The sequence below is a fragment of the Oncorhynchus gorbuscha genome, linkage group LG06, assembly GCF_021184085.1.
Source record: "Oncorhynchus gorbuscha isolate QuinsamMale2020 ecotype Even-year linkage group LG06, OgorEven_v1.0, whole genome shotgun sequence".
NCBI classification, from domain to species: domain Eukaryota; kingdom Metazoa; phylum Chordata; class Actinopteri; order Salmoniformes; family Salmonidae; genus Oncorhynchus; species Oncorhynchus gorbuscha.
Window position 1 is genome coordinate 25,150,409 of NC_060178.1, and position 144,179 is coordinate 25,294,587.

The window sequence follows — 144,179 nt, forward strand, 5'->3', positions numbered from 1 at the left end:
TTGACTGTATGAAAGTAATTGCGATATTTGAAATTGTACAGTATTTGAAGCCAGGTTTGGGAGACACCTTTCCGTTGAGCCAGGAAAAGAACAAGGTTTATCTCAGTTAGGAATTCACCAATTAAATTATACCCATGGTAGTTGCTGTGATTTTGTATCACACCTGCATTCAAACCGTCCAACACCCCTCATTACAAATTCTGTATGCAACATATGGGAAAGTAAATAGTGAGTATGAGATATGGGTTATTATTCCATGATAAGAGGAAACTACCCAAAGAAATGTTCAGTAAATTGTGTTCAGTAACCCCCCACTGTAAATCTGAGTATAATATAAAGGGAAAACGTCTCAACATTGAAAACAGTAGCATTGTTACTCATTGCTTCATTGCCTGAATAATGCATGCATTTTGGGCAGTGGCATCTCAGCTTTACCTTGCATTGTAATGTTTGGATTGACCTCTCTCTTATACAATCAATCTTGCCCGCCATGGGTGCCATTGTACCACTCCTGGGTAATAAATACTTATATGGCAGGTGAGAGGCTTGGAAGTGGGCGGAGGTCAAATCTTTAGCAGAATTATCATACCACTTTGTTATAATGTTAACTCTGTACATTATTGATTAGTGCCAACTGTGTTGGTGCATCATGAACAGGAAGCAAGAGGAGGCTTACACATTATTAGTGTCAATGACATTCAGATATTCGAAATGTATACGGGCACAAACATAACCACAGTGATTCTTAACCACTGCATACCCACCTGTGCACGCAAGCATGCACGCACGCACGCACGCACACACACACACACACACGCACACGCACGCACGCACGCATGTGCGCGCACACACACACACACACACACACACACACACACACACACACACACACACACACACACACACACACACACACACACACACACACACACACACACACACACACACACACACACACACACACACACACACACACACAGTTTTAAATCCCCTTCCACACTAGACTCTTCCTCCAGGAGCTATATTAGAGCTTTTAAGTGTCAACTTCAAAGAGGCTTTTAAAAATAGCCTTTGGGGTAAAAAAGTTCAGTTGCTTTGAGGTTGTCTCTCTGGGCAAGGTCATAGAATGTCTGAGACTGTTGTCAACACTCTGCCACACTAGTACACCCCTTCCCCTCTGTCTTTCTGGGCTGGGCTATAACTCACTCATCTTATGCATTGGGGATCACACATTTTGTAGATGCTCTGGAGATGTGAGAGATGGCTAATATCATAATATGTTACCCTCAGTATAACCTATGCACCATTTTATCCCAAACAGAAATATTGGTCACAGAAGGCCATTTCTTTTTAAAAACCTAAGGGGGTAGACTAATTAATCAAGTTGACCTGCTAATTTACTCTAATTGACCACTGCTTAATTCATCAAGTTCACTCAATATGGAGCTATCAGTATTCATTTACTTACTGAAAACAAGATTTCAGCCACCCTACAGTTACTTGGAAAAGTATGTAGACACCTGCTCATTCCAAACTCATGGGCATTAATATGGAGTTGGTCCCCCTTTGCTGCTATAACAGCCTCCACTCTTCTGGGAAGGCTTTCCACTAGATGTTGGAACATTGCTGCATGGACTTGCTTCCATTCCACCACAAGATAATTAGTGAGGTCGGCACTGATGTTGGGCAATTAGGCCTGGCTCGCAGTCGGCGTTCCAATTAATCTTAAAGGTGTTCAATGAGGTTGAGGTCAGGGCTCTGTGCAGAAAGACCAGTCAAGTTCTTTCACACCGATCTCGACAAACCATTTCTGTATGGATCTCGCATTGTGCACGCGGGAATTGTCATGCTAAAACAGGAAAGAGTCTTACCCAAACTGTTGGAAAATTCTGTAGCATTAAGATTCACCTCCACTGGAACTAAGGGGCCTAGCCCGAACCATGAAAAACAGACGCAGACCATTATTTCTCCTCCACCAAACTTAACAGTTGGCACCATGCATTGGGGCAGGTAGCTTTCTCCTGGCATCCGCCAAATCCAGATTCGTCCATCGGACTGCCAGATGAAGAAGCGTTTCAACTGCTCCAAAGTCCAATGGCGGCAAGCTTTACACCCCTCCAGCTGATGCTTGGAATTGCGCAAGATGGCCTTAGGCTTGTGTGTGGCTGCTCAGGACATAGAAACCCATTTCATGAAGCTCCCGACGAACAGTTATTGTGCTGACGTGCTGACTTTGCTTCCAGAGACAGTTTGGAACTTTGTAGTGTGTGTTGGAACCGAGGACAGATGATTTTCACGCACTACAAGCTTCAGTACTCAGCAGTCCCGTTCTGTGAGCTTGTGTGTCCTATCACTTCGCGGCTGAGCCGTTGTTGATCGGACAGCTCTAAAAATGCAAAAATTTGACAAACTGACTTGTTAAAAGGTGTCATCCTATGACCGTGCCACATTGAAAGTCACTGAGCTCTTCTGTACGGGCTATTCTACTGCCAATGTTTGTCTATGGAGATTGCATGGCTGTGTGCTTGATTTTATACACCTGTCAGCAACGGGTGTGGCTGAAATAGCCAAATCCACTCATTTGAGGGGTGTCCACATACCTTTGACCATATAGTCTAGGACAAGAATAAGAATAGAATATTGATATGAACAACCACTGTACTGTATTTTATAATGTTGTACAGGAGACTCCTAATGGATTCAAAGATGGCATGTGCAATACTCCTATACTCCAGTGTACTGAGAGAAGAGAGAATAATAAGGGATGAGAGAGGAAAATAGAATAAAGTAAGAGAGTGTGGAGACAGATATTGGAAATGCCATTTCCTCCACTGTGCAAATCAAAGGGAATCCTCTATGACTCCTGGGAGCAGAGTCACCCGGGTAAAAACAGTTCCACTGTAGATGCAAATCTCTCTCCCCCGTATATCCCTCTCCTTCTGTCTTTCTTTCTTTCTTTTTCTCCATCCCCTGTTCTCTGTTATGGTTGCAGCACACCGCACAATCAATGTCAGCGGAGCTGTCCAGTGATGGGAGAAGGAATTAAATTGGATAACAATTAGCCCTGAACTAATTCCCAGGCTCCCTGTGAAGAGAAAGGAGGATATAGGATGAAGGGATGAGGAGGCGTTATATGAAATTCTTAAGCTAACCCCTCGTTCTAGAAGCAGCATTTAACAAGAAGCACTTTGTAGTAGAAGGCGAGAGTAGTGACTCCAAAACAGTTTTTACTGTATCGTCAACATCACTAAAGAGCAATCTTTAGAGCAAAGCAGATTACTTTTAAATCACATCAAAGGAGGTCTTTAAACTTTTGTCTCTTCCTCTACTGAGCAAGCCTGCAGAGCATTCTGACATCCTTATCGCTCCCGACCAGACCCTGCTGCAAACACATCAATTGGCTGCTGCGACACACACCACAGTCAGTATTATCTTTAAAAAAAAGTTTGATCTTTTATGATTTTATTTTTCAGCTGTCTGTTCATTACAGATGCAATGCATTTTGGCATAACCAGGTTGAGTTAATGCTTTCCAACTCACTGCAATCTCTCTTTTGACTTGCCAAGGAACAGACATACTAATTGTTTGCTAAACATGAGATAAGCAATACAGCTCTTTACCCGTAGAACTCTGCATCTGATCAGGATCGATAAAACGCTCCCACAGTCGTGTGGGTTTCAGATATAGCATTTTATTAGGATCCCCAAGGCAGCGGCTACTCTTCATGGGGTACAAACAGGAAACAAAACACAAAAATAAAATACATATTATAATGTACATAACACTACGTAATACATTACAAAATATATCAAAATGTCTGTCTCTCTTCACAGCCCCCTTTGTGCCATAAGGTGTTCTTGTATCTGTTTTTATTGCTATCTTGAGTTACCTGGGGTGGCAGAGTTCCATGTAGTCATCATGGCTTTATTTAATACTGTGTGTTTCCCAGCCTCTTGTCTGGACCTGGGGACTGTGAAGAGACCTCTGGCTGCAAGTCTTGTGTGGTACCGATGAGTGTCCGAACTGTGTGCCAACTGCTTGAACAGACAGTTCCGTAGCCTTACCCATCAACAACTCACACACAACTTTGAGCAGGGAGAGATTGATATGCATACCACTGACATTCGCCCTATGTGTACACCTAAGTGCAATACGTGCTGCTCTGTTCTGGACCAACTGCGATTTAGCTATGTCCTTCTTTGCTGCACATGACCACACAACTGGGCAGTAGCCCAGGTGCAACAAAACTAGGGCCTGTAGGACTTGTCTGGTTGATTCAGATGTCAAGAAAGCAGAGCAGCGCGTTATCATGAACAGACCTGTTTCCGTTTTAGCAACCATTGAATCTATATGCTTTGACCATGACAGCTTGCTATCTAGGGTTACACCCAGCAGTTTAGTCTCCTCAACTTGCTCAATCGGTACATTATTCAGCAATATATATAGATGAGGTTTAGGGTTGAGTGAGGGATTTGTCCCAAAAACGATTATTTTAGTATGATATTTATCACCAGCCTATTGCTAGTTACCCATTCTAAAACTGACTAGTGCTCTATGTTAAGGGTGTCAGTTATTTATTTTACTGTCGTAGCTGATGTGTATATACATTTGAGTTGTCAGTGTACATTGAAACACAGGCTTTATTCAAGGTCAGTGGAAGGTCATTAGTAAAAACAGAAAACAATAAGGGCTGTAGCCGGCTGCCCTGCGGTACACCACACTCAACAGAATTTGCATTAGAGAGGCTTCCATTTATTTGATAGGTAACTCAATCCATGATAAGGCAGAGGATGTAAATCCATAACATCTATGTTTTTTCAGCAATAGGTTATTATCAATGATATCAAAAGCTGCACTGAAATCTAACAAAACAGCACTCACAATTTTCTTATTATAATTTTTTTTCCGCCAATCATCAGTCATTTGTGTCAGTGCAGAGTATGGTGAGTGCCCTTTCCTATAAGCATGCTGAAAGTATTTTGTTAATTTATTTTCTGTAAAATATCATTGTATTTGGTCAAACAACATTTTTTCCCAAAAGTTTTTTAAGCACCGGTAACAGGCTGATTGGTCAGCTATTAAGGGGTGTTTCGATATTCTTGGGCAGCAGAATGACCATTGCTTCCCTCCAGGCCTGAGGGAACACACCATCTTCTAGGCTTAAATGGAAGATTTTTTATTTTTTTTATTTTTTTATTTCACCTTTATTTAACCAGGTAAACTAGTTGAGAACAAGTTCTCATTTACAACAGCGACCTGGCCAAGATAAAGCAAAGCAGTGCGACACAAACAACAACACAGAGTTACACATAGAATAAACAAACATACAGTCAATAATACAATAGAAAAGTCTATATACAGTGTGTGCAAATGAGGTAGGATAAGGGAGGTAAGGCAATAAATAGGCCATAGTCGCAAAATAATTACAATATAGCAATTAAACACTGGAGTGATAAATGTGCAGAAGATGAATGTGCAAGTAGAGATACTGGGGTGCAAAGGAGCAAAATAAATAAATACAGTATGGGGATGAGGTAGTTGGATGTGCTATTTACAGATTGGGAATTAGCCTTGGGGGTGACCAGTGAAATATACCTGCTGGAGCATGTGCTACACTGCTATGGTGACCAGTGAGCTGAGATAAGGCGGGGCCAGTGAGTTTGGCGATGAATATGAAGCGAGGGCCAGCCAACAAGAGCATACAGTTCACAGTGGTGGGTAGTATATGGGGCTTTGTTGACCAAATGGATGGCACTGTGATATACTGCATCAAATTTGCTGAGTAGAGTGTTGGAGGCTATTTTGTAAATGACATCGCCGAAGTCAAGGATCGGTAGGATAGTCAGTTTTACGAGGGTATGTTTGGCAGCATGAGTGAAGGATGCTTTGTTGCAAAATGGGAAGCCGATTCTATATTTAATTTTGGATTGGAGATGCTTAATGTCAGTCTGGAAGGAGAGTTTACAGTCTAACCAGACACCTAGGTATTTGTAGATGTCCACATATTCTAAGTCAGAACAGTCCAGAGTAGCGACGCTGGACTTTAATACCTTACAGTTGGTGGCCAGTTGTATAGTTTCCTGTGAAGGAACACCACAGTCATCTAGTGGGGATAGGTGGTAATACCTCTGTAGAGGCACCCCTCTCTGGTACCATTCCAGGTGACCAGTGTCAGTGTGCTGCCTGCTGTAGTCCAGAAGGAGGAGGAGTTGCAGGGGACTGAATACATTTCCTGTGGAGAATGTGTACGTCAAAGCAGAGCCATCAGTCCATCTGCTGTCATTAATCAGCCAGGCTTTGTGTTGCCTAACCCCGGGGGACACCAGCCTTCCTCTCTGCTCGGGTGTTATCCTCAAACAGACACTCTCTCCTCTGAGAGTGATCTCTCTCTGCCATTGCAGGAAGTAACACGGGCTACAATGCAGATACACAACTCTCTCTGTGGGGAGGGAGAATGAGGATTATTTTTAGGCAAGGGGAATTCAGGAGGAATGTGCCATTCTCATATATCACTTGCAGTACCTTTTAAATGTGCTAATGCTTCAAATATTTCACCTAACCAGTACTACTACAGGTTATAGCAACTTCTCCAGAATTTAAGTTTTTCTAAACTGACCTTTTCAGATATAGGAATAAACAGAAAGCAAAGTGAGATGTAAAGGGTTATGGTAATCGAGTTAGTAAAGTAGTAGCATACTGTACCTTTCCAAATGTTTCTGGGATTGATTTGTGAAATCAGTTCATCTGTTATGAATATTACAAAAACGATTCTAATCACATACTGTGAAATTCTAATGGAAAAGTCTATAAGTAATTTGAGAATACAATCAACAAGAAAATATACTATATGGTTTAAATCAATTCAAATCTTGTACAGGTATGGCACTTTTCTATGTTTCCAAATGTGTCCTCGTGTGTTAGTGAAAATCACTGCCAAGACTGTTTACAGAATGCATTTAATCCAAACCTTGGGACTACCCTGCATTTTCTGGCCCCCATCTTCTTCAAAACATTTGACAATTCATACCAGGCTACACGACCACACAAATCTATATTCCATCCATGGATATACAATGACATGGCATAATGACAATGACATAATATGCATTTCCCACAACAATACCAGTGCATACGCATATCAGTAACAACAACATTAATGTTAGATGTCATGCAGCAAAAACGAAACTGCCACTGGACAAAAAGGCATCTACAATGCCACAATGTTAAGACAGTATCATGACATACAACTTTAGTTCAGCATTGTACTGTAATGACCTCGATAGATCATAAATAAAATGATGTCCACAACAGAGGATCGAGTTCTTGAATTTTACGGTTTATTAACCACAACTCACACAGGCTACTTTGGCCGTAGCCTATGCTAAATACATCCGTATTCCACCCAGACTATTTGCTTTGACATCCCTCCCCACCCCCTTTGTTTTTACACTACTGCTACTAGCTGTTTATTATCTATGCATAGTCACTTTATCCCTACCTACATGTACAAATTACCTCGACCTACCTGTACCCCAGCACATTAACTCGGTACCGGTACCCACTGTATATAGCCTCATTATTGTTATTTTATTGTGTTACTTTTTAAATTTACATGTCTTAGCTCTAATTTTGTCACACCCTGACCTTTGTATTCTTTGTTTTCTTTGTTATTTTGGTTAGGTCAGGGTGTGACATGGGTGATGTATGTGTTTTAGTCTTGTCTAGGGGTTTTGTATGTTTATGGGGGTGTTTTCTATTCTAGGTGTTTTTGTAAGTCTATGGTTGCCTAGATTGGTTCTCAATCAGAGGCAGCTGTCTATCGTTGTCTCTGATTGGGAACCATATTTAGGCAGCCATATTCTTTGGGTATTTTGTGGGTGATTGTTCCTGTTCCAAGTGTTCCAGTGTTTAGTGTTCATGTTACAGGACAGTTTCGTCTTTGTTTCGGGACCGTCTCCTGAGCCGCCAGAGTTGCCCGTCTGTCCTGAGCCGCCAGAGTTGCCCGTCTGTCCTGAGCCGCCAGTCTGTCCTGAGCCGCCAGAGTCGCCCGTCTGTCCTGAGCCGCCAGAGTCACCCGTCTGTCCTGAGCCGCCAGAGTCACCCGTCTGTCCTGAGCCGCCAGAGCCGCCAGTCTGTCAGGAGCCGCCAGAGCCGCCAGTCAGCCAGGAGCCGCCAAGAGCCGCCAGAGCCGCCAGTCAGCCAGGAGCCGCCAGTCAGCCAGGAGATGCCAGTCAGCCAGGAGCCACCAGATCCGCCAGTCAGCCAGGAGCCGCCAGTCAGCCAGGAGCTGCCAGAGCTGCCAGTCAGCCAGGAGCTGCCAGAGCCGCCAGTCAGCCAGGAGCCGCCAGGAGCCGCCAGAGCCGCCAGTCAGCCAAGAGCCGCCAGTCAGCCAGGAGCTGCCAGAGCCATCAGTCAGCCAGGAGCTGCCAGAGCCATCAGTCAGCCAGGATCCGCCAGAGTCTTCCTCCAGTCCGGATCCGCCAGAGATTCCCTCCAGTCCGAATCCGCCAGAGTTTCCCTCCAGTCCCGATCTGCCAGAGTCTCCCTCCAGTCCGGATCCGCCAGAGTCTCCCTCCAGTCCGGATCCGCCAGAGTCTCCCTCCAATCCGGATCCGCCAGAGTCTCCCTCCAGTCCGGATCTGCCAGAGTCTCCCTCCAGTCCGGATCCGCCAGAGTCTCCCTCCAATCCAGAGGCGCCACTCACTCCAGACTCAACCATCAGTCCAGTGGTGTTCTCTAGTCCGTGGTCGGCGGTGAGGGTTCCCGCTCCAGAGACATTCAGTAAGGATGAAGTGGAGCGGGGTCCACGTCCCGAGCCAGAACCGCCACCTCGGATTTATGCCCACCCAGACCCTCCCATATAGTGTTAGGTGTGCGGCCGGAAGTCCACACCTTTGGGGGGTACTGTCACACCCTGACCTTAGTATTCTTTGTTTTCTTTGTTATTTTGGTTAGGTCAGGGTGTGACATGGGTGATGCATGTGTTTTTGACTTGTCTTGGGGGTGTTTCTATTCGTGGTAATTTTGTAAGTCTATGGTTGCCTAGATTGGTTCTCAATTAGAGGTAGCTGTTTATCGTTGTCTCTGATTGGGAACCATATTTAGGCAGTCATATTCTTAGGGTATTTTGTGGGTGATTGTTCCTGTTCCTGTGTTCCAGTGTTTAGTGTTCACGTTACGGGACTGTTTCGTCATCGTTCCTTTTGTCGGTGTGTTGTTTTTTTTCAGTGTTTAACTATTCCCATTAAATATGGATTATCATCACGCTTGCATCTTGGTCCTCCTCTCTTTCACCCGAAGACAATCATTACAATTTTCTTAAAACTGCACTGTTGGTTAAGGGCTTGTAAGGAAGCATTTCACAGTAAGGTTGCACCTGTTGCATTCGGCACATGTGACAAATACATTTGATTTGATTAAACAACAGGTATCCAACTCTCTGTTAGGACGTGAATGAGACAGAACAATGAAAGCAGGGCAATATAACATGTAATGCCCAGCCACCTGAACAGCCCCCCACTGGTCCATCAACTACAAGGACACCTGCACTGAAACATTCCAGGCATTTCTTTGATTGGCAGACAGCAGGAGGACTTGCATGCTAGACCCTGTGAAACCATCAGAAACTGACAAACATACAATGATAACCACACAACAACAGAATGTCAGAACACAGGCACACATAACTGCCCAAGCAAGTCGCTACAGCACTGATTTACGATATTTGTCTGCATGCCACTAGATAGCGTCAAATCCAGTCAGGGGAGCTCAGTAGTTATTTCACTAAGGTAGTTTTGAACTACTTCAAATTACAGCGCTAAACTGTGTACTATTGACATAACTCACAACCTTTCCCAGCATAGGCCTGCTACTGTCAACACACCCTGGTTCCTTAGTTCTCTCTCTGTTCTCTGTCTCTTCCTCTCTCTCCTCAGCATGTCTGTGCTGGTTCCCCTGTATTCTTTTGAAAGTGCAAAACATTTTTGAAGGACTTGGCTGACAGAGGAGTTCCGAAGGCAGGTTTTAATCACTCTGTAATACTATATTTTGAGAGAAGCAAGTGCTCAACTCCCCCCTTCCATTCCCTCCCTTCCTCTAATACACCCTTTCTCTCTGCAGGCTGTGTATCACCAATGGATGGGAAATATGCTATTTTTCCTGTCTTACCCCTGTTTTTTCACATTTTTACCCACTACTATAAGATGAGCTGTGAACTGTCCAGTGTTAGTGTCCATTTAAACAGTGCAGCCACACAATTTCAGCTAGGCCTATTACTGTAAATGTTTTATACATATTCATAAACTGTCAATGGTTAAGGTATTTATAAACCCCTTTTTTAATGTAAAATGTTGTCAGTGGTGCAAAGTACTTAAGTAAAATGCTTCTTCATCTGTACTTTACTATTTATATTTTTGGCAACTTTTACTTTTAGTTAACTACATTCTTAAAAACACCCGAAAGTATGTTACATTTTTAATGCTTAGCTGGAAAGTAAAATGGTCCACTTCACGCACTTTTCAATTGAACATCCCTGGTCATCTCTACTGCCTCTGATCTGGTGGACTCACTAAACACAAATGCTTCATATATAAATAATGTCTGAGTGTTGGAGTGTGCCCCTGGCTATCCGTACAAAATAAAAATACATGTAAATGTGTCCCATCTGGTTTGCGTAATATAAGGAATTTAAATTATTTGTACTTTTACTTTGAATACTGAAGTATATTTTAGCAATTACATTTACTTTTGATACTTAAGTATATTTAAAACCAAATACTTTTAGACTTTTACTCAAGTTCTCATTTACTGGTTGAATTCACTTTTACTTAAGGCATCTTAACTTTTACTCAAGTATGACAATTGGGTACTTTTCCCACAAAGCTAATCTTGCTAAAACTCTTAAAACACATGATTGGTGGCATACACAGAGTAATGTCACTGACTGATGGGTAGCCTCCCTTTGACCCTCTTGTAAAAGATTTGTAAACGTCCCCACACGTGAGGTCACCTGATTTGAAAATGGGGTCACAAGAGAAAATTAGCGCTTGGTTCATAGAACCGGGGTTAAGTCAGTAACCTCCGGTAGCTGCTAGATGCGGTTGTAATAAACAGAATGGTTTATGTTTTCTTCCTACAAATGTGTCTCTATCTTTGAACGGTTTAATAAGCAACAAAATATTGTGACCCCATCACTGAAAGATAAGACCCTCAGTAACAAGTACGTGCCACAGAAGGCTGATGAGGGGAGGACGGCTCATAATAATGGCTGGGATGGGGTAAATTGAATGGTATCAACCAAATGGAAACCATGTGTTTGATGAGTCCGATACCATTCCATTGATGCCGTTCCAGCCATTAACATGAGCCCGTCCTCCCCAATTAAGGTGCCACCAACCTCCTGTGGTACGGATGTACAGTATATCACAAAAGTGAGTACACCCCTCACATTTTTGTAAATATTTGAGTATATCTTTTCATGTGACAACACTGAAGAAATTACACTTTGCTACAATGTAAAGTAGTGAGTGTACAGCGTGTATAACAGTGTAAATTTGCTGTCCCCTCAAAATACCTCAAACACACAGCCATTAATGTCTAAACCGCTGGCAACAAAAGTGAGTACAACCCTAAGTGAAAATTTCCAAATTGGGCCCAAAGTGTCAATATTTTGTGTGGCCACCATCATTTTCTAGCACTGCCTTCACAGGTTGCCACTGGAGTCCTCTTCCACTCCTCCATGACGACATTACGGAGCTGGTGGATGTTAGAGACCTTGCATTCCTCCACCTTCCGTTTGAGGATGCCCCACAGATGCTCAATAGGGTTTAGGTCTGGAGACATGCTTGGCCAGTTCATCACCTTTACCCTCAGCTTCTTTAGCAAGGCAGTGGTCGTCTTGGAGGTGTGTTTAGGGTCGTTATCATGTTGGAATACTGCCATGCGGCCCAGTCTCCGAAGGGAGGGGATCATGCTCTGCTTCAGTATGTCACAGTACATGTTGGCATTCATGGTTCCCTCAATGAACTGTAGCTCCCCAGTGCCGGCAGCACTCATGCAGCCCCAGACCATGTCACTCCCACCACCATGCTTGACTGTAGGCAAAACACACTTGTCTTTGTACTCCTCACCTGGTTTCCGCTACACACGCTTGACACCATCTGAACCAAATAAGTTTATCTTGGTCTCATCAGACCACAGGACATGGTTCCAGTAATCCATGTCCTTAGTCTGCTTGTCTTCAGCAAACTGTTTGCGGGCTTTCTTGTGCATCATCTTTAGAAGGGGCTTCCTTCTGGGACGACAGCCATGCAGACCAATTTGATGCAGTGTACAGCGTATGGTCTGAGCACTGACAGGCTGACCCCCACCCCTTCAACCTCTGCAGCAATGCTGGCAGCACTCATACGTCTATTTCCCAAAGACAACCTCTGGATATGACGCTGAGCACGTGCACTCAACTTCTTTGGTCGACCTGTTCTGAGTGGAACCTGTCCAGGTAAACCGCTGTATGGTCTTGGCCACCGTGCTGCAGCTCAGTTTCAGGGTCTTGGCAATCTTCTTATAGCCCAGGCCATCTTTATATAGAGCAACAATTATTTTTTGACTGTAAGATAAAAGCCTCAAATGGCATATATTATTATTATTATTATATTATATTATTATATTTTATTATATTAATTATTTTTTTCAGATCCTCAGAGAGTTGTTTGCCATGAAGTGCCATGTTGAACTTCCAGTGACAAGTCAGTATGAGGGAGTGGGAGAACCAACACCAAATGAACACACCTGCTCCCCATTCACATCTGAGACCTTGTAACACTAACGAGTCACATGACACCGGGGAGGGAAAATGGCTAATTGGGCCCAATTTGGACATTTTCACTTAGGGGTGTACTCACTTTTGTTGCCATCGGGTTAGATACTAATGGCTGTGTGTTGAGTTATTTTGAGGGGACAGCAAATTTACACTGTTATACAAGCTGTACACTCACTACTTTACATTGTAACAAAGTGTCATTTCTTCAGTGTTGTCACATGAAAAGATATACTGAAATATTTACAAAAATGTGAGGGGTGTACTCACTTTTGTAATATACTATACATACCTACTGTTTCCCTATACCCTACCCACAAGTCATTAGATTAGAACCTGTGGGAAAAATAACATAATTAATTATGATGTTCTTTTCAACACAGAAGATCAATAACCATTATTGCCTGATGATCTTCTGAACTTCCCAATACCTTTCTAGTGCATTTCAGTCACTTTTTTATTTGATTTATTAGGATCCCCATTAGCCGACGCCAATGGCTACAGCTTGTCTTACTAAGGTCCAACATATAACGAAAAATATATTACACTTCAAACCATACTGTCTTCAGATTGAAATACTGTCGAAAATACTGTCAGTCTGATTTGTAATAGACTGTAGTAGCCCAAATGTAAAAAGCAAACATTGATTACATAAAGTTTTTACATGGTGGGGTCTTGAAAAATGTTTGATATCAAGATTGGGTTGAGGGCCAAAATAGTTTGCGAACCCCTGCCTGTGTAACACGATCCAAGGGGAAAATCAATCAGTGACTCATGGCTCAATTTGCTTTGCCACATTATTACAAGTTCTTGTTCACTCTTGCATCAGGGTTCTCTGTGACTTTACCTTAGAACCATAATAGTATGGGCTGCCCATCCAAGAAGTGACGCTCAAAGATTCCGATTTTGTGCTGCTTTCAAGACAACTTGGAAACTCGGACCCTCTGAGTAAAAATATCCTTACGCTTCCTATTGGTTCCTAACGTTTTTGGAGTAAAGGTTCCTATTGGTTTATTCTGACACTTTCCAAGCAGGAAACTCGGAGTTCATCTTTCTTGCTGCATTCAGACAACTCGGAAATCGGAAACACAGAAATGTCCGACTTCAAAACTTGTAGAAAGATGAGCTCTGATGCCGCATTCACGTTATGTCAGAAACTCTGTGTATCCGACTTGTTAACCAAGGCAGAAGAGTTGGATCCAGAAGCTCTACTCAAATAGCTTACATTCATTTTAACTCGGAGGCCCGAGTTTCCAACATGACAAGAACGTAGCGTGAGTTTCCCACTTGGATCCAACTCTTCCGCCTAGGTTAACAAGTTGGATATTTCTGAGACACGGGGCGGGGGCCTATGCATATTTATAAACAATAGCTGGTGCACAATATCTAAGGAAGTCTCAGGGTTTTGCTCGCCTAAAGTAGAGTATGTCATGATAAGCTGTAGACCACACTATCTACCTAGAGAGTTTTCATCTGTATTTTCGTAGCTGTCTATATACCACCACAGACTGAGGCTGGCACTAAAACCACACTGAATGAGATGTATTCCGCATTAAGCAAACAGGAAAACGCTCATCCAGAGGCGGCGCTCCTAGTAGACAGGGACTTTAATGCAGGGAAACTTAAATCAGTTTTACCTCATTTCTATCAGCATGTTAAATGTGCAACCAGAGGTAAAACATTTCTAGACCACCTTTACTCCACACACAGAAACACGCACAAAGCTCGCCCTCCATTTGGCAAATCTGACCAAAATTCTATCCTCCTGATTCCGGCTTACAAGCAAAAATTAAAGCAGGAAGCACCAGTGACTCGGTCTATAAAAAGGTGGTCAGATGAAGCAGATGCTAGACTACAGGACTGTTTTTCTAGCACAGACTGGAATATGTTCTGGGATTCTTCTGATGGCATTGAGGAGTACACAAACATCAGTCATTGGCTTTATCAATAAGTGCATCGAGGACATTGTCCTCACAGTGACTGTACGTACATACCCCAACCAGAATCCATGGATTACAGGCAACATTTGCACTGAGCTAAAGGGTAGAGCTGCTGCTTTCAATTATAACCCGGAAGCTTATTAGAAATCCCGCTATGCCCTCCGACGAACAATCAAACAAAGCCTGGCAAAGCATCAATACAGGACTAAGATCGAATCGTACTACACCGGCTGCGACACTTGATGGATGTAGCAGGGCTTGCAAACTATTACAGACTACAAAGGGAAGCACAGCTGAGAGCTTCCCAGTGAAACAAGCTAAATAACTTCTATGCTCGCTTCGAGGCAAGTAACACTGAAACAAGCATGAGAGCATCAGCTGTTCCGGACAACTGTGTGATCACGCTCTCCGCGGCCGATGTGAGTAAGACCTTTAAACAGGTCAACATTCCCAAGACCGCTGGGCCAGACGGGTTACCAGGACGTGTATTCCGAGCATGCGCTGACCAACTGACATTTTCAACCGCTCCCTGTCTGAGTCTGTAATAGCAACATGTTTTAAACAGACCACCATAGTCCCTGTGCCCAAGAACACAAAGGTAACCTGCCTAAATGACTACTGACCCGTAGCACTCACGTCTTTAGCCATGAAATGCTTTGAAAGCCTGGTCATGGTTCACATCAACACCATTATCCCAGAAACCCTAGACCTACTCCAACAGATCCACTGATGATGCAATCTCTATTGCACTCCACACTGCCCTTTCCGACCTGGACAAAAGGGACACCTATGTATGTGAGAATGCTATTCATTGATTACAGCTCAGCGTTCAACACCATAGTCCCTTCGAAGCCCACACCATAGTCCCCCCCCCCCCCCCCCCACACCAGCGCTGCTGCTATTATCTATGCATAGCCATTTTAATAACTCCACCTACATGTACATAAATACCTCAACACCGGTGCCCACCGCACTTTGACACATTGACTCTGTACAGTCACCGCCTGTATATAGCCGCGCTATTGTTATTTACTGCTGCTCTTTAATTATTTGTTATTCTTATCTCTACTTTTTTTAGGGATTTTCTTAAAACTGCATTATTGGTTAAGGGCTTGTAAGTAAGCATTTCACTGTATGGTACCTGTTGTATTCGGCGTGTGTGACAAATAAAATGGGATTTGGTTTGATTTGAATGTATCCGAATCAACCAACAGGAAGCTAGCTCTACGTTTCGAAGTCCAGAGATTTCCTATAGGCGGGTTCACAATAACATTAGAGCTTCGGAGGCAATAGAACGCGGAAGTAAATTTACAATAGTAAAGGAGCTAAACCAAATCGAAAAAAGTATTGTATCTAGTGTAGGCCTATTATTCTCATAAACGTAGCTATAATAATACGTTTAGTAGATTTAGTGAAGTGACGCTGGAGTATTATGAACGCGGAATTGGAAGAACAGGAGGATGAACTGCTGGCGCTCGCGAGTATCTACAGTCAGGAGTTCAAACGGGCTGTGTCAGGTTTGGGTGGGGAAATCCGGGTCTCTTTGGACCTTCCTCGGGACTTCAGTGTGATTGTCAAAGCAGGTTTGGATTCAAATAATAGTCATTATTTTATCATTTATGCAAATCACCTCAGCTCACAATTTAGAGACCGTTATATGAGTATTGAATTATTTTGATCTCACTACCAGTTTTATTGTAGCCTTTATTTCGGTTATGCTACAATACACATTGACAAAATATATATTCTATACTCAGGTTATTCTAGTAAAGCAGATGAATGGTATCCAGGCTTCTTTTGTCTTTATTGTGATACCAAGGTGACAAGCACAGAGATTATGTCATATCTTTCCTCCCTCCTCTGGTGCTGACCTTCGACCTACCTTTGGATTACCCCTCCACCTCATCACCCGAGTTTATACTCAGCTGTAAGTGGCTCTCCCATAGTCAGGTATGTTTAGATCAAAAATGTATTCAATACTGTGAAGTGTATTGAGTTTTAGACATAATTTGTATGTGTAGTAATCATTGATTAATCTCTCAGCTCTCAGCAGTGTGTAAGCATTTGGATGAGATATGGGAGGACACTGTGGGCAGTGTGGTCCTCTTCTACTGGGTCCAGTTCCTCAGAGACGACCTGCTTGACTTCCTGAATATCCGGCCACCGCTGGAGATCCCTGTCAATGACCAGGGCCAAGCCACTCCATCTACTGAGGGCAGCGAGGCTGGAGACTCTCAGGGGGAAGCAGAAGGTAGAGTAGTTGAAACCTCTGATGAGGCTGCAGTGTCCCTGGACCCAAGGGCCCTGTCAATGTTAGCCACAGACACAGACCTCCTGGTGCATCTGCTGGACTATGATGAGAGACAGAGGCTGAGAGTGTTTGAGGGACAGGCATATGATTGTGGGATCTGCTTCATGAGCAAGTTAGGCTGTAGTCAGTACAGAAAGTGCGGCCATATTTATTGCAACGAATGCATGTCGGAGTACTTCACGGTCCAGATCAGAGACGGGAACGTCCGTGGCCTTACCTGTCCAGAGCCTGAGTGCAGCTCCACAGCTACACCCTCACAGGTAATGAAAAACTGAAGTGAATAGATGTTTATTCTAGAGATCGAAGTTGAAATACAGTTTCTTCAGGGAATATCTGAAGTTAACCTGTGTGAAACTATGTGGAAACTAAACCCAGAGAATTAACTGTTGTTTAAGGTGAAGCGGTTGGTTGGGGAGGAGTTATTCACCCGTTATGACCGCCTCCTGCTCCAGTCCACTCTGGACCGCATGGCTGACGTGATTTACTGCGCCCGCAAGGCCTGTGTTGCCCCAGTGGTGCTGGAACCGGACACAACCGCTGCCCTCTGCCCCTCCTGCCGCTATGCCTTCTGCACTATCTGTCGCAAGACCTACCATGGCACCTCCCACTGTAAACTGAGGGCAAACACACTCCTGACCTCAGGCTCTGACTCAGCTGCTGAGTCATCCTATGCAGGTGTACCTCAGACAGACGGTAAGAGAAACCATTCAGTGTAAGTTATATGCAACCAAATGAACCACATGCAAGCCTGTTGATCAGTCACACTTTCAGAGCCTTGGTGCTGTGTGAAAACCTCAAATTAAAGTGTATGATTGTGGAAGGTAACTTAGAATAGAATGTTTCAATAATTCTTAAAGAAATAATAAACACAATTAATGTATTTGAGATGCTGTTCCCTTAAGCACTGTCATGGCATTTTAAGTATCCGATGTTTAGCTCTATCCACTGTTGAGTCATTGCAGTCATTCCAGGTTGCTTTGGCTCAATCAAACTCTTATCCCAGCTTGTGCGCCATTTTCTGTGTTTGTCTGTTTCTGCCTGTAGCTGGGCTCCAGGGCCTATGGGAAGATTATGCCTCAGGCAGTGAGGAGAGGAGAATGTTCCTGGAGAAACGCTATGGGAAACACATTCTCAACACAGTGGTGGAGGAGAGCCTGAGTGAAGGCTGGAAAGGCCAGAACAGCAAAAAATGTCCATCCTGCCGTGCCAACATACAGGTAAGCCTGAGCTCTATAACCAGCCTATTGTACCTTTGACATGGCATGGCTTGACGTCATCTTCGTGACCAGTGTCTATCCTCTCATTACAGAAGACCGGTGGCTGTAACAAGATGGCCTGTTTCACCTGTGGTCAGTACTTCTGCTGGGTGTGCCTTAGTATCCTGGACAAAAATAACCCTTACAAGCACTATGAAAACCCTAACACTGCCTGCTATAATGCCACATTTGACTGACAGTAATGTTGTGCTACTGTTTGATAACCCTGTGCATGTTATTTTACAGCTCAAGTTCAGATCAAATCATATTTATAGTCAATGCTATCAGATTACTACATGAGCTTTCTAAAATCTTAGGCATGGAACAAAACCTGCTGCTCAAATACCTTGACCCATTTGTTTCCTGGTGCACCTAAGTGCAACTCAGCCAAGGTTATGTATGAACGCAATAAAATATAACCTCGCAGAAATGCAGGCTTTTTCAGACCCTTGAAAAGTGCTTCTTACAGTTCTTTAACACATTTAAATCTTTCTTTAAGATTTACCTCAGTCTTTGGCCAAATATGCAGTCAATAATGAAGCTTCATTCTATGCTTCAATATAGTGTACATCAGGGCTCTCCAACCCTGTTCCTGAAGAGCTACCGTCCAGTAGGTTTTCCCTCCAACCCTAATCTAGCACACCTGATTCTAATAATTAGATGGTTGATAAACTGAATCAGGTTAGTTACATCTGAGGTTGGAGCGAAAACCTACAGGAGGGTAGCACTCCAGGAACATGGTTGGCGAGCCCTGGTGTACATTAATAGCTTTAAAAATAAGCATTTTCTCTGTGACAAGCATCACAACAATAAATATTTTCAAAAGTCTAAAACCTAATATTGATGGATTCTTGCAGTTTCTGTATGTCATTTTTCATGTTTACAACAATTTCCCTGTAATAATACATTTTTATGACCTCTGGATTCTCGCAGATTCAGGAATTGCTGAAGAATTGCAACATTTACCTGGAGCTAACACTGCAAATAGCACTGCTGGGTGATTTGAAAAGTCATAGTCAATAGTCAAATCCAAACTGGATGTTGTTCAGCGATAGATGGGAGGGGTTGAGGATAGCTGAAGGATGGGACTAAAAACAAACCGAAAGATAACTAATGTCAAATATACTGTGTCCGTAAAATGTATATAGTATGTATAAGCTGTAAATAGAAGCCTACGTGTTGTTGTCCATTAGTTTACTACAATTAGGGGAGGAGTGGAAGGGTTAGGGGAAAATAATAAAGGAAAATATATACAAGTATGTATATATATACACATATATATTTAAAATAATATCTATTTATTAAAAATATATATACAGTGAGGGAAAAAAGTATTTGATCCCCTGCTGATTTTGTACATTTCCCCACTGACAAAGAAATGATCAGTCTATAGTTTTAATGGTAGGTTTATTTGAACACTGAGAGAAAGAATAACAACAAAATCCAGAAAAACGCATGTCAAAAATGTTATAAATTGATTTGCATTTGAATGAGGGAAATAAGTATTTGACCCCTCTGTAAAACATGACTTAGTACCTGGTGGCAAAACCGTCTGGTGGCAATCACAGAGGCCAGATGTTTCTTGTAGTTGGCCACCAGGTTTGCACACATCTCAGGAGGGATTTTGTCCCACTCCTCTTTGCAGATATTCTCAGAGTCATTAAGGTTTCGAGGCTGACGTTGGCAACTCAAACTTTCAGCTCCCTCCACAGATTTTCTATGGGATTAAGGTCTGGAGACTGGCTAGGCCACTCCAGAATCTTAATGTGCTTCTTCTTGAGCCATTCCTTTGTTGCCTTGGTCGTGTGTTTTGGGTCATTGTCATGCTGGAATACCCATCCACGACCCATTTTCAATGCCCTGCTGAGGGAAGTAGGTTCTCACCCAAGATCTGACGGTACATGGCCCCGTCCATCGTCCCTTTGATGCGGTGAAGTTGTCCTGTCCCCTTAGCAGAAAAACACCCCCAAAGCATAATGTTTCCACCTCCATGGTCCTTCTGTAGCTCAGTTGGTAGAGCATGGCGGCTTGTAACGCCAGGGTAGTGGGTTCGATTCCCGGGACCACCCATGACTGTAAGTCGCTTTGGATAAAAGCGTCCGCTAAATGGCATATATTATTATTATTATGTTTGACGGTGAGGATGGTGTTCTTGGGGTCATAGGCAGCATTCCTCCTCCAAACACGGCGAGTTGAGGCCAAAGAGCTCCATTTTGGTCTCATCTGACCACAACACTTTCACCCAGTTGTCCTCTGTATCATTCAGATGTTCATTGGCAAACGTCAGACGGGCATGTATATGTGCTTTCTTGAGCAGGGGGATCTTGCGGATGCTCAGGATTTCAGTCCTTCACGGCGTAGTGGTTTACCAATTGTTTTCTTGGTGACTATAGTCCCAGCTGCCTTAAGATCATTGACAGGATCCTCCCGTGTAGTTCTGGGCTGATTCCTCACCGTTCTCATGATCATTGCAACTCCACGAGGTGAAATCTTGCATGGAGCCCCAGGCCGAGGGAGGTTGACAGTTCTTTTGTGTTTCTTCCATTTGCGAATAATCGCACCAACTGTTGTCACCTTCTCACCAAGCTGCTTGGCGATGGTCTTGTAGCCCATTCCAGACTTGTGTAGGTCTACAATCTTGTCCCTGACATCCTTGGAGAGCTCTTTGGTCTTGGCCATGGTGGAGAGTTTGGAATCTGATTGATTGATTGCTTCTGTGGACAGGTATCTTTTATACAGGTAACAAACTGAGATTAGGAGCACTTCCTTTAAGAGTGTGCTCCTAATCTCAGCTCATTACCTGTATAAAAGACACCTGGGAGCCAGAAATCTTTCTGATTGAGAGGGGGTCAAATACTTATTTCCCTCATTAAAATGCAAATCAATTTATAACATTTTTGACATGCGTTTTTCAGGATTTTTTGTTGTTCTGTCTCTCACTGTTCAAATAAACCTACCATTACAATTATAGACTGACCATTTCTTTGTCAGTGAGCAAACGTACAAAATCAGCAGGGGATCAAATAATTTTTCCCCCCACTGTATATAGGTTTGGAAAAGATCCAGAGAACTACATTGATAGAAGCCACAACCTATCTGCAATATTAAGCTGATCTACCACCTAAAATATATCTTTTTTTAATAATCTGGTCAGACAAGATTAATGATAGGAATGCAGTTATACCTCCATTTCCTTACCACGCAGGGAGGAGGAGCTCTACCTAAACAGGATAAACAGGACATGAGAGTAGATAGCTCCAAACGACTTTACATTTACATTTACATTTAAGTCATTTAGCAGACGCTCTTATCCAGAGCGACTGACATTAACCTTAAAGGTTTAGAAGAAGACAGACAGGATAATTGGCACTTATCAGAATGGGTTGTTACACTGCACTCATTGCTCTTCTGTTTATCCTTCACACGGTAAATGGACAGACTACTACAGGTAGGTGGAGCACACACACATACCATATATTAACCTTTTCTTACATGAAAATGTAGTCAAGGACTTCAATACAAAATGTTATGTTTTATTTATTATTTTAGCCATTTTATTAGTCTTGTACTGTACACTGGTTATCCCATATCAACGTGAGAATAAAACATTCCTAAACAGTACTGTTGATAATAAATACGACACAAATAAATTGAATAGGCTTTCCAGTCCATTTATATATTGTTTTGCAAAACCTTTCTTCACTCTTCTGCATGAATGACTCCAATTTGTCTTGCGGTTTGTCCTCTGAGAACAGCAACTCCACCATCGAGCACTACTGATCCACCATTGAGCTCAGCAGCCCCACAGTCAAGTGGGACTCCTGTCCAACTGTCAAGCTCAACAGCCACTTCATCCTCAACAACTTCACCATCAGATACAACAGCTTCATCAGTTGGTATAACACCCTCGTCAACAGATGTAACACCCTCACTGGTTCGTGCCTCATCTCAAGTGTCAAACACAGACAATCCTACATCTATTGCAACAACTAAAGCATCAAGTTTGACGAGTCAACGTCCAAATGCAACAGCTCTGCCATCAAATGTAACAACTCCATCTACCAATACAAGCTCTCAGAGTGCATGGACAACTCTGGCCACTACAGGCGGGTCATTGAATTCCACTCAATATCACTTTGGCAATTTGTCGACACCATTTCCTGGGATTAATGGAACTAGCCCAGTTCCTCTGGTGGCTTCATTCTCAAGTAAGTTTCTCAGACAAAATAAATTATGAATCAAATCCTGCTGTAAATATAACTACCATATACTTTAATTATTGTCCCATCATTTTAAAATGTTCCTTTTTTGATTACAGAATTTACATTCAGATTATATAATTTACATTCAGTAGCAAGGTAAAGTACACCTATGATTTTAACATATTTTCATACATGTTTTATATGTTTGCATTCTAGGGAGATGTTCTTCAAATCCACCTCTGTGTTGTCTTGGACTCAACAATTCCTGTTTCAGAGGGTGCTTCTGTGATGTGGCCTGTATAAGGTTGAAAGATTGCTGCCCAGACTTCCAGACTACTTGTCTGACAGGTATAGCTGGGCCATTGTTTTATCATCTCTGTTTTTATGGAGGCCCTTGATCACTATTAATAATAGTTGTAAAATCTTGAAATTGTAGAAACTTCCAATTGTAAACATGCTACTTGTGTCTGAGGTGGTATCATTTACTGTCTTTGTTTATAGGTGTGCAGATTGGATCAGCCACGGTGTTCTCAGTCTCCAACGCAACCAATGCAACCAACGCAACCAATGCAACCAACGCAACCAATGCAACCAATGCAACCAACGCAACCAATGCAACCAACGCAACCAACGCAACCAATGCAACCAACGCAACCAATGCAACCAACGCAACCAATTCCACTTCCACATCATTCCCAGTGTTCTCATTTCCAGGTTCCTTTAGTTTTCTCCTCTACCACATCAAAATGTGATTGAAAAAAATACATTTTATCAAGGCTTTACAGTTAACCTTACTGTTCAATCATTTATGTTTTTCCAATCATCCTAAAGGAAATTGTTCTGCACGGCCGGCCTTGTGCTGTAAAGGCTCCAACGTGAACTGCTTCAGAGGGTGCTTCTGTGACGAGGTTTGTCAGACTCTAAATGACTGCTGTCCTGACTATGCAGATACCTGCAAAAAAGGTCAGAACCCTTGATCCCTCTTTTTTAAATAATTAACAATTCAAGCGTACATGATGTGTTTGATACTATTTTGCTCTGTACCTCTTTTGGGAAACACCAAAAACTGGAACTGAGTTTCAGTGTCACAGGACACCAACATCGAAGAGGGATGGTTGAAAGATTATATTTTTTTGCCATTAACTCAAAGTATGTAATATTTTTTTTAGACATTCAGAAGGTGATTGGTAGTGGAACTATATCCATTCTTGCTCCACCCAATTCAACTGATGCGTCTCTTGAAGTGTCTATTCAGAATGTAAGTGCTTCTGCTTTCTCTTTGCCTATCTCAACACTCAGAAACAACAAATGCCCTACTTACATATATACATTTGAGTCATTTAGCAGACGTTCTTTTCAGAGCGACCAACACGCTTAACTGTTCGTTCATCTGCCAGGGTGACATAGATCAGAATCAGCCATAGAAGACCGGAAAGACTTGATTTTTGAATCTGCAGAAATATGTAGTTAGGTTGCATTGATCTCTCACTTTGTATATCTCCTTGTGAACAACACTTCTCTACCTCCTCCTTCTCAGGCTGCATTACAGCTGCAGACCTATCTCAAGACAACATACACTGAAATCAGCTCCTTCAGAATCATCAAACTGAAGAAGACCGGAAAGACTTAATTTTTAAATCTGCTCAAACACATCGAAAATATGTGATTGCATTTTAGATTAGATTGCATTTTTCTTTCTCTCTGTGTGATGAAACTAAACATAATTGATTATATTACAACGTAAAGCACTTGTAATAGATACTTCTAATGTATATCTGGTTTGATGGGTACTATGTGGGAGAACAATAATATGTGAATAGTATTGGTCGCATACACATATTTAGCAGATGTTATTGTGGGTGTAGTGAAATGCTTGTGTACAGAGAAATGCTTTGCACGGCTGTCTGTGGATGAGATATGTCTTTAATGTAATTTCTCAAATAAATTGTCAGACTTATTGGACTAAACATTCAACATGAAAGGAATCATACAATACTGTTCCTTCCTGAACAAGCAGGAAGTTGCCAGTAGAGGTCATAGTAACACAGTTTTCCATTGCATGATGCTTTCCTTGCCATTCTCCTGTATAGAGTAAACCACCTTTCTTGATCTGGGTAGCTTCTTCGGTTTTACCAGCAGGGGTCCCCAGTTCCCACTATACAGTAGTGGACATTTTTAATATGCCTAGAAATGGCTTCTCATCTCAATATCCTGAAACTCTAGGACACCACCAATGTCTGAATGTTAATGTTACAATTCGATAACTCAGACAGTTTAATTATTAATTTGCCTTTGTATCCAGGGATATTTATGTTGTGTTTGTCTCCACTGACAGTCTCTGTCACATTTGCCCAGTCGGCCTATATTGACACAAACCTAATGCAATTCAACTGGTTAATTTCATTGATCACATTACCCACTCATTGTATTTGTCTCTCATGAAGGAATGTAAGGATCTAGTCATGTATCATCACCTACTATCCTAAACCATAATGGTTACAATCTTCCTGCTCCTTAAAACAGATGAGATAATACTATTGTTATTGTAGTGCAATAATGCGGATAATTCTTTTAGTGACGAAGACATAGACCGTTAATGTTGCCATAATGAAAGAAAGACAGGACTACCGGAAAAGGTGTGTGACGGAGACTCTTGCGCTCTGTCGCGCGTGTGATGGAGAGCAAATTAGATAGAAAGTGGTATCTAAGATATTTAGTTAGTAGGAACATCGGGGAATAGATCAGATATAACAAAAGTCAAGAAGTCAACAAAGCAAGCGTATTAACAATTCAACCGTAGAGCTATTATGTGATCGTGCATTTGAGAGAGGATGAAGGGAGGGGCTAGAGACCAGGAACGTACTGAATTGGATGACACCGTGCGGGCGCAAGAATAACATATAATGGAATTAAAGGAAAGGGAGATATTCTGATTAATCAAAATGGTTTTTTTCTTTTTTGGAATACAAATCTGTCTGCTTGAAGCTTTTAATTTCGAGATTGGACATATACTTTAGCCTGCACGTATCGGACATTTTACTATGATGCGGGGCCCTCGCTGTGCAATGATAAAGGCTCGACAGTCGCCTATGACAATCTGTTCAAAACGTCTGATGTGTCTTTTGCCGAGGAGATCCTGTTAGAATATGGCCAAATCTATAGGAAGGTGTCGGTGTGCTTCTGATCGAAATAACGCACTATTCGAGGCTGATCCATTCGAAATTGGGCGACTGTAATTGCATAGGTCATCTCTCCATCCTTGTCTGGTATGTGGCCGCCGATGATGCCTCTTTTTCTTTAAGAACTACTGATATAATGTGGACTGTGCAGTTTGTAGCCAAATGTTTATGCATTATTATCCCAGTGTAGGCTGTATGAGATATCGATTTATTATGGTAGTGTGTTGTAGGCTAACTGATCAGCTTGCACAATATAAATAAGAGCAACCATGACAGTAATGAATTATGATAAAACAGTGCATTATTATTTATTAGCAGTAGGCCTAATGGTATTACTAATATTATTATTACTGTCGTTATTAGTTGTAGAATCCAAGTAATGGTGGCTGTATAGTTATTCGTCTAGGCCTAGATCATCTCATAAATATGCCTGCTATGATACCGTTTTGGCATATTCTCATTCTTATTTTTTCGAGTTACAATAGGCTACAAACCAAAACTGTCAGGAGAATCAGAGCTTGGAGGCCTGGTCATGAATAAGCTACTGTTATAAAACATAGAAATGTTATGAGTCATGCTGTATGCCACTTACCGATTCCCCTGGAGCTGCATCACAGCTCTTCAGGAAAGTCTCCAGGCCCCTGCTAGGTGTCAGGCTTATTAGAGGAAGGTGTATGCTCACTGCCAGGTCACTTCCTGGAAATGATCTCACCTTCTCCAAGGAAATGGTCTGCTCATCTCTTAACAAATCAAATTCAAATCAAATGTATTTATATAGCCCTTCGTACATCAGCTGATATCTCAAAGTGCTGTACAGAAACCCAGCCTAAAACCCCAAACAGCAAGCAATGCAGGTGTAGAAGCACGGTGGCTAGGAAAAACTTCCTAGAAAGGCCAAAACCTAGGAAGAAACCTAGAGAGGAACCCGGCTATGAGAGGTGGCCAGTCCTCTTCTAGCTGTGCCGGGTGGAGATTATAACAGAACATGGCCAAGCTGTTCAAATGTTCATAAATGACCTGCATGGTCAAATAATAATAATCACAGTAGTTGTCGAGGGTGCAGCAAGTTAGCACTTCAGGAGTAAATGTCAGTTTTCTTTTCATAGCCGATCATTCAGAGTATCTCTACCACTCCTGCTGTCTCTAGAGAGCTAAAAACAGCAGGTTTGGGACAGGTAGCATGTCCGGTGAACAGGTCAGGGTTCCATAGCAGCAGCACGCTTGTACTTCCAAAGCATATTTTATAGGGGGCAGGAAGTAGAGTAGGCCTACGTGCAGTTGGAGGGGAGGGGGTGTTTTCGAAGAATTTAGCATTTATCAAACACCTGAAACAGATTTTTATCGGCAATCTAGAGCCATAAGCATTATGCCTAATTCTATTCTGCAGGGGGTGTCATTATGACTGTAGTAAATCACACATTTCAATATACTGAACTAACATGCCTCGGACATTACATCCAAATTACAACACAGTACACAGGGATCATAACATACATCATCAATACAGCCACATATCATGGCATCATAATTAATGCACAAATATCATGATATTATTATAAGGTGACATATTACATTTAAAACAAGTCTTTTTTTACTTGTCTAAGCATACCTCTTCATAAAATTGCTGGAAGGTGGCTAGTATGACAGAGAACGAACAAAACATTTTTGTTTTATTTATTTATCAAGAAGGAATCAATAGGCTGAAGAACTTGCTAAAAATAATTTACAAACATACACTACATGACCAAAAGTATGTGAACAGACACCTGCTCGTCAAACATCTCATTCCAAAATCATTGGCATTAATATGGAGTTGGTCCCCCCTTTGCTGCTGTAACAGCCTCCAATCTTCTGGGAAGGCTTTCCACTAGATGTTGGAACATTTCTGGACTTGATTCCATTCAGCCACAGGAGTATTAGGGAGGTTGGACACTGATGTTGGGCAATTAGGCCTGGCTCGAAGTCTACGAAGTCATCTTAAAGGTGTTCGATGGGGTTGAGGTCAGGGCTCTGTGCAGGCTAGTCAAGTTCCACACTGATCTCAACAACCCATTTCTGTATGGACCTCGCATTGTGCACGGGGGCATTGTCATGCTGAAACAGGAAAGGGCCTTCCCCAAACTGTTTCCACAAAGTTGGAAGCACAGAATTGTCTAGAATGTCATTGTATGCTGTAGCATTAAGATTTCCCTTCATTGGAACTAAAGTCTTTGCAAGCCAAGTTAATAAACAGATCACTGACCATTTTGAATCCCACCATACCTTCTCCGCTGAGCAATCCGGTTTCCGAGCTGGTCACGGGTGCACCTCAGCCACGCTCAAGGTACTAAATGATATCATAACCACCATCGATAAAAGACAGTACTGTGCAGCCGTCTTCATCGACCTGGCCAAGGCGTTCTACTCTGTCAATCACCGTATTCTTATCGGCAGACTAAACAGCCTTGGTTTTTCAAATGACTGCCACGTCTGGTTTACCAACTACTTCACAGACAGAGTTCAATGTGTAAAATCGGAGGGCCTGTTGTCCGGACCTCTGGCAGTCTCTATGAGGGTACCACAAGGTTAAATTCTCGGGCCGACTCTTTTCTCTTTATATATCAGCGATGTCGCTCTTGCTGCAGGTGATTCCCTGATCCACCTCTACGCAGACGACACCATTCTGTATACTTCTGGCCCCTCTTTGGACACTGTTAACTATCCTCCAAACGAGCTTCAATGCCATACAACACTCCTTCTATGGCCTCCAACTGCTCTTAAATGCTACCAAAACCAAATGCATGCTTTCCAACCGTTCGCTGCCCGCACCCACGCGCCCGACTAGCATCACTACTCTGGACGGTTCTGACCTAGAATACTTGGACAACCACAAATACCTAGGTGTCTGGCTAGACTGTAAACTCTCCTTTCAGACTCATATCAAACATCTCCAATCCAAAATCAAATCTAGAATCGGCTTCCTATTTCGCAACAAAGCCTCCTTCACTCACGCCGCCAAACTTACCCTAGTAAAACTGACTATCCTACCGATCCTTCACTTTGGCGATGTCATCTACAAAATAGCTCCCAATACTCTACAGATGCAGTCGAGCACAGTGCCATCTGTTTTGTCATCAAAGCCCCTTATACCACCCACCACTGCGACCTGTATGGTCTAGTCGGCTGGCCCTCGCTACATATTAGTCGCCAGACCCACTGGCTCCAGGTCATCTATAAGTCTATGCTAGGTAAAGCTCCGCCTTATCTCAGCTCACTGGTCACGATAACAACACCCACCCGTAGCACGTGCTCCAGCAGGTATATCTCACTGGTCATCCCCAAAGCCAACACCTCATTTGGCCGCCTTTCTTTCCAGTTCTCTGCTGCCAGTGACTGGAACGAATTGCAAAAATCGCCGAAGCTGGAGACTTACATTTCCTTCACTAACTTTAAACATCAGCTATCTGAGCAGCTAACCGATCGCTGCAGCTGTACATAGTCCATCTGTAAATAGCCCACCCAATCTACCTACCTCATCCCCATATTGTTTTTATTTACTTTTCTGCTCTTTTGCACACCAGTATCACTACTTTACACATCATCATCTGCTCATCTATCACTCCAGTGTTAATATGCAAAATTGTAATTACTTTGCAACTATGGCCTATTTATTGCCATACATTTACATTTAAGTCATTTAGCACTTCATGCCATTTTCACACACTGGATATAGACTTTCTTTTTTTATATTGTGCTATTGACTGTACGCTTGTTTATTCCATGTGTAACTCTGTATTGTTGTTTCTGTCACACTGCTTTGCTTAATCTTGGCCAGGTTGCAGTTGTAAATGAGAACTTGTTCTCAACTAGCCTACCTGGTTAAATAAATGTGAAATAAAAAAATAAAAAGTGGCCTAGCCCCATCCCTGAAAAACAGCCCCAGACCATTATTCCTCCTCCACCAAACTTTACTGTTGGCACTATGCATTCAGGCAGGGAGCGTTCTCCTGGCATCCGCCAAACCCAGATTCGTCTGTTGGACTGCCAGATGATGAAGCGAGCTTCACACCACTCCAGATGACTCTTGGCATTGCGCAAGGTGACCTTAAGCTTGTGTGTGGCTGTTTGGTCATGGAAACCCATTTTATGAAGCTGTTTCAACTTCACAATAACAGACTTACAGTTGACCGAGGCAGCTCTAGCAGGGCAAAAGTTTGATGAACTGACCTGTTGGAAAGGTGGCATCCTATGACAGTGCCACGTTGAAAGTCAGCTCTTCAGTAAAGCCATTCAACTGTCAATTTTTGTCTATGGAGATTGCGTGGCGGTGTGCTCAATTGTATATATCTGTCAGCAACGGGTGTGGCTGAAATAGCCAAATATAATTTGAAGGGGTGTCCACATACTTTTGTTTATATAGTGTACCTCATGCGAGTCCTGCCCAACATGGGTAGCTAAAATCAAATCAAACGCTGTGTTTGTAACTCTACACTCTCCTCATCCACTGATGATAGGCTAATGCACGTGCACCTTGGGAGAAACCACTTAGGGTATTTTGCCCCCTCTGCAAAATACCACTGACAGATCTTTTTATAAACAGTAATGATAAAATGTGGGTTTAAAAATGAAGTGTTAGTCGTTAATTTAACATCAGAACATTTTTATAACAGGACAAATCTTATGGGACACGAGCTCTTGGATCCAATATGGGAAGGATGCCTCTGCTCTTGTGATACTGTATTGTAACCTCACAGCCAGGCTGGCAGCATGCAACATTAGTACTGATACTTGCATTTTATTTATGGGCTCAGGCAGATCATTTTGAGTTCAATACAGCATATATTGTAAACAAAATTATATATTTAACCAGTTTCCTCTTCCCTCTATAACCCTCCATCTCTCTCTTCTCAGTCTGCTGGTCTCTCTCTAGGATCTCTGTCCTATTGGTGCGATGGCCTTCTCCTTTCTGGCTTTCCTGATCTTATCTGTCCACACCCTCCTATCCCTTGGCTGCCCAGTGGGATGTCGCTGCTACAGCTTGACTGTAGAGTGTGGCTCTATGGGCCTCCGAGACATCCCCTCACATGTCCCACCCTCCACACAGGTTAGCCATGATGACTCAATATGTTTACCACATACATCTGTTTCCTAGACCCACACACACATAGGCCACCACCCCCCACACAATATAGGCAGTCTTGAATTATCCATACACTTATCTTCTTAGAGAGTTTACAGGGTGGCAGGTAGCCTAGTGGTTAGAGCGTTGGGCCAGTAACTGAAAGGTTGTTAGATCGAATCCCCGAGCTGACAAGGTAAAGATCTGCCGTTCTGTCCCTGAACAAGGCAGTTAACCCACTGTTCCTAGGCTGTCATTGTAAATAAGAATGTGTTCTTAACTGACTTGCCTGGTTAAATAAAGATGGTGTTGTGCTTTCCCTGATCATTGTATTCTGTACTTCTGCTCATCTATTCCATTTAGACCATCTTCCTCCAGGACAATGCTATCGGGCAGATCAATCTATCTGACCTCTCCCAGCTGGGCCTTCTGCACTGCCTGTATCTGCAGAACAACAGTATCGCAGCACTGGAGCCTGGGGCCTTCCAGAGCCAGGGTAATCTTCTGGAGCTGGCCCTCAATGGGAACCGCATCCACCTGATCACAGGAGACATGTTCAGGGGCTTGGAGCACCTCCGTATCCTCTACCTGGCAGGAAATGACATCACTCGCCTACAGGACTATACCTTTAGAGGCCTACTGGTCAGTCCACATTTTATCAGTCACTCAAGTTAATGTTTTGTTAAGTCAATGCTTTTCTTTACTGTTCCCTTCCTCCCTTGTAAACAGACCATGTTTGTCCAGATAGTTGTCTAGACCTCAACACAACAATCAACGTACTAACGTCAATGACTTACTCTACATTATATCACTATTCATTACTAATAATGATTACAATCCCTGCTTCCGTAGCGTCTTCAAGAGCTTCACCTGCAGCAAAATAACATTGAGATGCTGGGAGACCAGGCTCTAGTTGGTCTGTCCTCTCTTGCCCTCCTTGACCTCAGCCGGAATAACCTGCACACCATCGGCCCTGCCACCCTGCGGCCCCTCGTCAGCCTGCAGGTGCTGCGTGTCACAGGTAAGGGGAGCGCCAAGAGAGAGGACATGGGTTGGGCTGTGGAACCATAAAAGAGCATACAGTAAATATACTGCCATTGTTAAGTTAGAATTACCTCCTAACTTTGTGTTAATTGTGTCATTGTCCTGTCACATCCTTTTTTTATCCTCTTTTGTTGACTTGGCCACACCCACCCATCACATGATCATTTCCTACTGTAGACAATCCATGGCGTTGTGACTGTGCCCTGCACTGGCTGCGCAGCTGGATTGATGAGGAGGGCCAGCGCCTGCTGAGCTCGGCCGAGAGACGCTTGGTGTGTTCCGAGCCGCCCCGCCTTTCCCACCTTAGCTTGGTAGAGGTGCCTCTCAACAGCCTGGTGTGTATCCCCCCTCTGGTGCAGCTGGAGCCACGCCGCCTGGCCGTGCGCCTGGGTGAGAGCCTACGTGTCTCCTGCCATGCCTCTGGTTACCCCAGGCCACAGGTCACCTGGAGGAAGACGTCCCAGGGCAAGGTGCAACTATCCCCGCGGGGGCTGGTGCAGGACCTGGGCAGTGTAGGGAGCGTGGGGGCTGAGGATGCATCACACCCAGGGCGGGTGAGACTCCAGAAGGAGGATGGGGAGCGCTTCGATCCAGACACGGGCAGTGGAATGCTTTTCCTCAGCAACGTGACGGTGTCTCACGCCGGGGTGTATGAGTGCGAGGCCTGGAACGCTGGAGGGGTGGCCCGTGTGACCTTTCAGCTAGCAATCAACTCCTCGTCCTCCTCCGGTTGGTCCCCCGCCTCCTACGCCCCATCCTGGCCTCGTCTGCGCGCCAATCGGCCAACATCGTCAGACGTGAGGAGAGAGCCCCTGTACGCCCTTGGCAGCATGGCCTTCAGCACGCTGGGAGCTGCTACACAGACTGCCATCGCCATAGGGATCTCCCTACTGGCCCTCACTGCCCTTCTCCTGGTGGCCATGATCTACAGCCGGCACCGCCAGCGACAGAAAGACACAGATGACAAGGAGGAAAGCATACTGTATGTCAATGATTACTCAGACGGACCAACAACCTTTGCCCAGTTGGAGGAGTACCGCGACGAGCGCGGGCATGAGATGTATGTTCTTAACCGCGCTAAACCCATCATCCCACCTTCCACCACAGCTGATACCACCACCCTGGGGTACCAACAGCAGGAAGCACTGTCTCCCACAAAGCCCCAGATGGAGCCCGATATACGGACAATGAGAAGGATGGCAGGGGAGGGCGTGGAGGCAGAGACGGTGACAGCCGAGTCAGAGGGCTTGTTTCTGAATCACACAGGGTTGTTCCTCGACTCACAATTTGCATATGAGATCCACTGCTGAAGGCCCCCAGGAGGACATTCACTGTGAGCTAGCCCAGAGTGCTTAATGTCACTTTTCAGATGGATGTCCCTCTGGTGACGAAACCTCTAGACTGCAGATCAGATTTGACAAAGAGAGTTCAGATTAATCATAAATCCTGATTGCTCTGGTTCCAGAGTGACAAGCTTGAGTAGCAGTGAGATATAAAGACATGCCAGGAGAGGTGCCGCCGTCAACCAAAACCCCCACTGTACTGTACCTTACTGTGAGCTGAAAAAATGTGTCTTATGTCATGTTGATTAACTCCAACTTGAAACTATAGTTACCATATTATGGAGAAACCATTAGTGGAGTGAGTCACGTGTAGTGGAAATAACCTTATTATGATTCTACTGTTTTACATCAACTAAACTGTGTTAGGGGCCTAAAAAGGGCACCCTTGGATGAACGCTGAGAGGTTGAGAATTTAATGAGTAATGTGTATCGTAAGTCTTTCATAAAATACTTCTTTGTGACAGAATACTGAGCTACCCAGATCCTCCATTTTCCAGTCTACAGCCATTGTCTTCGGTCAGATGGCATCATTCTAACGCAACACACGTCAGTGCAGACGGCTGTCGTGCTGATGCAAGACAATGGTCTACAGCATAATATTCCTTCCAAAGATTTCATCAGTCAAACAACAGTATACAGTCAAACAAGCTCCCTCTCCTTCAGGTCCTGTTCATTTCATTATAGTGCCTTACAAAAGTATTCATCCCCCTTGGCGTTTTTTCCTATTTTGTTGCATTACAACCTGTAATTTAAATGGATTTTTTATTTGGATTTCATGTAATGGACATACACAAAATAGTCCAAATTGGTGAAGTGAAATGAAATGAAAAAAAGGACTTAAAAATGGAAAAGTGGTGCGTGCACCAGTTGTGGAGAAGTAATCATCAGGGTTGGGTTATAAAAAAGTATCTGTACCTTTGAACATCCCACGGAGCACCCTTAAATCCATTATTTTAAAAAAATGGAAAGAATATGGCACGACAACAAACCTGCCAAGAGAGGGCCGCCCACCAAAACTCATGGACCAGGCAAGGAGGGCATTATTCAGAGAGGCAACAAAGAGACCAAAGATAACCCTGAAGGAGCTGAAAAGCTCCAGAGCGGAGATCGGAGTATCTGTCCATAGGACCACTTTAAGCCGTACACTCCACAGAGCTATGCTTTACAGAAGAGTGTCCAGATTTTTTTTTATCAAACTCATTTGGTGATCGCCAAAAGGCATGTGGGAGACTCCCTAAACGTATGGAAGAAGGTAGTCTAGTCAAATGTAGCTTTTTGGCCATCAAGGAAAATGCTATGTCTGGCGCAAACCCAACACCTCTCATCACCCTGAGAACACCATCCCTCATCCATCATGCTGTGGGGATGTCTTTCATCGGCAGGGACTTTGAAACTGGTCAGAATTTAATGATGTTTGGAGCTAAATACAGGGAAATTCTTGAGCGAAACCTGTTTCAGTCTTCCAGAGATTTGAGACTGGGACGGAGGTTCACCGTCCAGCTGGACAATGACCCTAAGCATACTGCTAAAGCAACACTTGAGTGGTTTAAGGGAAAACATTTAAATGTCTTGGAATGGCCTAGTCAAAGCCCAGACCTCAATCCAATTGAAAATCTGTGATATGACTTAAATATTGCGGTACACCAGCGGAACCAATCCAACATGAAGCAGCTGGAGCAGTTTTGCCTTGAAGAATGGACAAAAATTGTAGCTCCCTCCAGTAACCACTAGCACAACTGTTCCTTGATTTTAACTGGCGGTTTTATTCTGTAGTTTTAGTCAGAATTATCACCTTCTGTGAGAACTATAAAGTAAATGAAAATACAGTTACATAATTCTTACAACTTTCTTATCTTATGAGTAACTTATTAGCTTGATATGACTCTGAAGTGCTTACATACATAAAAACAGATTAGCCAGAGATATAACAGTATCAGGTTAAACACATGAATAAAGGAAAATACCTCATTGGCTGCTTATTACAGAAGGGAGGAAATCCAAAACTTCACACTTCTTATTCCTGACATGAATTCCCGCTTCATTCTTAATTATTATAATGTTACCATCCTAACCTAACATACACATTTCAACTGTTACAAACTACACCCGAAGACATGAATAACCTATCTAACACAGCGTGGGATTGCCTTCACTCCAAAAGTGCCTTGCTACGATAATAATCCCCGTTATAACAGTTCTAAGCCATGTAGTTCCGCTTGTCTTACCATTTCCCCCGCATAGCCGAACACATAAACAATTCAAACAAAAACAACGACATAGACTCACAGGTTAATTGTCAGTTACAAAAATCCCAGTGGCTAGATGTGCCAAGCTTATAGAGACATACCCCAAGAGACTTGCAGCTGTAATTGCTGCAAAAGGTGGCTCTAAAAAGTATTGACTTTGGGGGGTGAATAGTTATGCACGCTCAAATTATTTTTATTTATTTTTTGTCTTATGTCTTGTTTGTTTCACAATAAATAATATTTTGCATCATCTTCAAAGTGGTAGGCATGTTGTGTAAATCAAATGATACAACCCCCCCAAAAACCATTTTAATTACAGGTTGTAAGGCAACAAAATAGGAAAACTGCCAAAAGGGGTGAATACTTTCGCAAGCCACTGTATATTGGTGACAAAATATATATACAACAAAATGTCAACATGCATGAACTGAAGATGAGGAGACATATTACATTTGAGGGCATTATCAGAAATCATTGTCCTCCTATAACTTTAAATGAATACTTTTTTAAATCCATGAAATTCCTGTAGGGCTCAACTTTATGATGAAAGTATTTTTGTCGCTTGTACTTCAACATGTTTTTTAGTTGACGAAACAAGGCCTAATGTGATTCAATGTTGATTTTTTTTAAAGATAAAGTGTTCAATTACTTTTAGCCAATTGTATTTCCAGAATGAGGTTAAGTTTGGGAAAAGGGTTAGGGTTAGGCTTAGCTACAATCCTACAGTTGTCAACAACTGTTGTTCAAGACGCGACCAGTAGATAGAGCTGTTGGCCAACGCCATCTTTCAACAACGATAGAGATGTTAACAAACCATCTGTGGCGACAAATCATCAGTATATCATAACACTGGACATTGGTGTGTTTGAGACGGGAAGAGTGAGAAAAGCCGTGCAATCTGGTATTAAAACACTGGATTGTCATCCCCTTGTAAAACTGAATTTCAAGCTCTTCATTTCAGATGTTTTTAATGCATTTATTTAAAAATGTATATATATTTGTGGTTTATATTTATTGTGTTTTATTCCTTTTCCAAATAAATACAATTAGGAAAATGGTCTCAGCTGATGTTTCAGATGGAACTATATTGTACTAATTTTGTCTACTTGTCCATTTGTCCAAACATGTCTAAAATACAATGCTCCATGTAGCCTACAATTCTCAATTAAACCAATCCCACAATGTAAGGAAATAATGAAGGACGAAAGCCTGCCATGAAGTTAGACCAGTTATGAATTTGTTGTATGTAAACTTATTTTGATTTCAACGTAATAGTAGGCCTAAGTGAAGTGTTTATTTTGCAGTGCATGTTTGATTGATCTGCTCCATATTGAATGGCCAGTTTCAGACCACAATTCATGACAACATAATTGGAAGTCAGCATGGTCCGGTAAACGCACCGGTGTGCCAGAAATGCGTGGAACAAAAGACGAATAGGCTACGGAGATATTTGGATTTCATGAAGGGGCATGTGTTTGATTCGGTTCTATTTATAGAGCCAACGCAACGCGCACAAGCAGCGAGAACAGAGGAGAAGACGTGCACTCGGATATACTATACCTATCGACTTCTGTTGATCAGGATTTTGTCAATATTACGACATGCCTAGCGTCTTTCGCAAGGCATACACAGGAATCTCTTGGAACACTAACCCTGTGGTCTCCATATTGTTGTATATCTGAATTGTGCATTACAATGGGGCCTTTTGGCTGTCTTGGGGGTGTGGACTGCCTTGAGTGATCATCATAAATCCTTACTCAATTTGAGTAATTATTGTCTGATTAATAGTCATGCTGATTATTCAGGAGAATCCTCTCACAGAATGTAATATAATATATACACATAATTCTAGATAGGTAGGCATTTATAGGCCTAGGGGTGCTCTAATTGAAATTTTTGTAGATTGAATATCATTATGTTAATAGATTTAGGCAAATTTTGAACTGGACATGTTGAGTCAAATTAACCCATTTCCTTGCTTTCAGACATGTCTGAAGCCGAACAAGCTATATAATAGGATGGAATGTAAACACTGATCAATCAGACCAGAGCACAAAGGTCATTTGAAAAGTTTAAGAAATTCCACTCACAAGATCAATGAGAATGGATTCAATTTAGAAGGCGATGGGTTGTGCAATGCTTGTCTTTTGTCTCTTTTCATGCAAACATCCACCCTTCCCAGGAACAACCACAAAGAGCTGGAGAGGCTTAAAGTAGGTGAAAGTTTTGGACAAGCAACTCAGAAGGAGAGAGGATCTGCTACAGTCATGATTTTGACAGAAGACATAGAGATGGACCTGTTTTCCGTTATAGGCACATTTGCTGTGCCAATAGCAGTAATTCCGCAATACCAACCGGAGACAACGGTAGGTACACAGCCATTGAGGCAGTTGAACAGGTCAAATCAACCTATGATTTAGTGTTATAGACTACTGAGTCTGACCATGGTTAGGTTCAGTTACATTTCAGATTATACTTACTCTGCATCTTTCTCTCTCCTATAGAGACAACAACCTGAACACCCCCTAGTACCACTCCCGTTGGAGGAAGATGATATAGGACCACCTAAACAGCAGAGGGAGACTGTTACACTTGTAAAGATTGAGAAAGAATCTATACCAAGGATTACAAATAACACCTTTGAGAGCATTGAGATCGAAATGGAGATGTTTCCGCCCTCAGGCTTGACTGAAAGTGATGTGGTGGAGATCACTCCAGATGACCCCTCGGTCATGACCAGGGTAAGGACCCCAATCATTGTTTCGTTTATGACCTTTCATTTAGATGCCTGCAAATAAATCCAAGGAATGTTACATTTTATATACAATTATTTTCAATGTTTATATCTTGGATGATTTGTGAATCACACACACTTTAAAGTTATAAATCTAGAATATGATACATTTCATTCCTTTTATTCAGACACCAGGACCAGTTGTCCCAGTCTCACCAGAACCAGTTGTCCCAGTCTCACCAGAACCGAGCCGACCAAGCAAACTGAAATGGAGGAGAATCACACCAGGGAAGACTTGTTTGGTGGTTAAAGATGTGATCTGCCTGCCACAAGGCCACTACCTGGCTCAGGAGGACAGGCACAGTGTCCCCAGAGGCCAGGAGAGGGACGAGCTCGCTGCCATGGGCCTCATCGCTAGGATAACCATAGATAACTCCTGGCTCCATCATGAAATGGAGAGCCGCCTTGCCTCACTGTTCAGGAGCCGCTTCTTCAGTGGACGCGAACAAAGATTCACCTTCACATACCTTCAGGTGATTACAGTGGAGGATTAAACACTTGGCATACGAACTCTGATACAGCACCACTACTGATCGCGGGACGCAACTACGCAGTGGTGCATCTGTACATTAAGTACTTTTGTCTCTGTGTCCCTACCTGCATTCTGATTTAATATGTAAACCATATTTTTCAGTGTCTGCAGAGCTCTCGTGTGCTGTTTGTTCCAGACACCCCACCACAGTTCTCCTGGAGTGGGGAACAGGTGTTGCGGATAGCAGGACATGGCCCCCTTTATATTCTCAGTCACTATGATTTCATGAGCTTTGAGGTAAATGGATAATAATACAAATAATGAATGTGATTTATCTTTTATTAAATGTATTTGCTGTGCAATCATGGGAACATTTATGAAGTCTTTGTTGTTGTTATTCCATAGATAGAATGTGAGTGGCCAACAAACAACGCACCAGTAATTAACAGGTATGTAAATTACATTCTAACTCGATCTTTATCAATGTCAGTGCAATTTATTTTCATGGCTCAACATGGCATTGTGTATATATGATCTCAAACGGACTCATAACAAAACACTTTACTGTTCACTTAACCAAAGCTCTAATGCCCTCAAATGTTTTTAATTTAGTCATGATTTCTTGGTGGATGACAATGAGGATGAGGAGGAGGAGGAGAGAAGCGTAGAGTCTCCCCTGCCTGTCACCACTGATGAGGAGGTAAGCTTGGTATAACATTTGGTAAAACATGTAGAATTCTGTGTCTTTACGAGATAGTTTTTATGTTTTAGGTCATTTCGGACCTGGTCACCATCCTCCAAACATACAGAGAACAAAACTCAATGCCTGAAATCCAAACACACATGTATGTGAGGCGGAGAGACATCTTCAGAAGTGCACTCAAGGTGATGAGGAAGAAGTCATTCTCCATCAAGACAACTCCTCTCTTCCACTTCCTAGGACAGGATGTTGATGACTATGACGGCCCTTTGAGAGAGTTTTTCAGGTGAGTTCTAACTGCTCTCCCTTTTCATTTACACTATACAATATATTTGCTTGCCCCTTCAGAGCAGGAAATTATTTTGTTTTTCACTTTGACATGCCCTAATGCAATCGATTCCTTTTTTCTAGACTCATCATGTTAGAGTTGCAGGAGAGCGGTATCCTGGAGGGTCGCCCGGGGCATCTGTTGTTTGCCTACAACCAGGCTGCCCTGGAGGAGAGGAGGTACTACGCTGCAGGAGTCATGGTGGCCTGGTCTCTGCTGCATGATGGTCCTGGACCATGCTGCCTACACCAGTCCCTCTATCAGCTCATGTGTGGCCAAAGCCCTCCCCTGGAAGACTTCAACTGGATGGACATCTCTGATGTGGATGTACAGATGAAACTGCAACAGGTACAACACAAGACATAATCAAATCACTACCAACCTTTTCTTTCTTTTGGTGCACTCAATCCCTGTTCCTAGCGGTACTGGAGCGCCAAGTCTAGGTCCAAGAGGCTTCTAAACATCTTCTACCCCCAAGACATAAGACTCCTGAACAGCTAATCAAATGGCTACCCAGACTATTTGCACTCTACCTACATGTACATATTACCTCGACACCCCACATTGACTCTGTATCGGTACCCCCTGTATTTAGCCCCGCTATTGTTATTTACTGCTGCTCTTTAATTATTTGTTATTCTTGTCTCGCACTTTTTGGGGGGTATAAAACTGCATTGTTGGTTAAGGGCTTGTAAGTAAGCATTTCACTATAAGGTCTACCTACACCTGTTGTATTCGGCGCATGTGACAAATAACATTTGATTTGATTTGATTCTGGGTTTGTGATTGATTCTTTTGTATAGGTCAAGAATTGCACTAGCATCCAGAGTTTGACTCCAAACCTGTGTGAATGGATTGTAGGTTGTGGAATTCCTGATATCTACAGTGCTGAAATCAAAGACATGCCCTTCATCTATACCTGGGTTTTAAGGCACTGCATTTATCACAGGTAGGATATTACTTTTTATTGGTCATACAGATGAAGGATCTTAATTTGCTCACTATTTTGTTGCTGAGAATTATCCTGCACTGCCCTCTCCAGCGCTTTAGGTCACCATGCTTTCATGTCTCAGCCCGGACTGACAGGTTTCCGGTCCGCTCCTGATCCCCGGGATCGTCATTTTGGTCGGCGTCCTCTGGCTGGAGCCCCGCGTTGGGGAGGGGGTACAGTCACGCGTGCGGCCTCTAGGTCACCAGGCTGCTTGTTATGGCACACACCTGTCACCATCATTACGCGCACCTGCTCGTCATCACTCACCTGGACTCCATCACTTCCCTGACTACCTTCCCTATATACTGTATGTCACTCCCTTTGGTTCCTTCACCAGGCGTTATTGTTTCAGTTTCCTGTCTGCGTTGTTTCGTGTTTCTTCTTTTGTTTATTAAATGATGCACTCCCTGAAATTGCTTCCTAACTCGCAGCGCACCCGTTACAGATGGCCCAACCACCCATCAAGCAACATTATGGACTAAACGTTAAAATCCTGTTGATGCAGGATCATTCTGCTGTACCAGTATAGGTCAAATTAAGATCCTACATCTGTATATTTTTTGAACACCTATTTAACATTTGGTCATCTTGCTTTTCCTCTGCTCTTACGATCATATGGAATGCAACTATACGTTTGGTTAATATCACTGCTTGCTTTTTTTTGCAGGGTGGCAAGCATGATCTCCCAGTTCACAGAGGGTCTGAACAGCTGTGGTGGCCTGTGGGATATCATCAAGGCCCACTCTGCAGCCTTCATGCCTGTCATGACCAGGACAGAACACCCTCTCACCCTGCAACAGTCCATAAGTCTGTTTGAGGTGTCGTGGAGTCCTCTGGAATCAACCATAGGCCTGAGACAAGCTGAGGAGACCACAGTCACTCCTGGGAGAGACTTCTGATCATGATCAACGGTAGGCTGGGTATTTTCTGTTGCTTTATATTTAATATTTCTAGAATTAATTAATTTTCGGTCAAGGTTCATACATAGATCTAGATCACCATAAACGTTTTCCACTCATTCCTGAGCATAGCAATACAAGTATGTACATTAATGTTTAAGTTGAATATATTCTCAGCTTTTCGATAAAATGTTATCTGTTCTTGCATCGCTTCTCAGAACACCAGACTCCCTTGTCCTTTGGGAATCTACTGGCCTTCATCACAGGGGCGGATCAGATCCCTCCTTTGGGATTCCTAAGAAATCTCTGCATCAGATTCTACGACCAAGACCAGGGAATGTTCAGTGTCCGTTTACCACATGCCTCTACTTGTACTTTGGAGCTCTACCTTCCCCGAGGTATGGCGGTCCTGGTGGGTTGAAGGACATGCTGACAAGAGCACTGCAAGAATCTTTAGGATTTGGAAACATTTATGCTGACAGTTCAGCTTTGAGCCAATGATCAATCCAACAAAAAAACAATGTGGGAGGAATCAAAGCTTGGTAATGTTTGATAGATGAGGTAATCAATAATGCATGGTTTACCAGTCTAGGTGTTTTATTTGTTCTGCAAATTGTCATTTTCTCCATTACTAATGAGATTCTCAGCAATGGGTACAGTACGTACTGAATGAGATTGCAAGATAAGGGCGGAATATTATTTCTGATAAGCAGTTAATATGAAGGACATTCAACTGAATGTGTCAATGTAAAAGGGTCTAGCACATTTCCTTTTAATCTGGAAGTTGTTTTACTTAATATTCTATGTATTCATATTTTAGATATGCTAAACTCAGTCATTTGTCAAAATGAATTAAGACCAAGATAGTGCCTATTAAGTCATCAACAAACAGTATTTGGTAATCATTTGAAAATAGAATAACAATAGATTGCTAATTTTGATTATGACAAAATTGAGATGTAATTATGCATTGTAGACATCATGTTAATATACAAAATGTGACTGAATAAAATATTTTTGATAACATGAATGAAACTGAAATGAGCAATATTTAATTGATTCAAGGGCAGGTACTCACCAATTATAGGATTAAATCATAATTGTACCTTAAATACCATCTTTACACACTGCTGGTAGTAAGCCTAGATATTTTACTGTCCAAAAGATACTACCTTTATGTACAGTTCCTTCAGAAAGTATTCAGACCTTGATTTTTTTCCCCATTTTGTTACAGCCTTATTCTAAAATTGATTAAATTGAGGAAAAAAACTATCTACACACAATACCAAAAGATGACAAAGCAAAAACTGGTTAAGAAATGTTTGCTGATAAAATATTACATTTACATAGGTTTTCAGACCCTTTACTCAGTACTTTGATGAAGCCCCTTTGGCAGCGAATACAGCCCTTCTTCCCCAATTGCTCAGTTTGGCCGGTTGGCCAGCTTGGTGGAGTCTTGGTGGTTCCAAACTTCTTCCATTAAACACGGTGTTCATGGGGACCTTCAATGCTGCAGAAATGTTTTTGTACCCTTCCCCAGATCTGTGCCTCGACACAATCCTGTCACACAGCTTCCTTTGACCTCATGGCTTGGTTTTTGCTCTGACGTGCGCTGTCAACTGTGGGACCTTGTATAGACAGGTGTGTGCCTTTCCAAATCATGTCGTCAATTGAATTTACCACAGGTAGGCTCTAATCAAGTTCGAGAAACATCTCAAGGATGATAAATAGAAACAGGATGCAGCTGAGCTCAATTCTGAATACTTATCTAAAGAAAGTATTTGTTTTAATTTTTAATTCCTTTGCAAAAAATCTAAAAACCTGTTTCTACTTTGTCAATATGGGGTATCGTGTGTAGATTGCTGAGGAATTGTTTTTAGATAATCCATTTTAGAATACGGTTGTAACGTAACAAAATGTGGACAAAGTCAAGGCATCTGAAAACTTTCCGAAGGCACTCTATTTCACTGTGATCTGTTTTCCATTCAGTCGAACATGGAAGAACTGAAATCAGAGGAAACTGACACAAACTTAAATCTATTTATCTCTGTATTTATTCATATCATTATGGACAGAAAGCAATTATTACGATCAAAACTTACCTCTTTAATAAGTTGGATGACTGTTTCATTGTCTAGTTTAACAGTGGAGGACATATTTAATGTTGCATATGCAGCATTTGTGAAGCCTGTGGAAGAGAGTAAGACCATGAGGAACAAAATCCTAACATTTACACAAGTTTTGATACACGTAGGGGGTATTTGGAAGCCTGTTACCAGTCTGTTGGTGCCATCATGCCACTTCTTGTCATGTTTGGCTTGTAAGGAGTGGCATGATGGCACAAACAGATCAGGGAAAATGCTAGGTATTTGGGGGCTTGATTCCCAAAGCATCCAAGTATGTTAAACACTGACCAAAAATATTAACTCAACATGTAAAGTTTTGGCCCTATGTGTCATGAGCTGAAGTAAAAGGTTCCAGAAATGTTCCATACACACAAAATTCTGTGCACAAATGTGTTTACATCCCTGTTAGTGAGCATTTCTCCTTTGCCAAGATATGCCAAATGTGTCAGAAGGATGCATTATCAAGAAGCTGATTAAACAGCATGATCATTTCTATGTGTATTTATTAGGGATCCCCATTAGCTGCTGCCTACTCTTCCTGGGATCCAAACACATTAAGGCACTTACATCACACATAAAACAAAAGATAAAACAGTACATCATATAATATTATTTACATCACTACATATCACCAATACAAAATGTTTAATCATTGACATGCATATCATTAATGATAGCTCCCCATGTACATTGGGCAGCTCGCGTCTGGGTTTCCCTTTGTAGTCCGTAATAGTTTTCAAGCCCTGCCACAACCGACAAGCGTCAGAACCGGTGTAGTAGGATTCAATCTTAATCCTGTATTGACGCTTTGCTTGTTTGATGGTTTGTCTGAGGGCATAGCTGGATTTCTTATAAGCGTCCGGATTAGTCTCCCGCTCCTTGAAAGCGGCAGCTCTAGCCTTTAGCCCAATGCGGAGATTGCCTGTAATCCATGGCTTCTGGTTGAGATATGTTCGTACAGTCACTATAGGGACGATGTTATCGATGCACTTATTGATGAAGCCAATGACTGAGGTAGTGTATTCCTCAATGCCATTGGATGAATCCCGGAACATATTCCAGTCTGTGCTAACAAAACAGTCCTGTAGTGTAGCATCTGCATCATCTGACCACTTCCGTATTGAGCGAGTCACTGATACTTCCTGCATTAGTTTTTGCTTATAAGCAGGAATCAGAAGGAAATAATTATGGTCAGATTTGCCAAATGGAGGGCGGGGGAGAGCTTTGTATTCATCTCTGTGTGTGGAGTAAAGGTGATCTAAGATTTTTTCCCCCTGGTTGCACATGTGACATGCTGGTAAAGATTTGGTAAAACTGATTTAAGTTTGCCTGCATTAATGTCCCCGGCCACTAGGAGCTCTGCTTCTGGGTGTGCATTTTCGTCTTTGCTTATGGCCTTATAGAGTTGGTTGAGAGCGGTCTTAGTGCCAGCTTCGCTTTGTGGTGGTAAATAGACAGCTACGAATAATACAGATGAGAACTCTCTTGGTAGATAATGTGGTCTACAGCTTATCATAAGGTACTCTACCTCAGGCAAGCAATACCTCGAGACTTCTTTAATATTAGACATCGCGCACCAGCTGTTATTGACAAAAAGACACACACCCCCACCCCTCGTATTACCAGAGGTAGCGTCTCTGTTCTGCCGGTGCATGGAAAATCCCACTAGCTCTATATTGTCCGTATCTTCGTTCAGCCACGCCTCGGTGAAACATAAGATGTTACAGTTTTTAATGTCCCGTTGTTAGGATAATCTTAATTGTAGGTCATCAATTTTATTTTCCAATGACTGCACATTAGCGAGAAGAATGGAAAGTAGTGGGAGTTTACTCGTTCGCCTCTGGATTCTCACAAGGATGTCCGATCTGCGTCCTCTTTTCTGGTGTCTTTTCTTGACGCAAAAGGCGTGGATCTGGGCCTGTTCCAGTGAAAGCAGGATATCCTTCTCGTTGGACTCATTAAAGGAAAAAAGTTTCTTCCAGTCCGCGGTGAGAAAATCGCTTTTCTGATGTCCAGAAGTTATTTTTGGTCATAAGAGATGGCAACATTATGTACACACAACCCCAGACCACGTGTAACCACGCCAGCACAGGACCTCCACATCTGACTTCTCACCTGCGGGATCGTCTGAGACCAGCCACTCAGACAACTGATGAAACTGTGGGTTTGCATAACCAAAGACCTTCTACAAAAACTGTCAGAAACAGCTCCAGGGAAGCTCATCTGTGTGCTCGTCGTCCTCACCAGTGTCTTGACTCGACTGCAGTTCGGCATAGCTACCAACTTCTTTTGGCAAATGGTCACCTTTGATGGCCACTGGCACATTGGAGAAGTGTGCTCTTCACAGATTAATCCGTTTCAACTGTACCAGGCTGATGGCAGGCAACGTGTATGGCCATTTTTAAAGGTATCTGTGACCAACAGATGCATATTTGTATTGCCAGTCGTGAAATCCATAGATAAAGGCTTTATAATGAATTTACTTCAATCGACTGATTTCCTTAAATGAACTGTAGTTCAGTAAAATCTTTTAAATTGTTGCATGTTCAGTTTATATAATATGATTACCTACCTTGATACGGAGCAGTGTGTATTAGAACTGGATATGTTGGAGCAGTGGTTGTTGAAGCTGGAGTTTTTTAGTTGTTGGGGGATTTGGGTTGGCGATGATGATGCTATGGTTTGGATTAATGTTGCTGTGGTTGATGATGACAAGTGATTTGGAGATAGTGTTTCCATTGTTACCGATGATGTTTCCGTGGTTGCTGATGATGTTGCCATAAATAATGATGACTTTGCCATTGTTACTGATGATGTTAGCATAGTTGGTGATGATGATGCCGTGGTGGAGTGTTGTTGCGGTAGTTGACAATGTTACCATAGTTACCGATGATGTTTCCGTAGTTGGTGATGATGTTGCCGTGATGGGCAATGACGGTTCTGTGGTTGTTGATGTTGTCATGGTTACCGATGGTGTTTCCATAGTTGGTGATGATGTTGCCATGGTGGGTGATGATATTGCTGTGGTTGGTGATGCTGTTGCCACGGTTGCATATGATGTAGCCATGGTTACCGATAATGTTTCTGTAGTGGGTGATGATGTTGCCATGAATGACGATGACAATTGCAATGGTTACTGATGATACTGCTGCCGTGGTTACCGATTAAGTTGCAATGATTACTGATGACGTTTCAGTAGTTGGTGATGATGTCATGGTGGACGATGATGTTTTTGCGGTTGGTGATCTTATTACCACGATTGGAGACAATGTCGCCATAGTTACCAATGGGATTTCCGTAGCTGGTGGTGATGTTTCCCTGATGGCAATTGATGTTTCTGTGGTTGCAGATGATGTTGCCATGGTTACCAATGACTTTGCAATGGTTACGAAATATGTTGTTGTAGTTGGTGAAGGGTCTGAATACTTATGTAAAGATAATATCAGTTTTGTATTTTTATAAATTAGCAAAAAATTCTAAAACCTGTTTTTGCTTTGTCATTATGGAGTATTGTGTGTAGATTGATGAGGAACAAAATACATGTAATACATTTTATAATAAGGCAAAATGTGCAAAGTCAAGTGGTCTGAATAGTTTCCGAAGGCACAGTATAATGTAGGCATAATTATGGTCATCAATAATAAACTCCATTAAACAAACATTCATAGCATACAGTACAGAGTACCACAGTATGAGTCATAATACCCTTAAAACCTATCAGTCAAACAGGGAAATGGTTCCAATCATTTTTCCGCCATTCATTTTTCCCCATAGGGGATTTTAGAAACACTTAAAATAAGATCTGTGTTTTGTGTAGGCTTACCCTGGCGTGACATTTTATTAACTCTGTAAATTTCTCTAGGACTTTCATCAATATATTCGCCTGTATTTAACCCCCCCCCAAAAAAAAATAATAATAATATGAAAAGCTAATTAGCTGCTAATGTGGCTATCATAAAGAACAACACATGTCACGATGATCTGGACGAGCCTGCCGAATCGAGGCAAATGTAAGAATCTCTGGATTAACTATCTAATGTTAGCTAAATGTAGTAATTCATAAATTGGCTACATTTCTTTACATTGAAAATTCTGTTAACTGTCTTGTGCAAGTTTTAAATTGACACAATACCTGTTAGCAAAGGTGTCAGCTAGAGATGGCGTGCAGGGATGGATGTGTAATTTTCCATGATGTCAACTTTGATGCTGATTAGTATTTTCGAATAGAGCCCAATATATTGATGAGTCACCTTGTCCGATAGAGATTTACATGGTTAATATAATGTCACGCCAGGGTAAGCCCTTTTTCTAAGCATTTCTAAATTCTAAAAAACGATTGGAACCATTTCCTTGATTTTACCAGCGGGTTTTATGGGTATTCTGACACCTCCACTGTGGGGCTCTATGCACTCAGTTTAGGCTAACCACTGTGGATATTCTTCGATACCTGTTGTGTTACATACAGGAAAACCCAACCAAAACTATAGAACATTTTGCTATGGATAAAAGAGGCTTTCAGCAAGAAGATGCAACTGTCTCTTGAATGTTTTGTTTGACTGGAAGGACAGGAGAAATCCAGAACTATCAACAAAATTGTGTTTACAAAATATGTCTATGGAAACCCTATGAACTCAAAAAGGTTCCTAGTAGGGTTTTGTTCCTCTTGGGACCAAATAACTGTAACACATAAGATTGAATTCCGGACGCTCGAGAGTTAGAACGCTCCCACAGATTCTTCTGTCAGATAGCTAGTTGCTAGCTATGTCAATAATTCGCGTAAATGTTTTGTACACATCTGCAACTGCTCGGTAAGTTGCTTTTTGTCCCCAGTACAGGGCAGCAGCAACAACTAACATTAGCTAGCTAGCGCCAGAGCCATATATTTACAGCTGGCTAGCCAGCTAGCTATGTTGCTCTCGTGACGTGAGTTGGGCTGGTTGGCCGCGCTGAATTAAAATATATTTGTGATTCTTCTTTGCTAGCTACTAGTTAGCTATTATGCTAACATATTATTCTTCTGTTACAGTATGATGTGCATACTAGCTAACCAGGCGGAATTTTGATGCCAATAAATGAAAATGGATAGAGATTTACTGAGGCAGACGTTGTCTCACCATGGGCAAAGCCTGTTTACCCATCTCAAATGTGAACAAAGTGAAAATCCAGATTTCAAGGCTATTGAACCTGACTTGTCCAAAGCCAGCTATCAAAGGTAATTTAAATGGACAACACAGACAGTATTGAATCCACATTTATTTGAATCCAAATGTAGACTAATTGAGCTCCAACACTGTCAACTGCAAATTTCCAGACAGGTGTACTGATAATGTTAATACTATCATCTACAGGAAATATGGAGGGGAGGACAATGCCTTAGTGGAGCAGTTTATTGCTAGAAAAGCTGACATCCTGTTTGCGCCATCATGGAAGTCTAGTGCACTTCTGGAGGATGTGTTAGAGGAGGAAGGAGAAGGTAACGGTTACTGTGAAATTTAGAGGTAAACCAACATATTCTCTTGAGTGTGGACTAACGACTGTATCCTTTTCCTAGAGCCCTACGCCATCATGCCCCCTCTGGAGCAGTTCATGGAGGTGTCGTTTGAGGAACGGAGAAATCTCTTGTACAGGGACATTGAGCGAGGGGACATTGTGATAGGCAGGATCAACTCCATCAGGGACTTTGGCTTCTTTGTAACTTTGATCTGCATGGGAGGTGGACTAGAGCGAGACATAGAGGATCTGGAGCTCACGGTAGGGTTTGTGGCTTCGGCCTGGTGTCGGTGTGCCCTATTGAAGAAATAAGAGTAAGTGGTAGCCTCTTTCTCTGCTTTATTTCTCTCCTCAGGCCCTGTGTCCCCTTAGAGATGTACCTTCCAATGGCAATCATGATGATCCGCTATCATACTATCAGCTTAATGATTTGATAAGAGGTGAATGCACAGTGCACACTAGCTAACTTTGTGTTGTACATTTAAACAACTTATCACAACTGCATTGTGAACATAAGTCAACAAACTGAACTATGTACCATGTGCTGTTCTCTAGCTGGAGTGAAGGACATTGACCGATACCATGAGAAGATAACCATTTCACTTCAGCCCTCCTCCCTCGGCCCAAATCTGATGAACCTAAAGCTTGGAGTTTTTAGTAGAGATGATTTGCCACTTCAATACAGGTAAGACAGATCTATTCTAATTGGCAGAAAAATAGTTATGCTAGAACTTAGGCTACATCTTTGCTCATTGTATTTTTTTCATTGTTTTACCCAGTCGCAGTGTGAGGGTTGCAAACGACAACACTGAAACCTATGAGAGGGTTTTAGAGGGTTCTCTTGGCTACTCCAATCCGTCTAATGTGGAATATCTCCTGGGGAAGATTGGGGTCAGTGACACACAGCCTCCCTCACTAATGAGAGGGCTACAGAGGTGAGAAGACAAACTTGTTGTTTTTCTTTTCTTCAGAAGACACTCTTTCCATTGATATCTGTAGCCCCTTTTTATCAGCACTTGACTGTATTTTGGGACTCTCCTTTACAGCAAACATTTCCTTGAGGAGGACTTTGCCACAACTATCCGAAAGAAGCAGTCTGCATCCTGGGCTCTTAAATGGTATGCCTGACATTTTAATTTTTGGGGCATTTTGACATTTGCAGTAGCATGTCACTAAATCTCTGCCAGCCGAATGATTACAGAATGAATGAACTGGTCCTGAACTTTCTTTCTTTGTCAATATGTCTGCGCTATAGTGTAAGGGTTGGTGTGGACCACTTCAAATCTGGCCGCCATGTCGAAGCAATGAATGAATATAACAAGGCCTTAGAGATCGACACTAACAATGTGGAAGCCCTTGTGGCACGTGGTGCACTGTGAGTAGCCATCTTATTTTATTGATAATATGGTCGATCATTAACAATCTACCGGTAATAGTCAGCACTCATAGCTTACACTCTGATAGTTCTCTGTTGACCACAGGTTTTTGAAACGTGATGTTTAATTGTCGTATAAAATGTAGTTGTGGTCCTACAGCTAATATAAACTTGCCATTTGATTTCCCAGGTATGCTAACAAAGGGAGTTTGCTGAAGGCAATAACTGACTTTGAGCTGGCATTGGAAAGCTGCCCAACCCACAGAAATGCAAAGAAATACCTATGCCAGACCCTGGTCGAGCGAGGTGGCCAGTAAGTGGGAATTTTTATCCACTTCCTTTATTATCTTGTGTGCACTGAAGTGGTTTACAAGTGACAGCCCTTCCACTGAAAAAAACAACGTTTTTTTCATTCTGTTAGACTGGAGGAGGAAGAAAAGCTAGTCACAGCTGAAGGTCTCTATAGAAAAGCCCTGGCCTTAGACGACTCCTTCCAAGACGCCAAGGAAGCATTGAAAAAAATAGAGCTGCTTATCCAGGTGAGCTGGAACATTCCATGGCAATGCCAACTATACATCATATGACTGATCATTGTGAACTATGAACATTTTGAGGGAAAAGGGCCAGTGAAAAGTTCTGTGTCGTTAGCGTGCTTGGAGTAACACACAGGGAACCTTGTAATACTGATTAAGTGTTTTGTTGTGTGCTTGTCTGATCTGGGATCCTGCCCTTTGACTCTACCCGACTGCCTTGATTGTCGCTTGTCTATTGGGGGAACAAACAACCTTACAACTGGAATGAAAATGGTTGGTACGCTGGACCTGGTCTCAATGCGGTAAATGTAAACCCTTTTTGTCCACCTGGAAAAATTAACATTTGTTCTCTGCTTGTGATTTCTGGATCATGCTATGGTAAACATGTCTGTGTATATGCCATTTTCCCCATTGTCCTTATCCATTCAAATGAATTAATGGAATGTTTTTCACATTGCTGGTTTCCTCCCTTTATAATTTTTCGTCTCTTGAAAACGGGTAAAATTTTACTGTGAAAATGACTGCTTTAAAGAAATCGCTCAAACTGAGAGAAGAGGCAGCTGCAAAGGAAGCGGAAAAAGCTAAGAATGTGGAGACAAGTGCAGAAAAATTGCGTAAGATCTTAAAAGAAGAAAAAAGGTACATCCATACCAATCCGTCAGAAAGGTAACCTGGTAAACTGTCAGCTCATCGGTTGTCTTGTAAAAACTAAATGCGTACACGTAATTTAATTTGGCGAAATATTATCATTCATCATTTAAATTAATCACAAATATAACCTATTTCATATGTAGCTACATAGTTTGTCTGCTATAACTCCCTCTAGAATGAAAAGGAAACAAAGGAGATCCTCCTCTTCATCATCGTCTTCCTCCTCTTCTTCCGACCGATCCTCCTCGGGTCGCAGGAAGTCAAAGAAAAAGAAGCGCAAACATAGACGGTCATCTCGAGGGAAGAAACACCAGCAGGTTTCATCCAGGGACAACAGGAGTGTGGCTGATGACGAGGAGGAGTGGTACCCTGCCCCGCCCAACACCTCCGCCTCCTTCCTGGATCAGAAATCTAGCGTGGTTAGGCCGTTTGAGGGGCCAGAGAGGACTGAAGAAGGCAGTCAGCCCCCCAGCAAGGGCAGGAGCCACTCGTACCACTCTTTATCATCAGTGTCTGATGCTCCGGACAACAGCAGGTTTGAAGATGACCCTTTTGACGCCTCTCCTCAGCGAGCTGAGGGCAGCAAGGGAAAAGGTGTCCGTGGTGACAAGATCAGTGATGGAGACGTGAAAGAGAGGGAAGGCTCCAGGGGCCAGAGGAAGAGCCAAGGCCAGGAGGATCAAAGTGGCCCACAAGACGTTCCCAGCTCATTGGAAAAAGTCAAACACAGAAGAATGTCCTCCTCATCTGCCGGCTCAGAGCATTCCCGCAAATCTGACCAGTACACCAACGACCTCCCATCACAGTCCCACATATCCACTTACAGGCGATCAGATAGTGGGAAGTATGGTAGCACAGAGCGAGGCGATAAGAAAGAGCAGGAGAGGGGCACTCGAAGGTCTGATGGAGGAGATTACAGGTCTTCCACTGACGCCACTCGGAATGGTAAGGGATCATCCGCAGGAGGAAGTCAGAAAAAAGAGCTGCCAACTAATCTCCTAGATCTCTTCAGCCAGATAGCCCAGTTTGAGAAGGAGAAATGTGTCAAGCCGAAAAAGTGAATTCAGCTTTTCCGAGATGCTTTTACCTTGTCATAAAAACAATAAACTAATGCTATTCTAGTGTTGGACAAAGTTGTAGTTACCAAGCTGTCATAATTTAGAATTTAGTGTTGGTGATATCAAACATTTTCCTCTGAAATGTTTATTGTTATTTCTGTGATCAATACACTGCCTTAATATTATGAGATTACATTTTCTGTGAAAGGATGTTTTTTTATGTGCCAGAAAGCAAATGAAAGACCAGTTAAGATGTCTTCTTTTGGCTTGCAGCTGGAAAAAATGTATTTCCTTTGATTTAATAATTGTGTATTTTCCTCTTGGTACTTGGTAATACAGAGTTCATTGTACTATCAGGAAACTCACAAATAAGATCTATTGAGATGTGCCATTCTTTTCTATTTGCTAGTAGTAGATTGGAAGATGTCATTTAATGACTGATGACACATTTCCATGTGTGAATCTTTTTCAATAAATGGCCTACGAGCTTTGCCCAAAATGTCCAAGCTTGATTTGTTATTTGGTTGAAGCATCAACGTGGTTATTTTGTTATACCGCTGCGCCACTCGGGAGCCCTAAGGCACTGCATCTCAGTGCAAGAGACTTCACTACAGTCCCTGGTTCAAATCCAGGCTATATCACATCCGGCCGTGATTGGAGTCTCATAGAGGCGCACAATTGGTCCATGTTTGGCTGGGGAAGGCAGTCATTGCAAGTACGAATTTGTTCTTAACTGACTTGCCTAGTTTAAATAAAGGTTAAAAAATAAATTGTCCTACTTAGTATCAGAAGTTCTCCAAAATACTGTTGTGTTTGCCTTGCCTGGATCTCTTACTGTTACAATTCTGGTCTCTCACTTTAGTGTTCAGACAGTTATTTTATGTCCAATGGCTGCTTGGTGAGCTATTTTATGTCAAATTGCATGATTTAATAACTAGACACAGCATACTTGCAAAGTGCACAACTTTAATGCAAACAGCCAAAGTGGCTTATTTACAGCTTAATTTAAACGTCTTACTCCATCATACTGCACATCAGTTAAATGTTTTTAGTTAATCTTGTTACAAGGGATTACTCACTAATTCACAGACGCAGCTATTTAGTCTGTCAAGTGTGTCACTCTTAAATGCCCTAATATGTTTTAATAAACTGGTCCCTTTAACACTAATAATGTTATCCACTGTTTACTCTGAGGTATGTGTATTTAAACTTTTTTTTTAAATCTATGCTGAGTGGACTAATCTTTTATTCCAATAGAGTGCACTCCTTTGATCAGAATAACATATTACATGTATGAAGGGTCCTGCAGTTCCCCACACCTATTTTCTCACATGACTATTTTCATATTTTTAACTGATGATTGTATGAAATACAGATGTGATATATCCTGGTGCTTAACTCAACTGAAAACATGAATTTTTGAGACTTTCCACTGGAGGGCACTACAACACTAGTTCTGCATACAGTTTGTTTTTATGTACTGTATGGCCAATTATAAGGATGGTAAAAAATATATATATATATATATATATTTGGGCATTTTCCTCCACAGTCAAATTACATCACGCTTAACTTCACATTCACACTAATAGTAAAAATGGATTTAAAATTATTATTTTATGAGAAGTGTCTTCTATTTATGACAAAAATTTACATATTTCCATATCAATCAATCAGGGAATGCAATAAATGTTTTAACAACTTCATTAATTCACCTTTCTTTGAAAACACTGGGTTTCATAGGCTGCATTTATACAGGCAGCCCAGTTCAGATATTTTGCCCAATTAGGGGCAAAAGACCAAGAAGTGGAAAGAAAAGAAGACTGGAATTGGGCTGTCTGTGTAAACGCAGCCTTCGAGGTCTAATAAGTTATAGTGTACACTTCAAAAGCACATCCTCCCTACGTTGTCTTTTAATAATAATATTGCCTATTTAGCAAAGAGATAGGGGGTAGAAATCATATTGTACCAATCATCGGGCTATGTTCAAATTAAAATGAAATTTCACCTAGTGCTCCAAGGCAAAAGCATGTCTTTAGGGGCACTTTAGATGCTGGAGATTTGCATGCATGGCAGGGAACTCTGCCTGGTTCATCTCCCTCAAACTCACAAAGGCCTTTTCATTGCATCACGTCAGCGTGAACACATTCACTGGCTCTCTGGTAATGTAGGGCCACAGTCCATGGTGGTAATGTATTGCCCCCACCACTCTCCAAACGTGTACTGATCTGCACAGCCGAGGAGCAGCGGTCTTGCATCAACTGACAACAACTAGCGAAGGTTTTTGTTCCTTCCAGGTCATTTGATTTACTAAACATTTTTCTCTGTTTCCCTTGGGAATTAACAGGTTAAGCCTTATTGTCTGAAGGACCTTAAGGCCTTGGATGAGTCTCAGTGATGGCACTAGCCTCTGGAGGCTCTGGCGACCCTGGCTTAAGGGCAGGCCTGACTGCGTTTGATGAAACTGCAGATTTTTGCATTTGAGAATCATTCATTCCCTTTCTTTGACTCACAGATGGAAGAACCAGTGTTCCTTTTCAAAAAGGGGATGCTATTTCTATGAAGTCATTCTTTCATGGGGCAATCAGACAGTTGAGCATGCAGGGATGAGACGTTTTAAATTAGTCTGAAAAAAATCTTCCATTTAAGAAAAAAAGTATTACATCGAATTCTTAGAGCATGACAATATGGTGGTTTGAAAATGAAAAGTAAATGGAAGTGGTGCCCTTAAGTTCTTGGATAATTAGAAATGTAAAACTTTTTTCATCCCCAGCATATCAACCTCGGGCAGGTGTTCAATCAAACCCGCACTGCAACAGGCCTACCACTGCATAGGTCTTTAACTATGTATCCAAAGGAAATGTACTGCTTGTACCACCCAAGGCTAACTTGGGTTGATTTTTTTTTCTAATAGAAAAATATTTAAATGGAATTCTTGTAAAAGCACTCTGAACCTGCCCTCATTCCAACACGTATTATTTCCCTGACAAGTTGTTTTCCTCACAGCACAGCTACAAGCATTCCAGGTTTCCTTTTAGATTGGTATCTTTCAACCATTGAGGTTTTGCTATTGTCTCCTGCAAAAGCAGGGGACAGGTTGTACAGCAAAAGGAAATATGAATCCAGGGACAAATACATTCTGATACACACGTAGAAGAAGTCTGCAAATTCTTTTATGTGTGTGAACTTAAAACGATTTAGGTTAATTTAGTGAAAACAGGGTCACAGCTCCTACAACAGCATAGAAATACAGAGATGAGGGGAGCATTTTCAGGAGAGCAGAATTTCAGAGAGAAATGCTGACTGTGTTAGCTACGGCCTGGCCTTGGCTAAATCCAGTGGAGATAGGAAGACTTTCTCATTTGCTTTCCCCCTATTTTAATAATAGCTGTGTGCATAAGTAATTTATGAAAGGCCAACCAGACACTGGGCAACAGAAAATTAAACTCATTTTATCTGAAAGCAGGTGGATTTCTATTTATCATTAACATGCATAGAATTTGCACAATGTTATTTCTGCTACTGATGGAACGTAACCAAATAATGTATGAAGGGTTTTTGCTTATGCTCGAGTGAAATTCATAGATAAAGTACTAGCCTTTTGCCATTTTCTGCAAGCGGAAACTAATTCTGGGAAGCTTCTTATTACAGCAGAGATTCATTTGGTTTGCATTAAAGGCAGACATAAGTGACATTAGGATTTCTCATAGATTTCATGAGATGCGTTGCTTTCTGTTAAATCATTAGGCCTGCCCCTTCCCCTACTTAAGAAGCCCCTTTCTCACATATACATATACATAAAACAATTTATATTCTTGTCCAATGGTATAGCTTGAATATTTCTGTTACCCTGATGTGGACCATATTAAAAGATAAAACTGAGGAAAAACCGACCCAAGCAATAAGTCATGTTACATATATTTCATTTGAACACATTTCAGTGGTTGGATAAATGATAACTGTACTAAGTTGTTTTGATTTATGTACTATAAACACAATTGATGCTTCACAACGCCAGGGTAATATTACTGTTGTTCCTACTACTAGGCTACCCTGCCGCCCCGGCTTCAGCTTGCACTGAAAATGTTGCTCTATATTCATTATAAAGCAAAGTGCAACCATAACTCTACCATCCAACCACTTCTGGGTTTTCGCTACACTGGTGAAGTTACAGATGTTACAGAAGATCATATGACGTGATCTCGTATTCACACCAGTCATTATTCTAGTTAGTAAACCATGATGCATACTGTACCTAACCCATAAAGATGCTCACATGCATTGATTAGTAATGTGTTTGACTGTCTGATCCTTGATACAGTACTTAAGATACCATTGTTGTGTTAAGTATGTTTTTTTCTGTCTGGGCACCTCCAGTATAGATTCTAAGTTCAAAGAGATGTTTGTCCCAGCAAATGGAATGCTAATCCCAATATGATACTTATGTGTCATCAAAGTAATCCTAAAAAGCTGGTAACCCTTTCAAAGAATAGCTTGGTCTTTTATGATAGTATAAGGTATTAATTTCCTCCTGTCCAAAGTTGCCTTGGGAGATGTACTGTAACTTAAATATATTTCTAAACTTGAATACTTTCCCGGTATGCAGCCATACAGTAGTAGTAGTAGTTAACACTGCTCAAATGATACCTCTAATGTAAAATGCTAACATAAAGGTATAAAAGAGGAACTTGCTCAGTTGTTACAGTTGATTCATTAATTTCACCATTCACTATGTGAAGAAAATATTATTAGAACATTTATGGGGAGATTTTTGATCCAAACCATTTTGTGTCAATGTTTCACTTGTGATTGTGAAACACTTTTGTTAAATTGAAGAAAAAGCATTAATATAGAATGTATTTTGAACCCCGGTCCTAAGTAGATTCTAAACATTTATTATGGCATGTTATCATAATATTCTGTGCAACATATTGCAAACTTCTGGTGGCCAGTTTTAAACATGTTGTTGAAGATCATAGTTAATTCTGCTGATTTATGGTAATGCAGCAGCCATATCACCCACTGCATCAGAAATACTAACAAGCTTAGTATAAGCTTTGGCTGAAATGTTATGAGGTTTGAATTTCTGGAACGGCTACGGACTGTGTAGAAAAATCTCACTTCAGCAGAAATAGAACGATTCCTGTGCTTAAAAATTAGTGCTACTGCATATATTTTTTTGCAAGGAAAGGAGGTCTGGTCTAGTGAAAACGCATTGCATGTAGAAATTTGGGAGAGCGAGCATTTTTCTGAGGAGTAATCAGTTGAGAACTTACTAAATGTGCAATACTAGGTTTATAGTACACTATAAGTAAAAGTTAAAGCTGAGATCAATATTGACTAATTTCTGATTGCAAGATGTGAAACTTTACAAATGTATACATGTGAAGTTGATGTATACATTGAACTTTCAGTCTCACTACAAATCAGGCATATCTGACATATAAGCATGTTGTGCTTACAAGCCTCATTTATTTATGTTGCATTACAGGCAGGGGATATGTGCTTCTCTTGAACATAATACATCCGGTTTGTGTCTCTGGGTTGCTTTGGGGTCTTACATTAATCTGACCATCCTTTCCCCCAGTGGCATATTCTTCATTTAGAAGAGCAGGCCAAGGTGCAACATGTAAGACCACAGTGAGAGAAGGTCTGACTTAGACATACAGTAAAGGTATAGCACCTTCATTATAGTACAGCCACAGTACTGTCTTTGGTACAGCCTTTATTTGATAAAAGTGTCATTTTTAATAGGAGAGACAGAGTGGAAGTAGTGGAAAACAAACTGATAACGCAGCTCCAAAGTCAGCTGACTACAAACCAGTGCTGCCACTACAATCTCTTCTCTCAATAATTAATCGGTAGGTTTTTATAAAATAACAACAAAAACCCAGCAGCTGTAACCACTCTGTCTTGGGTTCCCTTTTCACCCATTTCACCCATCAAACCACTTAACACCCCTCGCCTTGAAGAAGAATTTGGTCCCTCACAGATTTGGGACTTGTTTCAGGTAACACGACAAATCGATTTATGTAAACTCTTGTCAGTCAGTGTTATCAAAATTGTACATTTGGAGCTGTTAGATGGCCTACAAAAGAAGAGAACAAAGTTGTGGACATTCTCATCTCATTACAGGAGCAGAAATAGTGGAATTAGCCTGAATCTAATTACAGGCCACACTATCTAATGTAAAAACATGCCTGTTTTTTTTCTTCATTTTCATTCATTTAGACTAGTAATTAGTTTTGGCCCCAAAAATGCCACCCTTTAATCATCAAAAGGCAGATGTGATTTGCAGTCCAGTATAATCTTGCTTTAATGAAGAACTAATGGATGCATTGCAAATTACTTTTTTGCTGTTGAACAGGGAGAAAAATCTATTTCCTGCTTTTGAAAAGATCAAGAGTATCTTTGATAATGGCGAGAGCGGCCCAGGCAGTTCTCCAGCATCATGCCAACAAGCTCTTTTACTCGGCTGAAATTCAATAGAAAGGAGGCCACAATTAGCAACAAAGCAGCAAAAATGCATCACTACAGCAGAATTTCTCTCCATGGCTGATGGCTTAACCCTCGATCTACCAACTCCTTGTTAGAGACAGGGCTAAAGTGTCAGCGTGGAACAATGAACCATGATAAATTACCCTCCCCCCAAAAAAGATGTACTACTAATTTTCAATTATACTCATAATGCATCACAGATTGGAGGAACATTGGGCATGCATTGAGGACAAACAGTAATAGATTTGAATCCCGCTATGGTTTTTCTTTAGCAAGCTAGGATTTTACAGTGTGGTTTCAAGCAAAGTAGCATGCAGCTTTGTAAACCACTTAAAAGACAGCACTGTTTCAAACAACCATTACTGTAAAGGGGATATTTTACAAAATATTAAGACCAAATAAGAGTGAATCAAAGCATAAGGGATGTGAAAACTGTGAAGGGTCAGACATGGTGAACACGTGTATCTCTATGTGCATGTATTTTACTCAAATGTGAGAGAGGTTGAAGCCTAATGGAAGTTGGCTTAACTCTGGAGACAGCCCTGCTGTATATCTGATTACTGGGCCAGTAATTTTCTTTCTTAAATAAGGAAAAAATTGGATAGGATGAATGAAATTTGGCTGTCATATTGCAATGATGGTACCACGGGAGATTATGTATTTCATAATCATTCATCATTTCCACTAGTGTTGGGGCTTAGCATAATGGAATTCGTAAACTGGTTTAAATCTGAAAGTGAGGACAGACTATCAGCTGGGCCCTAAATGCTTATATGGTAATTGCTCTTGAGCCCAGTGAAATATTTTTTACAAGCATTTGATTTATTGATTTGATTTTTTTTCTTACAGGGACATGTGTACACCAACATACTGTAAATACTCAAATATGACAACAGTCATAACTGATGTCTTTAATAGCTATTTTGTTGAAAACAATTGCAGGTCTTTATACTGTGATGTTTTTTTCACTACATTTTCTTGTGGAAACAGTGAGAGGAAATTAGTTTGTTTTCACAAATAGGATATCTTTGAGAAATATTCATTTAGTGTGAATTTATTGTTTACAAATTCTGCCCAAATTACTTAAACAGCAAATATCAAATCAAGTCTTTGTGTTTCAGGCTCATTCCATGAAAAGAGTGGCTTTTGATATTTTAAAGAGCAACTGAAGGCAATATACAACTTCTCTGGTATAAAATGGCCTATGAGGTAATGTTATTAAAAACATTTATTCTAGTTTAAAAATGTACTACAAAGTGTAAATATGATCATTTTGGTTATAAAGCCAGTCTCGTTCAAAACTGACATTTGAAAGATAATTAGGGAAAGATGGTACTGTATGTAATGGAATGAAGGGTACTGTAACAGTTTTCCTTGGGCTGGGTTCATTACCATCTTTCCCACAACCAGCAGCACCCAAGTAATCATCAATTCGGAGAACAGCCAGCAGCCGATCTTAATGCACATGGTCAATTTGGTTTGACATACGATTTCCCTATGGGGGTAGTTAGTGACCACCAGTAAATTACACAATGTACATAAAATTCAATAGCTCCAAATTGCAATCACTTAAAAACCTCAAACCAACAATACAATGTAGAAATGAATATACAAATATTGAAAGCATTTGAGACGACTAAAATATGTGCAACATGATTTATTGACGGTCCCTAACTAGCCCCACAGATAGGCTATCCAAAGTCAAACCAACTGTTACGGTTGCACACCAGCCGGCTGAAGCTAATTAGCGAAATAAGGTTGCTAGCGAGTCTAAGCTACTTCCAGACACAAGACCTGTTTAGACTGTTAAAAGTTATCTAGAAGGGTAGGTAACTGTAACTGTGTACTGCTTTGGCAGAGTGAACGTACAAACGCTCAGGGTTGTCATGTCTGCGATTTTCTTTCAAATTGGGCGACTTTGAAAGCGATGTTGCTGCTAAAAATGTGTTAGTCGCGGGTTTTTTGGCTACTTCTAGATTGCACTGCAGCCGCCATTGCATTTCGCTTAATAAAAAATAAAAAAATAAATCACTGTGACCTGCTACTGCTGACTATCAAGCAGTGAGGCAGGCTGTGTGTGTGTGTGTGTGTGTGTGTGTGTGTGTGTGTGTGTGTGTGTGTGTGTGTGTGTGTGTGTGTGTGTGTGTGTGTGTGTGTGTGTGTGTGTGTGTGTGTGTGTGTGTGTGTGTGTGTGTGTGTGTGTGTGTGTGTGTGTGTGTGTGTGTGTGTGTGTGTGTGTTGAGTACAGTCATTGGTGTTGAGAGAGTGCTGAAGCAGGCAGTCATGACAAGTGATGTGAGAACAACAAACAAATTAACTAGCATTAGCTAGCTACATCATTCTCCGTCACAATTCTTGTGTTCATTTTCTAATTAAATGAAAGACGCAAAAAAGCAAACGATTTGGCCTTTTTATTCTTATTCTCCAGTTGCAAACAATATTATTTTAGAACAATGTGTTATCCATGTTTGCTTTTGATTTGGAGGGGGTGGTAAGCGTCTAACAATTGGATTTCATTCATTCATGGGCACCGCTTGGTGACGCAAACAACGCATTCTTTATAAATAAAAAAAAGGTCCACCGATCACGGATATTCCCTCCGAGCTGTGTTAACCATTTCACAATAATGTTTTCTAAAAATAAAAAACATGTCTTAACCATTTCACTATCAATCACTTCTATAGTTCATATTAAATCATTTGGTTTGATGAAACAATATAACAAAGGGAGAAATGTAGAGTACAATTTTTTTATTTTATTAACAGGTGTATTTAGATTATCATTATGGAGACACCTATTGGATAAATGTAGCAACTCCTCTCTTGCTGCAAAAAACGTAGGTCTAGTTTTTAGGCCTTGTGGGTGGACTTTGTTTGGTTAATGAACGGGGACATCTTTCCTAGACCTGGCAAGCATGCAAACACTTCCCACCTTTGAATACAACACACAAGAGACACCCACATCAAAACACCCAAATCTAGTTCTCAGTCACATTTCCTAATGAGAAGAAATGAAACCGAGGCTAAATCAGGAAGTTCAGCCCCTTTAAATATAAATTGTGCACCAATATTGCATGTTAAAAGCCTGTTATTTAGAACGCATGGACAGTTTTATATGAATAAAAACTTGCTAAAGTGCCTCTGTGCCCCCTCTGTGACTTTAACCTGCTTAACCACAACATTTTTTTCAAGTTCTGTAAAGCCCTAGTTATTTATTTCATGTGATTAGGGATTCATCTAATCATATGAAATGTATGTCCCTCATTTTAAGGTCAATCCTGTTACGTGAACTGAACTCTCATGTTAATATGGTGAAACTATTCCTTTTTTTTATTCTAAAGAAACATTGAACATCTTCTAGTCAAATCAAAGCAGGTGAGCTGGTTCTACTTTTTTTGTAGTGGAAAACTGAGTGAGTAAAGCATAGTAAACACGTCAACCCTGTTACCCATAGACAACAGGCTAGAAATGTTTTAATAATGTAAATGTTTTGTGAAACTTGCATTCAATTGCCCCTCCCTGTTGGACACAACAAACGTCCATTCCCCCTGTCACAAGGGGATTTATGGCTGATTTAAGATGAAATCGTCAACCCTGCTGCTTTATTTGGAACTTATTATAATCATTTTTGAGATGGGAAAACATATTTTTAGTAAGTTGAACATGCTCTTTATGACAGAATGTAGACAAAGTTACACTACCCAAAAGGTACTCATTTGGTGGAATCAATTAATATTTTCTCCTGAACAGATTTTCTCAAAAATATAGTATGTATTCTCCTGTATTATTGCTTTCTGAAAAAGTCTGTACAATTAGGACTGGTATTTGAAAAGCTTTGATGTCAGCCACTAGATGTCATAAAAGAGATGTAAGAAACATTGCATGGGATCAGATTGAAACAATGATACGCAGTGCATTCGGAAAATATTCAGACTTTTTCCACATTTTGTTACAGCCTTATTCTAAAATGGATTAGACATTTTTTTCACTCATCAATCTACACACTATCCCATAATGACGAAGCAAAACCAGGTTTTTAGACATTTTTGCAGATGTAAAAAGAAAAATACTGAAATATCACGTTTACATAAGTATTCAGACCCTTTACTCAGTACTTTGTTGAAGCACGTTTGGCAGCAATTACATCCTAAAGTCTTCTTGGGTATGATGCTACAAGCTTGGCACGCCTGTATTTGAGGAGTTTCTCCCATTCTTGTCTGAAGATCCTCTCAAGCTCTTTCAGGTTGGATGGACAGTTTTTAGGTCTCCAGAGATATTTGATCAGGTTCAAGTCCAGACTCTGGCTGGGCAACTCAAGGATATTCAAGACTTGTCCCTAAGCCACTCCTGCTTTGTCTTGGCTGTGTGATTAGGGTCATTGTCCTGTTGGAAGGTGAACCTTCGCCCCAGTCTGAGGTCCTGAGCGCTCTTGAGCAGGTTTTCATCGGATCTTTCTGTACTTTGATCCATTCATCTTTCCCTCGATCCCGACTAGTCTGCCAGTCCCTGCCACTGAAAAACAGTGTGTGGGGGATCCCCTCTGAAGGTGATACATTCACATCTGAAGGTGAATGTATCAAACCAGTTGCTTTTTTTTGTTGTGCTCTATCCTCAAACAAGAGCACTGTATTTTTTTCCACTGTAATAGCTACTGTAAATTGGATAGTGCAGTTAGATTAACAAGAATTTAAGCTTTCTGCCCGTATAAGAGGGGGACCCATCCCATAGAGGTTTTAAGGACATCGTTTTCAAATATATGTTTAGCTCACATCATATAATGTAAAAGTATGCATAAATGTGTCTGTAATAATAGAATAAAAGCAGCAAAAATACATTTAGACATTTAAGAAATGCATTTATATAGCTTCCAAAATATTGTTTTTCATTGGTGGGGGAGTGCCAAGATGGAGGTGCAGTGGTTTCAAAACAGCAGCCCCTTTACGTCATCTAGTGTATATATAAATCATTAGATGTAAACCATTGCATGGGATAGATCACATTCCATCAACTCCACACTGGGAAACACACATTATGGAAATAACATTGTTTATGCACTGGGGGACAACACATTAATTAAAATTAAAATGTGTTTTGATTTGTTTCCTCCAGTTAACATTCCGTGAAAATGTGACGCCTAGGGATGGGTTGAGTAGCTACCGGAGGTGTCATCGAATCCAATAGGTTGCTTTAGCATTAGCTAGCCTAGCATGATATCCGCGGTATCCTGATCACGGCAGCCTGCAGTTCAGACCTTACTGGAAAAATGTAATTACAGTGACCTTAAGGTCTGAATCTTTAGGCTAGGTTGTCATGATACCACTATCTAGTATTGTGACAAGAAGCCAAAACATGAAGCAGCCCTCACTCTGTTGTCACCTATAGTCACATTCGTTTATTTTTCCAAGCTATATCACAAAATATTTTACATACAGAAGGTTTTTAAAGGAGAATAGAGTTGAGTTTTTCTTTTTTTACCATGGAAGATTGAGTATAGTGGTATCCTGATACTGGTATCATCTCAAAGACAACCCTATCAGGTTGTCTGAACTGTACTAGAATGTCCTTCATTATGGCCCAGGAACAACATTCTGCAGTGTGTTTGATTCAGTTCCAGCTTCATTACAACATTTACACCTGAATAGGGTTACCATGATGAGTGACACAAAAACACATTCCTTTTGAATCACAAGCTTTTAATTGCTTATGTCCCTGTCAATAGATTGAGTACAACTGTCAGAAGACCATTTCAGTGTGGTCATCATCTTGATCCTCTGATAGCAATGCTGATGATGAACCTCCTAATTTCTAAAATGCATCATACAGTGGGGCAAAAAAGTATTTTGTCAGCCACCAATTGTGCAAGTTCTCCCACTTAAAAACATGAGAGGCCTGTCATTTTCATCATAGGTACACTTCAACTATGACAGACAAAATTAGATTTTTTTCCCCCAGAAAATCACATTGTAGGATTTTTTTATGAATTTAGTTGCAAATTATGGTGGAAAATACATATTTGGTCAATAACAAAAGTTTATCTCAATACTTTGTTATATACCCTTTGTTGGCAATGACAGAGGTCAAAAGTTTTCTGTAAGTCTTCACAAGGTTTTCACACACTGTTGCTGGTATTTTGGCCCATTCCTCCATGCAGATCTCCTCTAGAGCAGTGATGTTTTGGGGCTGTTGCTGGGCAACACAGACTTTCAACTCCCTCTAAAGAGTTTCTATGGGGTTGAGATCTGGAGACTGGCCCCAGATCGAGGGAGATTATCAGTGGTCTTGTATGTCTTCCATTTCCTAATAATTGCTCCCACAGTTGATTTCTTCAAACCAAGCTTCTTACCTATTGCAGATTCAGTCTTCCCAGCCTGGTACAGGTCTACAATTTTGTTTCTGGTGTCCTTTGACAGCTCTTTGGTCTTGGCCATAGTGGAGTTTGGAGTGTGACTGTTTGAGGTTGTGGACAGATGTCTTTTATACTGATAACAAGTTCAAACAGGTGCCATTAATACAGGTAACGAGTGGAGGACAGAGGAGCCTCTTAAAGAAGAAGTTACACGTCTGTGAGAGCCAGAAATCTTGCTTGTTTGTAGGTGACCAAATACTTATTTTCCACCATAATTCGCAAATAAATTCATTTAAAATCCTACAATGTGATTTTCTGGATTTTTTTTCTCATTTTGTCTGTCAGAGTTGAAGTGTACCTATGATGAAAATTACAGGCCTCATCTTTTTAAATAAGAGAACTTGCACAATTGGTGGCTGAGTAAATACTTTTTTGCCCCACTGTATATATAATATGTGTGTGTGTCACATTATTCTCATATGTTTCTATTTAGGCTAACTACACCTGGTACATTTAGGCATATGTTATGGACAGTTACAATCTTGTTTGGTATTTCTTAATCTTGAGATATAACTATCATATTCTCCAGATGAGCTTCAATGCCATACAACTCTCCTTCCATGGCCTCCAACTGTTCATAATTGCAAGTAAAACTAAATGCATGCTCTTCAACCGATCGCTACACACACCTGCCCGCCTGTCCAGCATCACTACTCTGGACGGTTCTGACTTAGAATATGTGGACAACTACAAATACCTAGGTGTCTGTTTAGACTGTAGACTCTTCTTACAGACTCACATTAAGCATCTCCAATCCAAAATTAAATCTAGAATCAGCTTCTTATTTCGCAACAAAGCATCCTTCACTCATACTGCCAAACATACCTTCGTAAAACTGACTGTCCTACTGATCCTTGACTTTGGCGATGTCATTTACAAAATAGCCTCCAGCACTCTACTCAGCAAATTGGATGCAGTCTATCACAGTGCCATCCGTTTTGTCACCAAAGCCCCATATACTACCCACCACTGAAACCGGTGTGCTCTCGTTGGATGGCCATCGCCTCATATTCGTCGCCAAACCCTCTGGCTCCAGGTCATCTTTAAGTCTTTGCTAGGTAAAGCCCCACCTTATCTCAGCTCACTGGTCACCATAGCAGCACCCATCCGTAGCACACGTTCCAGCAGGTATATTTCACTGGTCACCCCCAAAGCCAATTCCTCTTTTGGCTGCCTTTCCTTCCAGTTCCCTGCTGCCAATGACTGGAAAGAACTGCAAAAATCACTGAAGCTGGAGACTCATATCTCCCTCACTAACTTTAAGCACCAGCTGTCAGAGCAGCTCACACATCACTGCACCTGTACATAGCCCATCCATCTACGCCATCCCCATCAGTTCCACATCAGTTCCCTACTATAGTTCATAAACTAGCAACATACACTAAGCTAGAGACTTGTGTTTTCAACATGTCGCAGTTGCAAATGAGAACTTGTTCTCAACTAGCCTACCTGCGGGACAGGTACAGGATGGCAACAACTGCCCGAGTTACACCAGGAACGCACAATCCCTCCATCAGTGCTCAGACTGTCTGCAATAGGATGAGAGAGGCTGGACTGAGGGCTTGTAGGCCTATTGTAAGGCAGGTCATCACCAGACATCACCGGCAACAACGTTGCCCATGGGCACAAACCCACCGTCGCTGGACCAGACAGGACTGGCAAAAAGTGCTCTTCAAGGATGAGTCGCGGTTTTGTCTTACCAGGGGTGATGGTCGGATTCGTGTTTATCGTCAAAGGAATGAGCGTTACACCGAGGCCTGTACTCTGGAACGGAATCGATTTGGAGGTGGAGGGTCCGTCATGGTCTAGGGCGGTGTTTCATAGCATCATTGGACTGAGCTTGTTGTCATTGCAGGCAAGACATCCTCCTCCCTCATGTGGTACCCTTCCTGCAGGCCCATCCTGACATGACCCTCCAGCATGACAATGCCACCAGCCATAATGCTCATTCTGTGTGTGATATCCTGCAAGACAGGAATGTCAGTGTTCTGCCATGGCCAGCGAAGAGCCCAGATCTCAATAACATTGAGCACATCTGGGACCTGTTGGATCGGAGGGTGAGGGCTTGGGCCATTCCCCCCAGAAATGTCTGGAAACTTGCAGGTGCCTTGGTGGAAGAGTGGGGCAACATCTCACAGCAAGAACTGGTAAATATGGTGCGGTCCATGAGGAGGAGATGCACTGCAGTACTTAATGCAGCTGGTGGCCACACCAGATACTGACGCTTACCCCCCTTTTGTTCAGGGACACATTATTCCATTTCAGTCACATGTCTGTGGAACTTTTTTTGTTTATGTCTCAGTTGTTGAATCTTGTTATGTTCATACAATTATTTACACGTTAAGTTTGCTGAAAATAAACAGTTGACAGTGAGAGGATGTTTCTTTTTTTTGCTGAGTTTGTGCTCTGTTTCTATACTTTCCATTCGTATGTTTACTTCTGGTTTTGTACACCAGCTGAAAATACAATATTTTGTTATGGGAAATATATTTCACAGCGGTTTAGATGGTACAATGATTCTCTACACTATATGTGCTGGTTTTGTCACAAACTGAAATTGGGTGAACTATTAGAATTTTAGCAACCAGGAAATAGAGGCAAATTTTCTGCATTGTGCATCTTTTAAAAGTTTGTTCAATTAATTTTTCAATTATAGCCAGCTCAATAATGTTTTAATTTGCTCCTCAGTTAACTCTGAATAGAGAAACGTATTGTTAGGTAGGTAGCCAGCTAGCTGAAATGTTTTTCTTTCATTCAAGAATGTACACTATACACAAAAGTATGTGGACACCCCTTTAAATTCCTGGATTCAGCTATTTAAGCCACAAATTTGTGGCAACAGTTTGGGGAAGGCCCTTTCCTGTTTCAGCATGACAATACCCCCGTGCACAAAACGAGGTCCATACAGAAATGGTTTGTCGAGATTGGTGTGGAAGAACTGCCCTGCACAGAGCTCTGAACTCAACCGCATCAAACACCTTTGGAATTAATTGGAACGCAGACTGCAAGCCAGGCCTAATCGCCCTAAGTGGCTGAATGGAAGCAAGTCCCCACAGCAATGTTCCAACATCTAGTGGAAAGCCTTTCCAGAAGAGTGGAGGCTGTTATAGCAGCAAAGGGGGACCAACTCCATATTAATGCCCATGATTTTGGAATGAGATGTTCGACGAGCAGGTGTCCACATACCTTTGGTCATGCAGTGTATATTGTGAATCACCTATACATTTGAAAAAAAAATTGATATGGCCATATCGATAAGCCTTACTTGGATGTGGGAAAAGTGTCACCATACTGGCGCAGGTAGGCAAATATATTGCAAGGAGGGATATATGTTATAAGACTAGACCCGAGTTCCACTCAGATCTAGAAACTCTGGGCTAGAATACCACAGCAGCCTATACCAGGGTTTCTTAAACTATGGGTTGGGACCAAAAGCGGTTGATATTCCCTAGCTATGCCAGTAACTTTTTATTTTCTGGGTGGAGTGGCGGAGTACTTCTGAACTTAACCCATGGCTAATCTTTCTCTAGGGATTTGTCAAAGATGTCCATGATGATTCACTCACTATTGTCTTTGAGAACAAGTAAGTTTTCATAGGTTCTTCTGGGGTTGTAGTGTATTTTGTAGTCATCTATGTTGGAATGATGGTGGTAAAATTTTGTTGATGGGCATAACTTTATGATACTTATCTAAATGTTTGTTATTAAAGGAGAATTTAGCTTTTTTACAACCAAGTCTCTGTTTGATGTAAAGGGAATGTTATAGATTCTAATAGCATGCCATTTACATGTTAAATTTAAAATAAAAAAAGGCTAAATTGTCTTTTAATAAAGTTGGCAACCTGAGAGACAAGTTCACTTTAGTGATGTGCGGATGCCACCTCCAGCCGACGGTAAAAAGGACATCGGGGAGGGAGAAGAGGTGGAGGTGAGAACTGGCTCTCTATCTTCTTAAATTTATCAGACCCGTTTTCCTCACAATATCTCATTTAGAATTCTCTCCCTCTCTCTTTCTACCAGATCTTTTCCCGGGCCAATAAGCAGGAGCCATGTGGCTGGTGGCTTGCCAAAGTGCGCATGATGAAGGGAGATGTGAGTAGTTATCTGTGGTTACAATTTCACTGGTCCCAGAATGTCATTTGCGAAAGGATGTTTCTGTAATGTTTATCCTGTGATTTCCTCATCCTGATATTACGTTTGTCAGTTTCATGCAGCACAAATGTAACCTGTGTTGTGTTTACTGTGTAGTTCTATGTGATCGAGTATGCTGCCTGTGACGCCACGTACAATGAAATAGTCACCTTTGAACGTCTCCGGCCTGTGAATGTCAACAAGGTGGTGTCAAAGAGCTCCTTTCTTCAAATGCACAGTCCCAGTACCTGACGATCTGAAAGCAGCGTATGTACCTTTTATTTAAAAGTAGTTTCTGATTGGGATATAGTCTAGTAATTTGTTGGTTTTTATTTACATGCATTAGAGTTCAGAATTTGATTATAGTTTATTTTACTTTAGGTGCGAAAGTGAACAAGCGCATAAAGATTTCAAAAGGGCAGTGGGAGCTTGTCGGATTGGCTACTGTCCAGAAACAAGTAACTTGGTCGTACTAGTAAGTCCATATAAGTCTGTCTGCCACTCCTCCTTCAGTACCAGCAGTTTTGTGTAGAACAAGGAATGTCTAGACGATTTTTTAACGTTTATATTCTTGTTTCCCTGCAGTCTATAAATGAAGCCACAGTTAAGCGAGTGTCTTTGCTCAGTGACATGCATAAGCTCATGCTCCTGTCCTGAAATGAGGAGGCCACTAAACAACTGGAGGTAAGGATGATTATCACAACTGCATCCTTGCAGAAATAGTTTAAACAGGATTTTCATAGACAAATCTCAATCATGCACATGATCTCTTCTCTCTAGAGTACAAAGCAGCTGACATCCGCTTTCCAAGAGGAGTTTACAGTCAGGGTGGACCTCATGGGCCTTGCCATTGGAAGCCATGGCAGCAACATTCAACAAGCCAGAAAAGTGCCTGGAATCACTGCTATTGAGCTGGATGAAGGGAGTGGGACTTTCATAATTTATGGAAAGGTGTGCTGATGCTTTTGATATGAGACTTTGTTATGAGTGAGCTATAGACGGTGTATGTACCACCAAGACATTTGTTTCTTAAAGCTATTATATTCTTCTTCTAAGAATGAGGAGGCTGTTAAGAAGGCAAGGAATTATCTGGAGTTTCTCGAAGATTCTGTTCAGATCCCAAGGAACTTGGTCGGTATGTATCAAGTAGGAGTTGATACTTCCATAAAGCAAGACATTTGTGGGTGTGCACCTCTTCACACAAGTGCCTTATGGCTTCTTGTTTTTTTCTTCAGGCAAGGTAATTGGCAAGAACGGAAAAGTCATTCAGGAGATCATTGACAAGTCTGGGGTGGTGAGAGTAAGGATTGAGGGGGACAAGGACAACACACAGCCACGTCAAGAAGTAAACCCTATTTTCCAGCTCACTTAGTAGACCAAGTGATCAGTATTGTCACGGAAACACTTCACCCATAATAACATCATTTTATTTGTGATGTGCTGACACAGGGAATGGTCCCGTTTACCTTTGTCGGCACTAAGGAGAACATTGGGAATGCCCAGGTGCTTCTGGAGTACCACATCCCCTACCTGAACGTAAGCATTAATCTAGTAACAAACTCCTAAATGGTCTCAGTCAGGGCTGTAGGCCCTTTTTATAGTCTGTGTGGGATGAGTTTGCCTGTTGCTGTCTGCAGGAGGTAGAGCTACTGCGTATGGAGAGACTGCAGATAGATGAGCAGCTGAAGCTGATTGGGATGGGCCAAAGGCCTTCATCTGGCCACCCAGCAGACAAGGACAAGAGCTACACCACGGACGAGTGTGGCTGCTACCTCTGTGAATACCAGCCGCTCCTACACTGGCAGAGGCCCCAACTACACCTCTGGCTATGGTGAGCGTCATGTTCACAATGATACCGAACAGACATTTTGTAGATTCTCCCAAGACATTTTTCAACACCTATCAGCAGAGGTTCAACCCTAAAAATAGAGAGGAACCGGAGAGGGGTATCCAGCCACAGAGAGACAGCAGGAGAGCTGGTCAAGGGAGGGGGAGAGGACGCATTGGCAGGGGCCGAGGAGCAGGGAGAGGTGCCTCCAACACCGGTACGGCTGCAGACACAATTGATGGGTCATGCACATGCTGATGACATTAAACATGATTTGCATTATCCCCTATGTTTATCATGATCATGTGAATAGGTCTATGAATTGTTCCTCTAAAACTAGATATTAAACTATTTGTTAACTTTGCAGCTCTAAAGGATCGTGATGGCAACCCAAACAGTGTGCTTGACAACACCGAGACAGGCCAGACGGTCGACTCCAACCTCAACACATACCGCCACCTCCTCTCCCGCCGGACTGACGAGGACACAACAGCCATTGATGGCATAAGCGAATCGGACAAAGCTTCCCTCGGTGAGAATTGCCTTGGTAAGTCCTGCATCACTATGTCCTCGCAGTGATGACTTGATTTAAGGACCGTCATCAACGGTATTTCAACATTTGTGTTGTGACTTTTACCATCTCAATCAGTACCATCCACAAACTTCTTCAATCCCTCGGGATAGAAGTGTCTGTGTAAAAATCACAAGCCCTGGGAGCCAATCGGATTCAACAACAAACATACTCCCATAAGCATTAATAAATACAATTATTTCATGTTACAGAAGACTGTGGACAATTCAGTGACTAAAAAGGATAGAATTACACACATTGACACCAATCCCAAGTCAATCCTCATGAAATTCACTCCGAGGGCTCTGCACAAACTCTTCCCCCACATAGATGACTCAAAAGCTAAACCACAGCTGCATAAACGTAGCAGTAGACACTGTGTTCGCCCACCAGAGGAAAGGTGGGGAACGGGCCTGTAGTTTGTTTACCAAAACCAGCATGACTGAGTGTGATTAACACTTGCCCTGGCTAGCAGTGACGTCTGTGCTTCAACCAGTAACCATTGATTTACTCTGGGAAGCTAATTTCTCAATTTGAAGCTGAATAGACATACCACCAAGAAGTCCCACTCAAATTCACTAACATGACCGCTACTTGTTGACTATCAATTAAGGTCTGTTTATTTTTTGGGATTTGATACTGCTTGCCTGTATTTCTCACTTGCATTCCTTGGACTGCTTTCTAGTTATTTTTAACCACATTCTTTCAGTGTTATCACAATGTAAGCTATTTTTCTGATTCAGAGGGGTTGGGTTAAATGAGGAAGACTCATTTCATTTGAATGCATTTCTGTACAACTGACTAGGCATCCCTCTTTCACTATCATTAGCTATGATGATCTAGTTTATTTCATTACCAATGCAAGTGGTTCTAACATTCTTTGTTTTGCAGATCCCGGGCTGAATCACAAAGCAGATAGATGAACTGGTATGTTTGAAAAAAAAATCTACAAATCTGACTTCAGGGCCCGTATGTATCAAGCGTCTCAGAATAAGAGTGCTGATCTAGGATCAGGTCTTCAATCTTATTCAATGTGATGTAAAATGCAAATCGGCACGCCTAATCTGAGATGCTTGATACATACAAGCTGGCTGAAACAAGTGATGGGGAGAAAGGACCATGGTAGTGTACGGAAATGTCTTTCTCTTGGCTTGATGTACTTCAGGGGCATAGTCCATGGAATATACAGTATGTGAAATTGCCACTAGGCTGGTTTACATTTCTAGCATTGTATGCCTTTGGTACATTAAGTCAAGCTTCTGTAATTATTTCTACTTGTCTGTGTCCTGCAGGGGCATGTTGAGTGTATTGCAGAGCACAGCCTCTCCACATCAGCAAAGACAGGCAATGGAAGAGGTGACGAACTAGGCAGAGCTTCCACAAAGGGCTGTCAAAGTCTGTTACAAAGGGAACAGTGTCTAGCAGCCTGTCCTGAATAGTGTCTCCTAATCTACGGACCTATTAATTGTACTACATTTGTACAATAGTTATTGTACAAGCTTGCCAAAGATAGACATATGGACTTCCAGATTCTCTACTGCACTTTTCAATTCCCTAACCATGGGACACAGAGGGGGAGATTTAGCACTGAACCGAGACATGAAAAAGCATGTTTCAAGTACATTATCAGATGTTGTGCCTTGAGTAGATTTAACATAGTTGCCTGACTGTAGTAAATTTGTCAATGATGACAAAGGTGAAAGAATCTAGTTATCCTAATGTTTGAGGAGCTTTGGCTGATTTGTATTTTTTTACATTTTAATATACAATCACTTCAGACTAGGAAATGCAGTCGGAGAGGAAAAAAACCTGTTTTGCACTGAATTGGTCTGTCAATGTTCTTGTCCCATTTTTTTATGCACCCACCAGAGGCTGGAATGATGGTGGCAGTAACTTGTCTCGAAGGAGCTTTATTATTTTTATTTACAAATGTACACTATTTAATAAGCTGTTAACACTAAACTGGTGGAACGACCGTGTTTTATGCAGGTGACAATTTGGACTGAGGTCAATTTCCAGATTTTGGTTCGGTAAACTGTCTTTTTTAATGATCATTCGGGTTGTTGATGTGCAATATGTTTTGTATGCCAGTAGTTCTTAAATAAAACCATTTGTCTTGTCAGGTTGACCATTTTGTCCTGAGAATGAGTGAAGTACAGAGCAAAACTAGTCTCTTTTAATGTATGATTTATTTGGTGAATAAGAAAACCCCTGGGCCCAACCAAGTACAAAGTGAACTATTGATTTAGTGATCCACCACCTGCAAAAAAATATGCAATTGTGATCCAAATTACATTGTACAAGCTGAATAACTATATAAAAGTACATCATTGTTTGGAAAGCGTTTTACTCGTTCCTCAACCGTCTGTCGGGGTGATTTAGAATCATCAGTTTTCTGTGGGCTTCTCTGATCTTGTTAGCTGTGGGACAGGGAACAACAATATGATTCATTAGGCAAATGGACTTTATTGTATTTCACCCAGTGAAATGTACAATACCCGACTTCTAGAAAAGTATGCAACAAGACAGTTACAATTGTACCACATGCGTGTAATGCCATAGTGTCTTGTAGAGCAAGGTTTCCCAAACTCGGTCCTGGGGCCCCCACTGGTTGCGCGTTTTGGTTTTTGCCCTAGAAGGACACAGCTGATTCAAATAATCAAAGCTTGATGAGTTGGTTATTTGAATACAAAACGTGCACCCAGGGAGGACCCCAGGACAGGGCTTGGTAAACCTTGTTCAGAACAACACACGTGTGAAAGCCCATAAAATCTTACCGATTTGGGAAAACTGCATAGCTTGCTTCATTTGGGGTTTCGTGGCCTAGCGACCTGAATCAAGAAGTACCATTTTAGCGTCACAAAATCATCCATAACTTTTATTCAACTCAAAAGTTAAACCGAACGAAAATATAAATGCGACATCTAAAGTGTTGGTTTCATTAACTGAAATAAGAATTTAAAAAATAGCAATTGTTCCATATGCACAAAAATCTTCAGCTGGGCTAGACAATCTGGACCCTCTCTTTCTAAAATAATCCGCCGCCATTGTTGCAACCGCTATTTATCAGTCTGTTCAACCTCTTTCGTATTGTCCGAGATCCCTAAAGATTGGAAAGCTGCCGCGGTCATCCCCCTCTTCAAAGGGGATGACACTAGACCCAAACTGTTATAGACCTATATCCATCCTGCCCTGCCATTCTAGTCTTCGAAAGCCAAGTTAATAAACAGATCACTGACCATTTCTAATCCCACCGTACATTCTCCACTGTGCAATCCGGTTTCCGAGCTGGTCACGGGTGCACCTCAGCCACGCTCAAGGTACTAAACGATATAACCATCGATAAAATACGGTACTGTGCAGCCGTCTTCATCGACCTGGCCAAGGCTTTTGACTCTGTCGATCACTGTATTCTTATTGGCAGACTCAAAAGCCTTGGTTTCTCAAATGACTGCCTCGCCTGGTTCACCAACTACTTCTCAGACAGAGTTCAGTGTAAAATCGGAGGGCCTGTTGTCCGGACTGGCAGTCTATGGGGGAACCATAGGGTTCAATTCTCGGGCCGACTCTTTTCTGTGTATATCAACGATGTCGCTCTTGCTGCGGGTGATTCCACCTCTACGCAGACGACACCATTCTGTATACACCTCTGGCCCTTCTTTGGACACTGTGTTAACTAGCCTCCAAATGAGCTTAAATGCCATACAACACTCCTGTGGCTTCCAACTGCTCTTAAACGTGAGTAAAACCAAATGCATATTTCAACCGTTCGCCCGACTAGCATCACTACTCTGGACGGTTCAGACCTAGAATACTTGGACAACTACTAGGTGTCTGGCTAGACTGTAAACTCTCCTTCCAGACTCATATTAAACATCTCCAAAATTAAATCTAGAATCGGCTTCCTATTTCGCAACAAAGCCTCCTTCACTCACGCCGCCAAACATACCCTCATAAAACTGACTATCCTACTGATCCTCAACCTCGGCCATGTCATTTACAAAATAGCTTCCAATACTCTACTCAGCAAACCGGATTCAGTCTATCACAGTGCCATCTGTTTTGTCATCAAAGCCCCTTATACCACCCACCACTGCGACCTGTATGCTCTAGTCGGCTGGCCCTCGCTACATATTCGTCTATGCTAGGTAAAGCTCAGCCTTATCTCAGCTCACTGGACATGATAACACCCACCAGTAGCAAGCGCTCCAGCAGGTATATCTCACTGGTCATTCCCAGAGCCAAAACCTCCTTTGGCCATCTTTCGTTCCAGTACTCTGCTGCCAATGACTGGAACGAATTGCAAAAAAAAAAAAATCGCTGGAGACTTGTATTTCCCTCACTAACTTTAAACATCAGCTATCTGATTGCTGCAGCTGTATATAGCCCACACACTCCTCATATTGTTTTTATTTACTTTTCTGCTCTTTTGCACACCAGTATTTCTACTTGCACATCACCATCTGCTCATGTAACTTTAGACCGTCCCCTCGCCCATACCCGGGCTCGAACCAAGGACCCTCTGCACACAACAGTCACCCATGAAGCATCGTTACCCATCGCTCCACAAAAGCCACGGCCCTTGCAGAGCAAGGGGAACTACTACTTCAAGGTCTGAGCATGTGACGTGACCGATTGAAACGCTATTTAGCGCGCACCACACTAACTAGCTAGCCGTTTCACATCAATCACTCCCGTGTTAATTTGCTAAATTGTAATTACTCCGCTACTATGGCCTATTTATTGCCTTACCTCCTCACGCCATTTGCACACACTGTATATAGACTTTTCCCCCCTTTTCTATTGTGTTATTGACTGTACGCTTGTTTATTCTGTGTATAACTGTGTTGTTGTTTGTGTCGCACTGCTTTGCTTTATCTTGGTCAGGTCGCATTTGTAAATGAGAATTTGTTCTCTACTAGCCTACCTGGTTAAATAAAGTTGAAAAATATATATATATGTGTAACGGCGGGGGGGATTTGATTATTCTCAGCCAGGAACCGGTCTATGGCCTGGGAGTTTGCATCCTTTCTCAAATCGAAACGTAATCTGCGCCTCTCAATCGTGTTGTCGACAAGGAAGCATGGTACATCGTCCAGAAACATACACATGATCTTTTCCATAAAACAGATATTTGAATAGTCAAATTAGTTTATTAGGAAGGCAGATAAAGCTTTTTTAGCAGAAGCAAATCACTATTGTTTGTAAAAACACAAAGTCATTCTCCGTGTACATCCCGTTTGTGATGTAAATTTAACGAGGTTGCAAAACGGTTCTAAAGACGATGCAACCAAATTCCACCCGGTGCGAAACACCTATCCAGGCCAGATTAATTGAATCCCCTAAATGGTCACGCTCCCTTGCTCAGACTATGTATAGATTTCACCCCCCCCCCTTTATTTAACTAACTTCATACATTGTAAATTCTTATTTACAATGAGAGGCAGAACGACAGATTTTTACGTTAGAAATCGTTTGGTTAACGTACTGTTCCAACGCTCTTAACCACCAGGCTACCTGAACATCTGCTGTGAGCCATGCATCCACCAACTTGGAATGGGATTTGCCTCGTTTTTTTTTTCAGTTCTCTAGAACGCACCACTGGTTCCTAGTCCTAGTTGTTTTGAACGCGGAATAAGCACTGACGCATGTGAGGTCTAGGGCGAGTAATGTTATCCACCAGCTGTATGGCTGTTAGTCGTAGCTAGACATTTGCACTAGTGTGATGCTACAGTTGCTAGTTAGCTATGCTAGTCATTTTAGCTAACGAATATGCTTCTGCTGCTCTTGGCTAAAGACTTCAATGCGGTAAACTATCCTACGGTAGCCTCTATATAACAACTCACCATGTTTTTATGCTAAGATCTGCCTCTATTAAAAACTTGAAACAACTTTTGTACTAGCTACTTGTCTACGATGAACAAAGTCACAAACCACCCTCATGTTTTAATACTTGACTTGTGTTATTCTGGCCTGTCTGAAACTAAAAACACATGTCGTAACGACTAACCTCAATCGCACAGCACTGTCGCAAAATGTCAGGGTCCCCAATTCCATATATATTTATGCCATGACCACTTCTTGCCTAGTTAATATCTAACTTTGTGTCCTGTAAAATATGTTGCCAATCCGGTACAGCATCTCTGGCCCTGACAATGCTCATGCATTAATAAAAGAGAATTGCCCAAATACAGTGTTTTCCATTACACATTGTAGGTCATCTATATGCTACAATAAACCAATCCACAACGTTTATCAATCATCCTTGACATATTCCACAATGTATTACTATCAAAGACAGTATACTAAGAATTGCTTTGAAAACGGTGTTATTATCATTTACAAACTGTTTTGTTTACAGACCATTTTAAGAAAATGTGTTTCTTTCTACTCTGCTTTGATGTGTTTGACTAAGCTTTTCACCTAACTCAGTATCCGTTTTTTTATCCAATGGACCAGTGTATGGTGCATGTCCGATACATACATGTCCAGTACAAACAAGCAGTATTGCACCGCATTAGGAATGTAATGCCAAATAGTCACACATTAGGCACATTACAGTATATAAGTCAAAAGTCTCAAATTACAAAAGACACTTATTCATAATACAAAGAACATAATGGATCTTACCTGACTTGGTCAGTCTCCAAGGAATACTATAATATAGGACTGAACTTTAGCTGAACATCTGCTGTGAGCAATTTGAAATAGAATAGAACATGTTCTGCCTCTTCCCATTGGAATGGAGCACAGTGGAGCAACACAATGTGATATTGAAGGTCCTAATTATTTCCCCTGTCATTTGCGTAATTACAATGTTTTCCAATGGCAAGGGCAGTATAGAAATTGTACATTGTAGTGGACCTGCAGCAGTCAGTGAAAGTCAGGTTTAATGATGAATCTGTCCTCCACCAGGCAGACACACTGGCCAGTAGTTTCAATAGGATTTAAAAGGCCAACTGCGTGGAGAAATTCGAGTTTTGCCCCAAAATCACGTGGAATTACAGTGCTGGGTGCATGTGGTGAGCCAACACACAAAAAGGCCAGAGAAGGCAGCTATTTCTGTTGGTTTTATTAAACCAACCAAGCAATTTAATTCTTTTGTTCAGGGGAGTTCTACTTCATTGATTAACAAAAGCAGGGATATAATTTTTTCTGCTTTTTTGAAAAGCCTGAAATGTCAAGCCTTTTAAAGCAGATTATTCTCCCCCTGTGCAGGGAATGGAGCCAGAGTAACCTTTTGTCTACAATTAAATATTCCAGCATAAATATAAAAGAAAATCAGAGATGGAGAAGATTGACTCACGAGAGATTGGAGAGGTAGATCCTCACCCTGATAGTGCAAACAGCTTGCTTCTAATTAAATATGCCACAGAGTCTCAAAGCATTTGCTTTCAGCCGCAGAGAGAGGAAGCTGCCTAAGAATGAAGGGGAGAAATATATCACATCATCTGTCTGTCCACAGCCTTCCTCTGGGCATCTGAAAGGTATTTAATTGTTTTGTTTTTGTATATTTGTTTCCTTTTTTATAGGAAGTATCTAAAGGCAATGCCTTCAGGGATATGCATAAATAGAGACACACAATACAAATAGTGCGATTGTTTATGATGAAAAATCAGATGATTAAGCATGACTGTGGCACTTCAGAGACATGGGGCGTTTATTTTACATTTAAGGACGCATTCTCTCCATGTCTGTGATGCAGGGAGGGGGCATCTTCACAGGCATTATAGTCTGAAATGTTGAATTTATAGGTGTTTTTTGGTTTAAGTTGTAGACTTTATAGTGGTTTGTTTAATTGATGTGTGAGGTTCTATATATAAAAATATAGAGTATGTGGTGTCGTATAAAAGATGCATGTATATCTATAAAGATTGATGTTTGGTGGTTTATTTATAGTCAGGATGACATAGAAGTGACCTCTAATAGACATGTGACGTGGATTCTTCTAAGTATCTGCTCACTTACTCCTAAGCATTCAAAGACAGCGTTGCCACTGTAACTTTGATCTGATAACAGCAGTGTTGATAAAAATGCACTCTGCTTTACATCTTAATATGTTTTCTTCATTAAAAAAACATCTCTGCAAACTTGCCACATTTTGTTCTGCATGCAGATATTCTGCCATGTTTAGGAAACAGTATTTTGTAAGTGTGAGTTTTATTATTATTATTATTATTATGGCTTAGTAGACTTGGATCCTATCAACTTCATCAAGTCAAGGGTTTTTGAAGTGGCAATCACTTATAGCAAATTCTGCAATTGCAAAAATGTGTAAGCACATATTAAATAATTGTTTATAAATAAGTCAAAGGTAGAATGATTATTTTAAATAAATGTTTTTGTTGTTGAACAGAGCATAGTTGCTGATGACGGCTTACTAAAGGTTTGTCATTGTTAATAGTCTGTTGACAATTTGTTGGCAATGATTTGTTGTCAGGTTCATTATGTTACAGGTTTATAACAGTTATGTTGATCATCATACATTATATTCATATGGAGGAAGTCGGTTGACACATTTTTGTTTTAGCTTGCTGCTGCTGCTGCAAAACAAACTTTTCAGTATCCTTGACTTTGTTTGATTATTATGTATGCATGTGTATCAATATTAGGAAGGTTCCTAATGTTTTGTACACTCAGTGTATATGGTTCCTTAAGATGGTTTCAGTGGGTGCCTGAAGGATTCCAAGGAATGCAGATTTGGTTAACTTTGTTGTCTCTCAGATCCCCCTACGTGTATATATTAAATAAGTAGTGGATAAGGATGTGGACTGATTATGGGTTGCATGAGAAACAAACAGGGCACCTTTTCTGTAGTTGAAGTGATTCATTCATGTGTCTGTAACATCCAGACAAAATAGAGGCCCCAACATATGCTCCCTAACTTCGACCCACTTACACCATACCTGCAATCAGGCCTTATCAGAAAATTGGGCAAGTCATGAGTCTGTTGATTAACCCTGACTGGCCTAATGATTGTGGGTCAGGATTTCCGCTTGTGAAATATCAAACAACCACTAGTGTCAAATAATAGATCCACTGACAGGCAAGTTGTGCTCTGTCATTTCCGTTTCATGGCGATAATGGGTTCTGAACCGACCAGCTCTGGCTGGTAATGGTGCTGTCTGCAGCTTTTTACCAGGTCTGCAGTGGATGGATATGGCATGAGGGACGAAACCCGTCGCTTTCCCAGACCACAAGTAAATCTTGTATTATGCTGAGTTTTAGTTTCCAGAGGACTGCAAGGTTTGCAAAAAAGGAAACAAGAATTATGCAATCAAATTGGCACCTCCACATCCAGATTTGACTAGTGCTGCATAATGCAATCCAGTAATCCCTTTATCAAATGCTGAGATGAAATGGTCTTATTGCAAAAGGAGAGAAATATATTTAAGGTCATTCTATCACTAGTTTATTTTGCCCACACTCTTTTTTTATCTTCAGAGACAATAATTACTTCTAGTTCATAACAGAAGTATGGCTGGTGAATGTTCAGAGAATCCACAGGATGGAATCTTTGCAATAATCAGCAGTACAATTTTGTCTCCCTTTTAAAATGTCTTCACATTTTAACATACATGACTGTCTGCAAAATATGGTGCCTACTTGAACTTGAATTGTTCAAGCATCAGCATTTTACATATCTTAGGCTACAGTATTTGTGGGTTAAGCTATGATGCAATGTCTTTCCAATCCATTTTGGGAAGGCATTTCCTTCCTTCTTTCCTTCTTTTTTTTTCCTTTACAGTATTTACTTTTAAAGCCATAATAGGACCAATGCAGTGTGAATACTAAAACAGACTATATATTTTTTTTGTGTATATATATATATATATATATATATATATATATATATATATATATATATATATATATATATATATATATATATATATATATATATATGCACCCTTTGCTAACTGCTCACATTGCTCACTGCTGAGACCCTGACTGATGTCATATCAGCATTCAATTGATCAGTAACCCACTAGGCCTAATGGTTTATACGTTTTTATACAGTGCATTCGGAAAGTATTCAGACGCCTTGTCTTTTTCCACATTTTGTTACGTCATGGCCTTGTTCTAAAATTGATTAAATATTATTTTTTTTCTCATCAATCTACATACAATACCCCATAATGACAAAGCAAAAACAGGTTTTTGCAAATTCATAAAAAATGAAAAACAGAAATACCTTATTTACTTAGGTATTCAGGAACACCAAAACGTAACATTATTTTTTGTCAGAGGACAAAACATCCACAGAGACAAACTGATATCTTCCCGACAGATAACATCTTTCCAAAAGTATGTGGTGATCGATGGTGTCAAAAGCGGCTCTAAGGTCTAGGAGCGTGAAGACAGATGCAGGGCTTTGGTCTGACGCCATTAAAGGGCAATTTACCACCTTCATGAGAACATTCACAGTTCTGTGATGGGGTCTAAAACCAGACTGGGGCATTTCGTATGCATTATTTGTCTTCAGGAAGGCAGTGTGTTGCTGCACAACAGCTTTTACATTTTTCTTTTGAGGAATGGGAGAATCGATATAGGCTGATAGTTTTTGGCTTTTTCGGGAGAGGCTTTATTAAGCTACTTTTAGTGAGTTTGGTACACATCCAGAGGATAGGGAGCATTTATTATGTTCAACATAGGAGGGCCAAGCACAGGAAGTAGCTCTTTCAGTAGTTTAGTTGGAATAGGGTCCAGTAGGAAGCTTGAAGGTTTAGAGGACATGGCTATTTTCGTGAATGTGTCGAGAGATACAGGATTAAAAATGAGTGTCTGCATTGATCCTAGGTCCTGGCAGGTCTGTGTAGACTGAGGACAACTGAGTTTTGGAGAAAATATGCAGATTCAAAGAGGAGTCCATCATTTGCTTTCTTATGATCATAATCTTTTTGTCAAAGAAGTTCATAAATTCATCACTGCTGAAGTGAAGGCCATCCTCTCTTGGTGGAATCCTGCTTTTTAGTTAGCTTTGTGGCAGTATCAAAAATACATTTGGTTGTTTTTATTCTCCTCAATCAAGTTGGAAAAGTAGGCTGATCGAGCAGCAGTGAGGTCTCTTCGATATTGATAGTTGGAAGACTTTCATTTTGGTGGAGCACCATTTATTTCCCTTCTAATTTTCTGGAAGCTAGCTTCAGGGGTGGGGCATTTTCTGTATACCAAGGATGCTCATTTCTTTTGACAAATGTTTTTGGTTTTTAGAGGTGCGACTGCATCAATAAATTCTATATTTTGGGAGGGGCAGAAACATTTTTCAACCAGCAATTGTGTTGTGCGAATCTGCTGTAGCTAAGTTAAACGCTGAAGTTAAGTTGTGCTTGGTGACCTCTGACTGTTTCATCCTAACATCGTTGGTGCAGACGTGGATAACAATATCCCTATAACATCTATACTCACCAGTTTTGGCCTCAGCCAGCACCATCTTCCGATTAGCCTTTACGTCAGTAGCCCTGCCCCCTGGTAAACAGTATATGATAGTTGAATGATTATTTTGAAGTCTAATATTGCGGGTAATGGAGTCCCAAATGGCTAGGGTTTTCAATGTCTAATGGTGGAAGGCTTCGGTGGCTCGGACTGCATAACAGGGGGAGGAGAGACCTGAGAAGACTCAGGCTCTGACTCTTTGCTTCAAGGGGAAAACCAGTTTAAAGTTTCTATCGGCTGAATGAGCGACACCAGTTGAACATGCTGACAGCTATTCTTTCCAGAAGCCATGAGAAAATTGTCCAGCTGCGGGGACTGTGCAGGGGGATTAACCCTACTACCAGTATTTACTGGTGGCATAGACGCTGTATCAATCTTTCCTACACTTAAATAGCCCTTGTCTAACAATTGCTTGCAGCTCGGCTATCCTCACCATAAGGTGATAGTGATCCTGTATATTAAGAGTACAGTGACTGCAATGAGAAGGCATAATGTTACTTAACTTAACTCCTGCAGATCTATGTCCAGATAAAGTTTCTGGGGTGAAAAAAATGTGTTAAAAAGTGTGGAAAAATTAAGACCTTGGTAAACTTGTTGAATACAGAGTTTGATTGAATAGTTATTAAGACTAAAGGGCGAAAGAGTTTGTCTGGTAGCCAAGTAACAACTAAAAGTACAGTAGTATGGAGACAACACGGAAGTGCGGTTTGCTCCTAACAGAGCTTGGCTTGACTCTGCCCACCGCCTTGCTTGTTCGGCCCACTATGATTAATTTGCTGCCATTGGAAACAACAGGCTCTGGTCTATCTTGGGTTACTTATAAAAATCATTGGTATAATGGTGCTTTCAAGATAACTCAGAGTTAACATTTTTGTATGTTTTTTTGCATGGACCTTCCTATTGGTTGATTCTGATACTTTCTAATTGTGAAACTCAGAGCTTATCTTATTACAACAGGTCAGAAATGTCAGCATTTCAGAGTTGTCTTAAACACAGCATCAATCTTTGATGACAGTTGTGTTGCTTTTATTTTTATTTAACTATGCAAGTCAGTTAAGAACAAATTCTTATTTACAATGATGGTCTGCCCCTGCCAAACCCAGACGATGCTGGGCCATTTGTGCATCGCCCTATGGGACTCCCAAACACAGCCAGATGTGATTCAGCCTGGATTTGATCCAGGGACGGTAGTGTCACTTCCTGCACAGATATGCAGTGCCTTAGACCGCTGCGCCACTCAGGAGCCCATGCTAATGTTAGCTCGCGAATATGAGGATATTTGTATACGATAAAAGCCCTTTATTAACACCAAGTTTCATTCTTTCAACATAACATTTGCGACGGTATCTGCATATTGCTGTCTCATGTAAACAAGTCTGAGGCGTTGCGTGCTAATGGGTATTTCTGTATCTTGATTCTGCTGCTACTATTGGCTAGAGCACACTCAGCGCAGCTATCTCCATGCATGACAATTCTAGCTAGACATTACCATTCCGTGATAGCGGGCAAGTAGGCATGACTGGGCATGATTGAAATCAACACCCACCATTGAATATCCAAGGATTTAGGAACATACTAATTTTCCCTAAATATTTCAAAATCTCCGTTTTGGAAGATACTGATTTTATGCCGAACTTATACTATTTACACTTAGTAGTCAACTTTGACACTAGAATAGAATGTACTTGACTAATATCGATGCCACGTAGGTGTTTCAACCATTGAAATGTTTTTTTTTGTTTACCACCAAACTACTAATTCCCTGATTTACAGGGTTTAATAACACTAACATGTAAGAACAGTATTATTTGTGAACCAATGTTTCATTTTGTCGTTATAATAATATTGGTAGCAACATGAAAGTCTTTGTGAAATTCTGTTGCAGTTCAAGTCGACTGCAAAACCCACAATACAATGCTCTCTCTCTGGGCTGATCGTCACTAGCTTCCATAGCCACAAAGTCATAATTGGGTGATTTTGCAACTACAGGCAATTTCAGCATTTCTTATTTTCAAGAAATTAAGTTTCTTGAAAAACTTTTTTATCAACAGAAAAACTTTTCTAATTTTGTCAGAAACCACAAAGTTGTATTGGCTGTGACCATTTTATTCGTCAATACATGGATTTTACTCCGTTTTCACAAAGCACCTTCATCAGATCTCATTACCATCACACCATAAAACATTACAATTTAGTTTAAAACTGAATGACAAACACACGGGGTTTTTGGATTAATTTGTTTATCTGTTAATAGGATTTGGTACTACCACATGAAGAAATAATGAATTGTATTCCTTAATCCATAAAATGTTGGCATGTGCCGGCTGTGCTTGTAGACCTGCTCGGAAACCATAAACAATGCAATTTCTTGGTAAAATTGTTATATATTTATAGTTTTTACGGTAGCTATATTGGCCACAAGGAAGTGCTTTACATTTGAAGTAGACAGAAGTGTGATATTTAATGTGTAAATATATATTTTTTTCAGAAATGGTCACACCCTGATCTGTTTCACCTGTCCTTGTGATTGTCTCCACCCCCTCCAGGTGTCGCTTATTATCCCCAGTGTATATATCCCTGTGTTGCCTGTCTCTGTGTGCCAGTTCATCTTGTTTGTCAAGTCAACCAGCGGTTTTCCTTGCTCCTATTTCTTCCCAGTCTCTTTTGGTTCTAGTCTTCCTGTTTTCGACCCTTGCCTGTCCTGACTCCGAACTCACCTGCCTGACCACTCTGCCTGTTCTGTCTTCAAGCCTGCCTATCCCTTGTACTGTTTGGATTCGGATCTGGATACTGAACCCCTGCCTGGCCTGACCTCAAGACTGCCCTTCGTCTGGTACTGTTTTGGACTCTGACCCGGTTTATGATCTCTCGCCTGTCCCCGACCTACCTGTTGCCTACCCCTTGGATGAATAAATATCGTAGCTCAACCATCTGCTTCTTCTGTCTGCATTTGGGTCTTGCCTTGTGTCCTTATAGAAATAGTGCCTTCAGAAAGTATTCATACCATTTGACTTATTCCACATTTTGTTGTGTTACAGCCTGAATGCAAAATGGATAAAAATATATATATTTCACCCATCTACAAAAGTCCCCCAAGAATAGTAAAGCACCCTTTACTGGTTTAAATAGGTAATCAACCAGCCGGTTTCCAGCCATTAGTAAACTATTGGGAAAATGGTGTTTGACAAGATACAATGCTATTTTACACTAAACAAATTGACAAAAGACTTTCAGAAAACTTATAGGGAAGGACATTCAACAAGCACAGCACTTACTCAAATGACTGATGATTGGCTGAGAGATATTGATGATAAAAGATGGTGAGGGCTGTTTTGTTAGACTTCAGTGTGGCTTTTGACATTATCGATCATAGTCTGCTGCTGGAAAAACATATGTGTTATGGATTTACACCCCCTGCTGTATTGTGGATAAAGACTTACCTGTCTAAAAGAACACAGAAGGTGTTCTTTCTTGGAGCCTCTCCAACATAATCCAGGTAGAATCAGGAATTACCCAGGGCAGCTGTCTAGTCCCCATACTTTTTTCAATCTTTACTAATGAAATTGCCATGTCTGCTCCCGCTCACCCCCCCCGCCCGCCCGCCCCCATTGGCGCTTGAGGGCACCAGGCTGCCCTGCATCACGCACTCCTATCATCCATTACGCACACCTGCCTTCCCTCGTCACGTGCATCAGCGACATTGGACTCACCTGGACTCACTCATCACCTGTTATTACCTCCCCTATATTTGTCAGTTCCCCTGCTCTGTTCCCCGCTTCTGCATTGATTGTTTTTTGTCCTTGTTTTCTTGTATGCTGACGCTGTTCCTGTCTCGTTCCATGTCCGTTCCTTATTAAATGTTTGATAGCCCGTACCTGCATCGTCTCTTCCAGTGTCATCACATGTGACAGAATGCAGAAGCTATCACACAAAGCATCGGGTAGTACTGGTGTTTCGGTTGGTATGGTGGCATCAGCTCTGGGTTGCCACAGATGGAACCGAGGGTGCCTAGCCAGCTCGTTGGGCTTCCACACCCTAACTTGCTCGAGAGGTTTCCTTGCCCCGGTTGGCTTGGATGGATTGTGCCGCCGATGGAACCGGGGTGCCTAAGCCTTTCACGCCCTGGATGGCTCGAGAGGTTTCCTTGCCTCGGTTGGCTCGGCGGCTTCCCATCCTACGTCACACTGCACCGGATCTTCAGGCTCCCTCTCTGCAGCGAGATCGACAGGCGTCTTGCCTCAGCCGGCTCGCCAGGCTCTCACGCACCTGTCGGTTCATTGGGCTTCCACGCCTCAACCGGCTTGCCCAGCGCCCATGTCTCAGCCAGTTCGCCCAGTTGGGATGCCGGGTGGCGCCCCTAGAGGGGGGGTACTGTCACGTCGGCTCCTGTTCTCTCTCTCCCGCCCCCCAGCAATTGAGGGTGCCAGGCTGCCCTGCATCACTCACTCCTATCATCCATTATGCACACCTGCTTTCCCTCGTCATGCGCAACAGCGATATTGGACTCACTCATCACCTGTTATTACCTCCCCTATATTTGTCAGTTCCCCTGCTCTGTTCCCCGCTTCTGCATTGATTGTTTTTTGTCCTTGTTTTCTTGTATGCTGACGCTGTTCCTGTCTCGTTCCATGTCCGTTCCTTATTAAATGTTTGACTCCCCGTACCTGCTTCGAATCTCCAGCGTCATCACATGTGACAGAAATGCCACTGGCTTTGAGTAATGTATGAATGTGGATGACTCAACACTATACACGTCAGCTACTACAGCGACTGAAATGTCTTCAACAATTATCAAAGAGCTGCAGTTAGTTTCAGAATGGGTGGCAAGGAATAAGTTACTACTAAATATTTCTAAAACTAAAAGGGAAAGGGGGAGACCTAGTCAGTTGTACAATTGAATGCCTTCAACTGAAATGTGTCTTCTGCATTCAACCCAATCCTTCTGAATCAGAGGATCCACGGCACTGGCGCCCATGGAACAGTGGGTTAACTGCCTTGCTCAGAGGCAGAATGACAGATTTGTACCTTGTCAGGTCAGGGATTCGATCCAGCAATCTTTTGGTTACTTGCCCAATCCTTTAGGTGTATTTCTACCTGCCAGTCTACCTGCTGCCCAGGCGGAGAAGTGGTATTCGGAGTGGAAAGTAAAATATAATTTGTCCTTGGATAAGCAGTGTTGAGCAGAGTATACCCATTTTATACAAAAGTTCTACGAAAAGTCATTACTTTCTGATGGTAATAACCTGTAAATCATGTAGAAAATAGTAAAAATGAAAGAAAAACCTTGAATGAGTAGGTGTGTCCAAACTTTTGACTGGTACTGTATAACGTTTTCTAAATGAAGAAATAGTAGATCAACTTACCTCAGAATTGTTTTGTTGGAGTGACTTAAAAAATGTAGATCAGACAGAATACATTTTTGTTGAGCAACAGTAGAGCTATCCAGGGAAAGTATTAGTAAAATAAGCTGCAATTTTTTTATTTGATTTATCTCAGACTACACTAAGAACACAGCTGCTCTATGAAACGTTGTAGCACCAGTCCTCCTTGTCATAACTCATGGTGCACAGAATTTGATTTGAGAAAGTGTGTAATGTGAAAATGTGTGGCTATCCAACAGGTTTCAGGTTCAACAACTTTCAGCCATCTTTAATTATCTTGTTCACCTACACTCTTTCTCCTCTGTGAGTGTGATAGACACAACCCTGTAATTACCCACAAATGAAAAACAAGTAGGCTGAAATGCCTATTGTGGCCATAGAAAGAATTATACAGCCCTCTGTGACTCTTTCTCTCATTTAAGAATGCATCTTTTATGTGTTATGAAAAGTTGTTTTTGTTTAGTTTGAACTGTTTTGTATTGTGTGTGAGGGTGGGGGTGCTCTGCAGACCAATCCTGAGTTTAATTATTTATTTAATCCTTTCCTGTGTTGGTGATGGAAAATTGATCAGGCTTGAATGAAAGGCTCAATTCATGCCCCCCTCTCTTCTATTGTCTAGGTGAATAGAACATACTGAAGGCCATAGGCAGGTTGCTATTAATATGACAGCCTATTTCATATCCAACTATAATTTCTAATGAAATACTTCATTTCTATTATTTTGATCTAGGCAGGCGATTCACTGAAAGACAGTGGGAGAGAAAAGGCTTTTCTTTGAGTTGCTCATGTCAGTTGTGTAAGATATGGCAAACCAATAATTTTGTCAAGATCTTTTTTTAGACAACTGAAACGCTTTGGATTGCCACAGTTTATAAAGGCACATAGATAAAGCCTTTCAGGGCACTGAATGAGGACGCCATCTGTTTTTTTTATTTCCTCCTTTTTCTTTCCCTTTTTCAATCCATGTAATCAAATTTGAGCAAAATCAAATTGGGGGGGGGGGTTTCAATGAAAGTACCTTTTGTTGGTCTGAAACGAGCAAGTCATTTACAAAATGCCCTTCCTTTGTGTGGGAGGCTAAAGGAAAAAAGAAATCAGTAGCTTTTAAAGCTAGGCATTGCTGCGACTGTGAAGATAATAAAAACCGTCTTGTGTTGTGGGGTAGAAAGCATTTCAAAGGCAGGGCCCGACTCAGGGTTACATGGCTGAAAACCCTGTGTGTGTATGTTTGTTTGGGATAGAGTGCCAAGCCAGGTATCCACAGTCTACTATCTTCTGGGTGAAATGAAGACGAGTTCCAGGTAGTGTGACTGGCCCCGGCTTTAATGTTTCTACTTCCTGCACTCTCTAAGCGGCCCTTGTGTCATGCTCAAACCGCCACAGAAGAAATGGGAGTGGAGGACACAGAGGAATCTGCCAGGATTTCTGCCAGCATGGTTCTCTTATTCTGCTTGGCTACGATGAGGAGCTTTCACTGAAGACGGAGTTCACTGGTATTTTTCCCTCCAGTCGCCAAGCAATGGAATAACTCTCGGAGGTGAGTTGTCCTCTTTCCCTGTTTCATATGCAGCTTTATGGGCATGCTTAGTGTTGCAGCTATTTACATTGACAGACAGGCAGATTACTTTGTAAAGCTGCTGGGCTCTTTTCGCTGCACAGGACAGCTATTAGACAATGAGCCATGTCCATAATGTAATGTATGTTACTGAGTTGATGCCTCAAACTCAGAACAGAATATAGTTTTTTTCTGTATAAGATCTATGGGCTTCATGGAAATGTGAATTGAGTGGGGCTGGGAAGGCAAGGCAAGCCCCCCAGGGCTTCACAGCCTGCTGTCTCAAGGGCAAGGCAGGAAATCACTCTGCAAAGATATGACATGTCATACTTTAAAGATATCAAGAAATGTCACAAATTAAATTTTATATAAATAATGTAACATTAACATGAATATTATAATGTCAGCGTTAGATTATTGTGGTTGTCAGATACTGTCTAGAACTTTCCATTTGGTTTCCTACAGTATGGCAATGCCTTTTAACTTCGCTCAAGTGATTTTTCAAAAGGAACAATTGGATCAAGTATCTTCTCAATCATGCAACTATGTGTTATTCATATGCATATGCACACAGCATTTCTCAAGTAGTTTCATGTGAAAAGAGTTGGTGACATTTTGAGAAACTATTTTCTCTTATCTGCAAAGTTTCTAATGTGTAGTTTCCACTTCTATATTCTCAGTTGACAAAATACAAGCGAGTAATATTCAATTGAGATGATTTCTCAAATGTCTGAATTTGCACTAGAACAAATAACGTGGCCAAATTCAATTTGAAAATCATATCTAATCAGTCAACTCTCTGCTGCCACCCAATACTGTCGAGGGAATCTTACAGCCTTTGGGGAAAGAAGTCAGGCAGACAGCCAGTAAACATCATTGCATTGATTGTTACTAGACTTCCTATTTAGGCTTGTGTGACTGTGAGCAGCCATGTGTAGATTATAGCAGTGATTAAATGGCTATGTATTTTGTGTGTATTATGACATGATGCACGCCTATTTTCAAGCTGTCTTCTGTTCAGTTGACATATTCCTATACTGTGTGTATATTATGAGTATGCTTACTGTGTGGGTAATTTCATTTTTTTATCAAGAGATGCAGGTTTTTATGTATTAGCATATATTTTGTCATATTCTATATCAGTCGGTGTTCCCGTGAAGGGAGTAAATTGAGTTCTTCATACCTAGCACTATAATAGTATTTCTTGAGTGCTCACTTACTTACGCAATGTAATCTTTACTGTAAAAATTATATTAAATGAATGTGGTCAGTTTGATGCTTTTACAAGCAGTTACCTCCAAAAAGTCTTTGTTATTAGACTGGAATACGTCATGAATAAGGTTGAGGAATAAATCTGTCTCCATTATCCTGGGAATATGAGCTCTCCTCAGGCCCTCCAACAAGAGGAACTTAATGGCGTGGTAAAGTGGGAGGAGGAGCTGCTGCTGAGCAGGAGGAGTGGAGGGGCGGCGCTGACCACCAATTAGAGCCCATTGAGCTGGGGCCTGTCAGTCAGAGATAATAGGGCCCCTCTTCCACCCTGGTACCCCCAGACCCTGTCATTAGGCCTACTCTGAGGCTGAGCCAGGCCTGTGGTTAGCCATTTGACCCCTGGGCACTCAAAGAGAGATTCACCCACATGCTGCACTAACCAGTGCAATAAATCACATGCATTGAGTGACTGAACTGCATTTGAATATGACTGCTCAGCCCGGTGGTGTTAATGGGACATGGTGACATGCAATGGAGACCAGTCAACTCCGTGTGCACTGTGCATGTATCTGGGTAGGGTTATCACAGCTGGTATTTCTTGATTTGAATATTTTAATGGATTCAATTTCCATGTAGGATTAACCTGAGACCACTTTGTCTTAAAAGCTTGGTGGAATAATGAATTCTTAAACACCTGCTAGTTCTGATACAGGAAATTAAAACGGTTTATGGGCAAACCCCAGCAAAGGAGACCCAAAACTTGATTTTAAAGTCAGCAACTTCCTCTTGCACCTGAGAAAGCTGCAACTAATATGGTTAAAGACCCCTCAAGAGTCTGTCTTGTCTTAATCTTCCAATGTAAATGAAGGATTTAAAAACGATATTACCAGATGTCCAGGAGACACTTGAGAATTAAGACCTCAATCTAGGTTTTCCAGTAGGCTTCAGCCACGGCTGATGGAGGCCTATGACTACTCTACTTGACAGGATTTCCACCACAGTAAAACAGCTGCTAATGGAAACACACTGTGCTGTTGACTAGAGCCTTAGAAGACCTGCCTTAAAGTACTGTAGTAATTCCTAGAAAATGTTGGCTGTTGTTGATTTCGTGGAACTGCACTGGGTTACCCATGTAAACGATTCCCACACAGTCTAAACTAACTACTCTTAACAGCTGGAATTTTGCAATTTTATTGCAATGTGAAAAAATAATCCAGTCTCGTTGTGAAGAGGGCAATCATCCACAGTATTGAAAAAGTTTTTTTCTTTAAATACTCTGTTTGCAAAACCTTAGCTGCTTTCTACGGTTAGCTCTAGTTGCGTTTGTCCAATGTTGCTCTGACCATTTAGTTGAACACAAGAGATCCCTTCAGTAGTCTTACAAGGTTTTCTTCTTCTTTGTCTCCTTTTCGTGGTCAAAAACCATCTGAAGTGTGGTGCAAAATGTCTACCTGCAATTAGGGACCTTCCTGAAAATTGGCATCTGTCGATTGACAGTTTAACATTGGGAATGGGGTTCTCTTGCTGGGGTGCTAAAGCTGGAAGAATGTGTGTGCGTTTGGCATGCACCTGTGTATGTCGCATGGCAGTTTCTGAATCATGTGTAAGCAGGATATGTGAGGGTGCTTATTCTCTCCCCCACTCTGTTCTGGCAGAGCATATCAGTACAGGTGGTCAAACGAGTCCATAAACAACTCAGTGGTGCTGACTGACACTTATCTTCCACATGCAAACACTGTACCAAAGAGCTCTCTCTATTCAAACTATCTTTATTCTATAGTGGCACTTTTGCTGGCTGTGCCGTTATGATCCCAGACACAACAAACATATTTTTGTGAATCTAATGCACTGTTTTCCCCTCATTCTGCTGGGTGTCACTAGTTATCTTAAGCACAGTTTAATTCTGAGAGAACAGAGGTCACTGCTCAGCTCTATGTAGTCTTTGCATACTGTGACTGACAAACATCAGACAGAAGCCTGTTATTTAGAGAGGAGCAGAATAGATCATGTTAATGTGTACAAACTGACAGCTGAAAATGGGAAGGCATCACTCATGAATAATTGACCACTTTACTTTTTATTTTAACCCCCCATCGTGTTTCTCCCCTCTGAGAGGTTAAAGTTCCAATCCATTAAGAGCTGCCATACTGAGTGAAGACAGCAAGGGGGACATTTGTCCAAAACGCCTGATATCCGATAAACAGCAGTAACAGTCAATTTATTGCTCCAGTCCATAGATAATAGTGGTAATTGTCATAAATCTTAAATGCTGGTGACAGAAATCAGCACAATGAGCACAGCCATCTGTTTTAGGGAAAGGGATGAATATCTGCTCTATCAAAATGCACTTGGGTGTGTCTCAATATTGTGGACAGGCTTTCATATCGGCTTTAGGGATGTGAACTTACTTGTTGCTAACATTTATTGCTCAGACCTTTTTAGATGACTGTGGAAAGCTACATCTAGCCAGGGTTAAGTGATCTCTCTTTAACCACTTTAGGATTGACTTTCTTACTGAAATGAAAAAATACAAAATACCCCAAATCAGCTTTGTCATTTGGAGTGCTGAAAGGATTATAGAATCACCTTGAAATGTACGTTTGCCAAACTAAAGGACACATTTCGTCTCAGTCGTGTTTTTGTTTTCAACATTGTTCTTGCAAAGAATTTGATTGTTATTCTGCAATCACACAGGTACAGTAAGAGTATCTTGTCAGTTGTCCCAATCATGTGTTTGGAAAAGTGGAGAAAAGGCATCGGATGTGTTCACGGGTAGTACTTTGTACACAACTACACTACAGTAACTAGTTAGCTAGCTATGCTACTTCAGCTGCGTTGCATGGAAAGGCAAGCTTACACAAATGTGTCAGAGTCGTGTGTGTATCGGTGGCAGGGAAGTCAGGCACAGGAGAATCAAACTTAGTAGAATGGAGTGGTTTAATAACTTGAAAAAAAACAGAACTCCAAAACCATGAATACAATAAAACAAAGTGGGTACGAGGACCCCGTCGCGCACCAATACAAACAACCCGAATACTGAACAACAAACTATCTCTGACAAAGACATGAGGGGAAACAGAGGGTTAAATACACAACAGGTAACGAATGGGATTGAAACCAGGTGTGTAGGAAGACAAGACAAAACCAAGGGAAAATGAAAAATGGATCAATGATGGCTAGAAGACCGGTGACGTTGACCGCCGAGCACCGCCCGAACAAGGAGTGGCATCGACTTCGATAGAAGTCGTGACAAAATGTACATTTAATTTGCAGTAAATGCTTTAGCTTCTAGATTCTTTACATCCACTGTTTCCCAAGACGACAGCCTGGTTTACTGGTTTATTCAGGAGTCCCTAAAACATTAAACAACACAAATTACAATGTCATACTCATGTCATAACACCAGCTACCTAGCTGGCTGATGTTAGCTAGTCAGCTAACTTGCTAAATAGCTATTTTTGAAAATCAACTTTATGACAAAAAAATATGCACAACCGTTTGTCTCTACATTAACTAACATATTCCTCTCAATTGTACATTTTTTGCTTGGCTCGATATGACGTTATAATTACTTATATTTGCTTCCACTGTAATGTTTTGTCAGCCATCTTTGCTGAAGAAAGTCATCAGGGATGGGTGGCTTGCGTCAAATTTGTCATTGGAAACATTCAATATGATTGGTCATTTAAAAACCTTGGGACCCAAATGCATAATGAGTGCTCTAACTTCCCCTTGCGGTGGTCTGGAGCAATGAAGCCGTGACGCTGGTTACCTCTAAGTCCCACGGTGTACGTTCGCAACTTTTAAAGGAGTGACCACTCTATGTAAACATTGCTATTGTGGTTTCCATTGAAAAAGCCCTAGAAGTCTGTAGACACATTCAGAGTGTTGCAGGCACTAACAGATCACTGACAGTGCCTTCTATTCTCCTTGCTAACGTGAAATCGTTAGAAAATAAAATTGATGACCTACTTTTAAGATTATCCTACCAACGGGACATTAAAAACTGTAACATCTTATGTTTCACCGAGATGTGGCTGAATGAAGAAATGGACAATATAGAGCTGGTGGGATTTTCCATGCACGAGCAGGACAGAGACGCTACTTCTGGTAAGACGAGGCGTGGGGGTGTGTGTCTTTTTGTCAATAACAGCCTGCGTGATGTCTAATACTAAAGAAGTCTCGAGGTTTTGCTTGCCTGAGGTAGAGTACCTTATGAAAGCTGTTGACCACTCTACCTACCAAGAGAGTTCTCATCTGTATTATTCGTATCCGTCTATTTACCACCACAAAGCGAAGCTGGCACTAAGACCGCTCTCAATCAACTCTATAAGGCCACAAGCAAAGAAGAAAATTCTCACCCAGAAGCGACACTCCTAGAGGCCGGGGACTTTAATGCAGGCAAACTTAAATCAGTTTTACCAAATCTTTACCAGCATGTCACATGTGCAACCAGGGGGAAAAAATCCCAGACCGCCTTTACTCCACACACAGAGATGCATGCAAAGCTCTCCCGCGCCCTCCATTTGGCAAATATGACCACAATTCTATCATTCGGATTCCTACTTACAAGCAAAAACTAAACCAGGAAGTACCAGTGACTCGCTCAATACAGAAGTGGTCAGATGACGCGGATGCCACACTACAGGACTGTTGTGCTAGCACAGACAGGAATATGTACCGGGATTCATCCAATGGCATTGAAGAATACACCACATCAGTCATCAGCTTCATCAATAAGTGCATCGATGACATCGTCCCCACAGTAACTGTGCGTACATATCCGAACCAGAAGCCATGGATTACAGGCAACATCCTCATCGAGCTAAAGTCTAGAGCAGCCGTTTTCAAGGAGAGGGAGACTAATCCGGACGCTTATAAGAAATTACACTATGCCCTCAGACGAACCATCAAACAAGCAAAGCGTCAATACAGGATTAAGATTGAATCCTACTACACCGGCTCTGACGCTCGTCGGATGTGGCATGGCATGAAAACTATTACGGCCCACAAAGGGAAACCCAGACGCGAGCTGCCCAGTGACGCGAGCCTACCAGATGAGCTAAATGCGTTTTATGCTCGCTTCGAGGCAAGCAACACTGAAGCATGCACGAGAGCACCAGCTGTTCTGGATGACTGTTTGCTAACACTCTCGGTAGCCGATGTGACCAAAACCTTTAAACAGGTCAACATTCACAAAGCCGCTGGGCCAGACAGATTACCAGGACGTGTGCTCAAAGCATGCGCGGACCAACTGTCAAGTGTCTTCACTGACATTTTCAACCTCTCCCTGACCGAGTCTGTAATACCTACATGTTTCAAGCAGACAACCATAGTCCCTGTGCCCAAGGAAGCGAAGGTAACCTGCCTAAATGATTACTGCCCGGTGGCACACATATCAGTAGCCATTAAGTGCTTTGAAAGGCTAGTCATGGCTCACATCAACAGCATCCTTCCGGACACCGTATATCCACTCCAATTTGAATACCGCCCCAACAGATCCACAGATGACACAATCTCAACTACACTCCACACTCAACCACACTCCACTAAGAATGCTGTTCATCGACTACAGCTCAGCGTTCAACACCATAGTGCCCACAAAGGTCATCAGTAACCTAAGGACTCTGGGACTAAACACCTCCCTCTGCAACTGGATCCTGGACTTCCTGAGGGGCTGCCCCCAGGTGGTAAGAGTAGGCAACAACACATCTGCCATGCTGATCCTTAACACTGGGGCCCCTTAGGGGTGTGCACTTAGTCGCCTCCTGTATTCGCTGTTCACCTACGACTGCGTGGCCAAACACGACTCCAACAACATCATTAAGTTTGCTGACGACACAACAGTGATAGGCCTGATCACCGACAACGATGAGACAGCCTATAGTGAGGATGTCAGAGAATTGGTAGTGTGGTGCCAGGACAACAACCTCTCCCTCAATGTGAGCAAGACAAAGGAGATGATCGTGGACTACAGGAACAGCTGGGCCGAACAGGCCCCCATTAACATTGATGGGGCTGTAGTGGAGCGGGTCAAGAGTTTCACATCACCAGCGAAATATCCACATCACAAACGAAATATCATGGTCCAAACATACCAAGACAGTCGTGAAGAGGGCATGACAAAACCTTTTCCCGCTCAGGAGACTGAAAAGATTTGGCATGGGTCCCCAGATCCTCAAAAGCTTCTACAGCTGCACCATCGAGAGCATCCTGACAGGTTGCATCACCACCTGGTATGGCAACTGCTCGGCATCTGACCGTAAGGCGCTACAGAGGGTAGTGCGAACGGCCCAGTATATCACTGGGGCCAAGCTTCCTGCCATCCGGGACCTATATATTAGGCGGTGTCAGAGGAAAGCCCATAAAATTGTCAGAGACTCCAGTCACAGTTTTCTCTGTTACCGCACTGCAAGTGGTACCGTATCGCCAAGTCTAGGACCAAAAGACTCCTCAACAGCTTCTACCCCAAGCCATTCGACTGCTTAACAATTCATAAAAATCGCCACCGGACAATTTACATTGACACCCCCCCTCTTGTACACTGCTGCTACAGTGCCTTGCGAAAGTATTCGGCCCCCTTGAACTTTGCGACCTTTTTCAGGCTTCAAACATAAAGATATAAAACTGTATTTTTTTGTGAAGAATCAACAACAAGTGGGACACAATCATGAAGTGGAACGACATTTATTAGATATTTCAAACTTTTTAACAAATCAAAAAATGAAAAATTGGGCGGGCAAAATTATTCATCCCCCTTAAGTTAATACTTTGTAGCGCCACCTTTTGCTGCGATTACAGCTGTAAGTCGCTTGGGGTATGTCTCTATCAGTTTTGCACATCGTTGCTCCTTGCAAAACAGCTCGAGCTCAGTGAGGTTGGATGGAGAGCATTTGTGAACAGCAGTTTTCAGTTCTTTCCACAGATTCTCGATTGGATTCAGGACTGGACTTTGACTTGGCCATTCTAACACCTGGATATGTTTATTTTTGAACCATTCCATTGTAGATTTTGCTTTATGTTTTGGATCATTGTTGGAAGACAAATCTCCGTCCCAGTCTCAGGTCTTTTGCAGACTCCATCAGGTTTTCTTCCATAATGGTCCTGTATTTGGCTCCATCCATCTTCCCATCAATTTTAACCATCTTCCCTGTCCCTGCTGAAGAAAAGCAGGCCCAAACCATGATGCTGCCACCACCATGTTTGACAGTGGGGATGGTGTTTTCAGTGTGATGAGCTGTGTTGCTTTTACGCCAAACATAACGTTTTGCATTGTTGCCAAAAAGTTCAATTTTGGTTTCATCTGACCAGAGCACCTTCTTCCACATGTTTGGTGTGTCTCCCAGGTGGCTTGTGGCAAACTTTAAACGACACTTTTTATGGATATCTTTAAGAAACGGCTTTCTTCTTGCCACTCTTCCATAAAGGCCAGATTTGTGCAATATACGACTGATTGTTGTCCTATGGACAGAGTCTCCCACCTCAGCTGTAGATCTCTGCAGTTCATCCAGAGTGATCATGGGCCTCTTGGCTGCATTTCTGATCAGTCTTCTCCTTGTATGAGCTGAAAGGTTAGAGGGACGGCCAGGTCTTGGTAGATTTGCAGTGGTCTGATACTCCTTCCATTTCAATATTATCGCTTGCACAGTGCTCCTTGGGATGTTTAAAGCTTGGGAAATCTTTTTGTATCCAAATCTGGCTTTAAACTTCTTCACAACAGTATCTCGGACCTGCCTGGTGTGTTCCTTGTTCTTCATGATGCTCTCTGCGCTTTTAACGGACCTCTGAGACTATCACAGTGCAGGTGCATTTATACGGAGACTTGATTACACACAGGTGGATTGTATTTATCACCATTAGTCATTTAGGTCAACATTGGATCATTCAGAGATCCTCACTGAACTTCTGGAGAGAGTTTGCTGCACTGAAAGTAAAGGGGCTGAATAATTTTGCACTCCCAATTTTTCAGTTTTTGATTTGTTAAAAAAGTTTGAAATATCCAATAAATGTCGTTCCACTTCATGATTGTGTCCCACTTGTTGTTGATTCTTCACAAAAAAATACAGTTTTATATCTTTATGTTTGAAGCCTGAAATGTGGCAAAAGGTTGCAAAGTTCAAGGGGGCCGAATACTTTCGCAAGGCACTGTACCTGCTGTTTGTTTGTTACCTATGCATAGTCACTTCTCTCCCACCTACATGTACAGATTTCCTCAATTAGCCTGTACCCTTGCACACTGACTCAATACCGGTGCCCCCGTATATAGCCTCTTTATTGTTATTCTCGTTGTGTTACTTTTTTAAAAACATGTTTTTTTTGCCTACTTTTTAAATGTTTTCTTCTTCTTGAGCTGCGCTGTTGGTTAAGGGCTTGTAAGTCAGCATTTCACAGTAACGTCTACACTTGTTGTATTCAGCATTTCACAGTAACGTCTACACTTGTTGTATTCAGCATTTCACAGTAACGTCTACACTTGTTGTATTCAGCATTTCACAGTAACGTCTACACTTGTTGTATTCAGCATTTCACAGTAACGTCTACACTTGTTGTATTCAGCATTTCACAGTAACGTCTACACTTGTTGTATTCAGCATTTCACAGTAACGTCTACACTTGTTGTATTCAGCATTTCACAGTAACGTCTACACTTGTTGTATTCAGCATTTCACAGTAACGTCTACACTTGTTGTATTCAGCATTTCACAGTAACGTCTACACTTGTTGTATTCAGCATTTCACAGTAACGTCTACACTTTTTGTATTCAGCATTTCACAGTAACGTCTACACTTGTTGTATTCAGCATTTCACAGTAACGTCTACACTTGTTGTATTCAGCATTTCACAGTAACGTCTACACTTGTTGTATTCAGCATTTCACAGTAACGTCTACACTTGTTGTATTCAGCATTTCACAGTAACGTCTACACTTGTTGTATTCGGCATTTCACAGTAATGTCTACACTTGTTGTATTCAGCATTTCACAGTAACGTCGACACTTGTTGTATTCAGCATTTCACAGTAACGTCTACACTTGTTGTATTCAGCATTTCACAGTAAAATCTACACTTGTTGTATTCGGCGCATGTGGCAAATAAAGTTTGATTTGATTTGACAGGCTTGTTTTATTATGTTCTCTTGGGCTGAATCAGTAGACTGTAATTTGCTGTCTCTCTCTGTCACCCTCTCAAGGCTACTCTCTTCCCAGAGCCCACTTCACACATGGCTGTATAGCAGCACAGTAGCAGCCTCCCCTAGAGCTCGGCTGATTTTTAGCCCAATTAATGTCAAGACTTTATTAGCATGTGATGGAGGGAAAATGTCTTTCTGATGGAGGCCAGACCCTTCCCACAATTTGAGGTCAGATTGATCCCAGTGGCAGAGGAGAGACGGAAAAATGTCTCTGGAATTAGTCCAAGGATTAAGTCAATTATCAAATGAACCCCTTTGACCTGTGCAGCCATGGCAGATGCTAGATCATTGAGAAGGTGTGATGATGGAGATGGAGTGTGTGGGTACAGGGACAGTGAGTGTGTAGTGAAGCTTTCCTTGCTCATGGCCTTCTCCAGGCCAACAAGGTCATCAGAACCAGTGCTATTTGATGCGAGTGCCCAACAGTGACAATTCTACTGATGTCCCTGAGCAGTTTATTTGCCCACAATTGTTGCATACAAAACCTCCTCCTTCCCATATTTGCTGCGACCATCCACTAATGGCAAGTCAGATTTTTCCATAAATCTGAGGAAGTTCTTCTTTGCCTTTTACATTTTTGACAGCATTCCAATGTACAGAACAATTACCTTTTGAAAAAAATATCTTAAAAAAGTAAAGATTTTGACTGTACTATTTTACAATGTCAGTTTTTCCCATGGATCCTGTCTGGACTGATAGCAGGGCTTTGCTAGGGAACATATGTCTTTAATCAGTGCTGCATATTTGTTTGGAGGCAGTGCCCCCTGCAGTAAGATTCAAGCAGAGGGATATAAGATTTCTAAAACAAAGATACAGTATAATTTGCTGTTTAACAGTGATGGGTGAACCATAGAACGTATATGGGTGAACCCAAGAGTTAACCCAATTTGTTGGAGCGACATTTGTGTGCATAAAGAAGTGAAATAACTTGTGATGTCGTTAGAATTTACAGTATGTTCATTGTTATTACATTATTCATATCAGGTTTACATGTATAAAGTTCAACCTTTCGTATGGGTTTTAATACAGGAAACCATCCACTTTGTATTTGATTTGAGTTCTCTGTGATTTCGACATGTTCGGAGAAGAGCTATATTTTTTTATTGATCCAATTAATTGATTTTCTTTATAAAAGAGAGAATTTAATAAGTATAACTGATATATTTATAATTGACCACATTTATTATGAGGAGGGTTGAAATTATTTTGTTTGATAGTTACTCTGTATGTTCTCCTTGATAAATTGAGCATTTATTCCAATAGATGGCATCAAAACACTAGTCTACAGTACACAGCAATAGTAAGTACAGCTACAGACGGGATGGGTAGGCATCCTTTAGTCTTCTTCACAAGTCCCTCCAGTCTGAAATACAAAACAGTTCACATCAATACGATATATAATAAGTCTAATTCATTTCATTTCTGACATACTTTTAATGGAGTAAAAAAAAAAATTCAGTCAGTATTTACAAAAATCCTAAGCAATATTGTTATTCAGGTATGTAAACACCTTCATGTATCATGTTCTACCTTTTTTATATGATCTTTTTGACACCAACACGTTTAATTGTGTACAGAAACCACAAAGAAGAGGCAATATCTAATTATATCCTTCTGAAATATTTAATTTGAAGAGACAGAAATGTTTCTTATGCACAAGCATACGGGCGGACTGACCATTTTCCCCATGTGGCCCCCATACACCCCCCCCCCCCTGAGACCCTCATCATTATTAGCCAAATCATTTGCAAAAAAAAAAAAACAAGTTAGATAGGCCCACTGGACAGAAAAAAAAATACCAGCCCATCTGGCATTTGCCCGAAATGCCAGATGACCAGTCCTCCCATACACTGGCGTCACCCAATTGTCCTCAAAGAACTGGACACCATGAGAGAAAATATAACATGACTGGGAATACAACTTGCAGTAAATTGGCACTATGTCTTATTGAATCCCATTCTTTAATTGATCATATCTCTCTGATTTATTGAATAAGACATTTAATTTAAGGGATAACATTGATGACCTATAAAGATATCAATATTTTAGGTTATCTGAACAACATTATCCTTCATTTTCTCAAATTAAATAGGGGTTCATCTTAAGTACTGACTTTGGACCTTTTCAAACCTTTGTAATGTCTGGCTTTGTACTGGGCAGTAGCATGCTCCTTCCTACAGGCACCCTTCGACAGTCACCCCCTCCCACTATAATTAAATGATGATTTAGGACATGTGAGAAGGCCGCCAGGACCAAGAGAAAATAGGTGCTTATTGGAACCCTGAATAAGTGGCCATTTCCATCTCTTGTCTGTATAACAAACCAGTCCTTTTACTCTGTTTCCTGACAAAGGACTAAACTCTCCTGCTGTTGGTTATCTTCTGTATTTTCCTTTATATTAGAATTGTCTAGGTTGAATTGGTATAATGTTTTTGTAGACAAATGCAGGGCTGACTTGAATTATTAAGTAAGAAATGTATATATTTGTTGCACTAAGAATTACAGTCATACTTACTGTATACAGGTCTATATACTGTAGTATACCCTTAATTATACATTTATTTGTTGAATTATTACATTTTTCTGTATATTTGTAAAACAAAAATATAAAAATACTGATATTGTAGTAAAATAATGGATGGTGGATTCTCAGATTTTTTATTTATTATATCTACAAGACAGGGTTCCATTTGGTGCTTTTGAAATGTGTAATTTAGCTCAGTGATAATCTTCAGATGTACCGTAGAATAATGGAGACTCATTCTGCTACTCAAGTTTTTGTACTTTCTTCAGAATTAAGCTTGAAGTCTAATTTATAACACTGAAACACAAAAGACTTACCATAATATCTCCCCAAAGGAGAGCAATTGTCTCGATTATTTGATTGAATAGAAGAAGATAAAAAAACAGCACCAAGCTTTTTAAGTTTGAGGATGTATTGATGGAAACCTATCATTTTACGCAATTAATGTGTGGCTCCAGGAAGAGAATTGATTATAGACAAAAACCGCTCCCTCTAAAAACGATGGCTTTTAATATCCACGCACCTCTCGCAAGACCATCTCTCTAATTATTAACACAAATGTATATTTGAAATCAAGACTGCACTTTTTGTAGAGCCTCAGACACCTTATCGTTAGACTGTCACTCTTAACATGTATAAATGAATATACCTGTGTTTATAGATCATACTAATTTCATAGATTTTTAGTATTATGACCCCCCCAAATTTATTTATTTTGAAAGCTTCAAAAGGCCCTAAAATGTTATAACATTGTTTAGATTTTTAAAGATTTTAAAATACATTGTACATGTATTAGATGTTTTATTTCTTGCTTATTGTCAAGAGAGAGTGAGTGTCTCAAATTTCACTGAATTCGATACCAATCCAATTAAATAAATAAAAATCTTTATCCTCCAGTTGAAAGTAGAATTTTGTATTTCTGTGCATTTTATTTCTACTGCCAGTGAAGTCACACACCCATGCAAACATACAACATCTAAATCTAACAGTGTAGAGAGAAATGCATTATTTCTTACCCCATTCCAGTGCTTCAGGGTGTCCATACGGATGCGACGGCTGCTTTTCCAGAGGTGTGCCATCGACAGTGAGAGAGAACAGCAGATCTTGTGCACATCGAGTGGAGAGGCCTCAGTGTATTGCAGCCCTGGAGCCGGCTCTCAGCACACGGCTTTCTGACCAGCTGTGTCTCACATTGTTGCCTTTCACTAGGTTTCCGGTTCACCTGCGCACTGTAAATATGTTTTTTATTCGCATTCTTAAGTGATTGTTTGTTTGTGTTTTGGTTAATATCATTTTCTCAGATAATTATTGTGATTAAGATGCAGTATGTGTGTTCAGAAACACAGTGAAGGATACCTTTTCTAATATCACGATAATTATAGCTTTGCTATATCCACTTTAAAATATTGGTGTTTATATCTACCTAGGACAAAAAAGTTCCTCTTATTTTAAGTCAAAGGTAGGATTGTATTGCACATTTGACTTGTTACCTGTTTTTGCTAATTGTTGATTGTTTATTTAATTTCAGTTATCCGTAGCACATGGTGCTAGGACATGTCGTACTGTATTATACTTGATGTGCATCGGTTGCATATTGTATTTCAAAACTGAGCTGAGCCCTTAGCATATGCTACAGGCAGAGAACAGCTCTGTTGATTCTCATCTGCACTCTTATCTGATAGCCTACATTATGGGTTTATCTGTAAATATGACTGGAGAGACACTTTTGTTGATTTGATTTGGATTGATCCCCCTGGTCCACCTCATCCCAGTATCCCTGGATCCTTTCAACTTCAAGTTGAAACTTTAATCAACCAGGTTAAGATAAGGTGAGACAACGACACTCTTCTCCAGATTAACCTCCTTTTGCTGTATCTGCCTGGGTCCTCTTGTAGAGGGGTCATTCCCCCTCTTTGCCAGGTCGCCATTATTAAGGGGCTCAGAAGGTTGAGCAGCCCCTCTCCCTGCTCTCCCTGCAGGAGAACTGGAGCGTCGCTGCTTGTCTATTTGCCGCTCTCTGGTTCTGACGACAGAGGTTAAAAAAGCACTTGACTGCCGTCCCAGAGGTGCTTTCAATTTAACGAGGAGGGGAGATATCTGTTTCCTCAAATCAATCGCAGTCTTAACTGAACATTGTGGACCATCTGCTTGGGGCTTACCGCCCAGCTTCCCGTCAAATCCCAATATTTGTGGAAGCTGATCCCGGGGCCCTGGAGGCCCGGAGACGAGGGGTTCCCAGAGCTCCTAAGGCACACTGCTCTGGCATGGGCCCTTGGTTGGCCCCACACTCCTTCTCCAGTTCCCTCTCCACCGCATGTTTGATTAATCACTAAATCTGTGTGGCAAATGGTGGAGACGACCATCCTTAGAGTGCGCGGGGGGGGGGGGCAAAATGCACAGCTAATCGCTTTAGCTTTTAGTGCTCCATTGTGTTTACTGGTAATGAGACTGTGATCTCACATCTCTATCCACACCACTTGGTGTTTTTTTTCTACATCGTTAAGTTATTTCAACTTGTTTTGCATATTAATTAATCTGCTCCTCTCAGTCTCATCTTTGCCGTCGGCACCTTGCATCTGTTTCCCCAGGGGCCCTTAGCTCCCCAAGTAATTACATCAAAAGTCATGATGCAATCCTGTAAGCATAAATTTTAAGCATCTGTTTTTACCTCATTAAGCATGGTTTTCTCTTTTCTTCCCTATTTCATGGAGAGACAGGGACTTGAAAACAACCTGACGCTCAGATTTCAGGCTCAGGTGTCAAACCCTTCCTCGCATTTTCCAGTGCTACATGCTATTAGCTTAGCCAGCCTCAGCAGAGTAGAGCTGCGTGGGCACTTTAAGTTCAGACGGTTGCCACATCCACATCCGTCTCTGGAGTCGAAGAGATCTTTTAAGCAATTAAAAGCTGTCCTCATGCGAATGTGCCATTTAGCACCCTTGACTCTTGTTTTCCTCTGCCCAAATAACCTTGAGGTTTATCAACTAGCAAAATATGTGATGGGCAGCCTGAGCACAGGTGAAGATTGGTTGGTAACCAAGGCTATTCAACCTCCCATCTCTGTTTTGTGGCACCATATTATCTTCACCTCTGGACAATCTTCTCCTACTGTAGCGGACTGAACCCATCGTTGGAAAAAGGTTGCTGCCCCCCTGGCATTCTCATGCGTAGCAGCTGCCGCAATCTGTAAACATTTGCGGGAGTGCGACATGATGGGGTGCTATAACACCCTTCACCACCACCGACACCCCCCTCAAGGATCAAATAATACAGAAGCAAATACACAGTAAGCCAAAGGCTAATAAGGTTAATTTTCATGTAAAAACCTTCACACAGTCAAGCGCAGGTCCGGTCAGTGCCCCCTCAACCCCCCCCCCCCCCTTGAGCCTCCCGGGGAAACACAGCCCAGATGGCATTTTCCTGGAAGCTGTGACCCACAAGGAGCTGGCGGCAGCCGAGTACAGGGTGCATCTTCTCAGCCTAATTAATTTACTATTATAGCACCTGTTTTAGAATAGATAGGCCTGGGAAGGGAAACGCTCCCCAGACGCGGTGGTGGAGCTCGCCAGTAAATGGGTTTGAGCTGATTATATTAAGCTGATGCTTTGATCATCAGAAGGCGTTAAAATGGAAATATGTTTTCACTGGCTCTGGGCCTTGGAAAATAGAGGAGCAGTCTGGGGACGTGGCTGATTACTTTTGACTGTGAACTCACACAAGCCTCTAAATAAGGGCATCCAGCCTATGAAACACCTTTCTTGTAGAGGTGCATCTCTCCTTTCTCTCCCATCCTGGATCTCTGTCAGGCTCTGCAGTCAGGAGGTTGCTGGTGCTGAAGGCTCTATTTCAGGTTTGTGTTTTCACTAGTGTTTTCACATCAGTTGTGCAGGATCAAAGGCCCAGGTTTGAATATATATTTTAAAGATATAAAGTCTATATATACAGCATGATCATATTTGCCATAATAGGTCATCAATTTATCAAGTTTATAAACTTCGACATTGTCGGTTGGTGGAACTGTCACATGCATGATCATTGGGTTGACACTTTGCATGAGTATGGTCCTCATTAGGTATGTAATGATCTGTTAGGACTGGTCTTATGTCACATTGATAATAACATTATGTAGGCTTTATGTCAGGTCGTGTCAAGTGTTGTCCATTTGTGTTCTTCTGATCCAGTTCAATAAGGCCTTTGTTGTGTCCTGTTGTTTTGCACAGTTCATGTCCATACTCAAATCATCTCTCTCCTCAAGTATCACACTAATCCAAAATGGAGTGTAACAAATATTGAGCAAATAACATGCTGCTTTAAGTGAAGGCTGGGAATGGGATGGAGGCTGGAGGCTGGGGGTCGGGTTTGTGGGGGATGGAGGTTGGGGGTTGGGTTGGGGGTGGTTGTGGGATGAAATTAAGCATCGATGATGGAATAATAACGGGTGAAACTGGAGCCCTGCTCCAAACACTGCCAGTCTGTAAATGGATTTAGGATATGCTAATCTCGTCTTTTCTCTCACTTCATTCATTTCCACCCCAGTGCCCCTTAAGGATTAACATAATTTATCACCCATGAAATGCCATAAAACTATTTTTGCTTGTAAAAATGCACACCAACATCAGCTCCACTGGCTGACTGACACTGGTCCGCTTAACTGGGCAGGAAGTTCTGTTACCTGTTAATTCTATGAAGGCACAATGTGTCTATGTGTCATGATCATCTCATTTCACACAGTTTATGTAGTGCATAGTGCTGGGGTAGCACACACCCACTCAGCCCCCGCATGGCAGGCTCTAGGGGCCCCAGCCCCCGCACCAAAGAAAATTATATTTTGTATTTATTTATTGTCTGGGGCCCCATGGAGGTTGGACCCACAATGTACAGGAGGAGATAGGTGGGTCTTGACAAGAGGACATAACCGAAGGCTTCAGCAAAATATATAATTGAGATATGGGGCCTCTTGTTTGACTTGGGTGGACTCTGTTTTCTTAAAGGCCCATTTTTTATATAAAATAATTTGTGGGTAACAATTGAGTACCTTACTGTAATAGTTTTCCATTAAAATGGAAAAGATTGCTTTTTAGCAAAGAGCAATTTCTTAAGCTAAAATGTTACTAGGATTGTCTGGGAGTAGTCTGAGTGGAGAGGGGAAAACTGAAAATGAGCTGTTACTGGCAGAGAGGTTTGGAACTCTCTTTCTTATTGGTCTATGAAATCATTTATGTCACCAGGCAGGACAAAATTCCATCCCACCAAAACAGGCAGAAATTTCAGGCGGTCTTGTGAAACAGCTCTTACACTAAAAAGGCATTAATCATAATTTTCACAATTTCACAGTATTATTCCAACCTCATAGTGTGGAAATATATATACAACACATGAAAATCAGGTTTTTGACTGCACTGGACCTTTAAAAAAAATTTTTTTTCTCTCCGCACCATGGCAAAATGTGTAGAACATCATGAGATTCGCTATAAAACTACACATTTCTCTCTGCCCCATGGCAAAATGTGTAGAAAAGCATGAGATTAGCTATAAAACTACATATTTCTCTCTGCCCCATGGCAAAATGTGTAGAAAAGCATGAGATTAGCTATAAAACTACACATTTCTCTCTGCCCCATGGCACCATGGCAAAATGTGTAGAAAAGCATGAGATTAGCTATAAAACTACACATTTCTCTCTGCCCCATGGCACCATGGCAAAATGTGTAGAAAAGCATGAGATTAGCTATAATACTACACATTTCTCTCTGCCCCATGGCACCATGGCAAAATGTGTAGAAAAGCATGAGATTAGCTATAATACTACACATTTCTCTCTGCCCCATGGCACCATGGCAAAATGTGTAGAAAAGCATGAGATTAGCTATAAAACTACATATTTCTCTCTGCCCCATGGCAAAATGTGTAGAAAAGCATGAGATTAGCTATAAAACTACATATTTCTCTCTGCCCCATGGCAAAATGTGTAGAAAAGCATGAGATTAGCTATAAAACTACACATTTCTCTCTGCCCCATGGCACCATGGCAAAATGTGTAGAAAAGCATGAGATTAGCTATAATACTACACATTTCTCTCTGCCCCATGGCACCATGGCAAAATGTGTAGAAAAGCATGAGATTAGCTATAATACTACACATTTCTCTCTGCCCCATGGCACCATGGCAAAATGTGTAGAAAAGCATGAGATTAGCTATAAAACTACACATTTCTCTCTGCCCCATGGCACCATGGCAAAATGTGTAGAAAAGCATGAGTTTAGCTATAAAACTACACATTTCTCTCTGCCCCATGGCACCATGGCAAAATGTGTAGAAAAGCATGAGATTAGCTATAAAACTACACATTTCTCTCTGCCCCATGGCACCATGGCAAAATGTGTAACGGCAACATGTTCTCTCAGCCTCATGTCAAAATGTTACTTGTCACCTTAAACAATGCCGCTTCAAATAAATCCACTTTAATAATGTTTACATATCTTACATTACTCATATCATATGTATATACTGTATGTTATACCGTCTATTTAATCTTGCCTATGCCGTTCAGCCATCGCTCACCCATATACTTATATGTACATATTCTCATTCACCCCTTTAGATTTGTGTGTATTAGGTAGTTGTTGGAGAATTGTTAGATTACATGTTAGATATTACTGCACTGTCGGAACTAGAAGCACAAGCATTTCATTACACTCACATTAACATCTGCTAACCATGTGTATGTGACCAATGAAATTAGATTTGATTTGATGTAATAGAATAGCGTGAAATTAGCTATAAATCTGCACATCTTTCTATTTTCCCCATGGCAAAATGGGTAGAATTGCAGGAAGTTAGCTGTTTTCCACCCACCCATGAAATGCCATAAAACTATTTTTGCTTGTAAAAATGCACACCAACATCAGCTCCACTGACAGACTGACACTGGTCCATTTAGCTAGAGAGGAAGTTCTGTTACCTGTGAATTCTATGAAGGAACAACAGCTCACTTCAGCCAGACAGGGCATTCATTTTGAAAGCAGATCAACGTCAAGTCAAACTAATGTTTGCTCAGTGGTCTTTACTGCCAATGTCCAAATTGGTATCTATTACTGTACAGTAAAAGGACAACTAAACATAAAAAGTTAGTATTGTTTTAATGAGTCCGCCAAGATTATTTTGATTAAATGTTTGACCCAACATGTTAGGATATTTATATTGCTTAAAATATTTGATATTTGTTCTGATTAAGTTACTCTGAAATTCAAATCAGAATGAATATTATAGACAGATAAATTAGCAATACTGTGCAAGAGGATACAGTCTCACAGCATATTTACTCATTACCTTTGAATGGCTGACCCCTTTCTCCTTAGACACCTGAGGCTGTCTCTAACACACATAATGTAATACCATAGCTCGTGGCTATTGTGCTGGTCCATTTAGAGGGATTTATTCATGTTTGCTGAGCAACGTTTGACTATATCACTGCAGCCTCCTAATCAGGATGTGCGATGAATGCTGAAGATCCTCTTGTGTTTTCCCAGTGAGGCTGTTTGTTCTTTGCTGTTTTCATCCTTTAGGGTTTCATTGACTCAAGCCTTCCTCACCATCCTTTGACAATGGTAGAGGGGATATGTTGTGTTGCATGCATACATCCAGAATGATCAATAGGTTTACATGTTTTGCTTGGCATGCTTTCTAATTTGGTTCAGAAGGGAAAAGAATTTGACTTGCTCCTGTGCACACATTATCTCCACAAGCCGAAACACCAGCATCTGTATCTTAATATTTATTTTCTCAATTTCTCCCTCTCCTCTTTTCAAGTCAGCGTGTATCGTGTGCAGCTGTGATTATAGTCTAAAGGTTTCCCCACTTACCTTGGCGTGAACAATGAGTTCTCCCTGAATAGGTGGTATGCACATGGTTAGACTTTAATGGCCTTCCAAGGTGATATGTTGAGGGGGAGGGTTAAATCTCTTCCGCACAACCAGAGCCTGAAACACATAGAGATGATGCGTTGTCTGTGTCTGTGCCTGGATAATGAAGGACTCCTTATCTTAATCTGCCATGCAGATGGTGAGAATAACCTGCATCACAGAGACAGTGCTGTGAAAAAGGAATAATGAGACATAGAAAATAATATTTGCACCAAATTAAGAATTTGGTTAATGGGTTTTTGGTTTGGCAAAAAGTAATTTTAGTCATTATGGGATATATAATATGGCAGTTGTATTGATTTGTTGGTAAATGCAGGGACAGAAACCATCAAAAATCAATATGCATGACTCTAAAATGTCAGTTTTGCAGAGTATGTGGTAATTCTGTACAGCTTTTCACAATTTCACAAATATGTTTTTATGTCTTTAATTTAAACGTATTTCAACAGGGAAATCCCACTGACGACAACGGCCTCTTTGACAAGGGAGTAAATAAAATAATGTTCGATTTTGATAAAGGGACCCTGCAGTCTTCAAGCTGTTAGCACTTATTTACTGACCAAACTGGCATCACCAAAACTCTTTCAGCATTTGTAGATAATTATATAAAGACGATTAAATCCCCCCCAAATCTTGACTGCTGTTCATGAGGCTCTTAATGTGCTTTGGGTAATTGAACATGTCCAGAGATGTTTTATGTACGATGTGTTTTACCACAATATCATCAGCTTGGCAGTGTTTACATACAGTAATAACAAGTTCTGTCATTCAGGGACCCCATGAATTCACAGGCCGTTTGGATTTATCGTAATCTGCTTTCCCTTGGTCCACATTTGTATAGAAAACACAAGATTTCCTTTTTCTGTAATTGCCTCTCTTAATTCCATGCACCCCATCAAGCCAAGATTGGAAATATCCAGATTTTTGGGACATCTTGGGACTCAGACAGTGAAGATTTGGGGGAGCTTGAGATTTTATGTTGGGACTTGAATGGTGAAAATAACTAGTTTGAAACTGAAGCGGAGTGGGCTGCATGGACATGATAAAAAGTAAGAAATTAAACATCTTAGTTTTAACCCAGCTTGCAAAGATAGATGGAGTCTCTGCTTTTCTGGTGTAACATTGACAGCACTTAGCTACTGTGGTAATCTCCTCCACATTGTATGAGCAGGGTGCCCTTGAGGGTTAGACTGGGGATGGGGGGTGGGGGGACAGTTAGTGGGTGACATTAAATGAAAACTTACATCCTCTTCCTAGGTTTTGCTGTGTGGCCGCCCTGGCACACAAGGAGGAGAAGAGAACAGACAGCGATGGATGAATGTTTCCTTTTTTCCAGAAATGTTCATGAATATACACCATAGCTAGCCAAATGGGTAACGTGAGGATCATCCAATGAATACTAAAAAGCTATTTTGTTCTCTAATGTTGTTCTGCAAAGTTGCATGGAGCACAGCTGGTAATTCTCTAAGCATTGTATATTCCCTCGAATAGTTTCAACAAGCAGAACAGTGCTGATGATGGTGAAATGTGCTTTTAAAAAAAACTTTCACTCCTGATTCTAAAAACATTTGTTGATGTGCTACACATATACTATGGAGCCAGATTTGCTGTGCCCTCCCTGACAGCCTAGAATCATCTTCAAGTGGGAAGAAAATGGTTTGATTTTCTTTCTAATTCATCTGCTATAGTGTTACCTGGGCTAGGTTCCAAGGCTTCCCAATTTTCTGTTGCCTATCTCTCTTTTACCCCACACCTGTTAGTCTCACACTGACGTGAACGTAATGAGATAAACAACAACAACAATCATAGAACGGACTGAAACAATCAGAGACAATTTGATGAGAAGAGGCCATCTGCTGTATGTATTATCTCTATTGAAAAAGCACTTGTTTTTCTTTTTGGCTTCGCAAGATTTGGAGAGATTCATGAAATATGTATATTTTTCATACAATTCTTTCCAGTTTTGAAGGGTTACTTTTCCCTCAACGCGAAGGTAACATGGAGGGAGCTGTTTCAATCTAACTTAGTAAATGATTGAGTGTTCTTTTCCAGAGGAACGTCAATTGGGGCATAATGATACAAACTTTCACATTTTGGAAAGGGTTGCAGAAGGCTTACATTTCCCTTTGAATAAGATACCGATTAAAGTGTAGTCCAGTTTCTGTCATTTATGGCGTGATTTGGTGTTCATTACACACATTGTGCAAACATTCTTTCAAGTTATATGAGAGCCCTCCACTGATGGATAGGAAAGGTTTACACAACAAGTACATTTGACAATGAAACTGAAATTGAGTACGTTATACAGCAACCGCTAACCATGTATCAGAAGTGTCTGTAAAATTACCTGTTTGTCTTTCAGTCTGTAAAAAGGGTGATTGGGGGTGTCTGTCATAGTCTTATCAAAATAATGATAGACTCTTAGGTGAAGTATACCTTTTGAAGTATACATCTTTGATGTGATTGCTGCACTACCTCACATTGAGAAGATGAGTGTTGTCCTGTGAGTTGTCCGGAGGTTAGATCAGGGTTCAGGAACATTGTCACAGCTCTATTCTCTCCTGGGAAATTGGCTGACCCTGATGGTTTCTGCAACAGCTCTTCCTGCATTAAACTGGCCTTTTGTTGCCTTGATCCACTATCACACGATCTATCTTAACACCCTATACCTTCATCTAGTCAATAATTAATTTCATATCCGGGGAACCAGGGTGTTTGTGTGTTGAGTTGTTGTGTTTCCTCCGAGCTACATCCTCATATAATTTAGTGGTGACACTATCTCCTAAGTTTACCACCTTTAGAAAATTGGAGGCAGTGATGTGGAAGAAGTGGCTGCCTTCCATTCAGCTGTCCATCAAATGGTCTGGCGTCTGGGGCTTTAACTTTTCATGGGAGATTCTCTGGGCTCAAAGTGGAACTGGGTTCTTCACCGGTCCACCCGAACCCGAATTCCCAAGACCTGGGACCCAAGTGGGTATGGCTCCAAAATTCAAACTTTTTCCCCAAGGTCCTGGTCGGGTTCTGTTTGATTGTCATCTGGTCTCGGGTCTATGTAACAACAGGTGATAGCTCAGTGACTTTCAACGTGGCACCGTCATAGGATGCCACCTTTCCAACAAGTCAGTTCGTCAAATGTATACCCTGCTAGAGCTGCTGTTATTGTGAAGTGGAAACGTCTAGGGGCAAAAATGGCTCAGCCGCAAAGTGGTAGGCCACACAAGCTCACAGAACAGGACCTCCGAGTGCTGAAGCACGTAGTGTGTAAAAATCGTCTGTTCGTCGGGAGCTTCATTAAATGGGTTTCCATGGCCGAGCAGCCGCAAACAAGCTTAAGATCTGGAATGATGAATAACGCTTCACCATCTGGCAGTTCGATGGACAATTGTAGGTTTGGCGGATGTCAGGAGAATGCTACCTGCCCCAATGCATAGTGCCAACTTTAAAGTTTGGTGGAGGAGGAATAATGGTCCTGGGCTGTGATGTTTCGGGCTAAGGAAATCTTAACGATACATAGTAAAATGACATTCTAGACAATTCTGTGCTTCCAACTTTGTGGCAACAGTTTGGGTAAGGCCCTTTCATGTTTCAGCATGACAATGCCTCCGTGCACAAAGTCAGGTCTATACAGAAATGGTTTGTCGAGATCGGTGTGGAAGAACTTAACTGGCCTGCACAGAGCCCTGACCTCAACCCCATCAAGCACCTTTGGGATGAATTGGAACACCAGGCCTAATAGCCCAACATCAGTGCCCGACCTCACTAATACTTTTGTGGCTAAATGGAAGCAAGTCCCTGCAGCAACCAATATCTAGTGGAAAGCCTTCCCTGAAGAGTGGAGGCTGTTATAGCAGCAAAGGGTGGACCAACTCCATATTAATGCCCATGATTTTGGAATGAGATGTTCGTCGAGCAGGTGTCCACATACTTTTGGTCATGTAGTGTATCTACATGACTTTCCTTGTATACTGCCATGTAATTTTCTATCCAATCAGGAATAGTATAGAGAGGCCAACACATTTCTGTTTGAGGAAATGAAATCAGCTCTCTGTGACAGAGAAAAAAAACTGAGCAAAGAAACATTGTACCAGCCTTCCAATCTGCCACACGTTGTCAGATGCTTAAACAGAAGAATTAAAGTGGTTGTATCAATTGCAGTTAAAAGTCAGATTTTACTTGCTTGGTGTGATGGGTCATGTACCGTGACTCTATAACTCAATCTCTGCAGATTTCACCCTTGCTTAATTTCCTTAATTGTAAAGCAGCATGTCTGCCAACACACTCCCCTTGGAGAAATGGTTATCACATCCCTGCACTAAATCTGCATTTCATTTATTTTCATTGTGCTGCAGTTCACTCTCAAAATGCTCATGTTATGTCTCAGGTTTAGCATTCTGGTAACAGTTACCTGCAAATGCAAGTATCTATCATCTAAATCAAGGGGTATATATTTTTAGATGTTTTCTTACTGGAAATCTCATTGGACTGTCGATTTAGCTTGAGATAGATTTTTTGCTAAATGCTAATTCTCATCATAAAACAGCAGCTCTGTTTCAACAGTAACGTAAGTGCAACTATGGGAAATTGCATTATGCGAAGGTTCTTTGAAACACATTGGGAAATCTTTTTGTGAGTGAATGGTGTCAAATTGCTTTTGTGAGGCAACCTTCGTGGATCAGTTTTCGCATAGTTACCATTTGCAAGTGGAACCCTGGTGTTATGTGTCCAATGTGACTGTACAGTCAAGGAGAGCAGAGGCCTATTAGCCATGTCTGGCTCAATTGATATTGCCTCCAGGCCACTCTGTTTGAGGGGTGAAATCTATTGAAGTGTGGGTGTAAAATGGACTTTGTTCAGGTAGTTACTTTGTTTTCATGCTGATAATATTCATTTAGGAGGAAGATCCAATCCTTTTCTTCTTTGCTTCCTGTTTTTTTCTGCCCCTTGGATTAAGATCCAGTGAAAATGCAGGAGAAAATGAGCTCCCAACTGTCCTCTGAATACACCCGTCATTGATTTTTATGCTACAGATACAAAAGGTATTGCTTAATGTACTTAATTCCAATAGAAATATCCTGAATCTTGGTTATGTTTAGCCTTCCTTTTGAAAACTGTGGTGGTGGCGGGGGTGGGGGGGGAGTAGAATTGGGGAAAGACGTAGAATTGTGTGCTTTTAATATTTCTCATTACAATCCCAAGCAAGCAATAAACAGAACATTGCACCAAAGGAAAATGGTTGACCAATCATTTCCTGAAACACAATGTCCTTGTACTAAACAATATCCACCTATTAGATCCAGAATAGTTTGGTGTCAACATTTGGTTTTCATTCCAGTAGATAAACAATGCCATAAATGGAATCTCATCTGCACCGTTAATAAAACCTAGAGGAACTGAATGAGACAAGACGTAAACATGCCATATTATGTACTTGTTGTGTTGTCTATTGTAAATGTAGTATATTGTATACGTTCTACTGCTCAAGGCAGTGTTGCTTATTTATTTGTTTAAATCTCAGAATTGATGTGTTATAAACACACAAATAGGGATGCAAAGAGTTGTACAAGTTTGGATTGGATCTCAGTCAATTGTTTTCATACACACTTGTTCTGTTAATATTTTGACTGACATTTCCAGTGGTTTACTCTTCTTTCAGAATGTTCTGTTTTGGCATATTTAGTTTGACCAAAAATAATTATAGTATGCATGTTGGTTAGCCTTAGAAAAACACCTTAAAGGCCCAGCGCAGACAGTTCAGTTTGTCCTGTGTTTTGTACCATATTGTACAACAGCTGATTAAACTAACACTGTAAAAGTGTGAAAACATCTGATCAGTGTTATTTCCTTATAGTTGCTGGTTGAAAATATAATCTACACAGGACCTTCTAATCAGTTTATATGGGCAGGAGCTCAGGCTTGCCTGGTGACCCTTTACTGGCTTGCCTGGTAAATTCATTAATTGACCAATAACAAAGAGTTCCAAACCTATCTGCCAATAACAGCTTGTTTTAAGTTTTCCACTCCCAACTCAGACCACTCCAAGACAGTCCTAGTAAAATTCTTGCTTGAGGAATTGTTTTATGCAAAAAAAACTTTTTTTTTTTTTTAATGGTCCATTACGGTACTTAATTGTTACCCAGAAATGATTTGATATTAATATAAAAACAAACGGCTGCATTGGGCCTTGAAGAAAACAGAGAGTCCACCCAAGTCAAACGAGACCCCCATATCGAAAGGATTTATTTTGCTGAAGCCTTGGGTTGTGTCCTCTTGTCAAGACCCACCTATCTCCTCCAGTACATTATCAAATGTTGTAATTTCCTTGGCAAGCTTGATGTTTATTGTGAGGCTGAAATTGAAAATGTTCTATAATGGAGGGAGCTTCACAGTCCTAAACCAATTCTGAATCTAAATTACTTGCTTCTTTTCAATGGCATCGACTGAAGAGAGCTTTGTGCGCCTCGTACCTAATCAACCCCCAGTGTGACCCCGGATCTGCCAGCCCTCCTGGATTAATGATAAAATCCTTGGTTCAAACAATTATTCGACCTGAAATGGCTGTCCATTTTACTCTGAAAATTAAAGAATGTGAAATTAATTTTTTTTTCCGGGGCTCAGCATGTTGTAGAGTAGCACTTATTCCTGATCTTTGCCCCATAAACTCTTGATTAGAAAAAAAAGGTTTGCTTTTTCGTCTTCTTATTTTGTGGCGTGTGAAGTCGCAAACCGCTTGCTTGTCTTTTATACCCGATGTCAGAATGGCAAGGCACAAACAGCTGAGACTGCCTCTGACAAAATTAAGAGAATATTTGCTCCTTTCTTGAACTCCTCCACCCCATATGGAAAATACAATTGTTATAATAGGTTTATAATATGCTCAAATAGAGAGTGGAACATTGTTCGCAGATAAAGAATTATGCCAAGCAGATACGGTACAATTCAATAGATTTTGATGGTATTCGGTAAGAGAATGGTAAGCTGGTATTAAACAAAATATGTTTTTATTATTCACTCCTTGTACAGCCTAATAATTATAATTGATATCCCAATGCAGGAGTATTCAACTGAACTAGCCCAGAGTTATCAGATGAGATTAGAAGAGACACATACCTACTAATATCAATGTTCATTTCTGTGGGGGGCTGTTTGTTGGTGTTGGAGAGGCTGAAGCTCTGTCATTCCTATTGAATCCTGTTAGATGAAGGCAACAGAGGAAGGATGCTACATGGTGTGTTATGTAAGATGTATTTTCAAATGAGCTCCTGTGTTTTTGCTCCCTCTACCTAACACCAGAAGGGGGCACTCTGTCATGTGGCTGCCAGAGCCGTTCCTCCAGCCCCCCTCAGATAGCAGACCAGGAAGGAGTGATGGGCAGGGGATTTGATCAGTAATTACTGGCAGTTTGTCACCATTAGAGAACATAGCAAATGGTTTTGATATGGCTATTAGGTATAACCATAACAGTTGTGATTATATTGTGTGGGCATGGCTGTGAGCTGGCTTTATATCTCCCCTGAGACTACTCAGGTCAGATCATGTTGTCAGTGGGATATCACATCTCTATGAAGACACCCGGAATGGGTTATTCTACAAAAATAGCAATATAGATAGTTGTACTGATATTGACATTTAACTTATTTCTTGATGTGTACATATTGGACTTAATTTCATAGTGTAATATTACCCCCAATTTCTTTAGATTACAATGAAAATCAAACTTTTAAAACTTGTTGGGTATGATTTGATTTGGGTTGTACATGCAAGAGGAACCATTTTCCAACACAAAGCGTTAGTCAAAGGTGCTGGGAGAAATGTGTTCAGGGCTCAGACACTGTTCAGGGTTTCTAGGAAGAAAGCAATGGAAATGTATTACCATGGAAACAGGTTCAGTATCATTCATGCTGGGAAAATTAGTAATGATGTTCGCCTCCTACAGATGTTGTCTGTTTGACTGTTGACAAGAGCAAAAAGTTCTTGTGACATTTTTGCAAAAATGGAATTGCATTTTTCTGAATTGATTAGGCTACTTTCAAGCTTTTAAAAAAGAAAAACCCAGTAAGATACAGGATGCTGAAAATTGAAATGCTTAAAGCATTGACACGTACTAAAATAATTCATGTCATATTTAGGACTGCATGAATCATTCAAGTCATCAAAAGCAAATACAATATGGCTGTGTACCATAGCTATACCTCAACAGCTCTTGGTACAGTATATGATGTTGGCAAACACATAAACACTTACTGTGGCTTGAAAGGATCCACTAAAACACATACAAGTTTGCAGAATCACATTCCATAGTTCATTATTTTTCATTCAAATGCCAGGCCACTCAAAAGTCTCCTTAAAATCGACTCTTTTGTTGAATCCAACACATAAGAATAATACATTCGGATTTTCGACTGAATTGTGTACACCATAAGATTATGCATTGCAGCATGAATTTTCTAGCATGAATGAAAATACGACCTCATTACTTAAACTGTATCTCTAACACACTGTCTGTCAGTCATCTGTAAGTATGAGGCGATGCATTTCCTAAAGTATGTATTATTAAAATATCCCTAAGAACTGGCCAGATAGATTCCATGGCACATTTTGAGATAATTACCCTCAGAGATTGATTATTCTAACCAGGACCATTTCCTTACCTGCACAGAAATCCAGTAAGAGGATTATTCTAAGCTATCACCTTCAGCTCTCCTATGTTCCTTTGACTATTGACTTGTTGATCTGAAAGCTACAGTATGACGGTAAATGTAGAGCTTTAGGGAGACTTTTCTCTCTGCTTTGAACCTTGATTAAAGTCCAGAGGGTTCATACTTCCATTCAGACAGATAAAGGACCATATTTGAGCTCAAACATAAATAAGAACTGCAGAGAAATCAGTGACTGAAAATGGAGACATCAATATAGAGTTGAAACAGTTCTGCCCTGTGGCCGTAATATGTGACCATAATATGAAGAATAATAGTCATGGGAATCTCAAATTTTATTAAAATATTTTCGGAAAGCCATGGTTGCCTCTAACTTGCATTCGGTCAGTAACGTTAAAGGCGTCAGAAGTCAGTCACGTAACCAGAAGGCAGTTCCTTCATTATGCATGTTAGACAATGGCATGTTCATGGCTGCACTAATTATCATTCTGAGAATGTACCAATTTGTTGCATTCAAACTGACAGTCAGCCTTGGGCCCTGAAAGGGGCAGTACACCAACCATTGCAGTCAAGTAAGAAGGGGCCCTTTCATTCAGGGTAGTGGGACAGGAATGAGCCTGTCGTCGCATATGTGGGCAAGGAAAGGGCAGCGTGCCAGCATCACCAGTCTGCTCCCAAGCTTCATCACTCAGGCCATTAATCCACCGTTGGGCTGTGACTTCAGTGGATGTCACGCTGGGCCGCCAAAATAACCGCCACTGTTGCTAGGATTCGGAAATGCTGGCCTCCTGAATATTTCAATTTTGTAGGTTTAACCCCCGCTCTCTTTTGCATCCTGCGTCTTACAGAAGCATAGGGCCCACTTATTGGTCTGTATTTACATAAGCACTTTCTTGGAGTGTATCAACAAAATAAACCACCGAAAATGCTATTATTTTGACATGTAAAACATTTGTTGGCATATTTTATGACATTTATCACTCCGTATAGGTATTTGTCATAAACATAAAAGTACAAACCCTGGTGGAGTATTTTGTTGTTGTTGGACAGCATTGCAATAGCGAGAGAACCTTTTACTACAGCATTCTCTCATCATGCTGCAAAAAAACTGACTGTCACTTTGTTTGCCTGTCTTTGTTGTGGTGAGTCTGTCAGAGCACAAGAACGGGAGCAGCCTGTCAAATTATGGACTTTCTATCTTTTACTGTAGGAACAATACAGCAACATCTACCAGCTCTACAGATGTGCCTTGATGGTTCTCTTCATAACACCATTAAATGACAGGAAAATATGCTGTTGGCTGTGTGAGAGAAGTTTGTATGGCCAAGCATTTTGTGTTCTGCAGACTCATGAATGCTATCTTGTTAACCAATGCAGACCTAGAGCGACGAGGGCCATTTGTAATTTAAAAACCTGCTTCCTTCATTCATCTGCCAGAGTAAGAAGTATTGTCCTACAAATGGTCATATATCAGTGGGGGCATGTCGTTTATAGGCATCTGAATCTGTTGTGTAGCCTATAGTGTGCCAATGTCTTCAGCTTCCTGAAAGAAAATGTTGCACAAGGACAGGGAGAAATGATGCATAGAAAAAGTTTTAGGTACGTGCTGTGAACATTATCTCAAAGGTACTGACATGAAACATGTCTTTGGCTCCTGAATATGTGCCTCCAACATTTGGCGAGGAGGTGACTGAGAAATATTATGCTTATATTGTGCTTGGCACAAGACACTGAACCATTTCTCAACCACAACACCCCCCCCCCTGCCCCCCAAACTTTGGGACAAACATTTCTCTAATGAGGCCTGTCCGGGCCGGCTCTCCACTGGTAGGGAGAGCTTAGATAATGATCAGGCCGGGTCTGAATCACTGGCCTGACCTATGGCATAGTTAGAGTGCCATTAATATGCATGGGGCTTCCTGTTTGTGAGGCTGCTCTGTGAACCAGGCTTGACTGGTGGACATTGTTTTGCTCCCAAGTTTGAGAATGGTGTTTTGGCAGCATAGAGGGTCCCCAAGCTCAACCGCCCTCCACAGGGAAGACTCATTATGACATAATTCCACATTGATCCACTATTAATAGTTCATGACATTGGCAGTAGTTTCATCCAAGTTCTTTAGACAAACTGAATGTACAGTATATGGTAAGAAACTATGCAACTGCCCATACTAAGACATCTGGTTGTAAAGTACAGTACCTACATACATTATAATCTCACAGTTGCCCTGGGATAATGGCTGTGTAATGTGCTGCTATCTATTATTTTGACATTGCATTGATATGCCAGGCTGAGTGGGTTATCTGTGCCAGGTATGGTGGCAGTTGAGTGAACACCAGCCATGTGTGTTCTGGTGGCCCAGACACATACAGTATACACACCAGTGTGTTACTGGCTTTACTTGTTTTGGTGGTCCTGGCCAGAGCACAAGTGGTTAATATGGACAAATAGGAGGCAGGGAGACTGGGGGATTATGGTGGTGGGGGGCTTGGTTTACGGTCACAGACTTGGCTTCGGGACTGAATGAGAATGTCTGTGGTTAGGTTGTGGGGCCAGAGGGGAGAGGAGATGACACATCAAGATTGTCTTTGTCAGTCACAGTCCCTCTTTGTCTTCTTCCCACCTCCAGTGGTTGCGAAGGGAAAATGACTAAGAGTATGCTGTTCCAGTAACTGTCCCAGTTTACCAGATTCTCAGGAACACTTGGACAATTCCACGGTAACAGAGTGACTAACACTCTTAAACACTTAAAATATATGCCAAGCAAGATTAAGTAATGCGTCCCCTGAAACATGACCCGCCGTGCTTCTTAACACCTGCCCGCTTAACCCGGAAGCCAGCCGCACCAATCTCTCGGAGGAAACACAGTTCAACTGACGGCCGGGGTCAGTCTGCAGGCGACTGGCCCGCCACAAGGAGTCGCTAGAGCACGAGAAGCCAAGTAAAGCCCCCCCGCCAAACCCTCCTATTCTAATGAGCTCCACCACCATTCAAGACAACGTTTGGCTGGTCCAGACCGGAACAAATCTTTACCAATCATAGACATCTATGTTTCACACGTTTGGGCAGTAGAGTACAGTAGAGTGGGGCGCAGTACAGTAAAGTAAAGACAAGAAGAGTATTGTTAAGTACAATACAGAACAGTACAATACAGTAGAGCACAGTACAATATAGTAAAGAAAAGTAGTGTAGGGTATAGTTCACTACAGTACAGTAAAGTACAGTACAGTCCTGTAGAGTATATTACATTATACTGTACTCTACACATGTTTGCTCTTCTGCAGCACCCCATCACTCTCCTTCTTGGTCAAATAACCCTTACACAGCCTGGAGGTGGGTTGGGTCATTGTCCTGTTGAAAAACAAATGATAGTCCCACTAAGCACAAACCAGATGGGATGACGTATCGTTACAGAATGATGTGGTAGTCGTGCTGGTTAAGTGTGCCTTGAATTCTAAATCAATTCCAGGCAGTGTCACCAGCAAAGCACCCCTACACCATCACACCTCCTCCTCCATATTTCATGATGGGAACCACACATGCGAAAATCATCCATTCACCTACTCTGTGTCTCAGAAAGACAGCGCTTGGAACCAAAAATCTCAAATTTGGACTCATCAGACAAAAGGACAGATTTCCACCGGTCTAATGTCCATTGCTCGTGTTTCTTGGCCCAAGCAAGTGTCTTCTTCTTATTGTTGTCCTTTACTAATGGTTTCTTTGCAGCAATTCGACAGTGAAGAACTGATTCACGCGGTCTCCTCTGAACAGCTGATGTTGAGATGTGTCTGTTATTTAAACTCTGTGAAGCATTTATTTTGGGCAAATGTTGAGGTTCTGGTAACTCTAATGAACTTATCCTCTGCAGCGGAGGTAACTCTGGCTCTTCCTTTCCTGTGGCGGTCCTCACGAGAGCCAGTTTCATCATAGCGCTTAATGGTTTTTGCGACTGCACTTGTAGAAACTTTAAAAGTTCTTGACATTTTCCTGCATTGACTCACATTCATGTCTTAAAGTAATGATGGAATGTTGTTTCTCTTTGCTTTTTTGAGCTCTTCTTTCCATCATATGGAATCTGCTATCTTCTGTATACCACCCCTACTTTAGGGCCTGTCATTGTAAATACGAATTTGTTCTTAACTGACTTGCCTAGTTAAATGAAGGTTACATTTAAAAATGTACCTTGTCACAACACAACTGATTGGCTCAAATGCATTAAGAAATAAAACAATTCCACAAATGAACTTTTAACACGGTAGAGCCGTTAATTCAAATGCATTCCAGGTGACTACCTCATGAAGCTCGTTGAGAGAATGCCAAGGGTGTTCAAAGCTGTCATCAAGGCAAATGGTGGCAACTTATACCTTCTAAGACTTTTTCCACCTGTGTCACCAGAAATCAAAGCCTTTGCTTATTTCTTTGATTATACAGTCCATTCGGAAAGGTTTCAGACCCCTTCACTTTTTCCACATTTTGTTACATTGCAGCCTTATTCTAAAATGGATTAAAGAAATGTTTTTCCTCATCAATCTACACACAATACCCTGTAAGGACAAAGCTAAACAGGTTTTAAAATCAGCAAATGTATAAAAATAAAAACAAATACGTTATTTCCATAAGTATTCAGAACCTTTGCTATGAGACTGGAAATTGAGCTCAGGTGCACCCTATTTTCATTCATCATCCTTGAGATGTTTCTACAACTTGGTTGGAGTTAAAGTAAGTGGCCTGGATCCCCAAAACAAGTAAAGCCAGTAACACACTGGTGTGTATACTGTATGCGTCTGGGCCACCAGATCACACGACTGGCGTTCACCCTTTACTTCAACATGATTGTGTTTTGACCTATTTCTAATACCTTCTAAGACTTTTTCCATCTGTGTGACCAGAAATCAAAGCCTTGGCTTATTCCAAATTTTTAGGATGAAAAATGAAAAACATATACAGTGCATTCGGAAAGGTTTCAGACCCCTTCACCTTTTCCACATTTTGTTACATTACAGCCTTATTCTAAAATGGATTAAATACATGTTTTTCCTCATCAATCTATACACAATACCACGTATGGACAAAGTGAAAACAGGTTTTTAAATGATCAAATGTGTTAAATAAAAAATCAGAAATATCTTCTTTGCATAAGTATTCTGAGCCTTTGCAATGAGACTCGAAATTGAGCTCAGGTGCATCCTGTTTCCATTGATCATCCTTGAAATGTTTCTACAACTTGATTTGAGTGCACTTGTGGTAAATTCAATTTAGACACGATTTGGTAACGCACACACCTATCTTTATAATGTCCCACAGTTGACAGTGCATGTCAGAGCAAAAACCAAGCCATGAGGTCGAGGGAATTGTCCGTAAAGGTCAGAGACAGGATTGTGTCGAGGCACAGATCTGGGGAAGGGCACCAAAAAATGTCTGCAGCATTGAAGGCTCCCAAGAACAGTGGCCTCCATCATTCTTCAATGGAAGAATTTTGGAACCACCAAGACTCTTCCTAGAGCTGACTGCCGGGCCAAACTGAACAATCGGGGGAGAAGGAACTTGGTCAGGGAGGTGACCAAGAACCCGACGGTCACTCTGATACAGCTCCAGAGTTCCTCTGTGGAGATGGAAGAACATTCCAGAAGGGGAACCATCTTATCAGCACTCCACCAATCAGGCCATTATGGTAGAGTGGCCAGGCGGAAGCCACTCCTCAGTAAAAGGTACACGACAGTCCGTTTGGAGTTTGCCAAAAGGCACCTAAAAGACACTCAGACCATGAGAAACAAGATTCTCTGGTCTGATGAAACCAAGATTTAACTATTTGGCCTGAATGCCCGTCTTTATGTCTGGAGGAAACCTGGCACCATCTCTACGATGAAACATGGTGGTGGTAGCATCGTGCTGTGGGGATGGTTTTCAGCGGCAGGGACTGGGAGACTAGTCAGGATCGAGGGAAAGATGAACGGAGAAAACTACAGAGAGATTCTTGATGGAAACCTGCTCCAGAGTGCTCAGGACCTCAGACTGGGATGACGGTTCACCTATTAACAGGACAATGACCCTAAGCACACAGCCAAGACAACACAGGAGTGGCTTGGGGACAACTCTCTGAATGTCTTTGAGTGGCCCAGCCAGAACCCGGACTTGAACCCAATCGAACATCTCTTTAAAATACCAGAAAATAGCTGCTTAGGGATGCTCCCCATCCAACCTGACAGAGCTTGAGAGGATCTGGAGAGAATAATAGGGGAAACTCCCCAAATAGGTGTGCCGAGCTTTTAGCGTCATACCCAAGAAGACTCGAGGCTGTAATCACTGCCAAAGGTTCTTCAACAAAGTACTGAGTAAAGGGTCTGAATACTTATGAAAATATATATATTTTCCTTTTTCAAAAATGTCTAAAAACATATTTGTAACCGATTGGCTCGATTCTGTCTTTTGTAGCAACATTTTTTAAATATTGTTTTTACATTGGATAAAGGTAGAGAAAGAGCTAGAAAATGGTATGTCATACATATAGTTGAGGAACCATGGGAAAGTAATTATGCGTTGAAAGTTGATAAACTTGTAACCTCACTTTTGAGAAAATGGCCTTTGATTTTTTTGGTACACCCTCTGGAGAGCTCTTCTTTATCTTCACCCATTCAGAATCATTCACACCGTCTTAAGCTATAGCCCCGCCTGTAAACTCAAAGCGTTGTCAGATTGCTTGTTCGTAAATTCAAAGCATTTCACTCTCGGAGCATTCACAGCGTATACTAGATGCTCTGGTCGAGGAGTAGTGTTGATCTGATCGCTCTGTCCTGACAACAGCAGTCAAGCAACCAAGCAACCTGGCTAATGTTGGTTAGCTTGCTAGCTACTTCCAGACAGAAATGAAAGAACAGATCACTCTGACCATTTTATTCACCCTAACAGAGCTGGTTGGGCTATTTTTATTTTATCATTGGTGACTGCAACTGTGCTGCTGGCAATATTTTTTAATGTTTTTTTTGCCAACGTTTACTAACACCATTCATATTCAACAGGTGTTGAGCATTCGTAAATTCGTCAGTTATTCTGCTTTTTGGCACACTCGGGTGAGAGTGCTCTGAAATTGGATTAGATAGCCAGAGCGAATTTACCAGCCACGTCTATCAACAGTTGTTGCAGTGATATCATTAGCATTCTATTGAAGTGGTTACTTGCATAGTGGAGTCTTTTGTTAAGACATGTAGCTAGCTAGCTAAACAATGAACCATAATCCCAACTCATGATGTAACTATCCTGCATGAATCTGCAGGTAGCTAACCAACCAGGTTCAATAACTTAGGCTATAACTAGCAAAGCAAATGGCTCTGAGATACGAATATTATTATGACACAGATCATGCGCGTAACGTTAACTAGCGAACCATCCAGCTAACGTGAAAACAACTTTCTGACAAAATTAGAAACGTGTAATATTTGAAAATGTAGCTAGCTAGACTATTTTACCCATATACATGGATGGATGGATGCTTCTCCACGGATGCAATGCTTGCCCTTAGTTTGAAGATGTAATCCAGAGACAGGTGTTTCTTCCATCTCCTTAGCTATCATACTCTAATTCCACTGATTTCAAAACTCGACCTCTCGGCATGTCCAACCCACTCATTATCTCAGCCAATCATGGATAGTGGGAAGGTTGATGTTTTTTTCAGTGGCTAGACCAACTAGGCTCATAATTTAACAATTTTATTTGAATTTACAGATGTCATACAATTTTGTTAATAAGGTGCATGAAAGTTCACATGTTCCAGAAGGCATTTCTGCCAAAAAAACAAATTTTGATAAAAAAATATAGTTTATTTTCAAATGGCTCTCCTGTGAAGTAGTGACGTGCGACATGCACCTAGTTTCCTGAAACGAGTCACATTTTTGCTTTGTCATTATAGGGTATTGTTTGTAGATTAATATGGGGGAAAAAACTATTCGATCAATTTCAGAATAAGGGTGTAACATAACAAAATGTGGAAAAAGTGAAGGAGACTGAATACTTTCCGAATGCAATGTATACAGTATGCCTTCATTTCCCAAAAATATAGACTCTTAGCTTTCATTTAACACCAAATTTGACATGCTCCTATAAACTTTACATGTTGGTGCTCATGGGTCCTTTACATGGAAATGGCCACTTGTATCTTTGGGTGTCAGAGCCCAAATAATTGCATCATACAACTGTCCTGAGATGGCTTGGCTGACCAGTGATGTTTGACTAAATGTGTAATTTACAGTTTCATTGTAGATGCATTTTAATGGAAAGACTAGTATTCCTGCTTAAATGAGTTGCATTTAGAGCCAAGTTGTTGTGAGGCAAATATGTTTAATAATATTGTTTCTAATGCACATGAGTATGAGGCAGAGCAGCCATTGACATCATATGACTGTGATGTGTTTGGAGTAAGGGAAAGCACATGCTGAGGACTATAAGTATTTGACTAATTCTGTATTTTCATTTTTCACACATTAAACATTCGGCTAGTATCCGGAACATGAACCACAAGCACTTTGGCCTGGAAAAAAACGTTCAAAGATGAGCTTGGCACCGTTTGGCAATATGCTACTTGAACAATGTGTTCACATTTAGATTTTGCAGCAAAAATATTTGTTAGAGAAGTTGGAGAGGAGCCATTATTCATTGAACCATGTGGGTTTCCTGTCTGGAGATGATCATGGTGCAAACACAGCTCTGAGGTGCACAACAACATCTCACTGGAAGTTGAAATGAAGACTACACACAGTATTACAAATATATAATTGTATATCATGACGCTTTTTTAGACATTTCTTACAGTGTGTGCTGGTTTGGTATTGTTGACTGAACATGAAAAATCTCAATGTAGACCAGAGCTGGTGTTCAATACTGGGAGAGGGAGTATCTGTTGGAGACACGGGCCTGAGTGACTGAGTGTAATTTCGCCAGTGCGCTGCGTTTGTGTGTGGCTGGAACTTCGGCCATGGCAAGGCAGAGAAGAGTCTCGTGTCGGCAGGTGCATGCCACCAAATTACCGCCTGCAATTTGCATTTTCCTCTGCTAAGAAGCATACCATTATCATATCAAAGGGACCCCGCAGCACCATCTAGCTTCAATTTGAGCAATTAATGCAAGATGAAGACACTTGTCACACGTCCCAGTTTTTGCTGCATCCAACCACGTTCTCCCTGGCTCGTGTAGATGAGCCATCTTCTTTTTTTTGCACACGTGCACACACACATCACTGTGATAATTTGACAAACACGGGGAAGAATACCCCAACTGAGGAGCTATTTCTTTCAAGGTCATTACGTATTTGTCCATTTAATTTTTCCATTTAAGTAGTGGATTACATTGGAGATAGAGAATTCGTACTGTATGATACATGATTGAATGTATTTCAGCATTGTATCGGCTTAATGAAGACATATTACTGCTCAGTCACTTCTCTTATACTGGAATATAATGCATTAGTGTTGTCATCATAGATGTCCAATGCTCCAATTCTATGATCTACCCTGCACATTATATTACATTGAATAGATGTTGAGTGAATCCCTTTGTTTTAACATCGACTTCAACATCCTAAGCCACTCTGGTACAATTTGGTAGCCATTAAATCCAAAGTAGAGTTCAATCAGGGCCATAATTGTACATATTTTTCCTGTTAGATAAATCTTTTTTTCTCTCTATTTTTTATGTTCAGGATTGTTCTGAAGCACTCCACATTTTCTTTGGGTCTAGCACTTACAAGACGGTATTAGTCACAGCTGTTCTCTGCGATTTCCATCCCTTCCTAGGCCTGGCATCTCTGCTAAGTGCCTATGAGTGGCTCTCTCCTATTCACTCAGCCTCCTGCCGGATTGCTTCCTCGTCTCTAGGACAGTCAGGTGTCCCTTACCAGCTTTGAATAGAATTTGATGGGAGTATTTTGTTTGGATTCCTTGGCAGAGATCCTCGTTCAGGATAATATGTCTGAATAATATATGGCTCCATGTTTGCTGCATTAAGTTTTAGTGAAGGATGAGAATATCATGTAATATGAGGCTATACTATGACTATTCACCCGCAATACAAGTTTACCCTTTCTTATGGATAACATAGGACATCCTTGGAGTCTGTCACGACTCCCGCCGAAGTTGGCTCCCCTGCCTGTTCGGGCGGTGCTCGTCGTTACCGGCCTACTAGCCGCCACCGATCCCTTTTCCTTTTTCTGTTTGTTTTGTCTTATTAGTTGCACCTGTGTCTAATTGTGTTTTCCTGATGCGCTTCCTTATTTAAGCCTAGTAAACCCGCTCTTGTTTTGTGCGGGATTAATTTTGTGTTACGTGTTTTGTCGTTGGGTGTGTTAGTGCTCCGGACCGCGTACCCTGTGTTTTGGGTTGGTCAGTATTTTCGCGCCCTGTGTTTTTTGGGCATTGTATTTTGGTGTCAGATTAAAGTGCACTTTTCCCTTTGGAACTCTCTGCTCTCTGCGCCTGATTCTTACTTCACACACCCAGTCAGCCGTGACAGAATCCCTACTGTTATGAATCAGCAGGAACAGCTGCACATCCTCTCCCATCGATGGAGGAGAGGGTCCTCCATCACACCACCATTCTCCACCAAATAGGATCGGCAATGGATCTGATGATGGAGAGGATGGACCGATAGGAGAGGAGTGACCTTCCCACCTCATCTCCAGCGCCCCCTCCACCAGCACCACCTACCCCTGCTTCAGCATCCGGCTCCGGGGCCCTGCGTCTGGCGCTCTCCAGGGAGTATGATGGGACGGCGGCTGGGTGTCAGGGGTTCCTCCTCCAACTGGAATTACACCTGGCGACTGTCCTTCCTACTCCCTCAGGGGAGGAGAGTGTGAGCGTCCTCGTCTCCTGTCTGACTTGACGAGCCCTGGAGTGGGCTAACGCAGTGTGGAATGGCCCAGACTCGGCGAGGGATCACTACCCCGAGTTCACCCGCAGATTCCGAGCTGTGATCGATCACCCACCAAAGGGTCGGGTGGCGGGTGAACGGCTGTTCCACCTGCGACAGGAGACGAGGAGCGTGCAGGACTTTGCCCTGGAGTTCTGGACCTTGGCCGCAGGAGCGGGGTGGAACGACAGGGCTTTGATGGACCACTACCGATGTAGCCTCAGGGAGGACGTCCGCAGGGAGCTAGCGTGTCGGGACACCATCCTCACCTTGGATGAACTCATAGGCATGTTCATTCGTCTGGACAATCTGCTGGCTGCCCGCAGGCATCCAGAACAGGCCCTGTTGTTTCCACCCCCAGGCCCTCCTGCTCCCATCCCCATGGAGTTAGGGCGGGCTGCATTGAGGGGGACCGGAGGAGGAGTTTCCTCCTGCACCAGTTGTGGTCGGCGAGGACACATGGGTGACCGGTGCTGGAGGAGCTCGTCTGGCAGTCGGGAGGGCAGGCGGAGCACTACTCGGTCACCCCAGGTGAGTCAGCACCAGGCTCACCCAGAGCTTCCTGTCGGTCATATGTTTGTGTTAACCTCTTTTCCTGGAATTTATCCCTGTCTACAGCATAAGGTGCTAGTCGATTCAGGCGCAGCTGGGAACTTCATGGATCGCGGGCTCGCATTAAGGCTAAGGATTCCCCTGGTGTCGTTAGACCTACCTTTCCCCCTGCACTCCTTAGATAGCCGACCATTAGGGTCAGGAGTGGTCAGGGAGGCCACGGTGCCACTGGACGTGGTAACGCAGGGGGGTCATAAGGAGCGGATTAGTCTGTTCCTTATCGATTCACCTGCGTTTCCAGTGGTGTTGGGAATTCCCTGGCTAGCTCATCACAACCCGGTGTTTAATGGTGACAGGGGGCTCTTAGAGGGTGGTCAGAGGAGTGTTCAGGCCGGTGTATAGGAGTTTAGGTTGGAGAGTCCAGACCAGGTTTTCACCGTGCCCATTCCCTCTGAATATGCCAATCTCCTTCAGTAAGAGGAAGGCGACCCAATTACCACCCCATCGCCGAGGTGACTGCGCGATAGACCTCCTGGTGAACGCTGCACTTCCTAGGAGTCACCTGTACCCATTGTTCCAGGAGGAGACAGTGGCTATGGAGACATATGTTGCTGAATCGCTGGGACAGGGGTACATTCGGCCCTCCACATCACCTGGCTCCTCAAGCTTCTTTTTTGTGAAGAAGAAGGAGGGAAGTCTGCGTCCGTGCATTGATTATCGAGGTCTAAATTCTATCATAGTGGGGTTTAGTTACCCACTACCTCTCATCGCTACGGTGGTGGAATCATTTCACGGGGTGCGCTTCTTCACAAAACTGGACCTGAGGAATGCGTTTAATCTGGTGGGTATCCGGGGAGGAGATGAGTGGAAAACCACATTTAGTACTACATCTGGCCATTATGAGTACCTTGTCATGCCATATGGGTTGAAGAATGCTCCGGCCGTCTTCCAATCCTTCGTAGACGAGATTCTCCGATACCTGCACGGGCAGGGAGTGGTAGTGTATATCTATGCCATCTTGATCTTTTCTGCCACACGCGCAGCGCATGTGTCTCTGGTACATAAAGGTACTTGGGCGACTGCTGGAGCATGATCTGTATGTCAAGGCCGAGAAATGTGTGTTCTTCAAACAGGCCGTTTCCTTCCTGGGTTATCGTATTTCCACCTCCGGGGTGGTGATGGAGTGTGACCGCGTTACAGCTGTGCGTAATTGGCTGACTCCGACCACCATGAAAGAGGTACAGCGGTTTTTAGGGTTTGACAGTTACTACCGGAGGTTTATCCGGGGTTTTGGTCAGGTGGCTGCTCCCATTACCTCACTGCTGAAGGGAGGTCCGGTGTGCTTGTGTTGGTCAGCAGAGGCGGGCAGATCTTTCAGTCATCTGAAGGAGCTGTTCACCAATGCGCCCGTGTTGGCGCATCCGGACCCCTCTTTAGCATTCATAGTGGAGGTGGATGCGTCCGAGACTGGGATAGGGGCCGTGCTGTCCCAGCGCTCGCTTTTTTCGATGAAGCTCAGTCTGGTGGAGCGTAACTATGATGTGGGAGACTGGGAGTTGTTAGCTGTAGTCAAGGCTCTGAAGGTGTGGAGACATTGGCTTGAGGGGGCTAAGCACCCTTTTCTTATCTGGACTGACCATCGTAATCTCGAGTACATCCGGGCAGCGAGGAGACTGAATCTGTGTCAGGCTAGATGGGCCATGTTCTTTACCCGGTTTCGCTTCACCATCTCGTACCGGCCAGGCTCCCAAAACACTAAAGACGCGCTGTCCCGCCTCTATGATACTGAGGAGCGGTCCTTCGAGCCGACCCCCATCCCTCCACCTTCATGTCTCGTGGCACCAGTAGTATGGGAGGTGGACGCGTAGATAGAGAGGGCATCACGGTTAGAGCCTGTCCCCCCCCTAAGTGTCCAGCAGGGGCTCAGTACGTGCCGAGGGGGGTCCATGATAAATTAATACGTTGGGCTCATACTCTACACTCCTCGGGCCATCCTGGCATCGAGAGGACAGTGCGGAGTCTGAGGGGGAGATACTGGTGGTCCACGTTGGCTAAGGACGTGAGATTTTATGTCTCCTCCTGCTCGGTGTGCGCTCAGAGCAAGGCTCCTCGACACTTGCCTAAAGGGAAGTTACAGCCCCTCCCCATTCCACAACGGCCGTGGTCACACTTGTCGGTGGACTTCCTCACCGACCTTCCCCCGTCCCAGGGAAGTACAATGATCCTGGTCATTGTGGATCGATTTTCTAAGTCCTGCCGTCTCCCGTTGCCCAGTCTCCCTACGGCCCTGCAGACTGCGGAGCCCCTGTTTACCCATGTCTTCCGGCACTAAGGGGCACCTGAGGACATCGTTTCTGATCGGGGCCCCCAATTCACGTCCAGAGTTTGAAGGGTGTTTATGGAGAGGCTGGGGGTATCGGTCAGCTTGACCTTGGGTTTCCACCCCAAGAGTAATGGGCAGGTGGAGTGAGTAAACCAGGATTTGGGCAGGTTTCTGCGGTCATATTGCCGGGACCGGCCAGGTGAGTGGGCGAGGTGTGTTCCTTGGGCTGAGCTCGCTCAGAACTGCCTCCGCCACTCCTCAACGAACATGTCTCCCTACCAGTGTGTGTTGGGCTACCAGCCGGTCCTGGCCCCATGGCATCAGAGCCAGACCGAGGCTCCTGCGGTGGAGGAATGGGTACAGCGCTCAAAGGACACCTGGAAAGCCGTCCAGGAATCGCTGAGACTGGCGGGGGGATGGCAGAAGAAGAGCGCTGACCAGCACCGCAGTGAGGCCCCCGTGTTCGCACTGGGGGACCGGGTCTGGCCTTCGACCCGAAACCTGCCCCTCCGCCTGCCCTGCCGGAAGCTGAGGCCGCAGTGTGTGGGGCCATTTAAAGTCCTAAGGAGGATAAACGAGGTGTGTTACAGGTTACAACTTCCTACTTATTATCGTATTAACCCCTCGTTTCATCGGTCTCTCCTCAGGCCGGTGGTGGCTGGTCCCCTTCAAGAAGGTGAGGTGCCTGAGGTCCCTCCGCCCCCTCTGGACATCGAGTCAATGGACATAGCGAGTCATAATCTCAAGATTTGGCTTTCTTTACTTGGCTACAGGTTAGTATTAAACATAGTTGAATTCAAAACAATGAAGTGCTAACATACTCCAAATAACATGCCTAAATCACCTCAAAGTAACTTCCAGCCACAATAACCATATTAGTTATATTTGATTTACTCTTTGATATGCATCCGTTTAAAAAAAAATAATCATAGCCATTAAATACTGATGTAATACTGTAATACTAAAAAGTTAAGCTTATGTTGTAACTGACGGCTATTGCTACTGTAACGCGCCGTTTGGAGGGTTCGGAGAGTGGACCCTTGACTATAAGAAAGATACGACTTGGACACGAGACAGCAAAGGGAGCTCATATTCCAAGACATGCAACCACCTTCTCAATTAGTTCACGTGACACAGATTCATTTATAGGCACAGGACAGGCATTAGTAATCAATGATGAACATCCAATTCTCATCCTTACACTACGATTACTTATATAACGGATACAGACAGACACCATCATATACTAAATAGATACAGACTCTACCATGTCATACTGTACATTGTTCATTGTGATAAGGAAGCGTAGTTTTACCTTCAGACTAATTAGCCAGTTATACTGTGTGTGTTATTTCAATAGATGACAACCTTTTAGCTCTACCTGAAAATAGTCAAATATGGTCTCCTCATCGTGGCTTCTTATAAATGCAATTTACTTAACTTACTTCTCAACTTTTAAACATGGTAACACCCTCTTCTCCCTACCAACCTTATCTTTAATTCTTTTGATATGTCGCTTTCTCCTCTTCCCTTCCTGTGGGCTTGCACGGATCCTTGATGTTTGTGACAGGCCACGATAGGAGAAGGCTCTTATCGCAGTGGGGTTCGGAGGCCTTGCTAAATTGAAAATTGCAAATGAAATCCGCTGAGTTTAAATTCATCAGCTATTATGTCAGATGACCTTTGGTAGCTGCTGATAAAAATGAGCGAATGTTAGCTCTGATCCAATTTTCGACACTATCCGTTCCTTTCACTTCATTCACAGTCAGACAGCAGACCCACTGGAAGTGAAAATGATAGGGTTTCAAGAGAGCACCATTGTGTTGCAGATTAAGATTTTTTTCTCCCCATTTTCTGAGGTCGGTCTTGTGGTCCCGTCTGGTATTTTACCATTTGTCCAATCAGTTTCAATATCTGCTTCAGAGGACATGTAAGCCATCCTTACAGATAAACACTTTCAGGGGGAAATGTTGGACTTAATGGTTTTGCTTCAAAGGTACCTAGGGTCAGTATGTACCAATATTGACTGGCACATGTTAGTTTAATCTGACATTCTCCAGGACTCTGACAGGCCGCTCTTCCTTCCCAGATTTCTGGAGCTGCTCTTGCTTCATTACAGGCTTTGGGAGGATGTCATCTCCACACTAGATTGAAAAGTCCATCAATCGTAATTACACTATTTTTGCAGCAATGGGTTGTAGCCAGGGCCTTAGCTTCATATGACGACACTGAGGTCCGGACGTCAGCAATTCTTTCAAATGCTGAGGGGGGTGGGGGTGGGGTACTCAGTCAGAGTCTCAATTTACTGTTGAGAGTTAGAGTGGTAGAATACACAAGGTGCAATTTCAAAAAGTGGTTGTGCATCAGCAGTTTTCCTCTTGTTATGTCACTCACTGACAGTCACTCAATTAGCCCATGTCAGCTAACATGTTTTAGATTGGTAAATTAGCTGGCTAGATTAACACGATTATCTAAACTTGTAGAAATCATGGACAAATTACCGCCCGGGCATGCAGGGCACATGTCCAGGGGCCCTGACCTCCAGGGGGCCCCAATTGATTTAGTTAGTCACTTTCACTCAGCTATCAAATTAACATGGCATAAGTCATGACAAAATGTGTAGAATTGCAGGAAATTTGTTGTTAAACTGGAATATGTTCTCTCTGACCCATGGCAAAATGAGTAGATTTGCCTGAAATTTGTTTTAAAATGGTAACAATTAGCCTACTCTCCGCTACAGCAACCAAAGTGATAGCAGTTGGGGTCATTTTTGCTTGATTTTGCTCTTCATCAAATAGCATCTTCAAGAAATGCAGTCAGTAAATGAGCTTCAACTTTCTTAAAGAATCTTAGACCCTGGCTAAGGCCCTGTTTGTAACCTCAGGTTAGCTAAGGCTATAAGGTATTGGGAAGGGCTATATATCTTTTTACGCCCATGTTAACCACAGTCTGTCAGGGAAGAACCATTTTTGTATCTTTGGCCATTAGTTCTGGAATGGATAAAAAATTGAAAATAAACATGAAGCTGCTGTTTCACACATGTAAATGCATTTTTTTCTGTTACCTCAACAATGGGAATCATCAGAAAAATATTTTTGGGAAGATTGAATTCCTGGAGTCTACCTCAAAGGTATTACATGTAACCCATATGGCAGTACTACTACTAGAACAGAGGGATCCCTAGGGGTGAGTTGTTCTGGATGTCGCCTGGTCTGAGTATAACATGAGGGTTGGCCTGAGATAGACAAGGCTTATTATTAGCACTGTCCCAGGCAGCTAAGTGATACAGTGATGGGAGATGATTCTCCCTGGCTTTATTGAATGCTTTGATTAAATATGTCATGATGAGGAAAGTGTGTGTGTGTGGGGGGGACGCAAGAAGGCTCAACCTTATTCAAAGTTATGCAGTCCTCACACATTTACATGTGAAGTACTTTTGATCATTTTGAAATAATTACAATTGAACAATTATGGAGTGATAGATGTGCAGAGGATGAATGTGCAAGTAGAGATACTGGGGTGCAAAGGAGCAAAAATAAATAACAATATGAGGATGAGGTAGTTGGGTGGGCTATTTACAGATGGGCTATGTACAGGTGCAATGATCGGTAAGCTGCTCTGACAGTTGATGCTTAAAGTTAGGGAGAGAAATATAAGACTCCAGATTCAGTGATTTTTGCAATTCGTTCCAGTCATTGGCAGCAGAGAACTGGAAGGAAAGGTGGCCAAAAGAGGAGTTGGCTTTGGGGATGACCAGTGAAATATACCTGCTGGAGCGTGTGCTACTGTGCTGCTATGATGACCAGTGAGCTGAGATAAGGAGGGGCTTTACCTAGCAAAGACTTATAGATGACCTGGATCCAGTGGGTTTGGCTACAAATAAATATAATAATAATAATATATGCCATTTAGCAGACGCTTTTATCCAAAGCGACTTACAGTCATGTGTGCATACATTCTACGTATGGGTGGTCCCGGGGATCGAACCCACTAACCTGGCGTTACAAGCGCCATGCTCTACCAACTGAGCTACAGAACCCAAGGGCTAGCCAGTGAGGGCTAGCCAACGAGAGCACACAGGTCTCATTGGTGGGTAGTGTATGGGGCTTTGGTGACAAAACGGATGGCACTGTGATAGACTACATCCAATTTGCTGAGTACCATGTTGGAGTGTCACGACTTCCGCCGAAGTTGGTGCCTCTACTTGTTCGGCATCACCGGCTTTTTGTTATGTCTTGATTGTACACACCTGGTTCCCATTACATTATTATTATTTCCCTATTTATCCCTCTGGTTCTCACTATGTTTTGTGCGTGATTGTTCCTGTTTTGTGTTAGTCTTGTGTGTTAGGGTTTGTTATCCCTACATGGACTTATTGTACTGTTTATTGTTCCTGAGTAAAGTACGTTATTTTTACTCCGTTCTGTTTCCTGCACTTGACTCTGTCCTCACCTATACACCACTGATGCTGACATGGAGGCTATTTTGTAAATTACATTGCAGAAGTCAAGGATTGGTAGGATAGTCAGTTTTACGAGTGTATGTTTGGCCGCATGAGTGACGGATGCTTTGTTGTGAAATAGGAAGCCGATTCTTGATTTAATTTTGGATTGGAGATGCTTAATATGAGTCTGAAAGGAGAGTTTACAGTCTAACCAGACACCTAGGTATTTGTAGTTGTTCACATATTCGAAGTCAGAACCGTCCAGAGTAGTGATGCTAGACGGGCGGGCGGGTGTGGACAGCGATCGCTTGGAGAGCATGCATTTAGTTTTACTTGCATTTAAGAGCAGTTGGATGCCACGGAAGGAATGTTGTGTGGCATTGAAGCTCATTTGGAGGTTTGTTAATCAGAGAATCACCAGCAACAAGAGCGACATTATTGATGTATACAAAGAAAATAGTCAGTCCGAGAATTGAAACCTGTGGCACCCACATAGAGACTGCCAGAGGTCCAGACAACAGGCCCTCCGAGTTGACACACTGAACTTTATCTGAGAAATTGTTGGTGAACCAGGTGAGGCAGGAATTTGAGAAACCAAGGCTGTTGAGTCTGCCAATAACAATGAGGTGATTGACAGTGTCTAAAACCTTGGCCGGGTTGATGAAAACGTCTGCACAGTATTGTATTTTATCAATGGCGGTTATGATATCGTTTAGGACCTTGAGCGTGGCTGAGGTGCACCAGATTACATAGTGGAGAAGGTACGGTGGGATTCGAAACGTTCAGTGATCTGTTTGTTAACTTGGCTTGCCCCAAGAGTTGTGAAAAGTTGGTAAAATCTTATTCAAAATTAGTCACAGCTGTAATGGCTGCCAAAGGTGCTTCCACCAGGTATTAACTCTGGTGTGTGAAGACATTTTGTTATTATTATTTATTTAGAACTTTACTTTGAAAATGTGGAGTAGGTTTTGTAGATCTGTTGGTAAAAAAAGCTCATTGAAACACTTTTAAGATGTCATTTTAACCCTCGAGCTACCATCATTTGGTTCCAGAGGCATTTTTTTTAAATCATAGCCAAAAGGTGGTTTAGTAAATTCTTCACATTTGTCATGACCTTGTCAATCAATTTCTTCTTAAAAAATCTAAAATAATTGTTTAGTATTTCTGTAATTATATGGACTAATTCAAGTAATTTAGGGTAATTTTGTCCCCAGACAAAAGCGTATAATTCTGCCTTTGAAAAAGAAGGCCTTTAATTAAATCTAGGTTTCTAAGGACACATAATTACAAGTATCCATACCACTAGAGGGTGGAGGGGGACCTGTATAAGTGATTTTGACCAGATAGATAGACAGATCATCTGCAGAGATATATACTGTAGCTTCCCATGTACTCGCCTAAGATTGTACTTTTCTATATCACGTATCGCATGACTGTGTGCAAAACCAAAATTACCTTAGTTTTAGTAGTACTCATTCCAGGGTTGTTCTTTATTTTTATAATTTTCTACATTGTAGAATATTAGTGAAGACATCAAAACACTGAAATAACACAAATGGAATCATGTAGTAAGCAAAAAAGTATTAAACAAATCTAAATATATTTTATATTTGAGATACTTCAAAGTAAACTTGATGACAGGTTTGCACACTCTTGGCATTCTCTTAACCAGCTTCATGAGGTATTCACCTGGAATGCATTTCAATTAACAGGTGTGCCTTGTTAAAAGTTCATTTGTGGAATTTCTTTCTTTCTTAATGCGTTTCAGCCAATCAGTTGTGTTGTGACAAGGTAGGGGTGGTATACAGAAGATAGACCTATTTGGTAAAAGACCAAGTACATTTTATGGCAAGAACAGCTTAAATAAGCAAAGAGAAACGTCAGTCAATCAATACTTTAAGACATGAAGGTCAGTCAATCTGGAAAATGTCAAGAACTTTGTGCAGTCGCAAAAACCATCAAGCTCTATGATGAAACTCTCAGGAAAGGAAGACCCAGAGTTAACTCGGCTACAGAGGATAAGTTCATGAGTTACCAGCCTCAGAAATTGCAGCCCAAATAAATAAGTAACAGACACATCTCAACATCAACTGTTCAGAGGAGACTGCGTGGATCAGTTTGGAGTGCTGTATCAGATGACCTGGCTTCCACAATCACCCAACCTCAATCCAATTGAGATGGCTTGGGATGAGTTGGACCGCAGAGTGAAGGAAAAGCAGCCAACAAGCGCTCAGCATATGTGGGAAATCCTTCATAGTACAAATGAAGATAAACCATTCTTAGTAGGTGTGTCCAAACTTTTGACTGTTACTGTACATAGACCGCTGTATTGGTGTATATTCACCTTGAAGTTATTTAATACATCTTTAGACATTTTGTATTTTTATCCAGATTTCTCTGGAGAGATAATATTAATTTATATTTATCATCAGAGGGGTGGTGGGGGACATGCATCAGTGACTTTGACCAGATAGACACATCACCTGCAGAGATGGAGCACCTTATTGTCACGCCTTGGTCATTATATTTTGTGTTTTTGGTATATGTTTGGGTAAGCCAGGGTGTGACATGGGTTTATATGTTGTGTTTCGTATTGGGGTTTGTATTATTGGGATTGTGTATGATTAGGGGTGTGTCTAGTTAGGCTTGGCTGCCTGGGGCGATTCTCAATCAGAGTCAGGTGCTTGTCGTTGTCTCTGATTGAGAACCGTATTTAGACAGCCTGAGTTCGCGTTGTATTTTGTGGGTGTTTGTTCCTGTCTTAGTGTTGCAGTCACCAGATAGGCTGTAATAGGTTTCACGTTTCGTTTGTTGTTTTCATATACAGTTATTTCATGTACCGCGATTATTTTCATTAAAGTCATGAGTAACCTACACGCTGCATTTCTGTCTGACTCTCTTCATACAACAGACGAACGACGTTACAGAAACACCCACCACTCACAGACCGAGCAGCGTGTGAACTGGCAGGATCTGAAGGAGGACGTTATGGACAGCAGAAGCATGGAGTATACGACGTGGGAAGAAATCGACAGGTGGGCGGCCGACCCAGAGCGAGTGCAGGAGCCCGCCTAGGATTCCCTACAGCAATGCGAAGAGGGCTATAAATGTATGGAGTCGAAAAGGAAAGCACGGCTATACAGAGCGATAACTGAAAGTAACGGGGGAAAGCGTAGAGAGAGAGTGGCTGAGTCAGGAGTCAGACCTGAGCCTACTCTCCCTGTTAATCGTGAAGAGCAGTTGCAGTGGGAGAGACTGCACCATTTGGAGATTTGGACATGGGAGGAGGAATTAGACGGTAAAGGACCCTGGGCGCAGCCGGGAGAATATCGCCGTCCCAAGGAGGAAATAGAAGCAGCTAAAGCGGAGAGGCGCAGGTATGAGGAGGCAGCACGGAGACGCGGTTGGAAACCGGAAAGTCACCCCAAAAAATGTATTGGGGGGGGGCTTAGGGAGAGTATGGCTGAGTCAGGAGATAGACCTGAGCCAACTCTCCTTGTTCATCGTGAGGAGCCAAGAAGTAGACCAGAACCAGAGCCAGTGTTAGATGTGAGCGAAGCAGAGACTGTGAAAGAGTTAATGGGGAAAGTGGAGTGGAGAGTAATGAGGGAGTTGCTAGCTTGGTGCTATAGATATAATATTTGTCCGACGGATCGTGTCGGGGATTTGATAGCACCTGAGTTAGCGCTCTATACTCAACCTGAGGTGCGTGTTAGTCAGCTGGTGAAGTTGGTGCCAGCCTCACGCACTAGGCCTCCTGTGCACATCCCTAGCCTTGCACGTCCTGTGCCTACACTGCTCTCAAGATCTCCAGTACGCCTTCACGGTCTAGCCCATCCTGTGTCACCTCCACACACCAGTCCTCCGGTAGCAGCTCCCCGCACCAGGCTTCCTGTGCGTGTCCTCGATCCAGTACCACCAGTTCCAGCACCACGCACCAGGCCTCCAGTGCGCCTCGCTTGTTCAGCGCAGCCAGCGCTTTTCTCCTCTCCTGCGCTGTTGGAGTCTCCCGCCTGTTTAGCACAGCCAGAGCCTTTCTCCTCTCCTGCGCTGCCGGAGTCTCCAGTCTGCCCAGCGCCCCCAGTGCTCCCAGTCGGCCCAGTGCTCCCAGTCTGCCCAGCTCCGCCAGTGCTCCCAGTCTGCCCAGCTCCGCCAGTGCTCCCAGTCTGCCCAGCGTCGCCAGTCTGCCAGGATCCACCAGAAGTGCCAGTCTGCCAAGATCCGCCAGAAGTGCCAGTCTGCCAAGATCTTCTAGATCGGCCAGACAACCTGAATCATCCAGTTCCACCAGCCAGCCAGGATTTACCGGAGCCTACTACCTGCCTGAGCTTTCCCTCTGTCCTGAGATGCCCCTCTGTCCTGAGCTGCCCCTCTGTCCCGAGTTGCCCCTCTGTCCCGAGCTGCCCCTCTGTCCTGAGCTGCCCCTCTGTCCCGAGCTGCCCCTCAGTCCCGGGCTGCCCCTCTGTCCCGAGATGCCCCTCTGTCCCGAGCTGCCCTGCTGTCCCGGGCTGCCCCTCTGTCCCGAGCTGCCCCTCTGTCCCGAGGTGCCCCTCTGTCCCGAGGTGCCCCTCTGTCCTGAGCTGCCCCTCTGTCCCGAGCTGCCCCTCTGTCCTGAGCTGCCCCTCGGTCCCGAGCTGCCCCTCAGTTATGTGGGGATCAGGGTGAGGACTATTAGGCCATGGTCGGCGGAGAAGGTGGATTATCCCAGGACGCGAAGGGGAGGAACTAGGACATTTATGGAGTGGGGTCCACGTCCCGAGCCAGAACCGCCACCATGGACAGACGCCCACCCGGACCCTCCCTATACTCTTGAGGTGCGTCCCGGAGTCCGCACCTTAGGGGGGGGTTCTGTCACGCCTTGGTCATTATATTTTGTGTTTTTGGTATATGTTTGGGTAAGCCAGGGTGTGACATGGGTTTATATGCTGTGTTTCGTATTGGGGTTTGTAGTATTGGGATTGTGTATGATTAGGGGTGTGTCTAGTTAGGCTTGGCTGCCTGGGGCGATTCTCAATCAGAGTCAGGTGCTTGTCGTTGTCTCTGATTGAGAACCGTATTTAGACAGCCTGAGTTCGCGTTGTATTTTGTGGGTGTTTGTTCCTGTCTTAGTGTTGTAGTCACCAGATAGGCTGTAATAGGTTTCACGTTTCGTTTGTTGTTTTCATATACAGTTATTTCATGTACCGCGATTATTTTCATTAAAGTCATGAGTAACCTACACGCTGCATTTCGGTCTGAATCTCTTCATACAACAGACGAACGACGTTACACTTATGTATATTCCTATGGTTATAACTGGTTATAACTAGGTACGACCATTTACAAAATATAAATGACCTTAGCTATATGCTTAGTTGTAGTCAAAACAGCTCATAAAAGACTGTCAGTGGTATCAAATCTTGGTAAAACTGTAATACAGAAACCAGCTACCCTCTGAATGTACACAAAGTGCTGTAATGGTGTATTATCCAACATTTTTAAATTGTACTGAAAATGTAATATAAATACCAGAATTCCTGTCATACCAATATAACAACTATAATGATGGCAGTGGGGTGGACAGTGGCACTGTTTTCCTACTGCGGATTCCATCTTTAAATGGAGGTAGAGGTGTGTAGACTTTGACTAGGCACTGTAGATGCAGTGCACGTAGAACATTGGGCTTGCTTGACAAGAGGGCTATTTACAGTGGGAAAAATGGGTCATGTCAACATCATGTCACAGAAATGGTCACACTATGTACATTTTTATTTATTTGTTGTATTTCTACACCTTTTTCTCCCAAATTTCAATCTTGTCTCATTGCTGCAT

General features: G+C 42.0%; 4 protein-coding genes, 1 long non-coding RNA gene and 1 pseudogene across 14 annotated transcripts; 5 read left to right on the forward strand and 1 right to left on the reverse strand.

Moving 5' to 3' along the window:
* Positions 1–15,872: 15,872 nt before the first annotated feature.
* On the forward strand, positions 15,873–18,777 carry LOC124037067 (E3 ubiquitin-protein ligase RNF14-like). Of its 3 annotated transcripts, none has more exons than XM_046351701.1 (6): positions 15,873–16,337; positions 16,680–16,681; positions 16,798–17,325; positions 17,461–17,758; positions 18,110–18,282; positions 18,375–18,777. In XM_046351701.1, the coding sequence occupies exons 1-6, from the start codon at positions 16,187–16,189 to the stop codon at positions 18,516–18,518; spliced, it is 1,296 nt and encodes a 431-aa protein (XP_046207657.1). In that variant the 5' UTR covers positions 15,873–16,186; the 3' UTR covers positions 18,519–18,777. The 3 variants fall into 3 exon arrangements, with proteins under 3 accessions (XP_046207657.1, XP_046207658.1, XP_046207656.1); XM_046351700.1 differs by having other exon boundaries at positions 15,876–16,337; positions 16,574–16,704; XM_046351702.1 differs by lacking the exon at positions 16,680–16,681 and having other exon boundaries at positions 16,805–17,325.
* A 2,520-nt stretch (positions 18,778–21,297) lies between these two features.
* On the forward strand, positions 21,298–33,972 carry LOC124037754 (leucine-rich repeat-containing protein 24-like). The gene is made up of 11 exons (XM_046352767.1): positions 21,298–21,769; positions 22,077–22,529; positions 22,740–22,871; positions 23,025–23,237; positions 23,355–23,486; positions 23,693–23,781; positions 24,061–25,789; positions 30,593–30,785; positions 31,164–31,442; positions 31,653–31,821; positions 32,022–33,972. The coding sequence occupies exons 8-11, from the start codon at positions 30,633–30,635 to the stop codon at positions 33,152–33,154; spliced, it is 1,734 nt and encodes a 577-aa protein (XP_046208723.1). The 5' UTR covers positions 21,298–21,769; positions 22,077–22,529; positions 22,740–22,871; positions 23,025–23,237; positions 23,355–23,486; positions 23,693–23,781; positions 24,061–25,789; positions 30,593–30,632; the 3' UTR covers positions 33,155–33,972.
* Positions 33,973–36,561: 2,589 nt separating this feature from the next.
* LOC124037068 lies at positions 36,562–42,612 on the forward strand. Of its 3 annotated transcripts, XM_046351705.1 has the most exons (13): positions 36,739–37,289; positions 37,419–37,491; positions 37,616–37,799; positions 37,938–38,174; positions 38,356–38,700; positions 38,862–38,996; positions 39,105–39,148; positions 39,312–39,399; positions 39,471–39,685; positions 39,811–40,075; positions 40,531–40,676; positions 41,386–41,629; positions 41,836–42,612. In XM_046351705.1, the coding sequence occupies exons 3-12, from the start codon at positions 37,701–37,703 to the stop codon at positions 41,615–41,617; spliced, it is 1,806 nt and encodes a 601-aa protein (XP_046207661.1). In that variant the 5' UTR covers positions 36,739–37,289; positions 37,419–37,491; positions 37,616–37,700; the 3' UTR covers positions 41,618–41,629; positions 41,836–42,612. The 3 variants fall into 3 exon arrangements, with proteins under 3 accessions (XP_046207660.1, XP_046207661.1, XP_046207662.1); XM_046351704.1 differs by lacking the exons at positions 36,739–37,289; positions 37,419–37,491 and adding an exon at positions 36,562–36,616; XM_046351706.1 differs by lacking the exon at positions 37,419–37,491 and having other exon boundaries at positions 36,739–37,199.
* Positions 42,613–48,265: 5,653 nt separating this feature from the next.
* LOC124037755 (tetratricopeptide repeat protein 14-like) lies at positions 48,266–53,353 on the forward strand. Of its 6 annotated transcripts, none has more exons than XM_046352769.1 (13): positions 48,266–48,551; positions 48,770–48,955; positions 49,092–49,216; positions 49,295–49,494; positions 49,589–49,673; positions 49,789–49,918; positions 50,013–50,168; positions 50,280–50,351; positions 50,489–50,608; positions 50,799–50,921; positions 51,030–51,147; positions 51,674–51,807; positions 51,968–53,353. In XM_046352769.1, the coding sequence occupies exons 2-13, from the start codon at positions 48,816–48,818 to the stop codon at positions 52,851–52,853; spliced, it is 2,289 nt and encodes a 762-aa protein (XP_046208725.1). In that variant the 5' UTR covers positions 48,266–48,551; positions 48,770–48,815; the 3' UTR covers positions 52,854–53,353. The 6 variants fall into 6 exon arrangements, 5 of the variants coding, with proteins under 5 accessions (XP_046208725.1, XP_046208726.1, XP_046208729.1 ...); XM_046352770.1 differs by having other exon boundaries at positions 48,396–48,551; positions 51,674–51,780; XM_046352773.1 differs by having other exon boundaries at positions 48,396–48,551; positions 51,693–51,807; positions 51,968–52,177.
* Positions 53,354–54,919: 1,566 nt separating this feature from the next.
* Positions 54,920–73,650, forward strand: LOC124038654 (annotated as a pseudogene).
* Positions 73,651–74,452: 802 nt separating this feature from the next.
* On the reverse strand, positions 74,453–78,274 carry LOC124037069. Its single transcript, XR_006839105.1, has 4 exons — positions 78,129–78,274; positions 76,477–76,572; positions 75,060–75,113; positions 74,453–74,702 (listed from the first exon to the last, which is right to left on the reverse strand). It is a non-coding gene; the product is annotated as an uncharacterized LOC124037069 (long non-coding RNA).
* Between the last annotated feature and the right edge of the window lie 65,905 nt (positions 78,275–144,179).

Bases quoted from the DNA above. Each gene is read 5' to 3' on its own strand.
- LOC124037754 (XM_046352767.1), top strand. From the start codon at position 30,633: ATGGCCTTCTCCTTTCTGGCTTTCCTGATCTTATCTGTCCACACCCTC. The intron at 31,443-31,652 runs GTCAGTCCACAT...CTGCTTCCGTAG, and splicing joins ATACCTTTAGAGGCCTACTG to CGTCTTCAAGAGCTTCACCT. The intron at 31,822-32,021 runs GTAAGGGGAGCG...TTCCTACTGTAG, and splicing joins GCAGGTGCTGCGTGTCACAG to ACAATCCATGGCGTTGTGAC.
- LOC124037068 (XM_046351704.1), top strand. The intron at 39,400-39,470 runs GTAAGCTTGGTA...TTTATGTTTTAG, and splicing joins CTGTCACCACTGATGAGGAG to GTCATTTCGGACCTGGTCAC. The intron at 40,677-41,385 runs GTAGGATATTAC...TTTTTTTTGCAG, and splicing joins AGGCACTGCATTTATCACAG to GGTGGCAAGCATGATCTCCC.
- LOC124037755 (XM_046352769.1), top strand. From the start codon at position 48,816: ATGAAAATGGATAGAGATTTACTGAGGCAGACGTTGTCTCACCATGGG. The intron at 50,352-50,488 runs GTATGCCTGACA...TCTGCGCTATAG, and splicing joins GCATCCTGGGCTCTTAAATG to TGTAAGGGTTGGTGTGGACC. The intron at 51,808-51,967 runs GTAACCTGGTAA...AACTCCCTCTAG, and splicing joins CATACCAATCCGTCAGAAAG to AATGAAAAGGAAACAAAGGA.
- LOC124037067 (XM_046351700.1), top strand. From the start codon at position 16,187: ATGAACGCGGAATTGGAAGAACAGGAGGATGAACTGCTGGCGCTCGCG. The intron at 16,705-16,797 runs GTATGTTTAGAT...TTAATCTCTCAG, and splicing joins AGTGGCTCTCCCATAGTCAG to CTCTCAGCAGTGTGTAAGCA. The intron at 18,283-18,374 runs GTAAGCCTGAGC...CTCTCATTACAG, and splicing joins CCTGCCGTGCCAACATACAG to AAGACCGGTGGCTGTAACAA.